This window comes from Stegodyphus dumicola, chromosome 8 (genome assembly GCF_044657685.1).
Source record: "Stegodyphus dumicola isolate Sdum_Otavi_A_Nest chromosome 8, ASM4465768v1".
Classification (NCBI taxonomy): domain Eukaryota; kingdom Metazoa; phylum Arthropoda; class Arachnida; order Araneae; family Eresidae; genus Stegodyphus; species Stegodyphus dumicola.
The window spans coordinates 108027324-108171502 of record NC_140775.1 but is presented as its reverse complement, the minus strand read 5'-3'; the positions used below and the strand labels follow the sequence as shown (position 1 = coordinate 108171502).

The window sequence follows — 144179 nt, the reverse complement described above, 5'->3', positions numbered from 1 at the left end:
TTTTTCAGTGAATCAAAATGTGGTGTCGAAAAATAAGTCGTGTTTTCCGTGGACAAGATCCTTCTTTTAAACTTAGACATCGCGTCTACAATCCATACATATTGAAAAAGGTATGTGATGTTTTTTCTTGTTTTTAAATCAGATTCATAACAGAGCCTGCACTGGCGCCATCTACTGATGAACCAAGAAAACTAAAAAATCATTTCTTAAAGGCTGAAGATAAAAATGGATTGGAATTAGGGTCATTAACTAGAAGAGATGCTGCAGGACACGATATGGTGGTGATACTTGCTTTCCACACAAACGTATACACAAAATGACATGGAGATCTCCAGATTATGACTCCTTTAATCAGATTGATCACATCTTAATCGATCTTAGACATGTATCAGACGCACTGGAAGTCAGATCATATTGTGTTGCAAATTTTGTTTCGAACCATTTCTTAGTAATGGTGAAAATGCCCGTAAAAACCAAGGGGTGGCACTATAAAAATATAACTGTTAGTTGTTGAAAGATATTGATATTAAGCAAAGATACCAGAATGAATTGGAAACGAAACTGAAAAACATTAAATTGGATGAAGTGGAAAGTACTGATGAGAAATGGAATTCACAAAAATTGGCTATGATGGAAACTCGCAACTCTGTCATAGGAAAAGTTAAAAATCCTAGGTGATTGAGTGGTGTTTACACCAGAGTACCCGGGTTCAATGACCCTACACTTTGTGGAACATTTAAGTACTTTCGAATAGTGAAGGAAGATGAGAAATGACATTAATTTACACTGCAAGTTAAAAATTAATAAATATATACACTAAAGAATATACATAGTATATAGTATAAGAAAAACTGATAATATTTTTTTTAACAAAGAGATCAAACGTCACTAAGCAATAATTGCATGAATAAATTGGGAACCTAGGTAATCGACTTGATCAAAAAATGCTTCTAATATCTGGTGGGGGGGGGTTCGAGCTGGCGTTAATTTTTGCAATAAAATGGTTAATACGAGCCATTACAGTGCCAGCAGAATGTTATATTGAATAAATTAACAACAATTATATCTACAAAGAAGTTACGAGTCAAACAAAAATACACAGGTAACATATTCCAAATATTGAGAATAGCAAGAGGTCGATTTAAATTATCAAGATTATTATACTCATATGTGCATATCTTGGTCACAGGATTTTCAATACTACGTTGCATTTCATAAAAACGTTTTGCAAGTTTATAACATAATGTTCTTAACTGAGCAATTTTCAACTCCTCGTAAATTCTATTGTTGCGATCATACCATGGGGAATTGGTTATTTGTCGAAGTACTGCGTTTTGCGCAGTTTGAAGTTTTTTACGATTGCTTCTGGAAGCAAAAGCCCATACCGGGCAAGCATAACATAACATGGGACGCAGAATGGATTTGTAAATAAGTAACTTGTTAGCTTGTAAGGATCTTAAGTTTTACTAACGTTTATTTTATTTTAAATCTTTACTATCACTTCTTATTTTCTACTTCCGGCCAGAATTAAAAGCGTTAAAGTATTTATGCAAAGTTTGTCTGGCGAGCGCCAAGTATTTAAGTTGTGGCTTTTTGCCAAGCGAGAGAGAGAGGAAGCAGTGAGTCGAAGCAGGCCGCTTACCTTAGAAGTTTTACGCAGTTGCTGGTTGCCTTTCAGGCCAGAAGTTTAATCCTCTTGATAACTTTAAACGTATTGTAGTGTTCACAGTTCTCTGTATTACATACGGCTTCCTGTTAATATAAGGCCAATCTTCCACGTTTATTATTTTAAAGTTAAGTTAGAGTTTAGTTTTATTTTCTTACGTTCAGACCACGAGTAGTGAGTCTTTGTATTCCGAAGTACGGAAGTTATTGTAAATAGAGAAAATAAAGGGTTTTGTATACCCTTCTTGTGTATCCTGTCTACTTCCCACAGTTTTGAACATAGCTTTAGTAAGCTCTCTGTTCCGAGTCAGGTCCTTGCATGTTCCCGAAGAAGGTAAGACGGAACATTGAACCTGATAGTGGCGCCCAACGAAGAAGAATAACCATGGCCGAGTTTCAAGAAGAACCTGTGCTGCCTGCAGAAGCGGTTCAGAATCCAGAAATGCCAGCTGCCGCCCTGGAAGGATTTGGTTACATCGTCCAGACCATGCGCGCTTCGATGAAACCAGAAGCAACATTTAATGGAAACTCACCGGTAACCAGTTTTTTGGAAAAATTGGATGACCACTTCATGCTCTACCCCGTGCACGAATTTCAAAAAGTTACCTTAGCTACCAGCGCTTTGAGGGGCCAAGCGCTAAACTGGTTCAGATGTATAGGCAGGAGTCTCTTGGGTCAAGCAGGAAGTCCCACCTATACTTACGAGAATTTCAAGACTGCCCTAGTAAACGCCTTCCCTGTTGTAAGGGATCGTGCGAAATTAGAAACGGAACTTTTTAGTATATATCAACAAAGAATCGAAAACCTCTCAAGTTTTATTTTAAGAAAAATTCACGTCTTCAAACTCTTGTATGGAAACCGTCCGGATCCTGAGATAATTCAAGTGATTTTGCCGAGGTTACTGCCCCAAGTGCAAGACTTTATTGAATTAAGAAATCCGACTACACTGGAAAAGTTATTTGAGCTAGCAATCCAGTTTGAAAGTAGAAGAACGGCGGACGTTGAAAGAAGACGCCAATATCAACAGCGAAACCAATTTGGTGCGCCAAGACTACAGCAAACTCAAGCACACGGCTACGGAAGCAAAGCGAATCAGTGGGCAAGGAAACCCGAGCATTCAAAAACAGCCGGCGAACGTCGACAGTTCAATAGCAATCCAGAAAAAAAGTCTCAAGGCCAGGGGAAAAAGAAGGAAAGCACGGAAATGAAAAATAAGTTAAACTAAAACGGATTTCTGCTGACGAGAGGGTGCGGAAATTCGAAGGCCACGAAAACCCCTCTTCCTTCAAGTTAAATACAGTAATGGTGAAAAATTTGACTCTTCCGAAGATTGAAGTGTTGGTGAATAATATCCCAGCCACCGCACTCCTGGATACAGGCGCGCAGTGTTCCTGTGTGGCAGAAGATTTTTTTAGGAAGTATTTTCGGAAATACCGCATATATAATTCGGATAATACGACAGTGTTAGCTGCGCAAGGAGAAAGATGCAAGTGCATAGGTAAATTACCGCTATACGCCCGTATCAAGGACGAACAAGTAAAGGTGATGTTTTTTATAGTAAAGAATCTGCAAGCACATATAATCTTAGGAATAGATTTTCTTTCAGAGGCACAAGCAACACTGGATTTTAATGAAGCGTCCCTTAAGCTGACAATGAAACCAGTTCGTGCAGAAAAGGCTGAACCGCCGATGTTAAATCTTGACCACCTGCCTAATGACGAGCAAGGAAGAATCCGACAAGTGGTAAGTGAATTTGCTTCGTTATTTAGTGATATTCCAGGATTTACTCAGGTTACTAACCATAGTATTGACACCGGAGATTCAATGCCAGTTCGCCACAAAGCATATCGGTATGATAAGAATAAGGAAAAAATTATAGAATGGCATATCACCGATATGCTACGTAAAAAGATCATAACGCCCATCTCAAGTAGTTATGCTAGCCCGGTGGTTTTATGTAAGAAAAATAATGACTATCCTTTGACACATCCAAAAAGGTGGAGATTCGCAATTGATTACCGTAAATTAAACTCCATAACTAAATATCCGGTATATCCGTTACCTATAATTGAAGAAATTCTAAGGAACATAACATCCACCAAATATATGACGACTTTAGACTTAACGACTGGTTATTTTCAAATAGGGGTTAGGCCTGAGGACGTGCCTAAGACTGCTTTTATAACCAAGTCTGGCACTTATGCATTTTTGCGTATGTCGTTTGGCCTTTCAGGGGCCCCGGCAACATTTCAGCGATGTATGGACATTGTGTTAAGGCCTGTTCTTGGAAAGTCCACATTTATCTATTTAGACGATATCATTATTACTAGTGATAATCTCGACCAACATGTACAGGATTTAAGACAGGTGTTTTCTTTATTAAATGAGGCCGGTCTAAAAGTTAATGACGAAAAGTGCAAATTTGCAGCCCCTGAATTAAACTATTTAGGTTACAAAATATCTCAGAAAGGAATCGAGACGAATCAAAAATAATCGCTGTGCAAAAGTATCCGCCGCCAAACACGGCGAAGAAGCTCTCTTCTTTTCTAGGACTTCGTTCATATTATAGGTCCTTTATAAAAGATTCTGCAGCTATTGCTGAACCATTGTTAAAATTAAAAAGGAAAAAGGCAAGATTCTCGCGGACGGCGGAAGCCAATAGTGCTTTCGAAAAATTAAAGCAACCATTAACACAAGGCCCTGTGTTGAAATTTCCTGAAAAGGATGAGAATTTAGAAATTTCAGCGGATGCTTCGGATTATGCGGTAGGAGCGTACTTTCGCAAAATCAGCAGCCCGTGGCATTTTTTAGTCGAATCAAACACAAAGAAATTATTCCGCGACTGAGAGAGAGGCACTTGCAGTTCTGTTAGCAGTGCAAAAGTTCCGAGTCTATTTTGGAAGAGCGCCAACAACAGTGTATTCTAATCATGCGGCGGTAACTAGATTGTACTCAGGGAAAAACTTATCCCCAAGGTTAATAAGATGGGCATTCAAACTACAAGAATATAATCTGGTAATCAAGCATACCCCCGGAAAGGAAAATATCGTAGCAGATGTCCTATCCAGAATAAAAATAGACGAAGAAGGTAATACTGTAAAGGTGGCAATGCTCACAGCATGTACAATAAATTCCCGAGAAACTGTAATAACCGAACTGGGTAAAGATCCTGAGTTTGGAAACATTTATGAGTATTTAAAGGATCCTGTAAATTTTAGCCACCAAGATATTGTGGCGATAAGAAATAGGGCGGCTCATTACGAACTAATAGATGGTCTATTATTTTATACAAAAACTACAAATTCCAACAACGAATTTCGACCTGTTATCCCAGCTAGTCTTAGATTAAATATCCTGCAGGAGTTACATGACAGCCCTTTAGCTTCTCATGCTGGTATTCGAAAAACTATCCAACGCGTACGCGAGGCAGTCTATTTTCCTGAATTGCAAAAGTTAACAAGGGCGTATGTCCAGTCCTGCCCAACATGTCAAGCAGTTAGTTATATTAATTTCCGCCCGGCCGGGTTTCTAAATAGTATTAAATCCGAATTTCCAAATGAAATAATTGGCATCGATTTATTGGGCCCTTTCCCAAAAAGTCAGTTAAATAAAAGTCGCTATCTGTTGTGTAATTTGAAGAAAAAGGCTAGAGGGCGCTGTTGCTCGCTTAGTTGTAAGAGAATAAAGTTTGTTCATGTTGAAAGCGGCGGCCTAAGAATACGCTCTGTATATAGTAATTAAAATATTGTTGAAAATGTAAAAGTGTTAAAATTAGTAAACCCACTGAACCACCATCATCTGATTTGGAGATGCACATAATTATTAGATGGTGCATCGGCGTAAGGAATTAAGGCTTTGTGAAGATTTTAGGTGTTCGATCCAAGTGTTTCGATTTCAATGGATATTTCATATTCAAGTGACAATGGAATTCCAAATAAAGGTAGGGAAATCTTAAATTAATTATTTAGTGATTATTTGTAGTACATTAGTAAGTATTTATTATTGCTGTCGTGGGTGTATTTAAATTAAATAAAATGGAAGAGAAGTTAGATAGATTGAAACGTAAACGTTCCACATTGAGATCGTCTGTTACTAGATTAATTAAAGTGATTGAAGATAAATTAAAAATTGAAGGGGAGGAAAATTCGATTAAAGAATTACGAGAATTCTTTGAATTATTAACCGAAAAGAAAAATAATTTGAGAACGCTTGATGATGAAATACTAGAGTTAATTGATGTTAACTTAATTGAAGAAGATTGTAGTATAAGCGAAGAATACAATGACAAATGTATAATTGCTTGTAGTCAAATTAAGCAGTTTCTAGGTGCGGTTACCGCAGTACCGCCAGCGAGGATTCCCCAAAGTTCTGATTTAAACCAGTCTAGTGGTAATGGAATTTTGCATGTAAGTTCCAGTTCTAGTGGGAGTAGTACGCTGAAATTACCAAAATTAATGATTGATAAATTTTGGGGAGACCCCAAACAATGGAATGAATTTTGGAATAGTTTCGAAAATTCGATACATAAAAACGAAACGCTTTCAAAAATACAAAAATTTGTATACTTAAAAACATTCTTAACGGGGCAAGCTTCGAATGTTGTGTCAGGCTTTGAGTTAACAGAAAGTAATTATGATAGTTGTGTAGCATTACTAAAGGACAGATATGGTCGAAAAGACCTGATCATTAATTCATTCATGAATAAAATTCTCAATTTAGAAGCCGTTAAAAATTCTGCTAACGTAAAGGCTTTACGTAAATTATATGACGAATTAGAAGTTTCGATTCGTAATTTGGAAACTTTAGAAGTAACTTCTGGCTCATATGGACATTTATTAATTCCAATATTATTAAAATTAATTCCGGACGATTTAGTTTTGGAATTTAATCGGCAAAGACGATCGAAAGATAAAGTTGAAGTTTCGGAATTAACACAATTTATTAAAACGGAAATAGAATGCAGGGAAGTTTCAAATCTAATATTAAGCGAAAGGAAAAATCCTGTGCCTCCGCGAGTCGATCAATCAAAATATGAAACTAGAAAATATGTAAAAAATACACCCACGGCTGCATTTCATACTGCAGTTAACCGAAAATGCATCTTTTGTGATAATTTGCACGAGTCATTTAAATGCAAAGTGAATGTTTCTGATAAATTAAAGAAACTAAGATCCGAAAACCGCTGCTTTTCTTGTTTTAAAAAATTCCATACTTCAAAAAGGTGCAGAAATAAAACTAAATGTAATAAATGTGGCGGTATGTATCACAATGAATCGATTTGTACTAATAAATCCCTTGTAAACAAAAAGTTGGAACAAGGTTATTCCAAAAACGAAACTGAATCTCTGACTTTGAATTCTGAGGAAAGAAATAAAGTTCAAAACTTAAAATTGATTGCTTCTGTTCCTCAAGGTGATAATAATAATGACTGTAATGCCAGGGAAATATTATTACAAACTTGTACAGTTTATGCTTGTTCTAAGTATAAATCAAAATTAACTAGATTAATTCTTGATCAAGGCAGTCACAGATCCTTTATAACGAAAAAATTGGCCGACCATTTAAAACTTACTCCAATCCGTTATGAAAGACTTTCTGTTTATTCATTTGGTGCGACGAAGGCAATGAATCATTCCTATCCGGTTGTTGAAATCGTAATTCAGAATTGGAAACAAAATAATAAAATAAAAATTGAATGTTTGATCTCGGATGTTATTTCCTCGGCGTCCATCAGTGTGCCTAGTAAACAAATTGCAGACTTCATGGAGCATATGGGGTTGCAGATCGCCGATTGCGCAAGAAAAAATAACATAAATGTTGAGATATTAATTGGGGGGGATGAATTCTGGAATGTACTTTATTCTGAAAGAATTAAAATATCTGAAGGGTTGTACGCAGTCAGTTCTGTGTTTGGTTGGGTTGCCGCAGGAATCGAGAAAAATAAAACAAACAAAAATTGTTCTGAAAATTTAGCGGTAATGACAAACACTGTTGTGTTGAAAGATTTAAAAGGTTTTTGGGAATTAGAACATATGGGAATTAATAATTCTGATGATTATTCCGATATTGACTGCGAAATAGTAGACCAGTTTGAAAGAAATTTGCAGTTTAAAAACGGAAGATATGAAGCAAATTTAATCTGGAAATACAGTCCGAATAATCTAGGAAATAATTTTGAGGTAGCTAAGAAACGATTCGCAAACCTTCACAATAAACTAAGTAAAACTCCGAAGATTTTTCGGGAATATAAAAATATAATTGAGAACCAGATATTAGAAGGAATTGTGGAGGAATGTCCGAATAATGATACAAATTTGGGATATTTTATGCCTCACCGAGCAGTGATACGACCTAGTGAAACTACTAAGGTAAGAATTGTGTACGATGCTAGCTCAAGGACAGAGGACACGAATTCGTTAAATGACTACCTTGAATCGGAACCTAATCTAAATCCAAATATACTAGACATTATGTTAAATTTTCGTAAGTTTAAGATAGCGTTTTGTGGAGACGTTGAAAAAGCCTTTTTGATGATAGGAATTGCTGAAGGTGATAGAAAATTTCTAAAATTTCTTTGGTTTAATGAAAATAATGACTCCTTTAAGATTATGCAAATGTGTCGCGTAGCTTTCGGTTTGACTATATCTCCTTTCATTTTGGCCGCCACTATAAAATATCACATTCGAAAATATAAAGATAAAATGCCGGACAGTTTCCAAATGTTAAATTCTTCTGTCTATGTCGATGACCTATATTTTGGAGCAGGAACGGTTGAAGATGCATATCGGTTATCTGTAGATGCGGTTAATATATTTAAGGATGCTGGGATGAATTTCCGAAAATTAAGAACTAATTCTAAAGCATTAAACGATTTATGGGTCTCAGATGGGATTAAGGAATCAGACAACAAATTAACTAGTGAATAGAATTTCTTAGGCATGATTTGGAATTCCATTGAAGACGATATAAAGTTAAATTTAAAAAATTTAATTGACTTTTCTACTGGAAACGATTTTGCTACAAAAAGGAAACTTTTGCAAAGCATCGCCCAAATATACGATCCATTTGGATTTATTGCACCCTTTGTTATTCGGGCGAAAATTATTATGCAAGAAATCTGGTGTTCCGGTTCTGACTGGGATGAGGTTCTTCCTGCAAAGATTAAGGACAAATTCAACATTTGGCGGGAGGAACTTAATGATTTAACTGAAATATCGATACAGCGAAATTTCTTTGATGACGATCCAATGAATATAAGCCTTCACCTATTTTCGGACGCTAGTCCTAAAGCATATGGGGCCATCTCATATTTCAGATATTGTACGAGTGATTCTAAAATTAAAACTTCCTTTATCATGTCGAAATGCAGAGTTGCACCTTTAAGAGCAATCACTCTTCCTCGTTTAGAGTTAATGGGAGCACTCGTGGCTGCTCGAATGTATAAATATTTGAAAAAATTGTTTGGTGATTTAATTGAGGATGTTTATTTTTGGAGTGATTCCGAAATCGCCATTACTTGGATTAAAGGTTCGCCAAATAATTGGAAACCATTTATCGCCAATCGTGTTACAGAAATACAGAGTATATGCAACAAAAAATTGTGGAACCATTGCGAAGGGAAACAAAATCCTTCCGATTTACTAACTCGAGGAATTAGTGCTCAGTCACTAATTAAGAATGATTTGTGGTGGCATGGGCCACACTGGTTACGTTTTCCTATTGAAAACTTTCTAAAACAAAAGAAATTAAAACCAAATTCAGAATCGTTGGAGTTAAGAAAAAGTATTATTTTGACTGCACCTGTAATTAACAATGAATCCCCAATTTTGCATATAGAAAAATTCAGTTCTTTAGGAAAATTACTTCGAATTACTGCCTATGTATTTAGATTTATTGGGAGGCTTCGGAAAAGGTCTACAGAGAATGGACCTTTAAATGCTTTTGAGATTAAAGCAGCTGAACATCATTGGGTAAAAATTACGCAACGAGAATCCTATCAAGCGGAAATAATTAAGTTATCAAATAAAAAATCAATTCTCGATTCTTCCATCTACTCCCTTAATCCAAGGCTTGATGAGGAGGGAATTCGGTTGAAAGGTCGCATTCAATTTGCAGACTGTCACGAGAATTTAAAACATCCCATTCTATTACCATCAAAATGCAAGTTTACCGAGTTGATCATCATGGACTCGCATGAAAGGGTATTCCATGCTGGAGTTAATTCGACACTAACTCAGATCAGAGACAAATATTGGATCATTAAGGGAAGACAGCGTGTTAAGACTATCATCAGAAAATGTGTGATATGCAAACGATATAGTGCACGTCCTGGGGTACAGGATATCGCTCCACTTCCTCCAGACAGAATTCAAGAGTCGCCTCCATTTGCTGTGACCGGGTTGGACTTCGCCGGTCCATTTTTTACGAAAGACAGGCAAGGTAAAGTTTACATGCTGTTGTTAACGTGTGCGGTCACTCGTGCCTTACATATAGAGATAGTAACTGATCTCAGCACTGAAAGGTTTTTGCTAGCCTTCCGAAGATTTTTAGCTCGCCGAGGACTGTGTACCACCGTGTACTCCGATAATGCCAAGACTTTTAAAAGAGCTGATAAAGAACTAAAACAAATTTTTAAAACTTTGAGTGATTCATCTGTGAAAGAATTATTTTCTGCTAGAGGCATAAATTGGAAATTTATTATTGAGAGGGGTCCATGGTGGGGAGGGTTTTGGGAGCGTATGGTACGAACCATAAAATCCAGCTTGCGAAAAATTATTGGTCGAGCATCCCTTACTGTGAAAGAGCTTGAAATCCAGGCAATGATTAATTGTAGACCAATTACCTACGTGTTTACCGATCCCAATGAACCTTCTCCACTAACGCCCTCTCAATTTCTGGTTGGTAGACGATTACTATCACTGCCCTGCTAATCAATTAACATCCCAGAAATCTCTGGACAATAGGGCAAATTTTGGAATTAATGCCAGGCAGAGATGGTAAAATAAGATCTTGCATAATTAAAACACCTACTGGTACCTTAAAAGGGCCTATACAATTGTTATATAATATGGAACTTAACTAATGTTTGTATTTTGTATTTTTAGGTTTGATTCTCCTGACCTTGCTGATAGGTATTATTTAATGTTTTGTAAAATTTTATGTGCTTATAATTATGTATGCATGTTTGTTATATTTAACCATTTCTCCAGGATTTATTGTCGAAATATTAATTGTATATTCTAGAATATATTATTGAAAGATGAACTCTCCATCGAGTTCAGGTGGGGAGTGTTGTGTAATTTGAAGAAAAAGGCTAGAGGGCGCTGTTGCTCGCTTAGTTGTAAGAGAATAAAGTTTGTTCATGTTGAAGGCGGCGGCCTAAGAACACGCTCTGTATATAGTAATTAAAATATTGTTTAAAATGTAAAAGTGTTAAAATTAGTAAACCCACTGAACCACCATCATCTGATTTGGAGATGCACAAAATTATTAGACTATCTCCTTGTTATGGTTGATCATTTTAGTAAGTGGACCGAAATTGTTCCCTTAAAACGAGCCTCCGCGAAATTAGTTACTGATTATATTTTTAATAAATATATTTTAAAATACGGGGCGCCCCTAAAAGTTATATCGGATAATGGTCCTCAATTTGTAAGTAATGTATTTGAAGACATGTGCAAAAAACTGGGCATACGTCATCTAAAAATGGTCCCGTATCGGCCGCAATCAAATATAGCGGAACGGGTCAATAGAAATATAGTGAAAATTATCCGTAGTTATGTTAAAACTTTTCATAAAAGCTGGGATAACTATGTCAATGAATTTGCTTTCGCCCTTAGGACCGCAAAACATGATACAACGGGCAAAACTCCTGCTGAGTTATTTTTAGGCAGAAAGATTATAACGCCGTTAGATAAATTATTTTATGTGCAACAAAGAGCCCCAGAATTTAAAATGGGTGATATAGAAAAACTAATTAAGGAAGCAAAGAAGAATACTGAAGTAGCACAGAGAAAACAAAAATTATGACTTGAAACGACGGGGAGTAACTTATAAAGTAGGGGATGAAGTTTTAAAAATTAAGCATTCACTTTCTTCAGCACCAGAAGATAAAACTGCCAAATTTTTTCCACGATTTGAAGGACCATATGTTATAGAAAAAATAACTCACGCTGTAGTAGTGTTAAAAGCCAGAAATGGTGAAACCTGCTCCGCAAACATTGATCAAATCAAACCCTACTATGATCGTAATAAAATGCAAATATTTTCAGATCTTTTGCAGGATCCGGCACGGCAGACACAGCAGGCACAAGCTCCAGAGGTGGAACAACTACAAGTACAAGGGCAAGCCATTAAGAGGCAGGAGCAAGTGAAAAGAAAGTTTCCCCGAGGAAAAATTGAAGGTAGCAAGAAAAAGAAGCCGGTCCACCGTCCAGAAAAGAGAGTTCACGAACACCCCCAGAATGAAGAAGGGAGAAGGACGATGTATGCAAAGAGAACCAGGAGAAATGACGGCAACTATAACCCGGCTCTAAAACGGAAGATCTACTCATCCGACAGGACTCTCCGCAGCAAATGTCGCCGAACTGCGGAAGGGCCACCAGCGGCGGAGGAAAAGTTACAAGGAAAATTTGAACGGCCAGTAACGAGGTCCAAGTAGGAACACGAAAGAAGTTTCCCGGTTCCGCCAAGACCAGCTGCCATCAAACGACCAAGACCACAGGCAGAAGCGAAAAAGAAGGTATTCAAGGGAGACCGAACTGGAGAAAAAAGAAAGCATCTAGAGGAAGGCACTGAAGGGCGAGCCCGTACAAGAAGGAGGATAAATCAAACAACTATCTGCACTACCTTTAAGGACTGGGCCCAGAAAAGAATGTCCGAATATCACAAAGATAAGTAAAATTTTATGTTACTTTGCAAACTTAAGTTAATCTTTCATTCTTACTGCAAGTGGCAGATTTCAAGAAGTTTTACCTCATGCGAGGTCTACCTTTATCGCCAAAAGGGCGAGAAATGAGTTGTTACCGATTTTGGTATTATGTTTTTCAATTACTCGCGCGTAAAACTAAAGTTGATGTATAATAGCGTTGTGTAAAGACTTAAATATTGTAAAAAGTTATTGTATAAATATTGTTTAAAACATTCTGGCAAGAAAGAAGTTTTAGTCTGAAAGACTTTTTGAAATGTATTATTTCAATGTAGAAAGAATTGGCACTTGCTTTGAAAAGAATAGAAGTTAACAATGTACTACTAATGTATGTTTTCAAATGTATAAAATTAACGGCATGTTAATATGTTCTTATATACAATGTGAACTGTTATTTTAAATGTTAAGAAATACCGTGATATGGTAAAAGTGAAAGTAATGTTAAATTTTTTTTTTATTCGTGTGACTGTAAAAAGACTAAATTATGGTGAATATGTGTTAAAGTTGAATGATGTAGTTAGGCTCTCTGACGCTACACTTCAGAGTTAGCCACTTTCAGAATAGTACCTCAGGATTTAGAGTTGAAATTAGGGTGTGTTACGAGGTCTTGGTATGTTGAATTTTAACACGTTAGTGTTTTGATTGTAGGAGGAAGTGTTGAACACGTAGACAGAAACACATTCGTGTTTGGTGTTCTTTTACAACACATGTCAGAGAGCACGGGGAGAGATAATTAAAATAGTCATGAATGAAATAAGAATGTTAAGAGAAATATAATTATACATGTTACTTGCCATTTCATTGTGTAACATTTCATTAAACTAGTTTTCCTTCCAGATCTCTGGAAGGAACCAGATTTGAATAAAAGCTCCTGTTTAGATGCAGTACAGATGAAAAAATTGTGTCCTGGGAGCTGCTATTGTAAAAACAAATTTCTTTCTTTTAAATTTCTAGTTTCTAACGAAAAATGTTTGTAAAAGATTGGCCTCGCGTTAGATTCTAGAGCTAAATGTTTTCAACAAGGTCGTTTTAGACCTCAGTTTCAAACTAATTAACTCTGGCGCGAAGTATGTAAGGATCTTAAGTTTTACTAACGTTTATTTTATTTTAAATCTTTACTATCACTTCTTATTTTCTACTTCCGGCCAGAATTATAAGCGTTAAAATATTTATGCAAAGTTTGTCTGGCGAGCGCCAAGTATTTAAGTTGTGGCTTTTTGCCAAGCGAGAGAGAGGAAGCAGTAAGTCGAAGCAGGCCGCTTACCTTAGAAGTTTTACGCAGTTGCTGGTTGCCTTTCAGGCCAGAGGTTTAATCCTCTTGATAACTTTAAACGTATTGTAGTGTTCACAGTTCTCTGTACTACATACGGCTTCCTGTTAATATAAGGCCAATCTTCCACGTTTATTATTTTAAAGTTAAGTTAGAGTTTAGTTTTATTTTCTTACGTTTCAGACCACGAGTAGTGAGTCTTTGTATTCCGAAGTACGGAAGTTATTGTAAATAGAGAAAATAAAGGGTTTTGTATACCCTTCTTGTGTATCCTGTCTACTTCCCACAGTTTTGAACATAGCTTTAGTAAGCTCTCTGTTCCGAGTCAGGTCCTTGCATGTTCCCGAAGAAGGTAAGACGGAACATTGAACCTGATAAGCTAAGGATAAAGCACTGTTTCGAGCAATTAAGGGGTAGAGTTTCCTTTTACGCACTCGAAACTTTTGAATAATATGTGTAATGTGGGGGCCCGTGTGAGAGTATTATTGAGGATCACCCCAAGGTAAGGGATCTGCTTAAGCCAAGGGATGATAGTGCCGTAAAATTTCAGATGACAGTTAATCTTGTGCTTCTTGGTGAACAAATACAACTTTAGTTTTCTGTACATTGATTTCAATTTTCCACTATTTAAGCCAAGTCTCTAATGCGTGTATGTGTTCTTGTAAGTGTTGGACTACTGGACGAACAAATGCGCATTGTGCTAGGATTGCTGTGTCATCAGCGTACATAGCTAGTGTTGTGTTTGGTGTTGTAGGATGTCGTTCACATAAATATTGATTAAGGTAGGACCAAGAAGGCTACCTTGTGCTACATTGGCCCTTATGGCATGGCGGGTCGATAGAGTACCAGAAATGGGATAAGGTTCGAAGAACAGCCTTAACGGCAAAACAGGGAGAAACAGCATATTATGGTAGACCACGCTATGGTTGTCATCCGATGACGTACTTCTTCTAAGAGGACAGCGTGATACTTTTTCCCTGCTTAGGCATTAATCCGTAGCAGCAGATCGGGATACGTATTCGGAAAATATTATTATGTTTGCTTGTTTGCTTATCAAGCAAAGAGTATTAAATTAGAAATAGCACATAATTGAATAAAACATTGATAATATATGTAAATATAAGTGTCTTGCACCTGTAAATATTTATTTAATGCTTTAATTTCTGTTTTCATTTATTTAATGCTTTATTTTCTGTTTTCATTTGCTTTGTTATACTTCCCTGTACCCATCGATGTTCAAACATGGTTTATTCTTTAGCTCTTTAGTATTTATTTTATGTGCATTGATCGCAAGTAATCTATAAACATTTTCTTGCAATGTGTGCTTTCATATCGTAGTGCAATAAAATAAGTCAATGTGTGCTTTCATATCATATTCATAGTATGTACAGTAATTTGAATTCAGAGGAACTTTAAATTTGCCTATAGAGTGGCAGTTTTACTTCACATTTGCTAGGAATATCTGGCTCAAAAGACCTAAGTTCTCAGACTAAACATATTTGCAGTATATTTGTTCTGGGACATTTGTAGCCTCAGTCTGATATTTAGTTTATAGCACATTTAATATTTTTAGTATTTATTGTACGAATTAGAAATAATAATAACTTTTTAGAAATATGTATGCGATAAATTTGTGTGCTGTTAGACATGGTAATGCTCTCAAGTCTTAATTGTTCAAAATTCGACAAAATGCAATTTCATTTTTTAACTGCAGTATAAATATAAAAATTTCATTAAACCTGCTAAAAGGATACATATTTTGTAGTATTTAAACACATATTTAGTTATATGCATTATGTAATGGAAAGAGTAATTTGCATTAAACATTTCTTCATCTTAATAGTATTTTGTATATATATATAATGCATTATGAACTGAGAAGTCTCAATAAATTTTAATAAATTAATATTTCCTGGTGTCATAAAATAATACTGTATGCAGTTAATAAAAGTGGATTTAAATGCTATAAGAATAAACTAAAAATAGTTTGTTTCATTTTTGATTTTAATTATCATAAATATAAATCATTTCCAACTTACAGAATGTGATAGTGAAAATTTTGCAGTATTTCCTTCATGATTTATTTAATTTAATTAAGTAAACTGAAGTCTTTAGTAATTGTTTATGATTACAGCAAGATATTTGAGAATTATTATAAATGAATTGTACAAATAGATAATGCAAACTTCATGCATTACAATGACAGTGGATCCTGTTTACGAAACATAGATTCGTTCTACTGCAGACCTTGTCAGCCAATTAGCATCACTGCAGCAGAGACTTTCTGAATAGCTTTCAAAGTATATGCCAATCACTTCTTTGTCATTGTGATGCATGTATTGCAGTTAGTAACAGTTCATCTGAACAATTCTGATAAATATCACGCATTATTTCTTGTAAATATCTATGATTAAAATGGCATTTTATTCTCTATGTTCTTTGCACTTAATATGTTTCTGTATTCATGTTTCACATTCCACAATACATTGTATTGCAAAAATTATTACTTAAGCCGTGCTATATTATACCTTAGAGGGTTGACTATAGAGGCAAATAAAAATTAAATTTTATGTATATTAGAAATAGTATTTATATGATAGTTGAATATAGAGTTCATATAAGTCATATACATAACTACCTATCAAAATGTTTTGCAATGAAATTTATTATCTCCCTGTTTACCAAATAAAAACAAAATGAGGCATTTAACACCTGTAAGCTATGTAAATAATGAGGCATAGAAAATCTGCAAGGCATGTAAATAATGAAACATGTAAAATCTGTTACTCATGTAAGAGCAATACAGTTATTCAACTAATATGTTTAACAATAATATCAATTCTAGATTAGCTAATTGCCCCTTTCTTGAAAAAAACATATAATGCATAGGACATTTTACAGAATTACAGCTAAACTCAAATTAGCTACTTTTTAATTTACTTATTTAGTAATAGTTTGACTTATTTTATTGTGATTTTCATTTTTATTTTAATTTGATTTGGCTTGGTCTGCATGATTTGTTTATGGCAAAGTATGTGAGAGCTATTTGCATAAGCAGAAGCATGCTTTCATAGAGGACTTTCTAAAAGACATTCACTCGCATCCTCATTACACATGCAGCCAATCTGTTTACCTAGAATTGCAGTCAGGTCAAACTACCAGCTTTGAGCAACTTTACTGCTCAAGCACTGGTGGGCACATTTTTGTTATGATGGAATAAATTTTTGCATTGTATTTTTACATTTTTCTTTGAACAGTTATGGACTTATTTTCTGTTTTTAAGCTGTGATATTGAGAGTATTGTGGTGTCATTTTGCAAATGACTTGTATTCATACATGTGCCCCCAATAATACTTGTGTAATTAAAAACTTGCTCAATGCTTATTATGCAAGGTATTCAGTTTAAAAGTGTACCCTTCATAAAAATCATAATTGTACACATTCATAAGACATACCTTGTATATATCATACATTCAGGTTTCAGCCTTAGAAGGCCAGCGAGTGATGTTGTTCCATTTGGAAAGATTGATTGGAATGAGCCTGTGCATGAATACTTCATAACAAGATAGATACTTCATTTACTGAAAGTGGTAGTACAAGAATTGGATCAGAGTATGGAATCATTAATCATGGGATACTATGTATGGCTCGACAAATCTACTCCATAGATTGATCTTTGCATAAATTCACCTTTGAAAACTGCCAAAAATGTTTAACGAAAAAAAGGGGAGAGCTCTTAATGTTACGCAATGAAAGGAATGGGTTTTTATTTCTATAGCAGGCTACACTTTCTGACAATAGATAAATTAAGTACACAAAGTAATGAAATCTTGCATCTTAAAAGGAAACCAGATACATTTTCTGGTGGTAATGAAGAAAATCTAAAGGTTTTCTAAAATTGCCAGAAGAAAACTTCCAAAAAATGCTACTAAATATGTAACTAGTAAAAAAAGGTTGTCATCTTGATTCATCTAAACCCCAAGACAGCAGTCAGCCTTCTACAAGTAACCCAGATAATCCTAATAGTCAAACAGAATTTTTCACCTCAAGCTAGTTCAGTTTCATGTATCAAATCTCAGAGAAGGCGGGAATGTCATATTCTTTCTGGCATGTAAGCATTTGAATTCTGCTGAAGCAAAAGTTTCCTAGAGCAGCCGATGATAGAAACAGATAAATACAAGAGCATTGGCTAATGAGTTGCACTTTATTTTGCATACACAATCTTATGCTTTCAATGCTTTCAAATGTATTTTCATTTCAGAGCCTGTTTGCCAAAATGGGACCGTCATTTATTACTTAATTATCATTTATTATTTTAAAAAAATTGTATTTATTACAGAATTTTAAAATTTTAGTGATCAGTTTATTAATTAAACTTACTTAATTTTTACAAAAGTAATTATTGAGATATCTCAGGCTATTATATATCTCAGTATATCATAAATTTTAAGGTATGTATATATCTGAAACTGTTAATAAGAAATTAGGCACATTCACATTATGTAAGTAAATTCATTTCAAACTTGGTATATTTTTAATATACTATTAGAGGTATTTTGAACTGTGAGTAATAATTGGTTTGGTTTAGTAGATTATTGCAAAGCAAACTAGGGTTCTCTTTCTAAGGGGAGGATGCTTTCATGGAGGACTTTCTCGGGGAAACTAGCTCATATACATGGTACAGGTAGAGAAAACTATGAAAACACCCATTCAGCCAGCCCAATTCTTCTGAAATTGAATAGGAACTGCCCGTATCCAGTGATTTTTGACCACTCAGCCACTAGTTACCTGTGCGTTATAAGACATGCTGTCATTTACACTGAGTAAAATAAATTCTGCTTTATCATAATTGATGACACTTTTGAATGTCTTGCATTAAACTCTCATTTAAAATTCTTTTACCGTAAATGCAAAATTCAAGGAGAGGAAAAAACCATCTCTTTCAAAATATTGAGATTAATAGTTTTAGAAATTTTTATAATACCAAGAGTAATTCCTTTTAAATAGTTATTCAGAATACCAAGAGAAGTAAATTACAAATTACAATGTTATATAGAGAAGGGAATGAAATTCTAAAATAAAATGCATTATAGATATAACCATTGTACAGTATAGATTATCTTGTATAAATAAAGCAACAAGAAGAAGAAAGTTCAAAAGGCTTTCAACTTTACATGTCAGTATTGAAAAACATTCTACAAAAGGATGAGAAGTTTTACACTGAATTTTGACCATGTGGTTTAATGTTTTATTAATCATAATCATATGTATTTCAAGTGCTATCTGCCTAGAACAAGATGCTTCTTAGCACCAAAACCATGGCAGCTGTTCAATTGAAAGCATCCTTAAATCTTCCATAGATTTAAAGATGAAATTATATAACTTTTTCTAAAATTACTTACATGCACAGAATGTAAAATTTAAAACAATTTAATGCCTTACTTTCAGATTTATTGGCATCTTTATCAAGAACTGCAAAAGAGGTTAATTTGATTGTCCTATCAATGCAAAACTGAAGTGTTATAGCAAATAAGAAAAATATTGTAAATAATCTTTATTACAAAAAGATAGAATTTATATAGCTAAAGTATTTTTCATAAACAGCTGAAGGACACTGAAAAAACGATCTGTCTTAATATGGGAGAAATTGAACTTGTGTCCCTGGTATTTAATGAATAATGAGAGGAAAGTTAAGCATTTAGGTAGTGAAGGAATTATTTAATGTAGAAAAAACCAATTCATTAAGCATAATTCTAACATTATTTTGATAACATTTATGAAATCAGCCTGTGAAAATGCTCTAGTCTAGCTATAAGATATATAGCAGTCTATGTAAGATTTTATTAGAAAGACACACAAATAAAAGCCATTATTGGTTTTCGTGGTTTCCCCATGCGTAACGTAAATATGAGCCAGTTTATCTTAATAAGTCCTCCATGAAAGCATCGTTCTTCTTAAGCAGATACCCCTTGTAAACATCGCCATATTCAATTAATTTAACCTACAATTTCAGTTGCATTTCTGTAACATATAAAACGACACACCAAAAAGCAGTTATCTGAATCAGACGAAAATCTGTAGATGGATTGAAAACGAAACTAGTATGATAGGAATTTAATTTTTTATTTAGGAAATACAGCTATAAAAGCAAAATAAATAATGCAATGGCCCACCTTTAGCCCTAATGCAAGCTCTAATCCGGTTAGGCATTGACTTGTAGAGTTGGCAGATGTGCTCCTGGAGGATTCCTTGGCATATACTTTCAAACCGGCAAGTTAGATAGGCGCCATCCAGGGAGGGTCGGACATGGCTTCTCAGAGCCCAAATGTGCTCAGTTGGGGAGAGATCTGGCGATTGCGCCGGCCAGGGAAGTGTTGGAGACGCACGAAAACAATTAGTAGAAAGGCATGCCGTGTGCGTCCGAGTATTACCCTGCTGAAATGTAATCCCAGAGATCCGCGAAAGGAAGGGCAAAAATAAAGGGCTAGAATCTCGTCGAAGTGCTACCGTGCTATAAGGGTGCCACACCAAATGAGGCCGGCTGTCAAATGAAATGGCACCCCATACCATAGACCCTGGTTGTCTCATTGACAGTATCCAGATGAGTATGCATTGCTGTTCTGAACGTCTCCAGACATGTCTTCGCTAGTCGTCGGAACTCACTCTGAAGCAGGACTCGTCCCTGAAAGCAGTTATATTCCAGTCTGTTAGATCACAGGTCGAATACCTCCGGCATCGCTGCAAACATGCTTAAAGGTGTGCAATGACTATGGGTAGCCGGCGCAAAACCTTCTGTGACTTCAGCCCCCGTTCCCAGAGTCTCATTATCACTTGTCATTGCACTGATGTTCCGTCGGATACACGTCGGATTAAAGCATCAGATGCTGAGGTTGTGAGCGTGTTCGGACGATCACTTTGTCCTTGCGTTCTGCCGTCGCTTTTGCTCGACCCTTACATTCTTGACGCTCTCTACAACCATGGTTCACCCATTCCTGTAAACATCATAGAATGGTCGCATAGCTCGAATCCAAATATCTAGCTATCCTGCGGTCACCCTCATTCCTTTATTCTTAAATAGTGACATCTGCTCATACTTTTGACGAACCCGTCTACGAGACGTTGGTACAGTCCACCAAATCGACGGACCCATACTCGCAAGGAAGTTATGCATTATCAGTGGAATATCTTCCGTTTTATGTACCATCCGTCCATAGCTTAGTTGGCAGAGCAGTGAAGTGTAGAGGTGTTGACACAGCTATCCATTTCATCTGGATGCTCCGCTGGAGCTCCATAGCTTGTCAATCATTCAACACTAAATGTTAATCATTTCCATATTTCGTCGTAAGGTATAGCCATACGCAATTTCTACCTATTTGGATAACTTCTCAATGAGTCTATTTCTATGTTATAGGCTGTATATATACCTGATATATACCTGTATGTACATACGATAGATTTCAATTTATTTGCAACAGTACTTATTTGTCAGCTGCTAACATTACGCTACTGCCTTTTAAAATTGCAACATCATGAAGGGGACATGCAATAAATCTCAAATTTGCATGAACCCCAAGTACTGGATCCTGGATATAAGAACAATTAGCATTCCAGCGCATGCGCGCAAAGCATGTATGAGTAATACCATCTGCATTGCATATAAATGGGGAAAAAAATTGAAAAACGGGTTTTTCATTCAGAAATCGTATTTAAGCGTTAGTTGCTCGGATTAAGATTATATTACGCCTTCTATAAAAAGAAGAAACTCTTACTAGTATGCGTTGGAATTCGACCACGGCAAGATCGTGAACTCTTTGGTATGCGATTCATTCTTCTGCGACATTGCTGTCCATGTTGGTCGGGATCCCATGACTGTAAGGCGAATATGAGATCAATGGGTCCATATTGAACGCCATGCAAAATCTCCGCGGCCTTGGGGCATAAAACCCGAGAGAAGGTTGCGGGCAGTGAGTTGACGTCTGCAGCACCACGGACAGTCAGCACGGTGACCACTGTTGCTGCTTCCTATGACGCTACAACCGAAACAGGTGCACCTACAGTGGGCACAGGAGTGTACCATGTCGTGATTCAGACGAAACCCATTCTGCTTACAGCATGATACGAACGCATTCGTGTGCGGAGGCACAGAGAAGAATGACGTTGCCAACTTGCATTCGTGAAAATCACATGAGCCCAGCACCTGTCGTGCTGGTATGAGGTGCCATTCCGCCTTCACCCTGGTTACGTCTTGTTCCCATAACCGGTAATGTGGACAAACGTCTTTACATTTGATGTGTTAATGACCGTGGCTGTGCCCTGTTTTCAAGGCCTGCGTGACGCCATCTTTTAACAAGATGATACACGATCTTATGTTGCCTGTGCTGTCCTGAAGTTCCTTAAGACAGACTGTGTTAAAGTGTTGTCCTGATCAGCACATTCTCTACATCTCTCACTCATCTTATCATGGGTTGCCGGGAGATTGCCATGCCATCACTGGCCAGAAAATAGAATTGAAGCTGCATGGAATGAAGTACCTGTGTTTGCCATTCGAGCTTAGTTCGATTAGATGCTCAGCCGGATTACAAATGTTGCTGCTGCCAGAGGTGTTAGCTTTATGTACTGAATTGCGCATGTTATTAACCCCATACCACTTGTTAATTTAATCATATCTTCCTCTCATTGCATTAATAAATACGACGTCTGCAGCACCACGGACAGTGACCACTGTTGCTGCTTCCCATGACGCTACAACAGAGACAAGTGCACCTACAATGGACGTCATCGACGACACTGGGAACAGGAGTGCACCATATCGTGATTCAAACGAAACCTATTCTGCGTACGGCAGAACGCATCCGTGAACTAAAGCTGCATGGAATGAAGTACCTGTATCAGCTTAGTTCAATTAGATGTTCAACCGGATTACAAATGTTACTGGTTGCCAGATGTGTCAGCTTTGTGTACTGAATTCCGCATTTTATGAATGCCAAACCACTTGTTAATTTAATCATATCTTCCTCTCATTATATTAATAAATACAATACATACGATAAATATGATTCGGTTATTTGCTTTGCTTCCTGGTATAGAAATTTTAATGACCAGCGCCGTATTTGTTATCTTCTTATGAATCTGTACTACAATCCAATTTTTTGAACCGTCGATATTTGCATCTTTATATCAGAATCTATCTGATATTCAAGTCCAGTTCTGCTAAGTGCGCAGTGCGTGCATGCAAAAAGGCCACCAGATACCTACTTCGACCTACAGTGTATTTTAAGGAATAAAATCCAAACACTTGGTTATGTATGAATTTGGTGTTTCTATGCTGTTGGTATGTATAGGGCTGCCCAGGCAGTATGATGGTTAATGACGCTGAATGCCGTAGTAAAGGGTCTGGGTTCGAATCCCGAAGAAGGCGTAGCTATTGGTAAACTTATAATATCTTCACATTATAAGCCACCATGTGCATGGATGTTTGTCAGCTTATAATGTGAAGCTATTATAAATTTACAATCATCCATGCTTTCTTCATGCGTAAAGCAAGCGAACACTCAAAATACAAGGCCAGCCGAAATTCTCTCGAGAAGCTGATAGTAGAGGAATAAAAGTTCGAAGACCCTCGGAACACCCCCAGGGCCATCTTCCATTAAAAACTGAGATGCAGCTTACTAGTTAACAAGACTCAGCAATACACAATGTACTTTCGGGAATGGACGGGTGCTTAGCAATTAACTTAACCTACAACTGCCTTTTCCAATTGGGATGTTATGAATGAAACTTATATATGATAGAATATGCGAAAAGATTTATTTCCATAAAATTAAAGAGTGTTTTTAAACTTAATAGTCCTCAAATAATATTACAAATGATTATTAACGGAAATATAGTGAGACATACCTAAATTTATTTACAACCTCTCCTGTATTCCCCAAAATTCTTAGAAATGCTATTAGTACAGGAAGTTTTCAAAGCTAAAAATTAAGAGCTACATAAATAAATGTACAGTGGGGGGGGGAGGAAATCCAAAATGATTTATATAGTTTTTTTGTAGTCAATACAAAATCTTAATTCAAAGTGAATTAATTTCGACATTGTTTGACTGATTGATAAATAGCGCTCTAAAATAATATTGGCTGGCTAAGTTTCGAATTACAAAACATCACCAGCATTATGTAGACAGACATTACTAGAAATGTGTATGTAGGAAGTCACTTGACAAGGATTAATAGAGGAATGACGCAGTCCAGAGAGGTTTATTATAAGCAGTTACTATTTTTAGTACAGAAACTGAAAATACCTAAATTAAAATGATGAGTTAAGGGCAAAACAAATTTAAATTAGAATCTTGATTTACATAGTTTTATCTATCAATCTCTAGATATACACTTAACAATATACAAAAAACATTAAAAAATTAATATTCTATTTTCTGAGGTATTTTTTAAATATATATGCGGAAAAAGACTTTAATATCTATAGTTCAGATTTCAGACACAAACTGTCTGCCTAAAGAGATTTGGATTTATTAAGTTATGGAAAAGTATGCTAGTGTATATTCCTTGATGGAATAATGCTGTTAAGGAGGGCTTTCTGACAGAAACTGTCTTGTACTCGTGTTATGCAAGGGAGAATCTTTGAAAACATGTATGCAGCCAATCTGTTCCCTGGGAATCGAACTTGGACTGAACTATCAGTGCTCAGCTGTCTTACCTGCTGGGCTGTGAAGGAAAAAAGATGCCTTCATGGATAACTTTCTACGAAGAACGGCCTCTGTTCATGTTTTACATAGGGAAAACCACGGAAGCATCCATGGAGCGAATTTGTTCACCATAATTTGGAGTTTGTCTAACTATCAATGTTCACCAGTTTTACCCACCAGATTCCATGGTAGGCTGTATATATTACAGATACAGTTGTTAATCACATTTATGGATTTTATGCCATCTCAGTTCCATTCCTATGTTCCATTCCTTTCCAGTGTGTATGATTTCAAACATGAAAGCAAGATTTCAATATGCAATAAAAATTGTTTAATACGTAGCACTAATGCTGTTATAAAAGAAAATAAAGCAAAGATTATACAAAATTCCGAAAAAAAAAAAAAAATCATATGGCAGTAAACTACGTAACACCACATTTCACAAGTGACAATGTATTGTTTTCAGAGATTGTTTAAAGAATCTACCTGGTAATAAAAAATTTTTCAATTTGTGTGAAAACTGTCACTAAATTTAGTTTAGTAATGACACAAGATTTTCAATGTATTTTGATCATATTAAAGAATTTTGTTGTTCTGCATGTGATAGGATACAAAATTAAAATGTTCATGTTATGTCTGAAGGCATGATACACAAACACACATACAGGCAATAGTTAAAAGAGGCAGAATAGTTTTAATTCTAAAAAAAAAAAAAATATATAGGTAATAATTCCTTATTAATAGCATAGACTTGAGCCACAGTTATATGGCAAAACTGTTGTTAATAGATATTTTTTTACTAAATTACGTTAGATTATTTATATTGCACAGCACATGAGGGTTATCTGCAGAAGGGGGGGTACTTTTGTGGAGAACTTTCTTAAGGTGAGCTGGCTTGTATTACGTTAAACATGTCCAAAACCACAAAAACTCTTATGCAGCCAGCCCATTTACAAGGATTTGAAGCAACCATATTTAGGGATTTCGCCACTGGTGGATGTTTGTTTATAGTATGGAAGACACAAACATCTACAGAATTCAGGTATGCTTGAGATTTCAGTCTCTATGAGAATATCTGCTCAAGGAGACATATATCTTCGTGGAGGACTTTCTAGAGGAAACTGGTTTGTATTTATGTTTCATATGGAAAGCCATCCAAACACTCATGTAGTCAGCCTGCTCATTAGGATTTGAACATGAGTCAAACTAACAATATTCAGCTTTCTTATTCACTTAGTCGCTGGTGGGCTACTTAGAAAAACTACAAGAAGTAGGTATGAAATGTCAAAATTTGTATTTCAGTTTTTTATCAGAATTTGTATTTTTATCTCGTACTCTTGAAGGGCAGTGATATTTTTGAATAAAGACTAATCAAAACTATATCAATGTCCCTTTTTCAACTGACCATTTCTGTTAAAATATTTTACTTACTTAAGCATTTTAAAAAATTTTAATTGATGACTATTTAATTATAGAGATATAAAATATAAAAAGAACTGCCATCTTATTCATTTAAACTTTTATATAATAAATAAATTATGAAAAGCAAAATAACATTATTTCTTAAACAATTAAAAAGTAATTTTAAAGATGGTTTTAATATATAAATACCAAAGGAAGATTCACTAGACAAAATTATTTCTTTCACAGTTGAAAAAAAAAAAGTTTTTTAATTTTATATTATATTCATAGACTTCATTGTTGAATTGATAAACAATTTAATTGCATTAAACTGTCACATATCTGTAACTTGATAAAAGTTTAGCACAAATTCAGTATGTATTTTAAAGTACTTCGCATTTTCTGTTTCTTTCAGATTAAAAAAAAAAAAGTGTTAAAAATGTGTAAGTTTATATTTAATACAGTACATAATAAACTGAAACCATAAAAACAAAACATTCAAAAAGGTGACACATTTTTTCCTTTAAATAACAACAAATTAAAATTGTTAAATAATATAAGGCTATTTCACAAAATACTTTATATGCGAATGTACTGTACATTATTTACATGAATAATATCGTTAAATATCGTTAACATGCATTAGAGATATCTGCCACATTCAAAGCATCAGATGGCCTCCAATATTTTAAATCGAGTCCTTTATAACGGTACCAACATCATTATACTTAGAAAATAGAGCTGGTTAATTTTAACACCATTAAATGCTACAATGTATTACATGTTAAAAATATAGATTACTGATTTCAAGAGAAGTTAAAATTTACTGTATTACCATGATTGTTATTAGTGATACTTTGATCCAGTATTTATGGTGTCACGTACACTGAATGTGTACTCATAATTAAAAAAGTTAATAATCATTACTGAATATCTAGTAATATAATTTTATGACTGTATATAACAGGTAACAACTGCTAATGCTTAATTGAAACTTTCTAAATATTTTATGAAATTGATCTCCATTAGCTAAAATATTTTTCAAAATATTCTTTACTTGATAAAACATTCACTTCCCAGTGGCGAAAAAATTAACATACATACATACATATTAATAATCCTTTGAAAAAACCCTTTAGCCATGTATATATTTCATAGCAGCCATCCTTTGAATGCTTTGAGGTAAACATTCAACTTGATTTGAAAAATATGTTACTTTTTAAAAAAAAAATTTCTTTCCTCTGCTATCTTGATACATCTTCTACAACAGGGATTTTCAACCAAGGGCGCTTTAAGGGGAAGAACATGGTCAGCCTTTTATTTATATGTAAGTATTTAGTTTTAGTTCATGAATATCAAAATCTACTTTTGTTCAAGTTTTGACACTTATCAACATTTTTCTACACTTTTGTTGTTTAATTTATAAAACAAGTTGAAACATAGTCTGAATCTAAATAAATGTATATGCATTTTTCAAGAGTTGGAGAGAGGGGAAGGATTTTCTAGGAATGGCGAAAGAGATGCATGGGGCAGAATAGGTTGTTTTACTATTTTTAATACATCTATGTTATAGTATTTATTATAATTAAAGCCATGCCTTTCAGATACTTTTATAGTTGATGAATCAAAGTAATATCCTTTTAATCTTCATTCAAAAACACATTACCATCATAAATATTCATCTAAAATGTGTACGTAGGAAGTATTTTTGTGTTTTTTGCGAAAGGGAAGGCCATAAAGTACCGTACTTCCGTTGCATTCTCAGATTAGTCATGCTACTGTAACATTTATGTTCTCAAAACCTGTGCACTGTATTATCATTTTTCAGGTTACAACTTTAGTTTGACTAAAAATAAAAATAAATTCATAAATGTTTTATTGTGCAGAACTTATAAGTTCACAAAATGTTGAGTAGATACTAAAAATTAAGAAGAGTTGAAAACAGTAAAAATCATACTATGCAACCAACTCCAGAAACCACCTGTTGGTGTTTATTAATCTTTCGCACATGTTGGTTCATAAAGACTGGACAAGTTTCACAAAGATTTACGAATATTTGCATAGGCAGTTATATTCCTGTATAAGCTAATTCTGTTTCAAAGTCATCAGACATCATGTCAGTAAGAACTGCATGTTACAATTCAGAAATATTTAAGAAACACAATTAGGTGTTTATCATGTTTCAAAATTAGCAAAGCTTTTCAATAAAAAAGAAATATTTTAAGTAAATTGCCAAGGGTTTCTTATTTCAACAATAATGCTTACTTACACGAATAAAGAAATAGCGGTACTGTTCTGTTATCGGGATCGAGTTCAGAAATGTATGTATGCGTTTATGTATGCATGTATGTGTTCATTGTATGCATAAGTACAAATATATGTGTGCATACAAATACACATATAAGCACATACATACCAACACTTGTTCATACATTTCTAAATCCAGTCCCTTGATAATAGAACAGTACCAAAATAACTGTTACTGCTTTTGCTCAGTATCCGAGGAAGCATATTCCTTTTTGGATGTACGAATTGTAAACTTTTCTATACTTTTTATAGCTAATAAATAAAGCTTTTCCTTCAGATTTTCAATTTTTCTTTTTCGGTTATAATTAAAAACAGATTTTAATAGCAGTAAACTGAAAAGAAAAGAAGCGACGTACTGCTGTTTACAATAATGTAAAAATAAAGCAGTAATTTGAAAATACACAACTATGGATTTTTACTTGACTCTTAATCTATACAATCTCCTCATGGTAATGGTAAAAAGCATGGAAAAAAACGAGGGGAATGAGACTGTAAGCTGTCAAACTATTGGAGTTATAGAAAAGTATAGTTAGTTTTTTGCTATTGCGTGAGCTTCAGCCCACTTCAGGATCAAACCTCACTACTGCATCACATAACAACTAATTCGTTGGAAATTTGGATCATTAGATATGTTTTGTATTTCCTAATGCAAATCACAGTACAGATATTTATAGGGCATTCAGTACGATTTCAGGTACATTATGAATGCAGGTGCTACCAGGATAAAAAACATTTATCTTTTCTGCTACGCTGATGACAACTACATATTTCAAGAGTAATATCAACATGGTAGTTACAGATATGGCACTGTTTGACTTTTGTTTTTACTTATCAGAGATTAGCAAATAAGGCATAGTGTGAAATTATTATACACACAATGTGATTTCAAAAAATTTAATTAGTAATTATTAAAAAGACACACAAATTCTGTTTCAAATGACAATTATGTTTCAAAAGCAAAACAACGTGAGTTGCTTATTACGTGAGTAAATTATGAATTACGAGTCTCAGTTTGGCCATGCTTGATCTATACATAAAGTATATGGCATATAATTATATATATATATATATATATATATAAAAAAAAAAAAAAAAAAAAAAAAAAAAAAAAAAAAAAAAACTTCTAAGAAACAGTATATTCTTAATTTGTTTTAAGAATATGTTCTGAAAATTATTCAGATTTTTGAAGTTTTCAAAAAACAATTTTTTTTTCACTTTCATACAATACACTGGTGTGCAAAAATTAAGGACGAAGTCGAAAAATTAGCATATCAGCTGAACGAAGAGGCAGAGCGGACAGAAAGACCAATCAGGAGATTAAGTAAGATATGTACGGTAGCACATGCGCAGATATGCAGGTAGACGTAATGGGGGAGTGTCTGAGTAGTATAAAGCATGTTGTCGGTGTAAGATCAGTATTTCTGGCAAAGAGATTGCACGCCGTATAGCAGTTAAAATCACACCGAGTTGCTGCCTCAGCGAGAAATGGCGAATAATCAATCTGCTAGACGACATCTGGATGCTTTTACCCGACGTCGAATCATTGGGAAGTTGGAGGAAGGCCGTAGTGTGACAAGTGTGGCTGCAGAGTTCGGAATTGCTCACAGCATCGTTTCACGACTTTGGAGACAATTTCAAACTACAGAAACAGCTATCCGGGGGTTTACTAGTGGTCGTCCACGAGGAACCACACCCGCAGATGACTGGTATATTGCCTTACAGGCCAGAAGAAACAGGCGACAGACAGCGGGAGAAATCTCTAGACACACGACACAGGCGACTAGACGACCGATATCGCGTTTTACCGTGGCCAGAGACTGCACGGTGGTAGTTTGTTTGCACGACGCCCTGTACTGTGTGTACCTCTAACGCCTGCCCATCGGAGAAGGCGTTCTCTGTGGTGACAGGAACACCGGAATTGGAGAGACAATGAATGGGGACGAGCACTCTTTAAAGATGAAAGCAAATTCAGTCTGAGTAGCGATTCTCATCGCATACTCATCTGGAGAGAGCGGGGAAGCCGCAATCATCTCTCGAACATCATTGAAAGGGACAGGTATGGAGGTGGCGGTGTTCTCGTTTGGGGAGGCATCATGCTTGGTAGTCGTACAGACCTTCACATCTTCGACGCAGGTTCAGTCAACGGGACCCGTTATTGTAACGAAATTCTTCTTCCATATGTGCGTCTTTTTAGAGGCGCTATGGGTCCGCAGTTCCTTTTCATGGACGACAATGCACCATGTCATCGCACAGTAGCTGCCGAACAGCTCTTAGAGAGTGAAGATATTGAACGTATGGATTGGCCAGCACGATCTCCGGATCTCAATCCCATGGAGCATGTATGGGATTTTCTAGGCAGACGCTTGGCAGCTCGTACCTTACCACCAGTAACGATTCCGGAGCTTCGATTGGCGCTGCATGACGAATGGGCAGCAATGCATCAACAACTCATTGACACCCTCATTCTCAACATGGGCAGACGCTGTGAAACCTGCCTAGCAGTCAGGGGAGATCATATCCCCTATTAAAGACCGGATTTGCTGGACACCCATCACAGGGATGTTTCGGCCTTCAGTCGCATTGCGCTACACGCTACCTTTTCAATAAAGCTTCTTTTTATCCCTCTGATTTCTCTTTTAGTAAGTGTTGCTTACATTACTCATGTCCTTACGTATTGGGGATCAATGGCGTAGCGAGAGGGGGGCAAGGGGTTGCATGATGCCCCGGGCGCCGCTCGTACAGGGGCGCCAAATGGTCTCCAAACAAGATTTTCCGGAAAATTTCAGTTTTTATTTTGATCGATTTCTGGAAAAAATATTTAAAATCAATACCTATTGTAATATAATTAATTATTTATTTTCTTGATTTGTGTAATAAAATGCTTGCAGTACATCAAACAAAACGTTCTTTCTGACCACTTTATTTCTCCAAAGTAGAGATATATATTTAAACGAAATGCACGTATATCTCTCGCTTTTTATTTTAAAACGATAACACGACATTGTCCCGAATTTCTCAAATATATCCAGTTTCCAAATTCCGATTCCATAATCTGGAAATGACATTTTTTGAGATTCGTAACGCTTCCGCTACAATGGATTGCGTTTGACTCTCCTGTAAACGTCTGATGGCCTTCCTGGCTACTGATTCAACTAAGTCATCTTGCTGAGACGTCGTATATTCACTGCTACGAAGCATTCAACGCATGTGAATTGTTTTTAATCTTCTATTACAAAAAGGAATACTGCAGGTCGTTCCTTACTCCTTATCTAAAACGCATAGTTTTCGACGTCACAGACTAAATTTGCATATTCCCAACTTTGTAAACGTTATAATTTTCCTTTATAATCTCTTCTATTTTCTTTTGTTCAAAAATGTTATCGATTATATGGTTATTTCATACCGAACCCACAATACACCCTAATTGTTTTGAGCAGTGACTGTGACTGCATGACGTTATTCCGTAGTAGAAAAGAAACAGAACCTAAAACTCCACTGCAGATCTATAGAGAATATGTTTTACCAAACCTAAGAGTCGCACTTTAAATACTACTTACTATGAACGTTCGTTCAGCAAATTAAAATAAATTTTCACATATTTACAATCAACGGTGGGACAAGATCCCCTAAGTCATCTAGCATTTTTAAGTGTGGAAAGAGAAAAATTTGAAAGGATCGACTTTGATGAAGTAAATGATAAATTTGCTTCTAAATTTTCAAAGTAATAAAAATGTATACATAATAATTAATTTTATTCATGTATTATATTATTATTAATAAATATAAGAGCCCGACCAAGTCGAGGTGCACGTGATTGAAGCGAGATGAGGACAAATTAAAATTTTTAAGTTGGCTGGTGGTGTGTCTGACAATTTTAGATCTTTGACATTCCAAGCATGATGGTGTCCAGTTGGCTATGTCCTTTTGCATGCTATTCCATACGAAACTTTGCTATATCAGTTTCCTTGAAGCCTTGATGCCAGGATGTGACAGACGATGTAACTGACTAAAAATGGCATAGCGAAACACGGAGGGAACATAAGGTCGAAATCTTGAATCCTGAACATCACAATAAAGTGATTTTTCAGGTGACAGCTGCATAGGCTGCAAGTTGAGATTGGTGGAAGATTTGCTTTTCAAGAGGGTTTGTAGTTCTGAATCCCGCTGTTGTTCATCCGCAAGGGCAGCAAAGTTTATCGGCGAAGGAACGGCTAGTTCTTCAATACGAGACAAGATGTCTGCTACAATATTCTGCGAACCCGCAATATAACAGATATCTGTTGAAAATTGCCCTATGAAGTCTAGGTGTCTCATTTGACGAGGAGAAGCTTTATCCGAACGCTGCTGAAAAGTATAGATTAAGGGTTTGTGATCTGTGAAGATCATGAAAACGCGTCCCTATAGCATATGCCGATAATATTTGACAGCTTCATAAATTCCTAATAATTCGCGATCGTAAGTGCTGTATCTGGTTTGTGCTAGTGACAGTTTTTTAGAAAAATATGAAAGTGGTTTCCATAATTCTTGACCTTTTCGTTTTAAAACTGCTCCTATACCTGTCGTTGATGCGTCAACGTGTAGAGATATTAGGTTATTTTTCGGAAGCAGAAGAGATGAAAAATATGCAACGCCTTCGCCGGGAATCGAAACGCAGACCTCTGGAGTACTGGCCCAGGGTGCAGAACCACTATACCATGAAGGCACGCTAGGAAAGCGGGAGAAATACCTTATAAACTCCCCTTTTTAAAGGGCGACTGGGGTTTTTAGGAACGACTGGGGTTCCACACCCAGGATTTGGCGCAATCGCCAAATCCTGGGTGTGGAGAATCCTCATTCAACACCCCTTTTATTCTGGGCGCCACTGTAGAGACATTAGGATATTTGGAAGCAAGAGAGATTGAAAAAATAGCAATTGCCTTCACCGGGAATCGAACCGCGGACCTCTGGAGTACCGGCCCAGCGTGTAGAACCACTACACCACGAAAGCATGCTAGGAAAGCGGGAGTCCTTCACCTTATAAACATAGAGTGATAATGGTTTAGATGCGGAAGGATACTGCAAATTTGTTGCCGAAATTAAATCATTTTTGCATTTTTTTAACGCTTCGCGAGATTCTGCGGTCCAGGTTATAACACGTTTATCGTTTTTCTTGATTCCAACCAAAAAGGAATTTAGAGGTGCTTGTATGGTTGCTGCATGAGGTAAAAAACGTCGATAAAAATTGAGCATAGCAAGAAATCTTCTTAAGTCGTGAGTCCTTCACTATAGATGGTTCGGGCATATCGCGGATAGCGGTGACTCTATCTGGAAGGGGTCGAATCCCATCAGAGGAAATTTCATGACCAAGAAAGGATACTCTTGACTGGCCAAAAACGCATTTGGAAGGATTAAGACTGACACCGTACCTTTGAAAATGTTCAAAAACTGTTCTCAAACGTGAAAGGTGTTCTTGCTCTGAAGAGGAGGCGGTTAAGACGTCATCAAAATAAGATACACAAAAGTCGAGGCCGTTTAGCACCTGCTTCATGAAGCGTTGGAATGTTTGAGCAGCATTGCATAAGCCGAAGTCATGACCGGAAACTCAAATAGTCCAAAAGGCGTAATAACCGCAGTTTTTGGAATATCAGCTGGCTTAACGGGTACTTTGTGATACACCTGCTCAAGATTAATGGCTGTAAAAATAGCTTTTCACTCGAAAACTTGCATACAGCCTTGAATGTGAGGGAATGGGTAACGATCAGGAATTGTAGCTGCATTTAACCGGCGATAATTGCCACACGGGCGCCAGTTACCATTTCGTTTCTGAACTAGATGGAGCGGACTGACCCTAGAACTTTTGAAGGACGGCAAATTCCCTGTTCCATCATGTATTGAAGTTCCTCTTTGGCGGCTTTAAGCTTGTCCAGAGTTAAGCGTCTTCGTTTAGCGGCAATCGGAGGTCCGGTAGTTTCAATATAATGTAATACATCCTGCTTGGGTTCGGAAATACCCATAACTGGGCGCGTGTTTGTAGGGAATTCTCTCAGAAGTTGATGCCATGGGGGAGTTACCCGAAATCAATTTAATGCTCAAATCTTGACTATTGCGAATTACTCCCGGATAAGTTAAGTTGGTTGTGGAATCTATCAAACGGTGATTTTTAAGATCGGCAAGCAAAGAAAATTTTTGAAAAAAATCTTCGCAAATAATAGAACTTGAAACAGTAGCAATAGTGAATGGCCATTGGAAGTTGTGGTGCAATCCTAAATCAACAGATATCAGGCGTTCACCAAAAGTTTGAATAGGAGTTCCATTTGCTACATAAAGTTGTGACTTGGTAAGGCGCTTTTGTTCGTGAAAATGTGGTGGAACGACAGAAACATCAAAAAACAAGAACGACAAGAAACTTAAGCCCGAATTCTTTTCGATGAGAAAAAGGCGTGCAAAATTCCAGCCGCTGTCGTTCACAACTTCAAGCAACGGCCCTTCTCGTTTCCCTGGTCGTTATAACGACACGGTGGGCGGCATTTGTTTGCCTTGTTTCGAAATTTGTGGTGGTAAAAACAAATACCCGGTCATGAAAAATTATAATAAATTCATTGTTACCGGTGATATTAACTCTAAACATCCAAGCTGGGGCGCAGGAGATATTGATGCAAGAAGGCGATTGGTATTTGACTTTATCGTCTCTAATAATATAATTTTACTAAATGATTTGAGTTTTCCTGCAACTTTCAAATCTACCATCGGTGAGGTATAGACTGATCTTGTTATGACCTCACCAGGTTTGTCTATCAATTCTGGAGCTCTGCAAGTTCTGATGGATGAGAGTCTTAGTGATCATCGTTATTTGCAGTTGAATTATGATGAAAATATTCATTGTGCTCCTAAGATTGTTTTAACAAGAGATGTCCACCGAATTACAAGGTATTGTAATAAAATTGCTGCGATAATGCAGAAATTTAAATTAGTTTATTGAAGTGTGAGGACTCTGATACAATTGAAAATTGTATTGAAAAATTTTTGAGGATCTGTCTATCGATGTTAAAAAGAAGTTACGAACAAAACAAAAGGGAAGTAGGCAGATTTCGTGGTGGACTCCACAACTTACTTGTATGCGACGCCGGATACGTGCTTTGAGGAAAAGTTCGCAAATTTTGAATTTAACGGACAATATACGTAATGAAAGGAAAATTGCATATAAAAAAGAATTGGCAACTTATAAACGTCTAATTTGGAAGACAAAATTTGAAACTAAGAAGAAATTTTTTCTTAATAATCTTTATTATTATAATGGTTTTTATCGAATTGCCTCTGAAAAAGTGAGACGTGCTGTTGTCTGTATAATCCTCAGCACGCTGACAATTTGATTGAACTCAATAGACAGAAGCTTTTGCAATCACTAAAATTGGGAGCACCTGAGGATATTTCATTAGAGGAGGATAGACTTTCTGATTGCCATTGGATGACGCTGTAATTACAGAGGCAGAGATCAGAAGTGCAGTTGAACAAATAAGGCGTCGAAGCGCTCCGGGCCCGGACTGTTTTAATCCTATATTCGTTCAGATTCTAATTTTTACATATCTGGATATTTTTATATTGCTTTTTAATTACTGTTTAAATTTTATGTGTTTCCAAGAAATTGGAAAATCGGTCGAGTTGTTTTCGACCAAAGCATTCCAAAGCAGAATGACAGATATAGACCAATTGTACTTTTGAGTGTTTTTGGAAAAGTGTATGAAAGAATCTTGGTTGAGAGATTGAAGTTTTACTTGAATAGTAGAATGATACTCAGTCGGCGACAGTATGGTTTCACAACTGGCTGTTCTACATATGATGCATTATATGATACTATTGACTTTATTAGAAGCAATAAGAGTTCGCATCACGTAGTGCTGCTATCCTTGGATGTTTCGCCTGCATTCGATTCAGTGTGCTGGAACTCTATTTTACAAACCATGATTAACCTTAAATTGCCAAGGAATTTGATTCAATGTTATAGGAGTTATTTTAACAATCGCAAAATCTTGTTTAATGCTTTTAAGGATGAGACTGCAGAGATAGAACTAGAGATTTTCATTGGTTGTCCGCAGGGCTCCTGCAGTGCTCCCCTGCTCTGGAATATCATATTAAATAAATTTCTTATTTTGGGATTCCCCCTCAGGGGGCTCACTTTTGTGAGTACGGGTGTGGCAATCCCGAGGTACCCTAGCCCTTCAGGGGATCATCTTCTTGGTGAGACGGGTGTCACAATCCTGGAGCCCGAGTGATCTATCCTCTTTTCCATCTCCTCCCCTTTTGGCTGGTACTTTTTCCCTTCCCTTCTCCCTCGTGGTTTCTCTCTACGGAGTTTGGGGCTCGTCACAAGAAACTGGAACAGCCCTTGTCTCTAGTTCTCGAGTGGCGAGAAAACTGCCCACGTGTTTGCCGTGCGTGGAGACCCGTGTCGCTGGAAAGGAGGGTCCTGCTAGTTGAGGGGCGAGGTACTGTCTCCAACACACTGCTTTGGCCTCTGCTTCAGCTAAACGGGAGGTACCTTTGGCATTTGCACCGATGCAAATGCCAAAGTAACTTCTTAATGTCCTCGCTTTGTTGTTGTTTCCAGTGCCTCTGAAGAATTTAAAAAGATCTCTCCTTTTCTGATAAACAAATATATCCATTCTTGCGTAGGCGAACCAAAGAACATAAAGCGTCTCCGTTCTGGAGACCTGCTTATAGATACTGTCTCGCTAACCCAATCTGCTTCCCTTTTGTCACAAACCAATCTTGGAAATATAGCTATAACTGTCTCAGCGCATAAATCTCTGAATTTTTGTAGAGGTGTGATCTCGGAAATCGACCTTCTGTGTGTTTCAGAAGAGTTCGTTTCCGAGTTAGCCGACCAAAAAGTCTGTGGTGCTAGGGGGATCAAGATGCGTAAGGAAGGTCAGTTGATTGACACAAAACACGTGATCCTGACCTTCAAATCGCCTGATCCGCCGAAAAATATTAAGGCTGGATATCTAAATTGCCCCGTAAGGCCGTATATTCCAAACCCCATGCCATGCTTCCAGTGCCAGCGTTTTGGCCATTCCAAGATGTCCTGTCGTGCCACCCTGACGTGCGCTCGATGCTCGTCGGTTGGCCACGATAGCGATAATTGCACCGCTGCAGCACTGTGTATTAATTGCAAGGGCAACCATCCAGCATTTTCCCGTTCCTGTCCAAAATAGAAATTAGAAAAGGAAGTTCAGACCATAAAAGTTTCTAGAAACATTTCCTATGCCGAAGCCAGAAGACAAGTTCAAAGCACACAGCCTCAGTCAAACGAATCATATGCCGGCGCCGTTAAATCAACACGCACTATAGCCACTCAAACTTCCATAAGTACACAGACTCCACCAAATAAAACCCAGCTGCCTGCAAACAAGAAAAAGGAAAATCCAACCCATGTCATACAAAATAAAGAAGTAACAATCTTGAGCAAACGAAAAACTGTGCCTCCAAAATAGTATCCAAAAATAGAAGCCGATCTGTAGATGACATGAATTCTGAATCTCTAGATTCAGACGGTATGGAAGTGGAGGAGGGAATGGAAGTTCCCGAGCATCTACTTTCGCGCAAAACTAAAAAGGAACACAGAAAGAACAAACACCAGTCATAATGGCCACCCTCGTCTCATGGAACTGTCGCGGTTTCCACCGAAATTTGCTTGACATCAAAGCTATGATCAATGCGTATCATCCTGTGTGCTTGGCAATACAAGAGACAAATCTGAAACTTCGGAGGTTTTCTCTCGTCAGGAAGGATAACCTTGCAGGTGAGCGTGCCAGTGGAGGTGTATGTCTCCTCACCTCACTGGATTATCCCTAAAGTTCCTTTCCTTTGACGACTTCTCTCCAAGTTGTCGCTGTACAAGTAAATTTTAATATTGTAGTTTCAGTCGTTTCTCTTTATTTGCCTCCTAATAAGCACATTGATCAGCAAGATTTAAATGATCTTTTAGAGCAGCTGCCTGAGCCTTTCATCATAATAGGAGATTTTAACGGCCATAACTCGCTCTGCGGTAGTAAAGATACAAATTGCCGAGGAAGACAAATTGAGCGGATGATCGAAGATCACAGCCTTTGTCTCCTAAATAATGGGCAGGATACTTACTTCCATGAGCCTTCAAGGACATTCCACGCTCTCGATCTTGCCATCTGTTCACCATCTCTGTTGCCATTTTGTACTTTTAGTGTCGGAAATGACCTGTACAACAGCGATCATTATCCCATTTTTGTATCTCTTGCGCGAAGAGGAGCAAACCCCATGTCGAGAGTCCCTCGGTTTATTCTGGACAGGGCAGACTGGGAACTCTTCTCTTCCATTGCAGAGCTCACAGATGAAATAGTAGAAGATGCGCATATCGATGATGCTGTTGACGCTGTTACAAATACTATTATTCAGGCAGCTATGCTTTCGATTCCTAGAACATCAGGAAAAATACTTAAATATTCGAAATCATGGTGGAATCGCGACTGTCATGAAGCACTGAAAAAACAGAAAAAAGCATGGGGTATTTTTCGTAGATATCCTACTCTGCGAAACCTCATAGCGTTTAAAAGAGCCAAAGCAAATGCATGAAAAGTAAGAAGGCAGAGCCAGAGGGATTCCTGGATTTCATATGTGTCCTCAATATCATCCTCTACGCCTAGTAAGCGGGTTTGGCAAAGACTTCGAAAAGCATGCGGATTATATAAAGACCACTCACTTTCCTTTCTGGAAAAAGATGGCCGAGTGATTAGCTCCATAGAAGAAATTGCGAATACTATTGGTGAGACATTTGCTGCCGTTTCTTCCAGCAAAAACTATTCACCTGCATTTCTCTCTATCAAGCAGCACTCTGAAATAAATCCCATCACATTCAACTCTTCCAAATCTGAGCCTTATAATACAGACTTTACTATGCTTGAATTAAGGAAAGTTTGTTGCAGACACATAGATCTTCTCCGGGTCTGGATGGCGTGTATTATGAAATGCTAAAGCATCTGTCCTGTAAGTCACTGACTGCCCTTCTCATTCTTTACAATAGAGTGTGGAAGGAGCGCACTTTTCCCAGTGCATGGAGGAGAGCTGTTGTAATTCCCATTGCTAAGCTAGGGAAAGGTCCAAGGAATCCCTCCAACTATCGGCCAATTGCCCTTACGAGTTGCCTATGCAAACTGTTTGAAAAGATGGTAAACAGCCGCCTAGTCTACTTCTTGGAAAAGAATAATATTTTGTCGCCTTATCAAGGCGGATTTCGAAAGGGGAGAACTACCGTACATAATATGCTCCTCTTGGAGACATCCTTTCGTAAAGCTTTTGTAAGAAGGAGTTACCTTGTCTCGGTATTTTTTGACATTGAGAAAGTTTATGATAAGGCATGGAGATACGGTATACTTCGGGATCTTCACGAGAGTGGCTTGCGCGGCAACCTACCAATTTTCATTCAGAATTTCCTGAACGCTAGAACTTTTCAAGTAAGGATTGGCTCTGTTTTGTCAGATGTTTTTGAACAGGAAGAGGGTGTGCCTCAAGGCTGTGTGCTTAGTGTAACCCTGTTTAGTTTAAAAATAAACTCTGTATTAAAAGAACTTCCTCCCACCATCTTGGGATCACTATATGTAGATGATTTACAGATTAGCTGTCGAGGAGCAGACATGAGATACATAGAGAGGCAATTGCAGATGGCTCTGAATAAGATCCAAGAATGGTCAGACAAACAGGGATTTACTATTTCGAAACAGAAAACTGTGTGTGTTCACTTTTGTAGGAAGCGAGGTCTCCATCCTGAGCTGAGTTATATCTGAATGGTTCAATTATTCCAGTTACGCCCGAAGTAAAATTTTTAGGAGTGACGTTCAACCGAAAATTGACCTTCCTTTCTCATGTTTTAAACCTAAGAAAGAAGTGTCTAAAAACACTAAATATTTTAAAAGTGCTGGCGAACACCGCCTGGGGTGCAGAGCGTTGCTCCATGCTTCACATTTACAGAGCGCTTGTCCGCTCTAAACTAGACTATGGCTCAGTTGTTTATGGATCCGCTCGGCCATCAGTATTGTTAAAACTGGATCCTGTTCACCATCAAGCTCTGCGGATTTGTTCAGGAGCTTTCAGGACCTCTCCCGTCCAGAGCCTGTACGTTGATTGTAACGAACCATCACTTTATCTGAGGCGTGAGCAATTGTCCCTCTTGCAATATTTTAATATTCTATCCCAACCTGAACATCCCAATAAGCTGTACTTACTCGATAATGTGTGTAACAGTTTATTTGAAACGCGTCCATACTGCGTTCCTACCTTTCCTTTAAGAGTTCGCCCTGTCATTGAGGAACATTCCCTCCCTGATATTCGTCCCCAAGCAGTACAGAACTTTGAAATTCCACCTTGGGAAAATTCACGGATTCAGCTTCTTGATATTTTCAAACATCACGTGAAGGCAAGCACTAACGAGATCGTTTACAGACAACTTTTCGCTGAGCACAGGCACAAATATAGCAGTTATTATCCGATATACTCAGATGGATTAAAGTCAAATGATCATGTCGGGATGGCTTTTGTATTTGAAAATTACATAGAGGGCAGATGCCTGCACCATGCTTTCTCAGTCCTAACATCTGAACTAACTGCAATATATTATGGTCTTTTGTACATCTCAAAGCTCTGCCACAAAAAGTTCATAGTTTACACAGACTCGTATAGTGCTCTTAAATCCTTGGAAGCTTTTCCCAACATTCAGAATCCTGTAGTAGTGGATGTTCTCAAAATTCATATAAATTTAACGATTCGAGGTTATGAAGTCCTGTACTGCTGGGTTCCTGGACACGCTGGAATAAAAGGAAATGAGCTTGCAGATATCGCAGCCAAATCTGCTGTTGAACTGTCCAGTCGCCTTATCCCTTTTAGAGATATCTGCTGTGTCATCAAGGGAAAGGTCCGAAAAAAATGGCAGCAAATTTGGGATGTTCAGCTTCAAAACAAGTTAAGACAAGTAAAACCTAGAATTGAGCATTGGGAATCTACCAAAAATCGTAAGGAGGAAGTTCTTTTGTCTCGCCTTAGAATTGGTCACACTAGAGTGACACATAGCTACCTTTTAAAAGCTGAGAATGAGCCTGTTTGTTCAAATTGTAATGTTTGTCTATCTGTCCGTCATATTTTAATTGAGTGTCCCTGTTTTAACAGTCTTCGTCAGAAATATTTTAATAGCTGCGACTTACCTCTCGACCGTTTAATCGGAAGAGAGGTCAATTGTAATTTATTTTATTATTTAAAAGAGACTGGCTTTTATTACCTAATGTAAGTTGTTTGAAAGACTGTGTCTTGAATTTTAATGTGTGCTTTTAACTTATGTTTATATGACTTCATCCTCTGGATTTGGTGCATTTAACCACTTGTTTTTATTTATTGAATTTTAATGTCATCAATTGTAATCCCCCCATCTTGTGTTTGGCGCGTCATAATCATCTCTGGTTTTGCGCCATAATCACTCACTCACTCACTATTTTGGAATTACCCAGTGATGTTAACTTTATTGCATATGCAGATGATCTTGCTGTTCTGATGTATGGTGCATCATTGGAAAAACTCGAGAAATCATTTGAGAATGTTATGTTAAAACTGGAAAACTGGAGAATCGGCGAGGGTCTTGAATTCAACTTAGAAAAACTTTTGCAATCATTTTCTCGCGGGCTGGGATCAAAGTGAGAGCTCCACAATTTAGATATCAAGGAAAAAGAATAAAGTTTGTTGATGTTATTAAATATTTGGGAGTCAAGATTGATTGCAAGACCTTCGCAGATCATTTTAAAACAATTCATCGGCTCTCAGATGATATGTTAATGTTTTACAGGAGATCCTTTTTCTAGTGAGACACTTTGTAACAAATCATGCATTCTTAAAGATATTTTGAATAATGTAATTATCCCTAGAGTTTTCTATGGAATTGGTGCCTGGGGATCCAGTTCCGGGGATTTGGTCAGGTTGAGGAACAAACTCGATGCGATACAGAGGAGCTGGTGCTTAATGATTACAAGATGTTTCCGTACTGTCTCAAGTGAGGTGCCGCCTCTTTCAATTTTATATAAAAGGCACGCCGCCTCTTTCAATTTTATATAAATTATATTTTGAAAAATTTTTGTTCAGAACTGGTAGACTTGATTTTAAATTGTATAAAGATATTTTGATTACAAGGCATATGTTTGAAAGAATTAATAATATTTTGGTACATCCTTCTGATTTATGTGTTTTTGAATTTGATTGTAAACTCCCAATAGTCGGAGAATTGAATATTTATGCTGACGGGTCCAGGCAAGATGATAAAGTGGGTGCAGCATTTGTGATTTATCATTATGGAACTGAAATTGAAAATAAAAAATATAAGCTTAATAATTATAATTCTGTATTTCAATCGGAATGCTGTGCTTTACTTAAAGCCCTTCAATGGGTTAAGAAAATTTTGACTTGTGTTAATTCTATTCAATATACTGATTGTATGTCTTTGCTTCAATCCTTGACCTCGGCCCGTCCTACTAATTTATTAATATTTGATATTAAATGTCTATTGAAATTTTTGATGCAGAATATGTGCATTCATTTACACTGGATAAAAGCACATGTTGGCTTTGTTGGAAATGAAAGGGCCGACGTGCTGGCTAAAGAGGCGACCACTAATAATGATTGTGAATATAAACAGAAATTTCTGGTTTGAGAAGTTATGCAATTAGAAACATGAACAATTTTTATAATGATATTTGGAATACTACTAGATGGAATGAATCAGAGAGGTGCGTGGGTCTTTTGAAGTCTATTAAAATTCAAAATGGTATGCGACCAATTACTAATATTGATTTAAACCAGTTTTTAACTGGGCATGGAAGATTTCCCGCGTACCTCTCGAGATTTAATTTACAAAATTCAGACTTGTGTGGTCATTGCCATCAAGTTGGTAACGCAGATAACTTCTTGAATCATTGTTCCTTATTGGAAAATTTGAGAAAGAAATGTTTGGGAGATAAGTCATGGAACTTGAAAATCGTAAAAACATATTCTAAATGTGCAATGGATTTTATCAATTCTAATATTGAATTTGGAATATTTGTTTAGTATTGTGTATATTTATCTTTTGATTATATGTATTATATTTTCAGTTATGAGTATTTATAGGTTTACTACGAAAATTTTGAAATTTTTCTGTGTAGTGTTTTATTTGATGCATTGTGGATGTTTTGTACATGCGGTATTTCGAAGAGATGCAGTTGATTGTTACATAGATATGGCCTTGCAAATGTTGAGAATCCTGATAGATTACCAGATTTAAATTATCAAAATTAGTGGTTTTGAGTTTTAGGATTTTTATTTTTAAATTTTAAATTTTATGGAATTTTTATATTTTTAATTGTAGTTTTTGATTTTAAAATGTTCTGAAATTTTAAGGTTTTAAAATTTTTCTTATATTCTGTTCTTAATGGAGTAATTACTAGGGTTTTAATATGATACATGGCAATCTTAAATTTTTCCAGTTTCGGTTATTGGCAGTCCTGGAGCTTCTTTTCTATGATTATTAAGGATAATTAATACATTTGAATTCAGATAGTAGTAGGACTATTAAAGTAAATTTTTAAAATAAATTAATAGTTTAAATAGAATTATGATTATACAAATAATATACTAATATAAGTAATACTGTAGTTAATTCGGTTTGACCTTCTGCAGGTTATTTAAATTGGGAATTCCTCGATGGCTTTGGACCGCCTGTGCCTGTTCCGAAAATTCATGTGAATGAATATTTTTTGAGAGTTTCAGCCACTCTGTTTGCTCGTGGGATTTTTCATTGTTTTTGGATTTTGAATGTTGGTGTTGCGCTTCGTCGTTTGTATGTCTCTTCCTTATTTTTAGTTCGTTAATTAACCTCCAATTATTTTTAGATAATTAGCTTCTTTTTCTCTCTTCTTTCCTTTTTTGGTCTTGAGGGGGTCGACCTTTCATAATCATATGGTCATGGGGCTAGGAGGATTGGGTCTTCCCTGTATTATGACTGTTATGACTCGGAGGAGGGCTTTGATAACGTTTCCTCAGTTGGCTACAGCGTGTATTTCGACCACGTGATGCGGAGCGGTTGCGCTGAAAAGGTTCAGCTTGGATGACTACTAATTGAGCAACCTGTTTGGACAGATCATCAATATAAGCTTGTAACGCCACAATACCTGGACCAGGAGCCTGCACTGCGTGTATTTGCGCTGGAATGGCCATCTCGTGAATTTTATCAGCGATTTCGGGAAGATTTTTAAGTGGCTCCCTACTGGCCGCTAAAATAGTTTGCATGTTAGATGGGAGTCTATTCATCCATAATGTTTTAAGAATGTTATCCGTTAGGTTACCGGCGACTAAATCTGACATATTAGACAGCAAGTGAGAAGGCCTCATATCACCCAACCGTAAATCATGCAACAGCTGCTCGATTTTAACTGTCTCGGATTCTTCATAAATAGAAATTAATTTTTTTTAAAAAATTTGTGTTTGTCCGTCGTCGATGGATTCAAAATTATTTCATGAGCTGATTGCAGTACCTCTGATTCTAACGCAGCGATCACTGTATAAAATTGAGTTTCGTCGGCAGTAATGTGACTCAACTGCGCATCCAATTGAATGAACCATAACGATGGGTCTCGGCGAGAAAAAGGCGGTGGCTTAACTGCCACTCTCGCCAATTGCGAAGCAGCATCGTTATCAACCACTTTAGCTCAATCAAATATGCACAATAATAATATGTATAGAAAAATAATGAATATGTATATAGTGACACAGTTTCTTGGTACTCGAAATCAGAGAAATTGGAGGTTCAAATGCAGCAGACGATACATATATCCGCTGAAATTATGACAGAAATATGTTGACTCACCGGAATGCGGCAAAAAGCTTGAAATGACAGGTGAATGTCTTACTTGCATCTCATCACACTGGATAACTTACTGCTGCTCAGAATTTAGACATATAAACTCCATACTTGTGCAACATTGAAGGTTGCCATTCGTAATAAATACGTGTCACCAATTATGGTCGGGCCCACCAGCGGCCGAGCGGTAAAGTCGCTGAACACTGGTAGTTCGGTCCGAGGTTCGAATCCCGCGAACGGGCTGGCTGCATGGGTGTTTTCGTGGTCTTCCCCATGTGTAACGTGTATACGAGCCAGTTTTCCTTAGAAAGTCCTCCACGAAAGGCATCCCTCCCCTTAGGCAGATAGCCCTCGAGGCTTTGCCGTAATTGAATAACCTAACCAATTATGGTAGTACAATTTTTTGAGACAGATCGTTAAACAATTGAATGGAGCAAATATTATTTTTGTTTTTGGTTGCTATGGGTTATCAGACTGGCAGAGTTCAGTTGTAGTAGGTAAGTTGCCACATATCTGTTTATCTATAATATATATTAAACTTTTAATTGTTTAAAAACTGTACTTTTTAAAAACACTTATATAAATATGTAAAATAAATAACACCTTTTTAACTAATTCTAGATCATCGTAGGTCAGATTTTTCCGCCGACACAGATGCATTTCCGAATCCAAGGCTAGTGCAGTTAGGTAGTGACTAATCTTTATATATTTTTGAGTATTTTATGGCAGATTGAGCATTTTATTATTATTTGCATTATTTTCTTATTACGAATATATTCTATACATTATATTACTGAAAGTTTTTTTGTGGGGGGGGGCGCCAAAAAGTTATTTTGCCCCGGGCGCCAGTTACGCTTGCTACGCCACTGTTGGGGATCTTACGGTATTAAATGTGTTGATTTGGAAAGCTTTTGTACAAAGTTATATTGAAAAAACCGTCTCGTCCTTAATTTTTGCACACCAGTGTATATAAATTGCTATTTCAGTGTCGATGAGACTTTCAGTACTCAGCTACATAAATTTCTATCCATAAAAATTGTTTTCTTACTTTTTCATCAGCAACTAATAACAGATTTTATTTTAGATATAAAAAATGCACTCAGATATATATGTTCTGCTTTACCACTCAGAAATAATACTTAAGCGAATTTTGTGTCATGGGCTATACTTTCACATCATTTTGATTTTATTAACTTGCTTTAGAATAAAGTCACTTTCATCTGGTTGCATGTGTAGTCTCCTTTTTATTTTTTGTTTATTATCTCTGTCTTTAAAATATACTGAAGTAGCATTCACTACATTGATTATATATTCTTTATGAAAATGAATATTTAGACAAAATAATGCATAAGACAATTAACATTATATAACATTACAGAACTCATTCTAGAATGGCTACTATATGGAAGGCTATCAAATACTGCTTTTTTAAAGTAAATAATAGAAGAATATTTCTATCGCAGTTATATGAGAACTGAATAATATGAGATTATAATATGTTAGTTATATGAGAACTGAATAATATGAGATTATAATATGTTAGTTATATGAGAATATCCGAAATAATATTTTCACAAGCCTACACAAAATGTTTCAATACTTGGGTTTTCAAAGCAGAAAAAGTTGTAAAATAATACATATCCAGAAATAAGTGTCAAAAGTAGCTAGTTATCTGATACATATGTAGATCATATGAGCAGGAGTGTGATATATTAATACATATATAAAATTGGATAGAAAAGTAATTGCCCTGCGTTTTCGCAATAGACGCAGATTACTCGACTTTTAATGCTTATTTAGCAACATAATATAACAAAATTAGCAATCAGACATCAAACAAATATAAACACATCTTAATTCCGTTTTCCCCCGTGTATTTTCCTTTTCTCCCTAGCACCTATTCCCCACATGATATTTACTTCCGTTGGCATAATAAAATGTCGCCCATATCCTTAAAGAAGCCAAGTTGGCGCAACCAAGGCCTTATCCCAGAAATGTGAACAACAAAGTGTCTACCAGTAAGTTAAGATTTAATGATGTTTGTGATGTCGCCTTCGAAACCCAGGCTGTGAATTTTGAAATGATGGCGTCCAGCCATACTCTGTCAAAAGCCTTCGCTACATCAATGAAGACTCCTCCTACGATCTTGCGGTGGTGCTTGCCTTCAGAAATAGTTTCAGCTACTCTGTAAAGTTGGTTTGTTGTTGACAAATTGTTTCGTAAAACAAACTGATAAGGTATGATGACATTCTTATCGTAGAGATGCCTTGTAATCCTTTTCAATAGCACGGCTTCCAGTAGCTTACTAAGTTGATTTAGACTTAAATTAAGAACTAAATTGCTTCTTTACAAAAGTCTTATAAGATCTGTCTTGACTTATGCATCAGAGACATCAGAGACTTTTCGGCGTTTTGTTTTTGTTTCTCTACTATCATTTAATTGTGATTCGTAGCTTTCGATTTCTTTACAAATAAATTCTATTAATTCATTAACATTCCACGTTTCGTCACTGTTTCTACTGCGATTGTATTCTAATGTAATATCTGATGGAATTAATTTTAACAATATTGGGCAATGTAAATTATGGTAAGTTTCTGATACCACGTTCGTTGACTTTAAGTATCTAATTTGAGTTTCATACTAATCATATAGGTTCCTGAGATTTTCTGTATCCCTTACATTTCTAACAGAAGAAAGATTTAACAGTTTATTCATGTGAGCATTTGTTACTGAATCTTTTCTCCCAAACTTGTTAATTAACAATTCTATAGCTGAATCGTAATTTTCATTTATAAGGGAAAGTCCGGAAACGGCATGATAGCTAAGCACGGCTACTCCACCTAATAACGACTTTAAGTAATTGAATTTGTTTACTTTAGATAAAGAGTCATTGTTACGGATAGCTGCTTCATATTGATTCTAAAATTCCTGTCAATTGCTTGAATCACCAAAAATTTAGAGATAGTTAATTTTGGAAGACGACTAAATTTATTACTTTCGTTTTTGGAATCTATAGCGGTTTCATTAGGGATCTTCATACTTTCCTGGCCCTAATTTATTTATTCCTTCAATTTTTTCTCAAATAGAACGTGATTCAATTAACTGGTGTAAAATTTCTTCTAGACATATAGTCTAATGTCATCTTTACTCAATTCTATTCGTTTTCTTTAGTATCTTGGACACTACGGTCCTTAATACTTTTCGTTTCGAATTCAGTTTAGCGATAGGATCTTCCATGATTGTTGTACTTTAAAAACAGAAAACCTAAGCTTGGCTGTCTTCGTACACTTGCTGTGTCTTAATCCAAAATTCGGAGCCCCTAATTTTCCAATATTTCCGGCCGATGCACCAAATGTTCGCTAGAACAAGTAGACAAATGGTGCTGCGAGTCTCCGAAATTCTACAATAATTCTGTTTGAGACAAGGATATAAAATTCTACAAGTAGTGGTTCAGTGACAATTCTATATTCAATTCTATTTAAGAAACGAATTTAATTGAATATAACAAATTCTATAATCTAATCTAACATCTCATCGGCGGCATTCAAACTACATTAAAAAAAATCGAAAAATCAAGTTTTCAAGTTCAGATTGTTGCCATTTCAAGACAGAGAAAAGCTTCTATTCAAAGTGGAACAACACTCTTTCAGTTAACGGTCAACATTCAAGTCCTATAGAGTTCTGGGAAGGATTAGATGATTTGCAATTCTCCTCCCAAGATGGTCTTAAGCGTGATTCCTTAGGGTTTAGATTTGCAAATCTGACTGGCCAAGCCATCGTGGAAGGACCTTTACTTCTCCGCTCCGAATTTTCAGTAGTCTAATTTTTAATTGATTTCCCCTTCCATAGGAGGATTTAGACAAAAATTTAATATTTAGGTGAACCAATGCTTCCGAGGTTGCATCTGCGTAGTATGGATATATAACGCATATAAATTATAAAGATAATAATGGCAATGTAAAATAATTAATTTTCTCAATATTCCATTTATTAGATACCTTTTGTTGCTATGAACTTCGAGTGAATACATCATTAATATACACTTGTGTAATTAATTTAATTAAGCCATAGTAATCATTCTCTTCTAAAATCACAGTAACTTATAACAGCAGTTTATTTAACACTGAAAGCAAAAAACGAGCAAACAGTATAGAAATGGCAATCCCAAATGCCGCGAAAGTGTTCGCTAGTAAAGGAAAATTGATTTCATCGAAAAGAGTAACGAATCACGAGGATGGATTTTTCTGTGCAGTATAATTTCCTTAAATGACGCTTGATTTTTGTTTCCAGCGTTTGCAAGGCTGAATCAATTTTTATTTAAAACATCCGTTATTTTTAAATCAGAAGTACACGAAGGCATCCCTTCCCACAGACAACCATACAGTACTTTGCTATAATCAAACAGTGTAATATAAATAAAGCGTACAGCTGCGTAATATATATGTAGAAATTTGTAAAACTTTCCCAAAAGAAAAACATGAAAACAACTATATTCTCACTGTAAATGGAATCATGAATTTTCCGATAGTGTAATGTTTTCCGCAAGAAAGCGCACGGGAAGAATGTTGTTATTCTTTTATTTTCAGTGTAATATAAATAAAGCGTACAGCTGCATAATATATATGTAGAAATTTGTAAAACTTTCCCAAAAGAAAAACATGAAAACAACTATATTCTCACTGTAAATGGAATCATGAATTTTCCGATAGTGTAATGTGTTTCGCAAGAAAGCGCACGGGAAGAATGTTGTTATTCTTTATATCTCTTCCACCGACTTAAAGAGCGATTGAGAAACCTAGTAGATGGCAACTGGTGACGAATTATGGTTGATGATTTACGAACTACTGCAGAGACTAAACTTTTCGGTGTGAGAAATATGAAATATTAACCACAGTCTTGTAAGAAATCGAACCGTGGATCCAAAGAACTTCTATGTAAAGAAGAAAGGCTGCATAGACGTAATGTAAACTAGTTTGTCTTCTACGCCGCTAGAAAGAAGAGGGAAAATTCGCCAAGAGGTTTGGCGACGGAACCTGTTGGCAAGAATTTCTCCCTCTGTGATGTACCCGACCTGGCCGAGATTTTCTTTCTCCGTGACGTGTACAGGAAATTGAGGAACACGGGTTAAGATGAATAAGAAAATTATGTGAAGTTTCCCTTTCACTGGCTGTTGAACTTGCATTACCCATCTCGCAGTTTAATGTCTGATTTTATATCCGTTAATACGGAGGGAAAAAAATGGAGTCACACAGCTTTAAAATCTTGATAAACGTGACCGAGGAACCTGTTCGAACTTCGACATCAGCTTCGAGCTTTGGCGCTTGTTTGGCGATGGATATTTCAGCGCGCAGCGAAAAGGCTGCGAAGTTTTCTTTCTTTCTTCTACATATTCTTTGGCGGATCTTCCATGTGCACTGTAAGAATCGATTTGACGCACTGTTAGATGATGGACGTATATTTCCTTTTGTATTTAAGAAAACTTTTAATGGAAATGTTGATTCTTTAAAACAAATAAATTAACACAAACAATGATTTTTCGGAAAATATTTAATTTAATTATAAAAAATGAGGATATCTTGAAGTTAGGTATAAAAATTTCAAAGCAATAAAATCTGATATATAAAAACATACATACAAATTTTACAATTTCAGATTAAGGAACACTTTTGTTATCAAATACAATATAAAAATTAAATATGTTTCAAACACTTCATATATAGCAATTTAATATAATTACAATTCAGCTTCAAGTGTCTTAAAGATTCAATACTATATAAATATAAATTATTATTACATTTTATTTAAATAAAAGGTTAAAAATATGCTTTATGTAAAAATTTATCTGTAGTGTAGAAATGTTTATTAAGTCGAATTATATTAGATGATTATTTAAAAATTATGATATACGATGCTTAAAAATTGCGATATATGATAGAATATATGATTACTTAAAAATAGAGGTACATTAATTCAAAATAAAATAACACGACACAATAAAGTTAATGCACATAATGGCACATTATTTAAAGCATTTTTATATCACAGAAAGGTAAAGATGTCATTTTGATGCAAATGACAGTTAAAATATCAGCTTCTCTATCACAAATATATTAATTATAATATTAAAAAATATCTAGCACAGCACACAAATAAAAGAATTCTTTTTTACTGTGGACTACAATGAATAATTTAATTTCGCTGTTTTTAAGATTTTAAAATAAGTCATTCACCACGCTCACGAAGTAACTTGCAGTATTTCAGATTAAAAAAATTAAATACAATTTCTTATTCAGTATTAAAAAATACACACACGTATATATAAATGTATGTGTTAATTAGCCGCCAATATTGACTTAATTATTACCTATCGATTATAAATGTTATTGGTAAATTGTTTTACATTTTATATAAAGAAGAGAACCAACTAAAAGTGAGATTTCGTATCAGTAAAATGACATCGTGAAATCTGTACTGAATATCATTTGTATTAAAAAACTTTTCTTAGGTGAAACCTGTGAGATCAGAAAAGGCATGAGTCATTAATCTTCTAAATTACTGCTCTTCGCGTAATTTAGCTCTACTAAAGATAAACATCGTACGTATGAAGAAACAGCATGAGTTAATTCATGATTGCTAGAAATCATGCTCAGTAAAAAATGGAAAAAAGAAACCTTTAGTCAAAAAGATGTTTTCATTCTCTTCTTACGCCCACCAGCGGCCGAGCGGTAAAGACGCTGAACACTGGTAGTTCGGTCTGAGGTTCGAATCCCGCGAACGGGCTGGCTGCATGGGCGTTTTCGTGGTTTTCCCCATGTGTAACGTGTATACGAGCCAGTTTCCCTTAGAAAGTCCTCCACGAAAGGCATCCCTCCCTTTAGGCAGATAGCCCTCGTGTGCTTTGCCATAATTAAATACACACTAATACACACACATTCTCTTCTTACAATTTCTAAACGACGATTTATACTGTTGCTGGTTTCAGCAATTTCATTACATAAGGCGCTTGCAAGCCTTTTATTTATTTAAATACTGATTTTAATTATGCAGTTTCAGATATATAGCTTTTACAAAATAAGGTGACAGATTTTATGAAAACACTTTCAACAGTAGAGAAGGAAGCTTTCGTAAATGCGAAATCTAACATTTGAGACCTCTGCATAAGGGCAAAATAGCAATTCTGTAATAAATTTAACCCCAAAATCAAAAGTGAGATTACACTCAAACACCTTAGCAAAATTTTCAGTTTGAATGTCTTAGGAAATTAAACAAAAACATTCTTAAATTTAATTACCTTAGTAATGTCGTTCATCCATCCTGTGACCCTTATCAGATAATAATCTCTAACGACAAAAAGGTTTTACCAAAGTGGCCGAATTATGAGCATTTTTTAACAAAGATTTTTCCATTTGAGTTAAATAAATAAATACCTTTTCATGCGAAATTCGCAGAGGCAGAAAAATAGGTTTCTTGAGCCTTGCTACAAATTTAACAACAGTTGCTGCTTTACCTAACATGAAATTACTAATCGGCAAGACCAGAACTTTTATTTTATAGAATATTATATATATATATTATAAGTGTATTACACAAAAGGGCATTAAAAGTTCCAAATGTTATTTTCAATTTCAATAAAATCGTCTGAGATATAAATACCACATGTCTGCGAACATGTGAATAAGATCTTTCTATATTATAGAAATGCATTTGTGAATATATGAAATTAATTTTTTGAACTTGAAACTGATGTTAAGTTAATCATTTAAAAAGCAATTTTATTTAGACGTCTTAACATTTTGCCCAAATTATTACTTTATATTATAAATGCTATACATAAAATAGGTTTCTAACATGTGTAACAGGCCAACTGCGAAATTTATAGCTTCACTTCTAAATGTTTATGATCATCACACATATTGAAATAAAATGTAATTATTAATCAAATTGTTATTAAAGAGCTTTATATTATATATAGAGAGAGACTCTGAAATCTCTTTATACATTTCTTGCTCTAAATCTTCTTTAAAAGGAGATACGTTTTTAAAAAAATATTTCGATATTTTTCTTTTCATACGATTTCAAGTTCAAAAAAGAAACGAATTGAAATTCTTTTTGCTGTAGCTAAATAATAATAAAAAAAATATATTGGGTGTTGCATTGTAAAGTTTTCGAGTAAGGCAAAAAAAAAAAAAAAAAAAAAAAAAAATTAAGTCACAAGTTTTAAACTTCGTTGAAAAAGTGTGGAGTTTCAACTCTAAAAGGAAGCGAAAGGATCTAGGATAAAAAATTTGTTCTCGAATATCTCTTTCAGTGTTGCATACATGGGTATGGATCTTTGTGGGTTTAACTTTATGAAATATAATTAATATATTGCTAATAGAGATTTTTACTTTACAGGAACAACTTGAAAAATTAGACTTCATATTTATAGAATGAATACCCTAATACTATTTCTATAAAACTCTGTATCTTATTTTAAAAAAATCTGAAATTTGAAATACATGATCAATATACATGTAGCAAACTTTCTAGAATATCTTGTTCAGAAAAGTAATAGTTTCAAGTATTAGTAGCATCCACATGACTTGACAACCATATTTTTATATTTCTTCAGAACAACATTGGAATTATCATCAAAATATATCACTGAAACAGGAGAAAGTTGTGATGGTGCGCAGCAAGGTTTTGGAGCTTTAGCGGGATTGGTCAGATGGACTAGAGCTTGCAGTATGGCATGATTTGTTGCATTCATTTGGCTGTTCATGGGAAAGCGACAGCGACCTTCACAATAGAAAGCACCGTATCCATCAGGGGCTATAATCCAGTCCTGGAAATATAAATAAATAAATTGCGAAATCTCTAAGAAGATTAACACAATCTCTGCATATTCTTTTTTTAGTACCAAAAAATATATATATGTATACCTTTCTTTAGTACTGTGTATACGTTTTTTAGTACTTACTCCTGCGAAGGTTGGCGTAACCCCTATCAATCGATAGTCCAGTGCTGGCTATGAATTCGCATACTTTGAGGCCTCGTGCGTGAGCCCCATAGGGAACGTTTGGCATTATTGTAGTCGTGTTATTATTATCCTGCATAAACCTTTCTAGGATTGTCAGGATTGGTGCAATGTCCTGCGATGGAGGACAGTATACCGTGATTAGTATAAATCTTGAATAACTGCCTATTGCAAGCGCTATAATCTCCGGAGAGTTGAAAAGTTCCAGAACTGGGAGATTTGAGTCCGCTATAATCACTGCAGTTTTTGCATCTATTCGAGAGTAGAACTTCCTATATTTTGTGGGGAACACGTACAGTTTGTTCTGTACTGTGTACGGTTCCTAAATACATGCTACTTTGAGTTCGTCGTTCTGTTCAAAATTTATCTTTAAGTTGTCTGTTGCACTCTTGGAGTGCTTAAGATTAATCTGGATTATTTGGATACTATCCATTATATGTTCGTTGATTTAGTCGTCCAAGCTCTTTTAGACTCTCATGGACATTTCTTATCTCGGCTATCGTGTTAGGCATCGAGGCCTGTATTATATGGTTTATTCACCTTTGTGCAATTTTTTCGTCACAATTGGTTTTCTCATGGTCTGTGGAGCCGCATCCGGCACAGACTTTATCTTCTTTGCAATATTTCGCTGGATGGTTATACCCAAGGCATTTCACCACATTGCGAAACCTTTATAAACTCCCTTACGTTGTTTCTTGTCTATTGTATGCTCAAATTTTTCGTTTTCATAAGGATCTTGAAAGCTACTGGTCTATAGATAGAACACAGTGCTGTCCAAAGCGGGCCTTCATGGCGAACAGGGCCTCTAATTTACTTTCTGCTAGGTCGGTGTTCTGTGTTTTAATGAAGTTTGACATTATACACTGTTATTCTGGGATTTCTTTTTTGGGGATGTTTCGTCTCCACTACGTCTTTCAGCTTCTGATTTTCATTTATGGCCTCTTCAAGTATTGCTAGTTCTTCCTTTTTCATAACTTCTTCTACGAGCCCTCCTTTGTTGACCCTCTTTATATTTTTGACGCCTACTTTGAGTTTCTCTGGATTGATGTACTTCACCAGCTTCTCCTTTACCTCGCTGGATGTGCTACCCTCAGTCTTAGGATAGACTAAGACTGAGACAGACATGCTCTGTCTCTTCTCGTGTTCTCGATTGTGGTCGTATAGACCTAGAACTACTTCTGGATGGCCGTCGAGAACTTGCAACTTCTGCATAAGACAGCTTTTGAGTAGTGACTATTCTTGGATGTATGTCTCTATATTCTTAGTTTGTTCAATTTGTGCTTCCAAATTGGATATTTTGTAACTCTGCTTCGAGACTGTTCTTAACATATGGTCAAAGAAACCTCGTATCTTTTTGTTTGCTTTTGTGGGAATGTCGTCTCTATTTAAATATCCAATTAGATTAGTATAGCACTCTGAAGCCTCCTGATACTCTATACTGGCATTTCTCAAAGTTATATCAACGTTTAGCTGTCGTGTACTGCTCTGTTTCTGTGCCTTATCTATTATTGGAGCACTGGCCGACTGCGTTTCATTTTCGGTACGTTGCTCCTTAAGCTCTTTATTTTTTGGACGAACCATCTCACTTTGTGATTTAAATACCTCCAAAATAAATTTTAAGCAAAAATTACAATTTCACCGCAGGAATTGAACAAACTGACCAACGTGCAGAAAGATTTAAATTTGGGGCACCAAAAACACTTCAGTTAGTGGTGCACCAAATGCCTAGCGTCACCAAACATCTGCCACTCTAAGCCTAGCGCTTACTGAAAATTACAAATGCATATAACCTTTTTTATACAAATACCAAGGTCAAGATTTTCAATATATAGGTAGATAAACACATATAAAATCCTATTTTATACTCAAAAGTTATTTGCACAGTATATAAAAACCTTGAGAGACAATGCTTACTCAGAATATGCAAATGAAGGCGGCAAACAGCAACAATTTTAAAAGTCTTCCTATTCTCAGAGATTCATCTTCTTCGCAGAAAAAAATACCACAAATATCGCAACCGGAACTAGTAATCCATGGAAGAATCACATTTTCACAAACACAAGTAGTATAATTACCAAGATTTTAGCACTTTTAACGGAGCACACAAAAACCACAACCAATATGGCCGCTGATATGCGCACTTCCTTAAGCAGGAGATGTGAAACATGTGCAATGTCCTTGCTCGGACTCGAACCTGGACCTCTCGAATACGCGCCGAGTGTGCTACCTTTACAGCCCGATGGCATGCAGAAAGGAGGGAGAAAATACCTTATAACATCGTTTCATACATTTCTTTTGTAAGTACGCTACATCTTCTAACAACCAAATTCAGCAATTATATTTTTCATGCACGACATGACTTTTCTGGAGTTATTGGAACAAAGAAATATGAAAATTATAATAAATATTTTGATTTAAATATCACGTATAACTTTAAGAGAGCTTAACTATGTAAAGGTTTTTAATTTGTATTAAAATACTGATACTTTGATTACACTTATATGAAAATAAAAAGCATGATATTATGTTTTATTCTATAACTATACTGCATACATGTTTTGAAAGTTGTAATTTAACAAGCAACTACACCAAACAAAGAAAAATTTTGTATGTTAAAATGAAATCTTCGAAGCTCTGATCGAAAATGGAGAGTTTGCTCAGTCCACTTCAGAATGTAATATAAAACATATGAGAAGGAGACACAAGGGTTCGATATAGTAAATAAAGATTCTCAAATTTGAAATGAGGGGGGGGGACGTAATGTTTAACTGTTTTAATCTTAAAGGATCTCGCCCAACAATATGCGTTTTCAAATGAAATAATTAAAAGCAAATTAATACTTAGTACATTTTTTAACATGAAATTATGAAGCTTATTACTAACCTTCCAGCCTAAATCCTTGAAACTCACATACAGGGCCCATCTTTGACAGTCTCTGTTATTCTTATTTGAATCACGTTTTTCCTGGTGAACCCCTAAAAACAAGAAAGGTAGTTGACCATAAAAGTACAAATGACACTTATACAGGTATTACCGTACCCCGTTTTGAAGCAGAAAAAATTGTCAAAAGTGTACAATATTGTGCAGTAGATTTCCCCGCATAATAGTCGCACCTAGAATTTCACAATAAAAATTGGCAAAAAAGTGCGACTATTACGCGAGTAAATACGGTATTAAAATTCAGTATACATTAGTGGAAATTTGAGAATAATTTCATCCAACATGTTAGTGCAATTCGTTTTGAATAGTTTTCTTATTGTACATTAGAATTAATATTTTCTTCAACCTTTCAGAACTAATACAATGGTGCGATCGGACCATTCATCCCTTGTACCGATAGAATGCAGCGTGATTTGAGCAAGTTTACGAATCGTGAATTATATTACTTGCACTATGAAGGTTTGAAAGGGGAAAAACGCAGAACCGTTAACAAGATAATGTATTTCATTCATAAGGAACATTAAGATCGACTTTAATAGCAGTAAATTTCACCATACTTATACTAACACTGATATTACAAATAGTATAATAACATTTTCTCATATTTGGTTCGTATTTTGACGTGATATATTGTCCGATAATATATAATATAATATATGTAATATCCGTCAATAAATTTCATTACTTTAAGTAGCTTATTTGAGGACAATTTGTTATAGAAAAACTATAGAGTAAAAAATGGGAGGAAGAATTCTTCTTCTTATTGATATCAATACTAAACTTTAAAGTCTGAGTATATCTGATTAACAGCTGCACGTAATGAAGAGAATCAATTAATAATTTTATTAAGGGAATCGACGTAATTGTCACTGTACTGAAGAAGAGTGGATGAAAAGGGATCATTCCTTTTTCGGATAAGAAGGGACTACCCTTTTACTAGTGAAAAGTCGCTTCGTCGGAGGTTGATGCCATTTTGGCCCCACAGCGGGATCGGATGTCACTCCTTAGCTGTCAAATACGACACTTTCGAATTTAGAGAGTAAGTCAATTGTTAGTTATTTATTCTGAAGATGGGACAGAAATGAATTTCAAGCACTAATTAACTCGTAAGTGAAATAAATTACACTTCTTGATTGATAACTTATTCCTTACAACGACTCAAAATAATTGCAAGCTTGCACTTACGAGTGCTCAGTGATTGCATGACACTAAGAAAAAATACCCAACTTTTCTATCCCTCTCGTAATAGACGAAGGGCATCCTAATAGAAAAAAATGTTTGAAAAACTAAGAACTGCATTATTTTGCACGAACATGGTTGTCACTAATAGCCAATATTCCTTATAAATGGAACATTTGGTTAAGATGAGAAATTTCTATTTTCGACTTTCAGATGTTGTTAAAATTCTACGTAATAATAATAATAAATAAAGAAAAATATGTTTGAAAAAAAGGACGTAAATATGGTATGAGCCGAAGTAAAAATGAATTGCATTAATATGCATATTATACATTTATTTGTATAATATGCATATTAATGCAATTGTTTAAAACAGCAATCCCGTACTCATATTGAATGTCAGCCAAATGCACGATCAGGAAGTACTTAGGGTTATTATTTAAACTAATGAGTTATTATCATTTTGGTCTTTACTGTAACTTCTCATTCTGTTTTCCTCATCAACATGTAAATGAGATAGCTAGTATTTAAACTGAGACTTCTGGATTTTAAGATGAAACGTATTCTACATGTTAGTTTCTGCTAGCTTTGATACTTGTAATTATTCGGCATTGCTTTTTAATTGCTGCCGAAACTTTGATTTTGATGTTCTGGTAGAATTAATGAGCCAGCTTCGAGCAATATTTAACTGTGTAATCTTTGGCTACTGTTTCACGTTTAATTTAAATCTGACTGTTCTGTTTAATTGCATAATAACCACGAGCCTGGGCTGATATTTTTAGCATGAGAGAATGTGCTTATGTTCTAAATTATGTTTAAATAAAATGGCTATTTAAAAACCTTCTCACGACTTTTAGTTACTTCGGACACAGTGATAATTCACTTCATGTTTGATAGAGTTTTTGGACTAATTAACATTTCCAGACCAAGTAAAACTTCACAAGTAGCTATTAACAAAATGGGAGTGAATACATACATATATATATATATATATATATATGCATACTCTGCACCATACTTACCCCTAATGTATGGATACACCTGTTTATAACATGGGTTTACGGGTGATGCATGTGTGTGATGTGTTACGTATAAGTTAATATGTTTGGGAATTTTACTTTTAAAATTTATTTCAATAATGTTCAGTTGTATTTTCTACTATATTTTTCTGTATACATAAGAGCGCCAAAAACTCCACCTAATGTGTACTGAGAGGAGGATGAGTTAGCGGAAATGTCGACTTTTATGGAAAAAAAGCTGTTTTATTCACAACTCATGGTATTTTATGCAACACCTAAATCATTTGTAATTCCATCAATACATATCTTTCGTTCCGTCTTTTAAGGTATCCAATTTCATTTCCATTGTTGTGTTAATGTGCGTCCTTTTCTTTCGTTATTTTCACCTGCACAGATAACAACATCTGCAACGCAACATTTGTAAGCCTGGATATAAACTGAGACTTTCTACCCAGAATTAATTGAAAGTTTAGCTTACAGTAGGGTATAACCATAAACAGACTAATATCTAACAACAGAAGAGTACACTTAAGTGAGCAGTAATTGACAGAGTTTACTTGTCTTTTTTCAGCCATTTTATTATTAACAGGAGGAATGGCGCAGAGTAGGAATTTTTACCAGAACAACAAAACCTGCCACCAAATTCATTAAAGTGGGTCTATGCAATAGTGCCACAAAGCATAAGATACACAAAAATTGCAAAGTTAGAGTTTCGTAACAAATCTTTGAACAAAACAGGAAAAAGCAAGATACGCTTAAATAAATACAATAATTAAAAGTGCACTTGTATTGTTTGCGATGCAGAGGCAAGATAAAAATTATTACGGTCTAGCTATTGATAAACCACATTTTTTCAAAGATAATGCTCTGCTTCACCAGTAGATTTGGAATATGCAGGAATCGTGTGTCAAGTTTGCGAGACTCTATTATACTTACTTTTTATTTATGAAATTTAAATTTTATTCCCTTCTCCCACTGGCTAAAATTATGAGACTCTTTTTTCGGTTAAAATTTTCTTTAAATACCGACTCATTTACTAAATATTTGTCAAAACCTATATAAAAAATAATAATTAGGCTGAAGAAGAAATTCAAATTTATATTATTTGTCTATATCTCTAGGATTCTAAGCACCGTTTAACATCAAATGTGTGAATCAAAATGAATTCGCGAGTCGTAAATCTGCTTCGGGGTCCAGGCTTTTAAAAATAAATTTAAATCAGAACGTAGGAAACGGGATGTAAAATGGGGCAGGGAAAATTTGGTGTTATAACTTTTTAGAGACACAGAGAGTTAAAGAGAGAAAAAGCTAAGTTGTAGTGTCTCATTGAGCGAAGTATAAGCTTCAGAGCAATTTTTCATGCTAAAATTAATCCAGGAGTTCTTAAGCTCAGGAATTCCGGTGATAACAAAATGCATTCATGATGAATTTGCCCCTTGGAGCTCCTGGAAGGTGCTAAGTTAGAACTGCAATAAGGGAAGTAGGCGTCCTACACATGTTCTATCGGATATAAGTCCACAGAATATAAGGACCATTTATTCTCTCTCTATCCACTTGCGCTAGATTCCTTTGCTCTCAAGATGATCGATCACTAGTGCAGCGCGATGTGTGTGTGTGTGGGGGGGGCTGCTGAGCATTATTGTCCATTAGGAAAAAGTTATTACCGGTCACAGCCCTGAACAACTTGACAAAAGTATCAAAAACTTCATCACAGTACATTTCAGCATTCAATAGTTACACTAGTCAAAATGTGTAGATCAGTGCATTTACGAATGCTGTCCACCAAATACCACGATTTTAAAATCTTTTAAACCATTACCTGTAACAGATGTTTTCCGGCTTATTGCATTTATTTTGCCCCCCCCCTTCGAGATTGCAACACGGCTGGAAACACTCTTCAAACGAAAACAAGCCTCATCAGTAAAAAAAAATCAGCTGTAGTCCGTGGTCCGTCAATCATGATGATCTTTGCACTGCTGAAACCGGGCGCATTTCCCAACTCATAGTAGTAAGACTCAAATCATGGGCTTCCTTGCATACAGATATCTTTTATGCAACCCGTGACTATTTTAATAATCGCTGTCAAATTAGGTTAAGCTATTTGGTCATGGCAAACCATATGAGCGTTATCTATCTGAAGTTAGAGATACCTTCGTGGAAGATTTTCAGAGAGAAACTGAATTCATAAAGTCAAACTTTTCTATAGTGTATGTTAAATAAATCAATAGGAAATTCATGTCATAAATGAAAATCATGTGTAACACCAGATTAAAAGAATATTCTGAATTTATAAGTTAACGCATATTTAGCGTAAAACGCTGTCATTCTTAAACCTAAATCAGGGAAACGGGAAAAAAAGGTTATAATTCCTTGTAAAAGAATAAAATTCCTAAATTGCGTAAAAAATGGCAAGTATATTTTCTAATGACACTGAAATACTAGTGAAAGAAGCACTTAAAATCTGAAATGACCAAAGATGTTACATACGAGCAGCATATATTATAAAAGCCTCTTTTTTATCACAAATCTGTTGTGGATTAAGGTGTGTTTTAAGCAGGAGGTAATGTTTGTGAAAATATACTAGCTTTTCTGAAATGACTTATAATTAGATTTTCACTTTCTTTTAAGAAAAATGATAGTAGTGTAAAATGGAATGTGAAAGGCATTGCAGTCCGACAGCGAATTAAGTTCGGACTATATTAAGTTCGAATAAATTAATCAAGATTATACGGTAGAATTAAAAGCAACAGGAGTTCAAAAGAAATTTTAGAATTAAAAGTAATGTGTCAAAGTTAAGAAGATGCCATTGGATAAAAGCACTGAACACTCGTAATTTTGGTCCAGTACTGAAAAAGTGGGTTTGGGGAATTTCTTTATATAGGTAATGTAAATAATTGCTGATTTCCCTTAAAAGTTTTCCATGAAAGTAGATATAGAGGCAAATAACTCCGGAAAATGTAAAATTAGCAATGTATCTAAAATATGAAAAATAATAGTATGAGTGGTGTAAATTAACCTGAAATATTGAATTGCGACTATCTTTAATATCAGAAGTTGCAAAAATTATTTTAATGTGAGTGTATGAAACAGTGACTATGGCTAAAATTCTAAATGAAAATTATGGATGCTATTAAAGGTTACCGATATTCAAAACTAAACATGATGTTAGAAATCTCAAAAGACTTTTAAAAGTATATGAGAAATAAATATTGACATCAGCCATAAACGATATCAAACTGTATAGCTAAAGCTATAGAAAGAAATTTCGGCGTAAAATTAAATCATGTAAATGACCGGTTATGATCGGAGAATGTAAGAAAAATTATGAAGAAATGTCTGGATATGATGGAAATTATAAAATTCAAAATGTTAAAAAATTGTATTAGTGTCTAAAATGGAATAAAATATTAAAATTGTGTATGGTGAGACCATGACAGATGAAGTAAATTAAGCACAACTATGAAATATAAACTAAGAAAAAATGATTCAATGGAATCACATAAGAAAATTAAGTTATACCCTTAAATTGCTTAATTTAAAAACATTGGACAGTGTAAGGAAGGTATTGTTGCTAAACATGCGAAAGAAGTTAGAAACACTGCATAAAATTTAGTAAAACAGTTAAGGTAATGAAAAATAAACATATCTTTATAAACAGAATATATAACAATAAATTAAAATTAAAGTGTTTCGAAAACTCGAAAGGATAATTAAAAAAAAAAAGCTTAAAAATTATGTTTAAAATTAAATGTTGCAATAAATAATGTACTATATATTAAATAAAATATGTATAATAAATAAAAAAAGTACGAAAGAAGTTAAAAAATTGCATCTAAAATTAAATAATAATACTTGTGTAACTAATAAACAGCATGTATATGAATAATTACGATAATTACGTACGTAAAATACAAGTACATTAAAATTCAGAGTATCTTGAAAAGGATTATAAGAGGTATGAAAAAAATTCTGTGTAAAATCAAATAGAATATAACAAATTAGGAACGTTATATATTAAAAATTACAACACATAAGTATGTTATTATGAACAGAAAGTATAAGAAATAAGTTCAAATCACAAATTAATGGAGAACTATAATAAATAAACACCTAAAAGTAAAATTAATTTTTTTTTTTTTTTTTTTTTTTGCCAGATAGTTTTATTTTTATGAGATGAGCAACTGTCTTTAGAGGGAAGTCCTTTTTAGGATTTTTTCCTGTTCGTAACATGCAATGCTTTTACAAACGAGTATTTGATGATTTAAATGAAAGACTTAAAAAAGTTAAGTCCAAAATATATAACTTTCAGAACGTTTTCCCCAAACTAAGATGCACAAGCAGCAAAAATCCTACTGATCCGTTGCCAATTTTGCAAACTAAATTCAAATATGAAACCCAAACTAACAGTAGCAAGAACCATGCAACTCATCTTAACCAACAGTCTAAAAAAACTCCCCTCCACTCCTGACGTCATTGATGATCACGCTTGGACCTTATAAGAAAGAGACTAACCCAAACGGGTTTTCTCCCTTGTCTGAGGAGTTGCCGGCTGTCACCTTGATCACATCCGGAGGAGTAGGGACGACTTGCAGAAATTTAACATTGGTTGCCTATTGCAGCGTGTATAATTGTCAAGAAAAAGCTGGTTGTAGGGCCTCATTTCACAAATTAGAATTTCTCCATATTTTTATTTTTGAAATTGAGATCGATTTTTAAAAATTTAGCATATTTATCAAGCATAATTAACTTTCCAAACAATTATAAAGCTATTGCATGCTTTCATGACGGGATTTTTTTTTAGCTTTTCCTATGCTGTAAGGAAATTTGTAACTGCTTCTTTTAGAAAATAATATTTTCAAACTAAACTAATAGAAAATTTCAAACAAGCAATTTTCTCTTGCAATTTTTATGCTTTTTATTGGTGTAAATAAGTAAAAAATAATAAAATATTTAAAAACGAATTTTTGAAAGTTTTGTTTAAAATTCTAAATTGTGCTGCTTTTTTAAAATTATAGATGAGTATTATAGCAATATTTCTATAAAGGAATTTTATTTCAATTATATTTCATAATACATCATAGTGATAAAGATATTTGACTCCTTAAAAATTTTTATACATTTAATTCTAATATTAAAATTGTATTTAACCGTAATAATTAATTTTGTTGTAATTTATAGTGATTATTTTTTTAAATTTATTTTTAGTTCTCTATAAGATTTTTTTTATTTACTGCTAATTTAATTCATTAGCCCAAAGGGGCGGTAGCCTAGAAAGGCTGTTAGTTTCGAAACGGCATTTTGCGCCATTTTACTATAAATGTCCGTGTCTTCTTGCAAATTGTTGTTACCAAATATTATCGCCCTCTATTATATGTAAAGAAATTAAATAATGAAGAATCTGCATGAATACATGTATGTTTCTCGCACTGTGACAAAAACGACAGTATCTAGAGCCATTAAATTTTGAATAATGTAATCCTTCACCCGAACATAAGCATCTGGACGGCCGAATTTCGAATTTGTTTTAATCTATTTCATATTTTGTAACTGAGTTTGTTAATAAAAAATTTTAACGAATTTTTTATTAACAAGTTCAGAGCGAGCACTGTACGGAAAATAACAGTTCCAAAGATCCAGTGCAGAAATTCTAAAGATATGCTGTTTTCAAATGTATGTGGTTTACTGGCGAAGAACATGATATTCAATAAATATAGGCAACACACAAAATTTAAAAAAAAAGAGTGCTTCTAGATTTTATCTTTTTTTTTTTTTTTTTTTCCCTTCATTACTCTCAGAAAATTTTATGCTCCGAATTTTATGAATTATTAAAATAAGTAATCCACTTTAATGTTAATAATTTAATGATCATATAATCAAATAAATATGATCGTTTTGTAATGTTATTATGGTTTAGAAAACCACTGCCTGAAAATGTTCATTAAATTAAAAAAAAAAAAAAATTATCTGATCTTGTTTAATTTTACCTTATTTCTTTCAAAGCATCGCGTACTATCAACCTTATTTAGTTTTACTTTATTTTTACGCAAAATTAAGTTCATAAATTTTGTGCTTAAAGTTTCTACCGTTTTACTAAAGTAAAGATGTTTGTACAAGAATTATGCGTGAAAAAAAAATACGCGAAATGCAGTAAAATGTGCTTTAATGAGATATATTAAATCCTATTTGGAAAAAACTGTGGCTTTCATAATCTCATCACTATACAATATATCACATTTAATAATTAGAAAGAGTTATGTGATACAAACGCCATAGGTTTCAGTGTTAAAGAAAACCAGATCGTCCCTACTCTTTCTTGCCGACATGTCGGTGACGCGCGCCCCGCCCACTGGGTTAGTCTATTTCTTATAAGGTCCATGTGATCCATGGAGGTAGGAAGATGGATGGAGTCGCCCTAAACAGGTTTCTCCCGTACCCTGCTCTGAAGCACCGGCGATCCCTACGTGGTGACCAAAACATTGGGTCATTTACCATTGAGTTCTATGGGATTTGACACGTTCGGATGTAAATATTTTGTAATTACGTCGTAAATATACATATAAATGTATATATTTTATTTTTCTACAACACTTCAGAGTCCTAAGTATGTGAAAACAACATATTTTTAAACAACATTTCATTCTGAACGAAATTAAATCCTATACTTTTCACAGGACAGTTTTCTCAGAATGGTTTTATTTGAATGAAATATTTTCACAAGTTTTCGTTAATTACATTAGAAAAAAAAAATTAAGGTAATTCGATTTTATTCGATTAAGGTACAAAAATTAAGATCAAACTTTATTGTATTATTAATATTAAAATTATGCATTATTTCTTTTCTATTGATAGAGCTTCTTCCTAAAATACTTTCTTAAATATGACATGATTTTTTGGCTTCTGAGGCATCTTTTAAATCGAAAAATGTAAGTCAATTTATAATTAATGCTCTATTCGGTTCATTTTAAATTAGAGAATTATTAGGAATTAGCGAAATACTTTAAATAAGTATTTAGCTAATTCCTAATAATTAAATAGGTATTAAATAGTACTTGACTTTCTCTGAACATTTCTGAAAGGGAATAAAATAAGTTTTTTTTTTTTTTTTTTTTTTTTTTTTTTTAAAGTATTATTTAAAACTTGTAACTGAGTTATAAAATGTAAGGGGAATAATTCTTTTAATTATACTTATCAGATTTTTTTTTTATCCTTCATTTCAACAATACATATTCCAAAACTCTATTACTTTCTTAAGTGTGCATCTCATAGCATTTGCTTTACAATACCTTTTAACAGATTGCTTTCCAATACGAACAATTCTTGCTTAAATAGTTTTATAACGCATTTGTCAACAGGATTTTAATTTATGTTTACAATTCAATATTAAGGTTATTATATATTTAGATAACATTTATAATCATTATAAATTAGATACATTTAATAATTAGATTTCTTCACAGTACTTTCACAGTTGTTTATAAGTGAATCAATTCTTCATTTCAAATATATTTATAAATAATTTAATGAATATTTAAGTATTTTGTCAAAGGTAGATACATGCTTTTTGCAAACACATGCATAAATACCCGTACATATTTCTTATTTTTCATTTCCGGCATGTGCAAATCTTTAATTTCTGTGCATTCACTATATTTTTCGTGTAAAATAATTTACACTAATTTAGCATACACCCGAAAGTTTTACATAAAAAATATATATGAATATAATTTGAAGGAAAATTATAAGTATTACTTTTAAAACCCACTCAAAGGTCAGTTTTTCTTCAAAATTCCTCCACGATGGCATCTCTCTCTTTAGGCAGATAGCCCTTGCATGCGTTACTCTATTTAATAAAAACTTAATCTGACCTATGTGCCTAATTACAAATATTTTAACATACATAATTTTATATTTATAAAACGTGTAAGCCCAAAGTGATTATTTTTCAGATATATAAAAGTAAAACGATGGGTTTAAAATGAGCAGCAGTAAAGCCTCTCCTCTAAAAAAATTTTAAAAGGTACATGTTATAATAATATATGAATGTGAAAAAAAATTGTTTTATTTAAAACATTTTGACGTTTGGAAAATAAAAGTAGCGAATACTCTATCAAGGGTATCGAAATACGTATACAATTTTAAATGTACCGTAAGGTATTTTTCATTCTTTAAGCATAACATTTTTCTTAAAATCTATATTTTTGTAGTGCAACAGCTTATAATTTTATGAAACAAATTCATAATCAAAATCGCTGTTGTTAGTTATCGTAAAATAACCAAGATGTGATTTTTGCGTAAATGTCACTAAACTATACAAATTGCTATTATCCATCACACTATGAATGTTTCTTTCATGCGAAAGTGTCCCTTTTTCGATTTCTATGGAACTGTCGTGTGTCGAAATACTATCAGAATCTTGTCAAGCGAGCTTCTGAACAAAGAACACCCAGGGTTGACACTCAAACAGGAGAATGAAATTCCCTGACTTTTCCAGGTTTTCCAGGTGTGTTTCAAGAAAATTCCAGTCTATTCGCGTAATGTACTTTGGCTACGCTAAGAGGTAAATTAATTATGGTATTACTTGTATTGTGTAGCAAATTCACTTAATTATTCAATAAATCCCAAAGGACATTTATTCTTAATTATTCTTGGTATACTTTGTTTGATAATTTTGTTTACTTTTCCACTTAAGAAACTTAATAAAATTTAAGATATATAAATTGGATAACAAATGTATGTTTTATTTAATTATTACTCATGATCATCACCAGTTCAACACGAGGCTAATCCGGTCCTTATAAATCACAATGCAATGCTAAATAGTTAGGTTAGATTTTAGGTAAATTTAATTTGTGTGAGGTATGTTCTTAAAAAGCACCTTAACACTTGAAAACACAAATATAATTATAATAGTTGTTTTCTCCATTGAAGATTGAGATTAGAATCTTCCCAATCTGGAATAAAATAAGGCTTTTTTTGCAGACATTCTGCAGCTAAACGAAAGAAAGAAATCTATTTTAATAAATTGAGGTATTTTATATTTATTTCGCAGCATACATAAGGAAAAAATATGTGCATTAAATTTCGTGATGGTATGTCATCATACTGCTAGAATTAATTTCAAGATTATGCCAGAGAAAATTTCCTGAAATTTGGAAATATTATTTACTAATAATAAATAAATTTAGAGGGAAGAAGCATCATTAAATTATACGAATAACATAAAAATAAAGATAATTACCTAAAAATTGAATTAGAATAATCAGCGATATTTTAGCGAATATAGTTATATTACATGGTTAGCCTAGATGACAGATTACTATTTTTTTATTTTACTGCAAAATGGCAACGTATTTATTAAAAAGAAAAAAAAAAGTTTAAAAAGATTTTGCGGTAAAATTCTAGTATACGGTAAGGCTTTGGCACGATTTTGAAAATTGTCGCCAAGACCAAAATGACCCGTTTACTGCGCATCATCATGTCGCCAAATCCCATTGTACCATACATGGAGATTATTCTAACCAAAGAACGTCTATGCAAAGAATCTCTGATTCTTTGGTCTATGTAAAGAAGAAAAGGTTCCATACAAGTAAAATGCTATTATGCCGCTAGAATGCGGAGGGAAAATATGCCAAGGGATTTGGCGACGGAACCTGGCGGCCAGAATTTCCCTCTCCGCGATGTGTACCGGAAATTGAGAAACACGTTAAGAAGAAACGTTCTTTGACAAAAAGAAAGCTACGAAAATCCGTTTTTAAATTATTGCGAAAAGGAAATTTATAAAAGGAAAAGGAAAGAAAGGTTTTATCAAAGGACGTTTCTTCTTAGATTTGTCGCAATAATTTTAAAAACAGATGTTCGTAGTCCCCCCCCTGAAAATTACTAACCCATGAATTAATTTACTTGCGCCAAAAAATATTTTCTTTTCCTTTAGAGTTTAACCACTTGCGCTAAGACTAAACTTCACGGTTGCGGTGCCGTGCGCTACAATATAGCAAGCGGTAAAGTGTCTCATTTACGCCGCTCCGCATCTGCGAGTGCAATCCAGAGCTGTAACTCGAAAAATAAACAATCTCGTTGTTAGGCGACGTGTGCACCATGTTATTTTCATTTTTGCGATAAATGCTTATCGACGTGGTGTTCACGTCGCTCGCAGTTTGAGACAGAAACATCTCGACGTGCCTGGCACGTCTTTTTAGCGCAAGTGGTTAAAGAAATTTTAAAGGATATTCATTTAATGAACTCTTGATAACGTGACCTTCGAACTTCGACACCGGTTTCCAGCTTTGGCGGCAGATATATCACGCATGCACAGCTGTTTCCCTCTATGATGGAACGGAGCCACGTCTGTTGCAGAGAGGTTTTCCTTCTTTACAATACATATTCTTTGATTCTAACCTCCATGGTACCGTATACTAAGATTAAACCCATTTTGTTCTCGTATAATTTTGTTTTATACGAGAACAGGTACTTTCTTTAGTTCATGCACTGCACATGCTATTCTCGAGATTACTGGAAACCAAAAGTTGCGGGAAACTTGCTTTGCCTTTCTAAAAGACAATCAAATTGGAGCTGCGAAAATTGGCTCTATGCCAGCTGCCCGAATGACACTCACGTGATACGCAATTCGCCAAAAAAGTTATCTCTTCCGACGTCGGCGCAAAAATCGCTTTTTTTGGCGGGATCATTGTATGAACTTCCCTGACTTTTTCAGATTTTGACAAAAATACTTAAATTCCCTGACTTTTCCCTGAATTTTTTGGTCAATTTTCGAATTCCCTGATTTTTCCCGGTTCTCCCGGTTTTCCAGGTAGCGTGGCAACCCTGAACACCCCATCTGGTGACCCAAGCTTCAAAGCAGTGTTTCACTTTTAGCGCGGGTTGGCCCCTCCTCCCTTTCCTACCTCCATGATGTGATCACGCTCTCTTCTGTGACGTCACTGATGACGCTGCCACTGTGACATCACTGACCACGCCCCTGACCAGGTGTTGATGAACCCCCCATTCATATATTACTGATGTTGAAACGACTGATGTCTTCGCGAAACATCTCGGAAAGCAGTTCACAATGAACGATTTTCCTTCAGATCAGAAATCCTAGTTGGGAAATTCGTTAATAACTGAACCAAGGCTCTTTCCTCACGCTATTATTAAACTGTGTAATAGCAACAGTAATATTGTCATCATCGTGCTTGTCGCACAGACTGTATAGTGGTTAGGGAAGCCTACTACGGTACCGAAGGGCCCTGGTTCGAATCCCGGAGAAGACATGGGTGTTCATAAATGTATAGTGTCGGTGCGGCATGGCGGCACTCTAAATATGCGGCGAGCCGAAAGTCCTCTCGTGTGGATTGGTTGGAGTGGAGAGGGCTGGGAGACCCCTGGGGTACTCTTCCTCAAAATTGGGGAAGCAAAATAAAAGTCCAATCTCTCTTCGGAGTACGCTTTGGCAAGCATTGTTCCATGTAATGGACACGACAACAACAACAATAAAACAATTTGAAATTCAAAATACGGGTTTCCAGGTGCCACGTGCTGGTGCAAGACTACGTTGTTCGAAATTTGATGGCTCTAGGCAAAGAATATGTATTGTTAAGAAGGAAAGCTTCGCAGCAACAGGAGAGGCACCCTTCGAACGAAAAGGGAAACAGCTGCGCATGCGTAAAATATCTGTCGCCAAAAAGCGCCAAAACTCGAGGCTGATGTCGACGTTCGCGTTTATTAAGATTTTAAAGCTGTGTGACTCCATTTACCCCCCTCCATATTTACGGATATATAAAATCAGACATCAAAACTACGATATGGATAATGCAAGTTCAACAGCCAGTGAAACTGAAATTTCACCTAATTTTCTTATTCATCTTAATCCGTGTTCCTCAATTTCCTATACACGTGACGGAGGAGGAAAATGTCGGCCAGGTCCACTACATCATAGAGGGGGAAATTCTCGCAAACAGGTTCCGTCGCCAAATCCCTTGGCGAATTTTCCCTCTTCTTTTTAGCGGCGTAGAAGACAAACTGGTTTACATTACATCTATGGGAACCACCAGCGGCCGAGCGGTAAAGACGCTGAACACTGGTAGTTCGGTCTGAGGTTCGAATCCCGCGAACGGGCTGGCTGCATGGGCGTTTTCGTGGTTTTCCCCATGTGTAACGTGTATACGAGCCAGTTTCCCTTAGAAAGTCCTCCACGGAAGGCATCCCTCCCTTTAGGCAGATAGCCCTCGTGTGCTTTGCCATAACTGAATAATCCAAATCCAAATCCATTACATCTATGGAGCCTTTCCTTCTTTATATAGACGTTCTTTGGCTCTAGGTACCTTGTTTTTCCACAATGCGAGAAACATGCATACATTCATGCAGATTCTTCATTGTTTAATTTCTTTAAATATAATTACAGGGCAATAGTATTTGGTGGCAACAGTTTGAAAAGTTATAAGCCGTTTATAGTGATTCAGTGCAAAATACCGTTTCGTAATTAATATCCCATTTGGGACTAAAATCTTTTTTGGGTTAAAAATGAATAATAATGCATATTATTAAACTTTGTGCATGCATTTTGTAACAATATTTTTTTAATTGCAAAATACTAAAATTTATTTTAATCAATCAAAGCAAATCAACGAAGATCTTAATTTTACGTCACCTATAAAGAATTAATCGATGGTTATATATATATTGTCTTTTGAATTCTGATACACTTTGTTAACAACACCTTCCTCCACATAAATTTCTGAAAAAATATTTGAAAAGTAAACTGGAATGAAATACGATTAAATAGATAACTATGAGTAACTTAGAAACTATCAGATGTTTCTTGTTAAGGAAGTTAAATATTTAGAACATGTACACACTTAGTTAATAATTTAAAGAGAAATTAAATTTTTCACAATAGACCATCCGAACTTATAGTTTACCTTATTCATTTTCTGCAAAATAAGATTGTACAAATAAAAACAATATTTACCTGTATAAGGATTGAGGTTCTTTGTCTTTCGTTGCTTCTTGCTTAGTGCTCTCTTAGTTCTCACGTGTACTCGCTCAGGTTGAGTTTTAAAATAAGCCAACATAAAAGGCTGAAATTCTTCAGCCTCTGTTGAGCAGAGAATACCCAAATCATGTGGTTCTAAGTTATGAACTGTAAAGGAAGATTTGTAATTAAAGTGCAATAAATTACTTTAATTTTATCTTTGAAAGAACATATATGAAGGATTTCGAAACATTTGTAGTATGACATAAACAACAAAATCCGTGCTTAAATTCAACCAAAGCACGACAGTAGCTAAATTTGAGCACTATTTTTTTAATTAATTAAGCGTCGATATTTCTCAATTTTTTATGGGAAAAAAAAAGATTCCATTTGGAGAAGAAGATAGGATGACATTGTTACGAAGTAAATCACAGTATGAGTCTGAAGTTTTATTATTCATGCAACATTCAGGTAAAGCGAAAGCGTACTGAATATGTGCCTCACTTTCTTTGGATAACGGAAAGTATGGGGGAAACGTAGACTAACTCGATATCAAACTCCCTTAGTGATATTTTTTTAAAATTTTACTTAATGAATATATTTAATCGCGTAATCTTTTTTGGAGCAAAATAAGTTATGCGACAAAATAAAATTTCGTTACCTACCTTACAATGAATTTTTAGTGGACTACAGATAAAATTGAATGAATAAAAATTTTAACTTCCCGGATTTTTCAGGTACCCGTACAGTGTTCCAGCTCAGTTATTTCTCTTGTAAAGCAAGTCTCAGGTTTATTAGAAATGTCAGACTTAATAAAAGACTTAATGCTCGAAATATCACCTTTGCTAAATTGCATATAATTTGTACAAAATATGGCTGAGCTTATCCCAAAACAAAATTATTTTGTTAATGAGGTAACAACAGAAAAAGATTCAAAAGAAACTATGCTATTAAATATGCAAAATTACTAAACTATATTCTTTTCAAAACGACTCTGAAAGGCTTCCTTTTTCTGTAAATTAGCTCGTACTAACTGAGAATTTGCCTCTGTTAATTACTATGCTGCTCGGATATTTTAGTTGAAATGTAGTGCTTTCGAATTCTGTACCATTTGAAATACATTATGAAACTAAGGACTATTCCCACCAAGCTCTACGGCTTCAATTTGAGAACCAAATTTCTCTACTGTTTGAATTGGAAGAAAGTCCTAAACTGTTTGTTGAAATTTCTCTTGTTTCCAGAGATGGACATCATGAACTTCATGCAGTACCTGATGATTGTTTAGGCCACAAGACTCGCGCCTAGGGTGATGAATAATAAAAATCAACTTCTAAATTCATAATCCTTTGTCTTATTTTATCTCATAATCCTTTTTCCCCGCTGCCGAAATCAAGAAAAACTAGCACTAGGAGCCCTGAAGAAAAAAATTGTTTCTAGTGCTCCAGACTATCTTAATGTATCGTTGTCTCGCGGCTTGTTAGGTAGCGTTCACAAGATGGTTTAGCTGTCACTATTATCATAATTCTAAGGCGTAAAAGTTATCATTTTCGTTGACACGTATGAAATAAGGTCTATATTGACAGGTAGGCATACACCCCGATGACAGAGAAAGGACGCATTTACTACTGGACAAGGACTTTGGCAGTTCAAGGTGATGCCGTATGGATTATACAATGCGCCGGTAACAGTCGAACGCCTCATGTAGACAGTGTTGAGATGTATTTCCTACGAAGCTTGTCTGATGTACCTGGATGACATCATCATCGACGGGAAGTTTTGAAGGAACATTTAGAAAATATTAGGCAGGTGTGTCAGAAACTGAAAGAAGGCCAATCTAAAGTTTAGTGCTACTTAAATCTAAAGTTTAGTGCCAGTAAATCATTGAAACAGGAAGTGATTTACCTCGGATAAGTCATCTCTGACGAAGGACTGTGTACGGATCCAGAAAATGTCTCCGTTGGTAAAGACTGCATATACCCCAAAAATATTCATTAACTGAGAAGACCTACGACCTTGGGGCTTTGCACCTACTATATGACATTTGTCAAGGACTTTCTTCCATCGCAAGATCCATTCACAAATTAATAGAGAACAAGTAAACGTACTTGGGGACCAAAGGATGTGAAGATGCGTTTAACAAAGTGAAGGGCGCTTTAACATCTGCTGCAATCCTAACGTATCCTCGCCTCGACAAACCATTTATTATCAGCACGGATGTGAGTAATGAGAGGGTCGATGTTGTTTTGTTCCAATAAATAAAAGGTCAAGAACGTGTCGTAGCATTCTAGAGCAAGTGTCTATCTAAACCGAAGAGGAATTACTATGTCACCAGAAGAGATTTGTTCGCCATAGTTAAAGCCTTAGAACATTTCCACCATTACCTCTACGGCAGAAAATTTACTGTTCAGTGCAGATCATGCATCAATTGATCTGGCTATTAAATTTCAAGAATCTCGAAAGCCAAATAGACAGAGAGATAGATACAAAGACTCCAGCAATATGGCATCCGTCATAGGAAACTATCCGTCATAGAAAATGTTCGTCGCATGGGAATGCCGATGCGCTGTCTAGACGACTCAGCTCAGAAAGCGACCGATATTGTTCAAGGGTCAAAGCGAAATACGAACTGCTTAATCCGATTGCACAAGTTACAATTTCAACATCGGCTGATCGAGATCCACGGAGTGACGAAGGAGTCAGGAAAGCGCAGTTGGAAGATGGCGACATTGACCCATAATCGGTTTAATGGACTCTTCAAACAGAAAACTTACATGGCAGGACATTTCGATCTATAATCCTACGACAAAACAATATGGGCTCTCTCAGATTCACTCCAAATTCGAAATGGCGTCTTATACCGGAAGTTCGAATCGGATCATGGAAAGGCATTCTGATTTTGGCAGCAAATACTTTTAATATCTCGGACGTCTTTAAAGAGCTAATACAGTAGCTCGACAGGAGGCCTCTTCGGAATAATGAAGCCTGTGCATAGAATTCGAGAACGCTTTTACTGCAATAATGGAAGGGCTGATTTGCTGAAGTAGTGCCAATCATGCGACGCTGCGGGTCCGAAAAAGCCCAAGAAACGCAGACGAGGGAAGCTGCAGCGTCACAATGTAGAAGAACCTTTTGATCCTACGACCTTTAATATCCTACGACCTGTGCCACGCATTGCTAATGGCAACAAATACATCCTTGTTGTCATTGATTATCTCACTAGGGGACCTAAAGCGTGTCCTATTCCTGATCAAGAGGCTGTCAAAGGCAGTGGTACAGATTGGATTTTCCAGGCTTCGCAGTGCCTCTTCAGTTACATTCCAATCAAGGAAGAAATTTTTACATAGGCTATGATGAAAGAACTCTGCAAGCTACTCGGCATCGACAAAATCCAAACGAGATTTTTACATCCGCAATCAGACAGTATGTAGGAGCTGTGTAATCAGGCCATTCAACCTCTCGCTGATGGTTTCTAGAAACCAATAGGACTGGGTCTAGAAGTTACCTCTGTTCTTATTGGCTTATCGCAGTGTTATCTACTATACTACGATATCAGATGCTGTTCGGTAGTGAGCTTCGTCTGTGATCTACTATTTGGTCGCCTTCAGGATGCGCCTTCATCGCCTGAGTAGTACATTTAAAATCTGCAAGCATGGTTGGAAGTGATGCACAATTTTGCACAAGGGTGAAGACTCGATGCGACACGAGATCTATAGGACATCGATTGAACGAAGATGACAAAGTGCAGTTATGGAATCTGATTCGACTGAAATTATTTTCTCCTAAACTGCGGTCACTTTGGAACAATCCTTACATAGTTCTAAACAGGTTGAACGACGTCGTGGTTCGGATCCATAAGTCATCAAATTTTAAGCCTAAAGTCGTAGCACTTGTGCGCTTTGCCATAATCGAATAAATTAACCCTAATTTTAAGGTAAATATTTTGTTTATAATGCATAGTAGACGCAATAATCTGAGAATGATCATCAGACTCAAAATTTAAAGCAAACAATAGAAGCCCGATTAGCTGAACTACAGATATCCGAATTGCTGGATGACCTTTTCAGGAAAAATAAAATTAAGCTTTTGCTAATTCAGTTATCAGTTTTAAACTTTTCGTTGATTTAAATGTTATAAAAAAGGTTATAAATATTGCATATTTTTAAGAAGCTATTGCGTTAATCTAGGGCAGGGTTTATTAAACTGTGGGTCGCCAAACATTTTAACGGTTTTGATATTTCTTTAACTTATTATAATAATTTTACAATTACCAAATATTTTTACACAATGTATCTGAAAATAGATAAAGATAAGACAATACAGATAAAAAAAAAAACGTTTCGACGCATTCTTTTTATAATATAAACGTTCATTTTACTTGCTTTGCACGTGCCGCAGTCATGTCGTCTGTTACTTATTTGAAATTTTCACACTGTTCTATGTCTTAAAATTAGAAATTAAAGTTAATGACCTAAAACTGCAATAGTATACTACAGTACTTCTAAATAGGTGACTAAGTAAAAAAATTGACAGTTTCATTCACGCGTGTATCGGATTTGCGCAATACCCACAAATGTTTTGTAAATATTACGTTGTCCTAGGGGTCGCAAAAATATCTCAGTGATAAAATGAGGTCGCGACTGAAAAAAAGTTTAAAAAACCCTGATCTAAGGAAACCAACAACATACACATTAGCCTGCAACATTTAGAAAATCTGAAATCTAACTTTTGTTTATCATTAAAGGATTTCTTTTCTTGAGAACTAAAAACGTTTCTTGCAGCGAAACTTTATTGTTGTCTATAATCAATAAAAATTACGAATTTTTACAAATCGTAAAAGCAAAAACGCATATCGTTAATTTTATTACTTTATGTCAATAAAAAAATAATATCACTCAATTTAATTTTATTTGGACTAGGTGTTATGTTTCTTGGTAGTGGGAAAAAAATTCTTTAATTTTAATAAGTTAAAAATAAAAATCAGATTAAATGTTTATTTTTAGGAGTAACAAAGTTAAAAATTATTTTCATCGCTCTGTATTACTTTAACCTTTAAATGCTGTGAGCAGTTAAAGGTTTCAGCGTATTACTGATTAACAGAGTTCATATTTTTATATATGATTGTTTCCTTTGTTTATTTTTATATGAATATATTTTTATATGAATTTAACTGTGTAAAATCAAATGATTAATGTTTAAAATATATTGATTTAAATGAATTAGAATTCTATAAATATGCATTAATTATCTATAGCATTCCTTAAAAAAGGCATAAAAGTATGTATTTTTACGCGTTTCTTTAAAGCGGCCTGTGAGACCGCTCACAGTAATTACGCCGAAAAAACTGTCATAGCAATTAAAGGTTAAATAGAAATCTGTCATGTTTAGGCAAATAAAAACAAGTATAAGTTTTTGAAAAATACTGTGTTTTTTAAAATTTTGTTTCCTTTTTTATATATATATTTCATTTTTGTTGAAATAGAGCATGCCAATAAAATTCTCTCACTTGCACTGCAGTAATTACTTACAAGGTTCAGCATAACGCTACGACAATAAACTCTGATTCAAAATAACAAGATCTGTACGAACCCTAAAAGCCGGCTTATTTATAATGATGTGTGTGTAAGGCGCTTAAAGTGAAACATAAAAAAATGCGTTAAATTTATGCTGATTGATAGGTGGTGTAAAATTTCGATTAGTTATTGCCAGAGTTAGAAATTTTTGCGGAGCATAAAAAAAGTATTCTGGAAATGAGGAGTATCGAATATTTCCTATGAATTTCCCTAGTAAAGATTTGGTTAAAGTAATAAAAATTACACATTAATTTATAACAAACGACACAGAATTAATATAATTATTAATTGAAGGGAAGATGAGACGCTATTGATTTGACGTTTTCTTATGGACATTGCTTCATGAAAGAAGAAAACAAAGGATGATACACAATTAATAAATTAATTATCAAATCCTTATTTCAAAAGAATCTAGAGTTAAGACTACCAAAATGTTAAGTAATTTATATTATATATGTACCATGTGATTTTCCAACTTAGAAGAAAATGAACTAAAATCAGTAAGCATAGTTTATGTTGAAAATGGCAAAAATCGAGGTAAACATTGTTTATTTCTGATTAACAGAGTTTTGATGTACCCTCAAAACTCTGTTTCATGTGGATTAAGATTCTTAGATTACATGGAAGTATGAAAAAAAATTATGATTAAAAAAGTATGAAACTTATATATACTGGAAGAACTTATCTCCAACTCCAGGCCTAAGTTCCTCTTTGGAAATTCTATCCACTCCAAAACGGGTCCAGTAACATTAAAAATCAGCCATCCAGCATCTTCTGATGAAATCACTATTTCATCGACGAAATCTAACTTCTCTTCACTAAAATGACACGTATTTTAAATTTAAGATTAAGCATTGTTACAAAAGTTAATCTATGAAATCATGCAGTGAAATACATATCTAAATTTTATATTGTATTAATGCTTGAAAAGTTAGGAGTTTTCTACAGCAGTACTATTAGAAATAAGCTTTGTAAAGTCTAGTAACAAAAGTTAATGTATATTAAGATAATCTCAGAGAGTAGTCATGGCACTTTTTGTAGGTCTCTAAAAGCAAGTTTCTAGGGAATTACGTGAGGATTACTTGCAGTTTTGACTTGAGAGCCCCAAGAAAGGGAATCCAAGAATTTTTTACTTCATTTTTTCTAATTTTCGGATCAATTCATTTTGAGTACCCGCATTATGCAAACTCGCTACAATTCATGCTTGAGATTGGAATATGGTTAGTATGAAAAACAGCGTATGAGGAGAGCATCTGCTAATCGCCTTACCAACCAATGTTATATATCGTCTAGGGTGTAATAACAATATCATATAGTTTTTAAGAGAGTAAAACGGAATTATAAGACATTACAGGATGATTCTGAACCCTTCTGAAGGGGAAGGTTTAGATGCGGATTTACCGACTAGATGGTAACCAGTATTTGATAAAAGTCCAATTTCACTAATCTACAATGATTATGCATTTATAATTTTGGAGAATTAATTTCTCAGTTACATTAAAAGCAGTCACTATTACAGAAAGACTTGAAGCTCAAGACATTTAAATATCCGTTTAAGTTCCCCAGTTTCTACTATATTCGAAAATTTGGTCACCAGATCTTTTCTAATATGGTATAAATATACTACATTTACATTCTTAAAAAGGTTTCATTCTAGTATTCACCTGAAGTTGAACTTCAAAATTCTTACTAACTATTATATACATATACTGCTTGGCTAAAATCATTCCGAAATTCACACCGATTTAAGGTAAACATATGCAAGTCCATTAAGATCATCCTATAACCAGAGGTACAGGTTGAACAAAGCCGGTACCTGTACATCCATGGATAACGCCAGGCCTTGCTATGTTACATTACATATCACAGCTTAATGAAATACTCTCAAACTAGGCCAGTACAATCTTCCTTCCGCAGTTGCGAACATGAACTTCTATATCGTCCTTCAGCCGATGTAACCAAATACAAATATATTTTTCATTTGTTGTCTTCTGAAGATTACGCTAAAATACCAGAAGCCATAACGTATGTCAGAGAAAAAACGAAAAAGTAACAAGCTGTGTATTATTTTAATTAGTACTTTGATATGTTATGTACATTTTACATGCTACACACTTTTATTTAACACTGGTAATATCTTACTTAGTATAATTTACCAGCAAATTATATTCTTATAGGCCGCTCGAATATACCGTTATAATACAGAGTTCCACTGTAAGTCTTGAAATAGGTAACTCGTGGATAGTGTTGCAAAAACACTTTAGTCAAACCTGAATTTAAATATAAATGCTACACTGAATGTGAATGCATCACCCTGTTATAATTATTCAAAAAACTTTATTGGTCATATTAGGACTAAAATCATTATACAGTTTCATCCTAAAATCAGGCAATATTCAAAAATGAATTGCTTATATGAAATATAAAAATCGAATGACTTTTCATGCTTAGGACTCTCTTTCCACGTTGAAAATTGTAAAGGATTATGCCCAACCAGACCTCGATTTAGATTTGATTCTAAGACGAATTAAAATGGAGAGTTTACACGGATAATCCGAGAAATATGGAAGACTTCTTTATACCAACGTAACATACTCAATCACAGAACTCCGCGTGCAGTGTTGTATCTGCTGTTGACTAATATGTGATTTTGAGAAAACGGATATTGCATTCTGCAATATTATTCAACAACTCGGAGCCAGCTGGAACCTTGATGAGAATTTTGTTCATATATTGTCTGATGACAACACGAGGGATGCCAAGGGAAAAACGGCCATTACTCTCATTGACAACGTAGGTTACGATCACGGTCTATCTTCCTTTCGATTCATTGAAGCGCTTGCAACGTAAATGCGTAAACAAGATTTTGAATTCTTCGGTTAAAGGATTCGGTTCTTCAAAGTAATTCTACGGAAGATTCTACCAAAGATTACTACTGGATCAGAATTGCCGAAACAGATTGCTAATCAGGAGAGGCCCAGTAGGCAGTTAAACAAGGTAAATTTTTGTTTTCAAATAAATTTGTTTCCTGTTTTTAAGAATGTTGGCAACCGACGTCGATTCCCCTAGCGCATGCGCATGATAAGCAAGTTCTCTGCTGCGTAATACTTATACTTAGTAGGCAGTTAGCCAAAGTCAATGGTGAGTAATGCATGTAAGCGAGAAGGACTAAGCGCTGTGTAATATCATGTTTCTACTCTGCTGTTCAACGTCTTCGTAGTTTAAATAAATGTTTGTTATGTACATAGAAGACGTCATTTTATTCTTCAAAGGTTATGGGCCCAGATAGCGCTTAACTGTGCAGAGCAACTACCATTGTTAAATTCTTTCGGCAAGCCAAGCTGCGTCGACTGAAATGAAAATGGCGACGACTAATACAGTGTCAATTGAAAAGCTAAACAAGGACAACTTTGATACGTGGAAGTTGCAAATGGAAGCAATACTGATTAAAAATGATCATTGGGACTATGTAACTGGGAAAATTCCGAAACCAGAACCTGGTGATGAAGAATTTGCTAAATGAAAACTACTGACCAAAAGGCACGAGCGGATATAATCCTATCCATCTTACCCAGTGAACTTCCACAAGTAAAGAATTGTGTAAAGGCCCGTCCACACGAGGACGCTCCCGACGTAGTTGACGTAACTTTTTTGACGCCGGCGTAAATTCGCAGGACGCAGAAGACGTAAAACTGAGTACGCTCCTGTTCAGTTTTTCGACCGCGACGCGCGCGTATAGCCAATAGCCGACCGAATTCTTATCACGTGTAATAATCAGAAAACCTTCTTGCTTACCCGTTTCAGTATGGCGTCAGAGCCACACAGAGATGAGTTTTTGCTTAGAAATATAACTGTATACAGCAATAAAATAATCAGCATTGTTCACGTCATCTTCAGATTTCTCAAACCGTACATATTAGTATACATTTAAAATTCACATTAAAGGGGAAAATTGTATACTTATAAAGCAATGATCCGACCACTATATCCATATACTTCACCTATTTATAACCCCGTAAGTAATAGGAACCTAAATAAATTACAGTTTCTACGAAATCAAAGTTTTTGCCTTACAAAATTCTCCTTAATTATTATAAATATTGGCTATATCATGTGTAATAAAAAAAACTCTATAAATATCCCAATATTAAATACACCAAAAACTAACTTCAGCAATATAATAACTTATAAAATAAAGCAGTTGACTGTGAAAGAGTATTCAATAAAATACAATTACAAATTTTGGAGGAAAGTTACAACTTGTGTCATACAGCAATCATTTATTGAAGTTTAATTAAATTACCTTTGCAGCGACTTCTACTTGTTACATTATTTTCCACAAACGCGGCTATCACAGATAGCTGAGTGGTCAGCGCGCTGCTTTGGTGGCGGAGGAATGGAAAGGTGGCAAGTTCGAACCTCACTCGTAGACGGTATTATTCAGTTGGCTTTTCTCATTTTTGAAACGTGTTTCTTATATTTAATCATGAATCATTATATTCTTATTTTACCTATTATTATTGTTTTCATTTCTTATTTTATTCATTATTATTATTGTTTTTAATTTAGTTTAAAAATGTGCAGTGCAAATAGAAATCCTTATGTAAAAATATATCTGCATCTCTTTATCATATATCATCTATAAATTCTCTCTTTATTTTTACTTTATTGCATATTTTATCATGCACATAATTTCTCATAAACTGTCCACAAAGTTTGAACCTCATTTTAAATTCAAAAATAAATAAAAAGGAAAACAAAAGACCAAGGGAGAGAGAGAGTTAAAAAAATATGAAGTTGGTTTTATTATATGATGGATGGTGTATATAAAGAGAATTAAGTAATTTAATTCTCTTTATATACTGTATTCCAAACCAATTTTATAAATCCTAATTTTCATACGATATAGAATCTGCAAGTCTGTCAAAGTGGTCGATACTCATCCTCAAGGAATCAAAAAACAAGTAATACACCCCCCCCAAAAAAATTAAGTCAATTCCTACTTAGGTCCACAAAGAAAAGTTTAAAAATACAAAAATAAATAAATAAATAAAAATACAAATATAATTTTTTAAAATTAATAATTTAAAAAATTTTAATATGTGAAAAAGCTGTATTAACATCAAGTGTCATTCACTGCAAGTTTAAAAAATTGTATTTGAACTTGAGTGGATGAATAAATAGCATTTTATGTACTGAAAATTTGAACAAGATGTAGGAGAGTGTGAGCTAATAGTAGTAATTTAATAATTCCAGATATTCCTTTCGCAAACAAGGCAGTAAAAAAAAAAAAAAAAAAAAAAAAAATCTCTTTGAACAGATCGCTCTAAATAAATCTTTCGCACCCATTCTTGCCATTTTTTGCGGTTTTGCCTCTGCTTAATAATTGCACATAATATTAAAGGTTCAGCTATAAAAAAAAATCATCTGATTCGGACAACTTGTCGCAAACATACAGAAGAACAGCGAAGTAATAAGATACAGCTCTGTTGACGTTATATTACAGCGTCACGTGATTTTTGCGCAAAATAATTCTATTGGTTAAACGCACTCTTCGCAAGCGTACTCGTTTGGACGCTTTTACGCTGGTAACGTAAAAGCGCGTTCGTCAGCTACGTTTTGAGCGTACTCGTGTGGACGAGCCTTAACATCTCACGAACTGTGGCGTAAATTGCATTCTATTTACGAATCGAAGGGACCAGCTAGAAAGGCCACAATTCTAAAAAAATTTCTTTTTACAAAAATGAGTGATTCTAAACAAATGACTGTTCATCTAAATGATTTTTTCATTCTTGTGGACAAACTGAAAGAAATGGAAATAAACATTGCGGATGATTTGCTTACAATATTGCTTTTATATAGCATACCGGACTCTTATGAAAGCTTTCGAATAGCAATCGAATCTCGTGATGAACTGCCTTCTCTAGAAATGCTGAAAATTAAACTGTTGGAAGAAGCTAACGCTCGTAAAAATAAAGATTCAACGTTTTCTGAACCACAACATGCGTGCTATTCAAAAGATCGGAAGTATACTCAACGACCGATTCCTAAACCGAAACCAGATAAATCTGCAAACCGAAGACAGTATCCAGTTAACTACAGATGCAACTTCTGCCATATCTATGGGCATAGAGCATCGGAATGTATGAAGAAAAATAAAGAAACTAAAAGCAAACGCCTCAGTGAAACTGCTATGTCTGCAGAATATCAGAATTCCCTGGAGCAAGAAAAAGCCGTAGCATGCACTAATACTAATTCTAAAGCCATTTTTTTTGTCTGGATAGTGGTGCAACATCGCATATGTGTAACAGCAAGGAACTGTTTCAAGAAATTCACGAGGTAGGTGATACTTATGTTAAATTAGCTGCTGATAAAACTGTTAAAGCTATTGGAAAAGGAACTGTTAAATTTAAAGTTCGCATAGGTTCTAAAACTGAAAATATCAAACTCAAAAATGTATTGTGTGTACCTGATTTGAAAAATAATTTAATCTCAGTGTCTAAAGTAATTGAAAATAATCTTTCAGTAATTTTCAAAGAAAAATGTGCTCAAATAATTAATTCTAATAACGAAATAGTAATTTTGGCTAAACGCGAAAATTACCTTTATTTTGTCATACCAATATTTGAATCTGTATCAATTGCTAAAGAAATAGATCAGTGGCATATAAGATTTGGCCATTTAAATGAAAATGATCTTAAAAAAACTTCAAATAAATAACATGGTTAGAGGTCTTTCTTTTTCTCAAAATGACTCTCTTTCTACTTGTAAGGTATGCATTCAGGGTAAACAAACCGCAACCCCTCTTCCCAAAGAATCTGAATATAGAAGTACTGAATTGTTGAATCTAATTCATTCTGATTTGTGTGGTCCCATGAGAACTGAATCAATCGGTGGATCATTTTATTTCGCAACAAAACACAATTAAGATAATTGTGTTTATATTAAAAAGACGCCTAACAGTGAAACTATTATAATCGTTTATGTAGACGATCTTATCGTTTTCACCGATTCTCAGCAAACGTATGAAACAATTCGCGATAGTTTAGCTCCTGCTTTCAAAATGAAAGACTTGGGAAAATTACATTATTGCTTAGGAATAGAATTTTACCAAAATGAGAATTCAATTAAAATTTCTCAAAAGAAATACGTTGATGATATTTTAAATCGGTATAACATGCAAAATGCTAAATCTGTGTCTTCACCTATAGATAACAGCAAAAAATTATCAAAAGAGATGAGTCCTAAAAACGAAAACGAAATCGCTGACATGAAAAATGTTCCATTTAGAAATCTGATCGGATCATTAATGTACCTTTCAGTAGCTACTAGGCCAGATATCACATACGCCGTGAATTTCTTAAGTCAATTTAACAACAATCCTGGAAAAGAACATTGGCATGCTGCGAAAAGAATACTTCGATATCTAAAGGGAACCCAAGATCAAGGACTAATTTATACGAAAACAGGAAAACCACTCATCGCCTTTGTGGATGCAGACTGGGCATCAAATGTCGATGATAGAAAATCTTACACCGGTTTTGTATATATATTAAGTGGTTCAGCTATAACCTGGGAATCACGAAAACAACGCAGTGTAGCTCTATCTTCAACGGAGGCGGAATATATGGCTCTGTCTGAGGCCGCCAAAGAAACTGTCTACCTACGTCGTTTCCTGAAGGAGCTGGGTTACAACATAGAGCACCCAACAACAATATACTGCGACAATCAAGGAGCTCAGAAAATTACAAAGAACTCTGTGTTTCACTCCCGTACAAAGCACATAGACATTCGCCATCATTTTGTACGTGAAGTGTATGAACGCGGTGAATTAGATACCTACCAGTGAAATGGGAGCTGATGTGTTAACCAAACCCCTGACTCCTGTTAAACATCAAAACTGTTGTACAATTGTAGGATTGAATACTGTTTAATATGTATTTTGTTTTATTTTTCAGGAATAGGAGAATCAACGTCGAAAGGGGGTATGTTGGCAACCGACGTCGATTCCCCTAGCGCATGCGCATGATAAGCAAGTTCTCTGCTGCGTAATACTTATACTTAGTAGGCAGTTAGCCAAAGTCAATGGTGAGTAATGCATGTAAGCGAGAAGGGCTAAGCGCTGTGTAATATCATGTTTCTACTCTGCTGTTCAACGTCTTCGTAGTTTAAATAAATGTTTGTTATGTACATAGAAGACGTCATTTTATTCTTCAAAGAATATTCTGTAGTTTTGGATAACACGAAATGTTTTCCAGTAATTACATTCAGAGGGTAATAAGAGTTTTCATAGCAATCTTTTAGTTATGTATATAAACAAAAAAATTATTTATAGACCAGGAAAACAAATTATTCGGTTGGATGATGGAAAATTTCAGGCTCGAGTTATTAAAAATGACTTAATCAACCGAATAATTTAATTGTTCACTTTTTGCACACTGCTTCAATTTTAGCTTTCTAACCAATTATAAAAATTACTATTCTGTAATAAAATAAGAAATTTATGTACAGTAGAATCTCTAACAACCGAGGTCTTTGTTAACTGAGCCAGCAATCAGTAAAGAAATCATTGGGAAATACTAAGAATTCTCTTATCAGTGATCGATCTTGATCTGCCATTTAGTAGTCTTCCTACTGGGTAAATGTAAGTTGTTGTTCGAGTATTCGAATATATGTCTATTGTATGCACTCCTTCAAACTGGTTTGGGAAGGTAAGCAGACTATGGGAAAAGTGCAATGCAGGAAATTCTTCGGATTCTTCCCTAACGTTTCTCTTCCATACCCAATAATTAATCATTTCAACTCTGAATTTTTTTAAAGGCGCGCAGGAAAAAAAAAAAAAAGTCTATGGAATATTGTTTCTAGGTGTTAGTAGAAGAACTCCCTTGCAATATATTAAAAATTCCTACTTTAGTTTTTCATACTGTTAAATCCTTCCACAAACAGCGTTCAGAAGCAAATACGGGTGGGAAAACAGTTACAGATAAGCCGCTAGATGAAGTCTCGGCAGTGAATAGTACAACAATCTATACTACCAATAAAATAGACATCTAAATAAATTAAAAAAAAAAAAAAAACATGTAGTTATAATGGACTATCACAGTAAAAGGAGGGGAAGAAAAAAAGAGTAGAGGAAATTTAGTCTCATTAAAATGCATGTAAAAAAATGACAAAATTTCATTGTTTTGTAAAACGTGATTGAATTTGCTTATTCCAGCATTTTATTAATATTATTGCTACGGAATAAAATTTTTCATGGATTATTTGTTTAATAGAATGTAACAAACTTTATTTAATAATAATAGAGTATTAATAATAATATCATTATCATTATAAGGGCACAGCCCCGATTCTCCTAGCCGGCCATATGATCAAAAAATAGGACTGGCCAGAAATTAATAATAATATATTTGTTTACTTATTTTTAGAATTTCAAATAAACAATTTCAAAAACCTCGTGAGGAAAAAATTGGAAAAATCTCTAATTTCGTGCCTACTAATCTAGTTTTCGATTACCCCAGGTCGTTATGATCCCAGTTAATTCGAATAATCGAGGTTCTACTGTACTACAAGATGTTCAAATGATTAAACGTGAAGTAAAAAAAAAAAAAAAATCTTACTTAGCATTAATTTCAGATACTGCATACAAACTTAATGTATATTCAATATTTCTGACGTGCAAGTGATTTTCAGTCAAGTTTTTGTAAATCCGCAACTCTGCCCAAACCATTTTCTCATCTTGGAGTGTAGTTTCAGTCATACTAAACCAAAACCGTCTGTGTCTTTCATGTCGCAGGTGCGGATACTGATGATGAACTATAATTTCAAAGAAAATGAGTATTAAATAAAAATAAATAAATAAATATATAAAATAAAATAATAAATAATAATGAACTTCTTTTTGGTCGTTTTTTTGGAGCATGAAACTGTAAAAACACTTAATCCCTTCATTAATACTGAACTAAAGAAAAGACGAATAATGCACTAAAGAGTGAAGCTTCGAGTATCTGAATATGTATTTATTGTATACCCTGCTGGTAATATCAGCTTATTGAAACTTGTTTGGGCAAGTAAGCAAACTATAGGAAAAGTGCAATCGGAATTTCTTTCGAATCTTTCTAACGTTTCCCTTCTGTAGCTCTGAATTCTTTTTAGAGACGCTCAAGGATAAAAAAAAAAAAAAAAAAAAAAAAAAAAAAAAAAAAAAAAAAAAAGGTCTGTAAAATGTTGTCCATTGATGTTAGAACTCACCTGAAGTTCTTCGTACTATCAGATCCAGGGGTGTTTGTGGGACCCCAAAAAATCTCCTGAAACTTTTACGGACTTACTACCGACATTTTGGAGTTTCGAGAAGGGGGAGGGGAGAGAAATGAAAAATTACAATTATGAAGTATTGAATGACCTAATTATAAAAGTTCAATGAATTACTTTTTTTGCAAAATTAATAACCATAAATTTTCAAACATATAAACTACTACATTTTATGTAAATGTTTTAAATTACCTGAATTAATTCTTTAAAAAAAATTATCTAATTTCTGCTGCTTTTTTTTTATTTTCTGATGTTTGTGGGCTTGTCTTTCTTTTGTGGTGAACTTCATAATTGCAGGAAGGTTAACTTTTATTTTCCTCATTTACAGTTGAAGAAATTTCCTCGAGAACTGCACATGCAGAGGTAGAAGCAGTTTGCTTTTCTGCTAATGTAGAAGGTTTTTCAGAGACTTTTATAGGTGACTCATCTGAAATACATGTTTTTAAGTTCTCTTGATATGTTTTCCAACTTCTATTCATATTCAGTAAGAGATCTTTGTGAATTGGATCAGTCATTGGATTTTTTGAGCCATATTTTTCACATGAGGTTTCTTTAGAAGCCATTAAATCATATTTAATAGTCTGCACTGCATCTAGGGAATCAATCTTAAGAGAGGTTCTATAGTCAGTGACAAGTGTATCCATTAAGTTGAATGCACTTTCCACTAATGGGCCATGGAAGCAGCTAAGGCAGGCTTTGACCAATTTAGCCAATGTAGGATACTTATAATCATTTGTGAAATCATCTTTTAAATTAAAAACTTTAGACCAATATTTATCAATTGTACACTTGACTTGATTTCCACTTTCATCAGATGTGTAGAGCATTTCTTTGGTGATATCAATATCACTCTGGTATAACCTTATTTCAGCTTCTACTTTTGACTTTTCATTATCACTAAAAATATGGGACATAAAAGATGATAATTTTTCAAAAGCTAATATTGTACTGGTTTTACCTCTTAGCTCTGGATCTAATGCTGTAAAACTAATTAGATATGAATTTTTAAGGGGTAATTTCTGTTTCATATGCTGTGCTGTATTAGTATAAGCTTTCATCAGAGAAATTTGGAATTATTTTGCTATTGGATGATTTTTTGATAATTTCGGAATTATTTTGCTATTGGATGATTTTTTGATAATTTCTTCAGGAGAGTGGAAGCTTCTGCACCAGTAAATATTACTTTGCTAGGTAGATGGAATTCTGGATTTGTGACATCAACCTTTAATAAATCATTATAAGATGTGCACTCTATATTTTCTGGCTTCATAAAAAAATAGAAAAATTTTGCCATCAATTTATAAATACTGGAATGTATTAAATGAAGCATTGTTTTATTTATTTATTTATTTATTTATTTATTTTTTGTTTCAAATAATTTAATATATGTGTTGAACTCTGGTAATACTGCTGAATATAATGCCATATGCAATAAAGTTTTGTTTTGCATAACAAATAACCCATTTAGTATTCTTTTTTCCCGAGCTAAAGCATCCTTTGTGAGTTGTTGGGAATGCAAGCAAGAATACACCCCTTCAACAATTTTTTTCTGAGCTGCAGAAATATTTCTTTTATTGTATACAGTTTCAACATAAGAAAAATAATCCCCTTTATCAGTTTTATCGAAGTAGTGAAAATAAAATGCAATAAGAGCATCCCACAGATCTTTGATTCTTTCTATAACATATAAAATGTACACCCACCTATGGTCTGGTCTCTTCAAGGGCTTAAGTTTTTTAATGGCAAGGGATTCACAGATTTTGAAAAAACTTTCTCTTTTACTGCAGCTTTTCATATCAAAATAGATGTCATCAAACAAATCTTCTAAGTATCTATCAAACCATGAAGCAAATTTTTTTGCACAGTTATTAGCTGTGTGACAACCCCGGAGAAGTTCAAAATTCCCGGAATTCCGGGTTTCCCCGGAGCACAAACACCCCTACAGATCGTTCCACAAACAAAGTTCAAAAGTAAATACGCGTAGGAAAACACACGTGGACAAGCCGCCAGATGAGATTTCTGGCGGTGAATATTAAAGCAGTTTACACTACAGAAAAAATAGACTTCTACATACGAAGATGGCAAACGCCACCATCAGGGCCAAGAGGGTTTAGATTTCTGCCAATTGGTATTCCTGGGCCGAGAGGGTTAGTTTTCTAAAAACTAAGATTTCTGGCAATCGGTATTCTTGTATTCAAATGTCGGTTCACTTTTCAAACTGTTGCCACAAAATGTTAGAGTCCTGCATTATATTTGAAGAAATTAAATAATGAAAAATTGTGATAAAACAACGGTACATAGAGTCATCGAATTTTGAATAACGTAATCCTCCAACGAATATGAGCATGTGGAAGACCAAATTTGAAATTTGAAATTTGTTTTATGATCGATTTCCTAATTTTTAAAACTTGACGAATTTTTGATTAACAAACTCAAGGATTTCCAAGCGAGCAATGGCAACGTTGTGCAGAAAAAACATTTTTATCTCCAGCGCGTGAGTCTCTGTATCGGAAATTCTAAAGATATGCTCGTTTTAAAACTATTTTGCGATATTGCTGTTGCACTGGATCTTATGGTTAAAGTGCGAGGAACATGATATTTAATAAAGAAAGGTAACACACAAAATGTTAAAAAACGCCCCTTTGGACGTAATTTAAAATCTAAAACATTTCAGTTTTTTTTTTTTTTTTTTTTTTTTTTTTTTAGATATTGCCAAACTGCGCCAAGGTGGTTACGCTTAGACGCAAGTGCAGAATGGCGAATAGAGAAAATATTGGTTGTCTGTCTCAGAATTAAATATTAGCTTCAACCCAAATTTCATTGCACACCCAGGAAAAAAAAAAATTGCTGATGATTAAATATGCCAAATTCAGCAAGAAAAGAAAAAATGCATAAATACACCGAAGAAATCAGACATTCGCGAGTGGCCAGTGCGTATGCATAACTTGAGAAATGGAGGCAGAAGCTGTGATTCAATCGTTCTAGCTTTATAGCATATGTTATCAGGTTAGCTTTTACAACGGTGCATAATCAAGAAGGGGAAAAATTGATATGGTTATTGTTTTTTAAAATATGTATGTAGGATGAATACTCATTTAGGATCTATTTTTGAATTGCCTTTTGATCGCTTGTCGACAACAAATATGAATATCATTACAACTTTTAAATCAGAAATTAGGTTAGGTTAACTGATTAAAAAAACGCAACTCGTGCTTATGAGAAGAGGCTTTTCAAGGAAACTGGCCAGTGTCAACGATACACATAGGGAAACAATAAAAACTTCGATATATCCAGTTCGTTCGGGAAGATTAGAAAAACTGACATTTATAGCATCAGTTATAAGAAAAGAATGGTTCAATAAAAAGAACCTTTAATGGTATTTTGGGTAGTTCTTCAGTTTTATCAGAAATATGGAAATTTAATTTCAGTTATCAATCCATCCTTTCATGATAAATAATATCGCTCACTATAATTTACACTTCACTTTTTATTTGATGTGGGTACTGTATTTTATTAGGCTTATAGAATTTATTACAATTACCATGTTTATTCAACTACAAACCAAGCTCTTTTTACCTCCTAATATTTTCTTAGATTAAAAAAAAGGCACTTGGATTAGATTTAGTATGGTTGCCATGATTTTCTTTTTACTTATTTATTTCTGGTTTTAATTTCCTGGGGTCGATTTACAATCAGATTTAAATTATAATGGAATATAAAGGGTAGGCCATCTAACTTTTAGAATTTGAATCAGCTATTAAAAAAATGAATATTTTTTTCAAAATTAGGAGTTTATTAGAAAGACTGGACGTTTTCATCATTTTCATTTATGAATGAAACACAATATCATTCAAAATGACTGCCACGGCTGGCTTGACAGTACCCCATCTGATCAACCAATTTTTCAGTACATTTTCGATTTTTTGAGCTCCAGTCGCATGAATGGCAACTTCGATTTCCTGTTTCAAGGCATCAATCGTCTCTCCCAAAAAAAAAAAATTCCGACGGCGTCAAATCACAGTTCGGAGGCGGCCAGTTGACATCAGCATTTCCAAAAACGATAGTTACGTTGGCTGTGTGGCAAGTGGCCTCGTTCTGTTGAAACCAAATGTCACCCATGTGATCCTTTTTAATTTTTTGAAACAAAAATTCGTTTAGCATAGCGTGGTAACGTTTGCTATTGACAGTAACGGCTGCTTCTTGCTCATTTTTGAAGAAAAATGGCCCAATGATGCTGCCGGATCAAAAGCCACTTTGACCCCTTTTAATCAAACTATCATATTTTTCGGTTAGACCGTCTACCTTTGAAAAACTGGCTTTTGATTAATTGCTAAGACACGAAGGGTTGTCGTTATGGAACGCTTTTCATCTACAAATGGACTAGTCTTAAGACACAATAACACGCCGAATAAATACTAATTCAGAAGTCAACCAACAAAAATCAGCGTTATATTTACAAAATTTTCACAGGACTAGTTTCGATGGTTTTACCGCAAATGTTACCGTAAACCGCAAATGAATTTGCGCAAATTCATTTGCAGTTTTGCAGCTGAAGATGGTGGTTCGGTAAAACCATCGAAACTAGTCCTGTGAAAATTTTGTAAATATAACGCTGATTTTTGTTGGTTGACTTCCGAATTAGTAAATGGACTAGTGTTCAACGTATGGAAAATTCCCAATACGAATAGCGAGTCTTCCATTAAGAACTGACTTTGCGTGACTTTTTCTAAAGCAAGGATTTTAGGGTGTGGTGTACTATTAATGCTTCAACGGTGTGGTGTCGAACTCCAATGAAAACTCTAATGATGGAACACCGCATGAAAATTTTATTGAACGTCCCCCCAAAAAAAGATGGCTACATCAAATCAGCAAAAGAAAAAAAAAACTATCCTCTCTAAAATCAAATTCTATACATTTTACGTGCGAGAGCAAGACGTGGCTCTCTAGCCTGCGTTTTTAACATTGCCAACAATTTAATTATTTTAATAACAACTATTTTAACAACTATTGAAAACGTATTCGGAAGTTAAATAATAATTTTCATCTTATGCTGCTCACGAGACATCCTTGACCATATTAATATTCAGTTTCTTCTTCCTTTATGTGACCTTATCACAACTCCTTCCCTCATAAAGGAATTTTTCTTGACTATGGAAGGAAAACTTCTAAATACTTTTCACTGCTTTCAAAACACAAGTGGTAACCATTTAAGTGATAACAGAGAAGCTAGTTACATACCCTGCACTTATTTCTAGATAACGTAAACGCAAAAATACAACAAAAAGATTTAAACTACTGCTATCGTCTGCCTCATACAAAGTACATTCCTCAAATTTTACAAAATCCTAATACTTAACGCAAAATATTTGATTCTAACCATTTTGAATATGAAATACACGATGCAAACAAATTTGAATCTACAAAAATATAATTCCCAAACGCTACAAAAATCATTTTTCAAACAACAGTTTACAGAACAAAAAAGATTGGTTTATCCATAAATTTCATGTGCTAAAGTTCCTGCTGTTCATAGATTTGATCTCGAATAATCAATCACTGAGATAGGACACGCTTCAGCATTTACAACTTCTGGTGCCATTAATGCTATATTTCCACCTTTCTCAGAATCATATGAATTGTGAACCAAATAGAGGCCTTCATGACAGCACCCAAAGTCAGTTATTGCAAGTCTAGGAGAGGAGAGTCCATACTGGAAATCTAATAAAATATTGTGTCTGTAAATCTCGATGAGTAATATCATTTTGAAGCAAGTGTACTAAAGCTTCCAAAAGCTGAGTAAACAGTAGCAATGATGTAGGACCAGAAACATCTATTCTTTTCAAATATTCTTTTAAATTGCAATTGTGTCTCTTCGTAACAAGAAATAGAGTCATATTTCTACCACATCCATCACTCAGAAGACGAACAGGAAGGGCTTGTGGATAGTTAGTAAAGGCACCAGGAAGCAGAGCTGTTTGATCAGCAAAAGCAAAATACATTTCAACTATATTTGGATGAGGTCCTAATTTCTTTTTCAAGTTTTGTCAGTTCACCCAAAGAAAACTCGCCAATGGCTGGTAATGTCTTCTTATACATTGCACTCTATATAGCATATGCATTTGATTCAGCATTATAATTGAACATCACTTCTACAGCAAGACTATTTGGAAGCAATTTCTCAGAAGAAAACGTCTTGATAGAAGTGGATTTTTCGAATATCGAATTCTGCAGATCTTGTGTTCCTTCAGTATGCGATATAATAAATTTTATTTGGTGTTGAGCATTATCATGAGTTTCGGTTGCTTGTGCTTCCCAGAATTCTGCTGGCAAAACATCCGCAAGGATAAACCTTTCTTCTAAACTGATGTCTGGAATTTTAATGCCCTTCTCCGCATTACTGGTTAACCTCCTTTCTTCCGAATGCTCATTATTCTCGACCCCTTCACTTTCTATCTCTTTCCCTCCTTCCGATCTGGAATCTAAGTCTTCTGCACTCGTTCTCTAAACTCCTGCGCGCATGCCCCTGGCTACGAGTCTCCACAGCATTCAAGAGAACCAGTCGTTCCCTAATTTCCTCCTTCATCAACTGTGCAGTTTTATTTCCTAGCAAATAGTACTTTGTATCTTACTCTACCGGAGTAACTGCTGCCTTTGTGGTGACAACACCAAAATCATCTTCAGTGGTGACTTTCGCCAAAGGTAAACATTTACATTCTGTGTCCAAAGGCTGTTTCACCCATACAGTTTCCCCGTAGTAAGTCCCTAGTATTAATCCAAGTACTATTACGCAGATCTATTCCAGCTCCAGTATCTCTCAGATATTACCTCTCTATCCTATTAATTACTGCTTTCTTGAAATACGGCTCAAAACATTGGCTCTAGTGTAGAATTGGGTGCCCCTTCGATTAGCGATAATTTTTTTTTTTTAATTTTGGCGATGAAACCTCATTTATGGTTACCATGATAGTTTTGACTTTGTTTTAGCTTCCTGATTTTTTAAAAAATGAAAATAGATTGATGTGTACATGGACAGATTTAAGGCAGTGCGCAATGCCTAGTTCGTGCAATTCTGGGATGTTTTTTTAAGTGAAAACAGATCAATGTGTACATGGACACAGAGTTTATGCAATTCTTTGACTTTTTATTTGGGTTTTATGTAGCGGCCATCTTGAAATTGTGCGTTCATGGCGCCGATCTTGACGTCAAAAAAGAATCGCCAAAAAACAAGGAGCACCCAATTGTAAACTTTTACCAAAACATTCTCTTAAACTCTCCGTTCCTAGATTATTCACCAGATTAGCCTAATTCTTTTTCAGCGATGGACAGTTAGGTCGGATATGTCCGTCCTTTCCACGTTGGTAACACCTTATTTTTCGCTGTTTCTCGAAACCTGCTTCATTGAAAGCTTGCTTTTTTTTTTAGGAGCCTCCACTTTTCTATGCTCCTCTGATTAAATTCTTTGATGACCACTACTTTTCTGATTATAACTACCATTGGAACTTACATACCGTTCTCTATCTTTCTCAAATGGTATCTTTAACCCCGCTTTTTGTTCTAACTCCCTCGTATCTCTTCGCAAAGCCTCATACTTGTCGTATTTCTCTGCTAAAAGAGAAGCTGTTTTAAATTCTTCCCAATTGTCTAAGTAGTGCTCTTTTATTTCTAGAGGTACTCGCCGCTTAATTTGCTCGGTGAGCATAAGCTCCTTAAGACTTTCAAAATCTTGAACTTCCACTGAATCCAACCAAATCTCTAAATACACTCTTCAATTCATACACTAAATCCACCCATAATATTCCGTTTTTTCTAGAATGTTCTTCAAATTTTGTTTTTAGCGCCCAAGAACTAAGCTTGAATCTATCCATGAGTAATTTCTTAACATGCTGATAATCATCCCCTTCATCCGCTGGTTCTTCCACTATTAACTGGGCTACATCGTGAGGTAATAAAGGAATTAATTGCGAGACCCAATTAATCTCCTTAACGTTCTCTTTTTGAGCTCTTTTCTCAAATAGCATGTTGCGTGCGTACGGGTTCGTTATGAAATGAATGCACAAGTCCGATGAAAAATGAACAAAAATTTATTATTATCACAACAAAAATGCTTAAATTTTCTCAAATTATCATGCAGTATTACAATATCTCACAGTACTTATCTTTTAACTACTCAAATGTCCAATAGAACGTAATTCAAAACAGCTAAAGAACGCTAATCCGCGAATTCGCTACAATCAACAACAGTAGTTTTCTAAACAACAACAAACTAAGCAACTACTACAAACTGAGATGTTTTCCTCCTTTTATAAGATTTTAAAATCACGCGCTAGAATTTTCCAGTACTTTCTCGAAATCAAAAAGAGATATTTATTTATTTAATGCACGCGCTCTTGTATGTTCAATTTTCCGGCTTAGCTTTCTTTTAATATTCGTCACGCGCTGCACTGCTCGAGAAATAAAACCATTTAATTTATAATTGAACTAACATTAGCTTTTTAAATACCAAATTCGTAACACTGCCCCCTTCCCAAGGACTGCACGTCCCGGGCAGTACAATCCCTGGACAGGAAGCTAAACTTACAACTGTGGCATAATTGCAACTGAGGCATAAACATTACATTACAATATCAAACAACATAAACAATAAATGCAATAACTAACTTAAACAAATCAAATGCTATCAAATACTAAATACAAAACAAATACTAAATACAAATAAAATACTAAATGCAAATCAAATACTAAATACAAATCAAATCAAATACACATTTAAAAACAAAAAGGACCATGGTCTGATACTATTTACAATTATTTACATTACGTACTATGGCCATAGTAATGAGCTAACCTGTCGTAAGAGTTCGAAGACTCACGGATCCGAACCACGGCGTCATTCGTGTTCAGTACTGTATATGGACCATCCGAAGGTGACTGTAATTTAGGACTCAGTCCTTTTCGTTGAATCGGGTTCCACAACCATACCTTGTCTCCTTTGTTGGATCTATGTCTAGTAGCTCTTGAGTCGCATCTGGTCTTCATTTTCTCCGTCGCCAAGTTGACTCGCTTTCGTGCAGAACGGTGCATCCCCTCAAACCGGGCCTGGGCATCTTGGATGTGTTCCTCAGGCGATGAAGGCGCATCCGTAGGGCGACTAAACAGGCGGTCACAAGGCAGACGAAGGTCTCGACCGAAGAGCTTCTGGGATGGAGAATAGCTGGTAGTCTTGAGTTTCTTTTCGACCCTGGTATGATTTCGGCAGCTTCCCAAGCTCGATCTTTCGGACAAGGCGTCGACATTTCCAGGCGAGGATCCCTTTTGAGAATGGATAGTCATGCCATCAGATGCTGAAAGCAGCTTATTGTTTTTGAAATCTAAGGAAAAATTGTATTTCCTTAAAAAGTCCAATCCGAGTATGCATGGATCTGTAATATCCGCCACATATGCCGTGTGATGGTAGGCGGCACTTCCAAACGTGATGTTTACGTTTAACTTCCCAGTTATGTCGATCTTGTCACCAGACGCAGTCTGAAGGGTAACACAGGATGGCGTCCAAATAAGTTTATCTTTAAACTGTTCAGCTAAATCTTTCCTAATGATGGTAACATTAGCTCCTGTGTCAATGATCATATTGCAATGAACTCCATCGATATTCCCATTGATGGACAGTCCGTTATTGTTGCCACTCACTATAGAGATCTTAAGCGCTTTAAAACAGGGTTTTTCATTATCTGGCAACCTCCGTTCCTTGATATGGTCATTCATTTCTTTCCTGCGTCGTTGCTCAGAAATTGTCTCAATTTTCGTACCCTGGGGTGTTCTGCAATTCTTTCGTACGTGGCCTTCAGCTCCACAGTTCCAGCACTTTGGTTTCTTGTCAGTCCTTTTCCTTCCCGTGGCATTTAATTGTCTGTTTAAATCGTATGCCTTATTTTCCGTGCTCTGGGGAGTTCTGCAGTTCCTTCGTAGGTGGCCTTCAACACCGCAATTCCAGCACTTTAGGGTCGGTTTTGTTTCACCACTATTCCGTCTTAAAACATTCACTGGTCTTGTCAACTCATCCGTTTCATTATCCGTGCCCTGGGGTGTTCTGCAATGCCGTCGTAGGTGACCTTCAGAATCACATCTCCAACATCTTACAGCCACTTTGTTCTCACTGCTACTCCGTATCAAATCTTCGACTTGTCTGGCTAAATCATCTAAACGAGCCATCAGTTGATCCACTGGCTCATGGACTCGCACAGCTCTAACTGGGTAGCGGTCTCGACGAGTGGCTTGCTGGGCTGCCTCAAATTTCATGGCGTACACTAGAGCACTTTTTAAATCTTTTACATCCGCCATTCGTAGAGCTTTCTGTATTTCAGTATCTCGGATGCCGTCGATAAAGTATTGCAAGGACAGGATTTCCCTTGTTTCTGTCGGGCATTCCAAAAAGGCGAGATGGGACAGCCTTTCAACATCCGCGGCGAGCTCCTGAAGTGTTTCGGTAGGCTTCTGTTGACGAGATTTTAATTGGAGCCTGCTGTAGTCTTTTAAACACTTCTCCCCAAAGCGCAACTCCAAGGCGCCGGACAGAGCTTCGAAATCTAACCTTTTGTTTTCGGGAAGAGTCTGAAGGATATCCGCTGCGTCGGCTCTTAAGAGAAGCGGCGAGATGACAGGCCTTAGCTTGGGAATCCCATCCATTCGCATCCGCCACGATAGAAAATTGTGTCTTATACACCTGCCAGGAGGTCTTCCCATCATATGTGGATAGCTTCAGAGGTGGACGAGCAGGCATTGGTAAGAATTTAAAATCATCACTCCTGCTCCCTGCCGACGCTACGAATTTCTTTAAAGTATCCATTTCTTTGGCAACTGCAGAAACTCTCTCATCAATTTGTTCTTTTACAGAAGAAACTCTTTCTTCTATTTCTTCTTTCACCGAAGAAACTCTTTCTTCAATATGTCCAACTTTATTTTCAACTGCGTCAATTCTGCCTTCCATAGCTTCAAATTTATTTTCTATTATGCAAGTAATTTCTCTTTTCATTTCTTCCTTAACGGATTCCTGGCCCAATTTCATTTCTTCCTTAAATGATGCTTGGCCAGCTTCCATCTTTTCTTGGAATGCAGCAAAAGCACTAATGAGCTGTCTCAATTGTTCTTCCATCGCTCTTGTTATTGGCATTCAAACCCCACTCCTGACACCAAAAATTGTTGCGTGCGTACGGGTTCGTTATGAAATGAATGCACAAGTCCGATGAAAAATGAACAAGAATTTATTATTATCACAACAAAAATGCTTAAATTTTCTCAAATTATCATGCAGTATTACAATATCTCACAGTACTTATCTTTTAACTACTCAAATGTCCAATAGAACGTAAATCAAAACAGCTAAAGAACGCTAATCCGCGAATTCGCTACAATCAACAACAGTAGTTTTCTAAACAACAACAAACTAAGCAACTACTACAAACTGAGATGTTTTCCTCCTTTTATAAGATTTTAAAATCACGCGCTAGAATTTTCCAGTACTTTCTCGAAATCAAAAAGAGATATTTATTTATTTAATGCACGCGCTCTTGTATGTTCAATTTTCCGGCTTAGCTTTCTTTTAATATTCGTCACGCGCTGCACTGCTCGAGAAATAAAACCATTTAATTTATAATTGAACTAACATTAGCTTTTTAAATACCAAATTCGTAACAAGCATAAAGAATAATGAAATATCTATATTACTCGGTTCAAAACGCGGTACTAGATCTTTCAAATTAACCTTTTTTTCCCTATATTGTTCAACTATCGAAACCACTGGAGCTGGGTTTATTAGTCTCAACCACATTCATCAGTTATAACTTTTCCAATTCAAAAACAAGCCCACCAGCGGCCGAGCGGTAAAGTCGCTGAACACTGGTAGTTCGGTCCGACGTTCGAATCCCGCGAACGGGCTGGCTGCATGGGTGTTTTCGTGGTTTTCCCCATGTGTAACGCGTATACGAGCCAGTTTCCCTTAGAAAGTCCTCCACGAAGGCATCCCTACCCTTAGGCAGATAGCCCTAGTGTGCTTTGCCATAATTAAATACCCCACACCACCAATTCAAAAACTCGCTCCCGTTCGGCTCTCTCTTGTTCGGCTATTTTCTTCTGCTTTTTTCTGCGCAACCGCTGCCTAAATTCTTGCCGCGTATTCTTTCGCCGCTTTTTCTTCATAGTCCTCACCATTTAGAATAGCCTGCCTAATTTGTTTTACTCTATTTGCCTGAGACACATTTGTATCAAACTCCTCCGCGAACTCCAATAGCAGAGCTTTAGTAAATTTCCTCATAAACTCACCCATTATGGAAAATTAAAGAAACATAACCTACCCCAAAATAACACAAAAACAACAACAGGTCTATCTCTCCAAAACTGAATAATACCCTAATAATTCTGAACACAAATTGCCTTACAACACTAAATGATAATACCTATGCCTAGATACAAAACATATATCAAAAATGCTAATTAAGAGGCAACTTTTTCCTGCTCTATCTCAACTATATAAATATTGTCTTCTAACTCTGGACTGATTTAAAAACTAAATTTTTCTAAAGCATACCATTGCAATAATTCATACAATTTAAACATTGTGTTTTTATCATTGCCAACAATTTAATTATTTTAATAACAATTATTTTAACAACAATTGAAAACGTATTCGGAAGTTGAATATTAATATTTTTCATCTTATGCTCACGAGACATCCTTGACCGCATATTAATCTTCAGTTTCTTCTTCCTTTATGTGACCTTATCACAAGGTATTGTTGCTTTAAACGCAATCACATGAAAAGAAATTTTTAGCCTGCTAATTCTTATTAAGAGTTTTAAATAAAATCGCAGTATTCGTCTAGGAAAAAGGATTTGTTTTTCATTGAGTGGCTAAATAGCGGTATTAAAAAAATATTACATTTTAGTTAATCAAATAGTACATTTTTTCTTCTTAACAAGTATTTAAAATATCCATTTCCGAAACATTACTTTTTACTATTCCCTTTTGACATTAAAAACAGATTTGTATGTTACGAAATTCCTTTGTTGTAATTCTGGCTATGCATTTTTCAAATTTTACCCGATTTTGTATAACGTGTTATAGATGTAAAATGCTTTTTTTAAGAATAAATATTTTAATAGTTTGAATATAACTGTTTCCTTTTAACGTAGATATTTATTTATTGACACAGAATACAATACGAGGGAAAATCAATGTCTTACTGTTGCATGAAAATAAGCATTATTTTACATAAGTTTAATTTGTCAAAGATGCTATTACACTTATTTAACTATTACCATAAAGAGTTAACCCGCCTTTTTTTTTATTACTTCTAATCTAAACTCGTGTATTCTGTGTCAATAAATAAATATCTACGTTAAAAGGAAATTTTTATATTCAAACTATTAAAATATTTATGCTTAAAAAAAGCATTTTGCATTTATAACACGTTATACAAAATCAGGTAAAATTTGAAAAATGCATAGCCAGAATTACAACAAATGAATTTCGTAACATACAACATCTATATAATTTTCTAGCAAAATTCCCTTACTAAATAATTTTTTCTTTAATTTTTCATTTAATTCTCTTATATTTCAACTGGGATATCCGTAGTTTATTGGGGAAACGTAGCATCATCATGACTGATTCATTTTCTGATTGGTCTAGATTTAGAAGTTGAGACGATGAAAATACTTTCAAATGGTGACTGGTAGCTCCTTTATATAAATTAGAATCCCACACTTCAATGTTATTATTAGTTCTGGCTCCATCATTTGAAAAGTGATTCAGATGTCACTACAAAAGAAAAGTTAAAACCTAGAAATAAAAGTACGGTTTATTAATTTTTGTCTCGAATATTTGTGTCATTTTGTAGTTAATATATAATGTTGTCTTGGTTTGCATATTCGAGTCTATAACCCTAGTAGACAAGTAGCCAGTTATCATTATGTCTGAAATAGTACGAGAAAGACTTACAAAGGTTTGTTTAAACGAACATTTTATTAAACTGAACTTTTAAACTAAACATGCACATCTCGGATTGTAGATGAACCACTACTTATGGCAATGTAAATAACAGACATTTAAACATTTATAAAGTATACAATCAGATACTAAGTTACAACTGGCTTAAATAATTTACCGGCGCGTAAATTCGTAATATTGGCTAAGAGAGAATGCAAAGCCGAGGTAGTCATACATTTAGATAGAGCTGGCAGAATCTTAACAACGTTAATGCGAGTGATGGTAACTTTCTCTCTCAGTAAGATCCGAAATCCTCAACTTAAATGTACTTAAAACTAATTTGCATTCTAATGATGAACACGGAAAGACGTAAAATTAAATTGGTTACTTTAACATTACAAGTGTAAATAAGTTTAACTAATAAAAGATGTTTCTGACGATATGTACTATTTTGCTTCGTGGTACAGAATAACCGCTTGCACGATACCTAACAATAAATTCTTAATAGTACAATATTTCTCAAACACATTGTAGAGAGAAATATATACATATATATCTATACATAAAATTTCTGAAGTTCACTGTTTTAGTTTTAATAACTGAATGAAAATTGGGTGATACAAATATTTCCCTCATTATGTAAGGTGGGGATGAAATTAAAAGGACAGAAGGGCAGTGGGGGGATTGAGGAAAAGGTCTGTCATCTGCAGGTTATAGAAAGAGAAGAAAAATTGGAACGTCATTCGGGCGTCAAACGTAATAACCATCTCAGCACTACACGTCAGATAGAGGGAAATACATACATCCTCTAACTTTCGTTCAGTTGTCATTATAAATAACTTAGTGAACATAAATTCTCATATATATATATATATATAATGTCTTTCAGAAAGATTTTAGTGTTGAGAATTTATTGTTACGTATCGCACAAACGATTATTCGGTACCATGGTAAGTAACATATGAAGTTAGAAGCATCTTTTATTTACTTAAACTGTTTATAATAATTAAAAAATCTGATGTATACACCACATGACTTCCTCGTACGAAATATTGAGATATATGCATTTTTTCTTGCATTTCATTTAAGCTTATTGAATTGAATTAAATGTACTTCGTCGATAACGCATTAACCAGGGTAGAATAAATGCACTCTTTAAAGTTCATTATATTTATTTACCACAGCGACACTCTGGCGCTAGGTTTACTTGACAGCGTTACACTTCATTTACTTTATAATTCAGAATGCACAGAAATTGTATCATCTGAAGAATTATCTAATCATTGCCACATATTCTATTCAAATACTGTAATAAATTTAAAATAATGTATGAAAGGAATTAAACAAATATAAATGAAACAGTTTTTCACAAAAGATTCCGCTCCGTTTACCTAATGCGCATGCGCTACTCGTAAACATCCTCCTCTGTCCGAGACAGACTGGCGACAATGTTTGCTGCTAATACGAAACACGTAGTTCCTCGAAAATAATTAGAGATATATCCCTCATTCAACTAATTCAGTTCTCACTTCGTGCAATGCAAAAATAATAAAAACTCAAAATATCTTCATTAAAAATTGAAAGATATACAAATATATAAAACACCAAATACAATTTAAAAAAATTTTTACAATTAAAATTAGAATTCCTGTGCAAAAACAAGCAACTCGGCCAGCAGGCAAGAAGGCAGATTTTTTCTGTGCACAAAACTAAATGGTTCCTTTTGGTCCCAGTCGGCAAAAAGACACTGAAGGTACAGAAAGACTTTCAGTATTCTGCTGTTACAAATGTAAACAAATATGGCTGCTATGATAAGAAAAAGTAGGCTTAGACGTACTTAAACAACTTTTAAATTATTGACAATTCTACAATTATTGCATGCAGATTAACAAAAGGCATAAAAACCTTAACCGGAAGATAAGAACAACACAATAATAAAAAAATTGCGCAATTTACCAACATATAAGAATAAAAAAAAAAACTGAGCTCATGGAGCCAAGTGACAGAGTGGATAAGTGTATATGCGTTTGGGGCGGCCGATTGCAACCAAAGGGAGATGCACAACTACATGTTATAGCAGTCCTATATACAAAATTTCAACGTTCTGAGGCTACTCGTTTCTGAGTTATGCAAGATGCATACATACAGACGCCACAAAAAAAAAAAAAAAAAAAAAAAAAAAAAAAAAAAAAAAAAACTCTTCTGAATCCATTTTAAATCGGTTTTATAATTCATTTTGGAAAAAAGAGACCTTTATTATATTCTTACATACAGATGTCACGCAAAAAATCTTTAAATTTATTCGATAGCGGTCAAAATGGATATTTTCGTTGAAATATCGTACCCAGAGTTTTTCGTTATTACAATACTTCCTTTACTTCGTACAAGGAAGTAAAAATGGCACTGTATTCTATGTAAAGAAGTACAACAAATGAACCTCAATTTTAATCCTAAGTTTCAACTATTTTCTTTTCCAAGTATATCAGGAATCACTCCTCGGATGACACACTGGAAAGTGGCATTCGAAGTTAAATTAAAAAAAGGCTACCAAGTAAACCGTGGGGATCCCACTTGAAATGTAGAGAATTAAATAAAAAAATTTTAAAAAAGTATTAAGGAAAAAAAAAAAAATTTAGAAAATCTGATCGAATTACTGCATTCATTTAGAAACTTGCGTGTTCGAATCTTAAATGAATTTCCTTCTATTTTTTTAGCCCAGAAGGGCTATTAATTTCAAAACAGCATTTTTGTGTCGATTCACTTTTCAAACTGTCATCAGCAAATATGCAAATTTTATCGCCATGTATTATATTTAAAGAAAATAAATAATAAAGAATCTGCATGAATGTTTCTCGCATTGTGGAAAAACAACGGTACCTAGAGCCATCAAATTTTGAATAACGTAATCCTTCAACCGACAAGAGCACTTGGAAGCCCAAATTTTGAATTTCGAATTTGTTTTACTATCTATTTCAAATTTTATAAAATTTTAACGAAGTTTTGAGTAACAAACTCAACGATCAAAGCGAGCAATGGCAACACTGTACGGAAAAAAAAAAAAAATTATCTACAGCGCACGAGACCATTTATCGGAAATTCTAAAGATCTGCTATTTTGGTGTTTTTAAATATTTTATGATATTGCTTTTGATTTGAATTTCATGTGTTTTAAGTGCGAAGAACGTGATATTTAATAAATAAACGTAAGACACAAAACTTCAAAAAACGCCCTTTCAGGTGTAATATAAAATCCAAAAGAACTCTCTCTTTTTTTTTTTTTTTTTTTTTTTAGTCCAAAGGGGCTTTGTCCCTAAAGGACTATTGTTTTCGTTTTGCGATTTTGCGTCGGACTCATAAACGTCGGTTCACTTTTCAAACTGTTGCCACAAAATGTTAGAGTCCTGCATTATATTTGAAGAAATTAAATAATGAAAAATCTGCATAAATGATTGTCTATTTCTCGCATTGTGATAAAACAATGGTACATAGAGCCATCGAATTTTGAATGACGAAATCCTACTGCGAATATGGGCATCTGAAATCCCAATTTTGGAATTTGTTTTATTATAGATTTTATATTTTGTAAAACTTTAACGAATTTTTGATTTACAAACTCAATGCTTTAAAATCGAGAAATGGCAACGTTATATAGAAAAAAAAAAAAAAAAATACTTTTATCTCCAGCTCGCGAGACTGTGTATATCGGAAATTCTAAAGATATGCTTAATTTAACATTATTTTGCGATATTGCTCTTGAACTGAATTTTATGGTTTAAGTGCAAAGAACATGATATTTAATAAATAAAGGTAACACTCAAAACGTTAAAAAAACGCCCCTTTGGACGTAATTTAAAATCTGAAACATTTCAGATTTTTTTTTTTTTTCCTTACTTTTTTAGTTTATGTCACATGTTAACTCTTCATGCTAATAGTTGAATAAGTGTAATAACGTTAATTTTGACGAATTAAACTTCCATAAAATAATGCATGTTTTCATGAAATAATAAGACATTGTTGGTTACCCGCATTGTCTCTTTTCACTGGCAAACGGGATTCGCACAGAGTAACATTTCAGAAATGGATATTTTAAGCACTTAACGGGGGAGGAGAAAGAAGTATTTTATTAGCAAAATTTAAAAAATTTTCTCAGCCACTCATTGAAAAACAAATCTTTTCTACTAGACGAATACAACGATTTTGTTTAAAACTCTTAATAATGAATTAGTTGGCTGAAAATTTCTTCTCAGCTGCCTGCTTTGAAGCAACAATATCTTAAAAATCATTGCTTTAAAATGATTTACTTACCTTCATGCAAAGTAACTATGAAATGAAAACACTCGCTACTGGAAATTTTCCATCTACAGAACGCGAGGATGAATTAATGAGTCGGTAAAATGCGTTCCATAACGACAACCCTTCATGTCTTAGGAATTAATCAAAAGCCAATATTCTTCAAAGGTCGGCGGTGTAACTCAAAACTATGATAGATTGTAGTAGTTTTAAATTATATGTCGGATCTAACCGGCGTTTGTCTTCTCAGTTATTATGATATTAATAAGTTATCCCCGATACATGTGTAGTAAATAAGTAATTTCTCGAACAAGGGACGCGAAAATTTCGTTCATGAACTGCCAGCGAACATTGGTGGATGTTTAATAGCTGTCGTAAAAATATTTTTTATTTACGCTAATATTGAAAAGGAATATTATAAATACGCAGCTATGTAATTAATTGAAATCATAATTCGCCAGTCACACTTAATAAATAACGCTGTAGTAATAAATTGCCATAAAATTTAAACTATTTAGAATAGAACAGAATTATCCAGAACTGAAATGGAAAACTATTCTTTCAGGTGCATCATTAGAAATTCGTGAGGATCGATAGAGGCTTATCTCTAAAATACAGCTTCAATTGCAGAAATTTGAATTTTTGCCTGAATAGAAAGTTACGCATGTGACGTTCCCAAAGCGTCCAAAAATGAGGCAAGCAAGCAGCATATGATCCTAAATTATTTCGTAGAGTAGTCAAAATGCTTTAAATAGGTGGGTGGTAATATATTAAAATTTTAGAAAATCGCCCATGCTTTTTTAGTTACAATCGTATAAACATATAATACTCGTAATACGCTATAAAATGGTGTTCATTATGCTGTATTTTTATGTAGAATATTTTATGCAAATAAGTTGTAGAAAACATTTAAGCGGACATCTTAGCGAGCAGAAAAACGCAGTACAACTTCGGTTGCTAGGCGAGCGATGGAGAGAGGAATGTTTTCGGAAGCAATTAAGTACTGTAGCGATCCTTAATTACTCAGTTATTAATAAACCTTCTATTAGGGTAAAGTTATTAATAAACCTTCTATAAGGGTAGAAGTGATTTGGCTGAAAGGTTATGCATAGAAGTAAGCAATAAGAACCATTAAAGGGAGGTCGAATTGTAACTCGTCGACGGGGTAAAGGTTTGAATATTACACTTAGCATTGTTAGCTTGTCAAAAGATTCCAGACATCTAAACGCAAGCATGTGCCATGGCACACTGATATATCGCGAAGTCCATGAGGTTCATTGCAAAACTTAAGGACGTTCAATTAAGTACGCTGTAAACAGAGGAATTTTGGAAACAGGAAGCATTGCATTAAGCTGTCAGCTTTCAAAATATTCAAATATCCGTGCTTATTCAGTCTTGCGTTGATGAAAGCTAATTGCCATTTCACAGACATTGTGAAACGTCTCATGTGATCGTAAAATATCCTTAATGTTTAAGATTACAGATGTCCGTGATTGTCCTTGACAGTCACGGATTTATTATTATGTCCGAGATTGTCTGCAACTGAAACAAGCTCGCGATTTTTCAATGACTGGCTGCAAAAGTGAATTTTTTAATTTGCGAAATGAATAAAAGTCCTTGAAACCTCAAGAATGTTTTTATTGGGATGCAAGTACTTTTGGATAAAATAAAGTAATATTTCCGACCATGTTGGATAATTTCATAACATACCCTTATGTTATCCGCTTCCTCACAATAGACCCCAGTGGTGAGAATTAGACAACTTGGCAGAACAGCTCTCCAAATTTTTCTCATTTCGATGAACCGAATGTTGCTTATTTACTAGTTAATTATTCATAGCTTATAGGCAGCGAGATGGTTTTTAAATTATTTAAATTCTGCTCCTCAATAGTTTTGCTGCAGATTGTATTCGATATACTTTTCAACATTTTATATTTTCTGTTGATCGAATTCCTTGCTTCAATCTTTTATTGTATTCTGTTTTTCATGCCAACTTTATTTTGTCATACAGAATCTTGCAAATTATAAATTCTGTATTTCAATATTTAAGATGTCGTAATCTTTCTTTGAAATTCCTTTTTTATGAATCGTCCAGGATTTTTTTTTACTAAAATATAGTAACCCTATGTATGGTTCATAATTATCGTAATATCATGGAATTTCAGTTTCTAAGTTTCAAATATTTGGAATTCAAATAGTGCTTATTCTTACTACTCCAAATTAAATTTTCTTATTACTTATTTAAATACCTTGTTAATTCCTTGTTCTAAATACGGGGCAGTACAGTATAAATATTATACAAATACTGTAAGGAGTATTAATTTATATGAATGTGTGTGACATGTAGATTGGGTCACAATGTTCATTAAGTGGATGTCTGTAATGAAAAAACTAAAATTTTTGTTAACTTCCCGGATTTTAGCTTAGCCATGAGAAACACTTAACAGAACAGATTAACGAAATTTGGCGACTAAATTTTGTTTTTTCTTTAATTTTTCTACAGCAAAAATAAAAATGGAATTACATGATTAATTATATGTCATATACTACGGGCAGAGATAATTTCATTGTTTTATTTTAACAAATATAAATGAATATTCGGGCAAATAAAAAAAAAAAAAAAAAAAAAAGGCTTAACTTTCTTTGGCTGTAAACGGCTTATAGTGCGACAGTTACGCCTTTGTAAAGAATTTTATTACATGGAAAACTGGATCCTGTTTACGCTGTACTTACGAAAGCTATGAAAACAACCAGGCAGTCAAACGGTTCGCAGAGAGGTCTTTGGTCCACGCTTAATTTTGTCAAGGGGAAGAGAGCGAATTTCATTTCGTTGAAATAAATTACCGTGTAATGAATGGTGTGTGTGCGTGTGTGTGTGGAGTTATGGCAAAGCACACGAGGGCTATCTGCCTAAGGGGAGGGATGCCTTCGTGGAGGACTTTCTAAGGGAAACCGGCTCGTATACACGTTACACATGGGAAAACCACGAAAACGCCCATGCAGCCAGCCTGTTCGCGGGATTCGAACCTCGGACCGAACTACCAGTGTTCAGCGACTTTACCACTCGGCCGCTGGTGGGCCCGTGTAGTGAATGTAAATGGAGTAAATGTTTCATGGGAATAAAATGCTATGCAAATTGAGAAAATATTTATATCCAAGTGTATTTTGGAATATTTTATAGTTGTTTTTATTTATTTAATTACTGTATTTCGTTGAGTAATCTTATGTTTTTACTGCGTATTTTACTTAATTGTGAACTTTTGATCAGCTAGTGTATGTTTGTTGTATGTGTATTTTGCATATTATATTGCCGATCTTTTAATTCTAATTGATTGGCGTTGAAACTATTAGTATAGTTCAAGCAGAACCAAAAGAATGGGCAGAAATCATCCCAATGGGTCTTAGGGATAATTTGTATCGCCAAACTGGCGACATTAGTCGATTTCTGGCCAACTGTGCGACGTCCTGAAAGTTTCCGGGAAGCGGATTTTCGAAACTCTAAGAGCGATTTTGTCCAAGGTTCTAGACGTTCTTATCCGTATTTCAGCAATACTTTATAACAGGAGGCTGTAAACAGCCGACAGTTAAGTAGATCTAGGACTCTGAGCCTGTTTACACAATTAAGCTACTATTCAATAAATGCCATTTTGAATTTTGCTTTGAGGGGTTATTTTGGTGATCTGTGACATTCTTAGGGGAGTTAGGGAGAATTGCGTCTTATTTCTGATTTTCTCCTTGTTTGCCTTGCTGTATAAGTCGTTATCTCAGTAACGATTCAGGTCTTCCTGTTCATCTGGCCTAAGTATTTATGATCTTTACAAAAACATAGCCTGTAACTATATTTTATATTTTTGATCCATTTTCATCCGCACATGTTGCTTTTCGGCTTCATCATACGCATAGCGAGCATCTGTGAGCTTTGATGTTCACTTTTCAACAACCGGAGAATAATACGCTTGCGGCGATGTTTTCTTTTCGCTAAATAAATATTCCGCAGAGCTTTGAGAGTATTATTAACGATTTTATCTCTTTCAATGTTGCCTAGGTAAGTATTAAATCGGTCGTTAAGTATAAAATTTTAATTATTACGCTAATTTCTAAGTAAAATCAAAGGAAAAAATTTAAAAATTCTCATTATTTGATGTTGCAGGCTGACTGTTTGTCAAATGTCTTCAATTAATGAAGTTAGTGCCCACTGGCAACCGAATGGTAAGACCGCTTATCTCTGGTAGTTCGAATCCTGGCAAACGGGTTAGTTGCATGGCCCGATTTTCTCCATGTGTGACGTGAATGTGAGCCAGTTTCCCTGAAAAGTTCTCTACGAAGGCATCCTTTTCTTAGGCAGATAGTCTTCTAGTGATTTAATTTATTTAATGCAGGTATTGAAATTAGTAACTTACTTAGAACTGTGTTACAAATGGGTTAGCTATATAATCTGTGCTAAAATACTATACGCTTAAACGAGCAAATAAGATTCTTTTACTTGTAAATAAGTGTGTATAACAAAGAAGGGGGGAAAAGAGAAAACCATGGGCTGTAACACACAGCTCGGATATATTTGGACTTCTGTATTCTGAAGGTGAGACAAGGAAATTCATTCTTTTTAAACCTTTTTGCAGTACTTTAGTTTCTAAGATTTTACTGTTCTATCAGATAAGTAGTGATGTTTAAACCCGGAAAATTTAGGAAGTCCACTATTTATGAATACGAGCCTATTATCTTCACTGAAATCTCTTCATGAATGCATTCCTCTCCTTAGGCAAACGGCGAACAAGCTGGCTGCATAGCCGCCTTCGAGGTTTTCCCTCTGAGTAACCAAAATACCAGCCAATTTCCTTCAAAACGTCCTCCATGAATGCATCCGTCCGCATAGACAGATAGCTCTGGACTTGCTATGCCTTGATCTACAGGTTATCCAAGAATTATCTTTACAAATTTAAACTTTAATAACTTCTAAAATAAAAAAGTTATTTACATTCTGTTTTCTGAAGTTATTAGTGCAACTCATCAGGTTTCTCATTTCTGTTCATGGATGCACCTCAACATGTGCGCCTTTTGTGGCCCTAAGCACATCCAGTCTCTACTGAATTTTCTGCCAAGTACGCTTCTACATCTCGTCTGCGACAGTGGTAAAAGCATCTGTAGTGCGGCGTTTTAAGTCAGCAGTTGCAGTAACAGGTAGGTGTCTGGTAAACATCATCCATCAAATAACTCGTTTTCGTTTCGTACTATGAACTGCGAAAAATATTGTTTTCTAATAGATATTTTATAATCAAATTACAAAGTGGTGTTTTTTTTAATCGAAATAATTAATTTACAGTGCCTAATGCCGATTTAAGGTTTTGAAAAGACTTTTCTTTCTCAGATATCTTCATACTTCTCTGATTTTCACTACATGAAGATATTTCAAAAGAATTATTCATGAAAGATTAATTTCTTTCCAGTGATATGTATGAAGCCCATAAATGACTTTAAGCATGAATCAACTAAGCCCATACATGAATTAAATACAGTGCACTTTTATGCTGAAACAGTCCGAGTCAAGTGATACTTTTAAATAATATACATGAAGCTTATGTTTTTTAAATGGTCCGTCCTATTATAAAGGAAAGATTCTTCATATAGGATTAAAACTATCAGAGAAAAACAAAATTCAAATTTTGAGCGATAGCAGTTAAAATTGCGAATATCAGCTTCGCATGTTAAATTTTTTAATGCAAATATTTTTCAGATATCTTTTATAGCAAAAGGATACAATCACTTAAATGGTATATTTCAGTTTTTAATTGTAGAAATCATGATATTCGAGATCATTTACCCAATCAAACTGGATTTTTATACCGTTCCTAAAATGCCTATTTCCCTGGTTCAGATAAAAATGGTTACGTAAGATATTTTTTAAAGCCAATTTTATATATTACAGAAACTTTCTTTTAAGGAATTTAAGGGGTAAGGCAAAACGTACCTACTTAAAACTTTCCATGCAGAAGGTCAGGCTAAAGATTTAAATTTCTTAGGCTTTTACGAAACATGTAAAGCAATCACAATTATTTTATTGGTTAAGACTGCTGAATAATGATAGTTTGACCCGGATTCGAACCTTAACGAACGGCCTTGTTTTCCTCAATGTCCAACAGAAATACGAGCCAGTTTCCCTTCGACAGTCGTCCAGGAAAGCATACCGTCTTATATGCGGACAAAACCTCGTGTGCTTTATTCAAATAACACAACTTATTTTTTTAACAGGAACCCTGTGCTTACGATCGCTTGTTAAATGGCACAGTGTTTTTAAATAACCTGCGTGAAAACAGTAATAAATATATTACTACAAAAGAAGGTAATATTTAAGACCAGCAATCTTACTCAGGAAGTGAGGGGAGAGAATTTACTTCCTTACAAAATATAAAAGTGTTGGAGAGTTCATAAAAGTACCGAGGAAAAACATTGTACTGAAATAAATAAATAAATACACGTAAGAAACCTTACATTCATAAATGTATAAAATAGTAAAAAAATACATTTCTTTTTTTGTTTACCTCGGTTTTTAATTACGCAGTGCCCTTCATACATGATTAAAAATAAAATTTTGAATCCTCTAGCAACAATGAATTTTAAATTAAAATTGTCTGTTTGAAATTTAAGGAAATTAAAAGCAATCATTTTATATTTGTCATTTCTATTCTATCAGCTCTTTTATACATTTAAATTCTTTTATTTAAGTTGATAAGTAACTGACATAAAAAATAATTTTAAAGATAGAACTGATATTTTAATCAGTTATCCTAGAAGAGTTGAAAGTAAAAAATTTTAATTTAATGCTTCTGGTTGAAATACGGAATAATGTTGGCCTTTTTACCTGGAGAAATGTGCGGCCCTCGCCAACATATTTACTGAATTTGTTCACATGCTATATGTTTGCAATACAATATGCAGAAACAAATTATAATGAAATATGTGGTGAGTTATACGAATTCGAATTTAATTTATTGCCCTGAAAAACAAAATATAGCAAGCGTTTTTTAAGAACAAAAGCAAACAATAAGACCTAAATTAAGCAAACGGAATATAAAAATTTCGCTATTTATATCACAAGGCAAACACTAGAGCATATTTATATATACAACGCATACATAACAAGGACTTACCTTTGTTTACAAAGCTTATAATAAAATCCGAGTATCTTAGGGCACCATGATTTCGTTTTCTCGTAGCAACAGCTAAATTCTCATGCAAGACAGCATCGTCCCTCTCAAGAGTTTTATAAATATTCAAGAGGTATCTGGGTGCAGAACTGAAAGTATCATGATTTCGAGGTTTAGGTCTGTGATCAAGGCCCAGCAAATGAAGAATTTCTTCCTCGAGTTCTTCTTTAGTTTCTTGCTGCAGAGGTTCATACAAAATACTTTGTTGACGTCCGTTATCTGCATAGAAGCCTCCGGATAATCCTGACACTTCTACAGAAAAGAAGAAAGTGATCGATAGAATAATAAACCAGCGATTTTCTGCCATTTTGCTACAGCCGAAAACAACGGCACAAGGTAAATAGACTTCCGGTCAGTAGATCGTCAGGTATGCAGCTGTGAGGCTTTTACTATCTTTGAACTCTTCCCCTGAGGCCAAACCCAATTCAGCTTGTGAAATGCACCAAGCACCGTAGGAAGTTTGCAATTTGCCGCCATCTTGTGGCCTTCACGAAAGGACAAAAATATATGACTTGAAGCTATCCATCAATTAGTATTATAATATGCTGTTTTTATTTAGACCATTTTATATTTTTTATGTACAAATATTTTGTATTATTAAGAGCATTTGTAAAGTAGATCACAGTTGCACTTAATTATTAATCGACTTATTTGTTATCGGGAGACAGAATCCGCGAAAAATGATTTCCGGACTGTAATTAGAATAAAGTTACGGGAGCTATAAGTTTTCATGTGCAAGTCAAATGTACATTTACTGTAGTAATACCAAAGAAAAAGTATATTTTTTCACTTGTCTTCATATATTAGTCCAATAAAAGCTATACAGTAAAATATTAAAATACTTTCACTTCCATAAAAAATCTAATCTGGACACCACATGACTTCCTTTTACGGCCTGTTAAATTATACACATTTTTTGCTGCGCTTCATTTAAACGTTTTCCTCGTTTTATTCTCTCTTTAATAACCGATTTTCCCAAACTTCTTAATTTTACTTTTTCATAATGAGCATAAATTTTCTCCAAATATAAGTATAAAAACCGGGAGACCACACTGAATGTTATATTTTGTTATTTGTCGAAAATTATTATTATGTTATTTAATTTGACATTGACAAAACATGAATATTTTCGTCATATAAAACACTTCTGTAAGCGGAAGTATATGACTAAGACCAAAGATATATATATATATATAAATCGGTACCAATCGTACCAGACGTTTATAGATATATTTGGTATTGCAGATTAAAATAAAAAAATCTGATGTGTACACCACATGACTTCCTTGTACGGAATATTAAATTATACGCATTTTTTCTTGCATTTCATTTAAACTTATTGGATTTAATCAAATCTACTTCGCCGACAGCGCATAAACCAAAATAGAATAAATGCATTCTTTAAAATTCACTCTAGTATTTGTTTACCATAGCGACACTCTGGCGCTAGATTCACTTAACAGTATTAATATATATATGACAGTTAACTTATATAATAATTATATAACGGAAACTAAGTTAACTGTTATATAATCCAATAATTATATAACAGTTAACTTATATATTTCGTTCACATTATAACTCATAATGCACCAAATTTATATCATTTAAAGAATAGAATTATCTAATCGTTGCCACATGTTCTGTTCAAATACTATCATAAAGCTAGAATGATGTATAAAAGAAATTAAGCAAACAAAACAAAAAAGAAACAGTTTTTCACAGACGATTGAGTATTTCTCATTTAATTAATCCAGTTCTCACTTTGCGAGAAGGCAAAAATGTATAAAAACTCAAAATATCTATATTAAAAATTACGAAGTAAATCTTAAACACTTATTTCCTCGAAAAAATTCCAGAAAGGATTAAGCATGATTTAATTGGCAATAATAAATGAATGCGTTATCTTTGTTGTTGCGAAGCTAAGTGTTTCTCTAGATTGGCAACAAATCCACTAGTCACTGTTTCAAATGTAAACATCAATGGCCGCCATATAAAAAAGGCTTAGCGGCACTTAGACAACTTTAAAATTGTTGCTAATTCTAAAAATATTGCATACAGATTTACTAAAGGCATAAAAACATTAACCGGAAGATAAAAACAACATAATAGAATAATTTTTAAAGCAAAAAATGTACAATTTACAAACATATAAGAGTAAAGAAACTGATATCACTGAGCCGGGTAACAGAGTGGATATATATATATATATAATTCTACTTTAATTAAACTTAGGAGATAATATAATCAATTAATCAATACTGTTTAGGAAATAAATTATTATTAACTAACTTTGCAGCAATTGCGCAAGTAATAATAACTTGGATTCGCACTAAATGGATTTAAGTTCATACAACAATTATATATATAAATAAATAAATAAATATATATATATATTTAAATTTAAAAAAATATAAATTCTTAACAAATACGTATAAAAGTAAAAAAGTAAAAAAGCAAATTTAAATTCTAAAAATAGGAAAAAAGCCAAAATTATTTAAAATAATTTAAAAATATGCAAACATGTAAAAGATTTAATTCTCGAACTAATCTACAATATCATTTAAATTCAGAAGCATAAGCAAATCATTGAATGATTGGAGAGTTAGGTTTGGAGGCAACTTCCCCTTGATAATCCCTACTCTATAATCATTCACATATGCATTTAAAAAAAAAAATGTTTAATTTAATTTTAATTTATTAAATTAGTAGATTTATTTACATGGATAGATTTTGCACTTGATTTGCTTATGCTTCTGAATTTAAATGATATTGTAGATTAGTTCGAGAATTAAATCTTTTACATGTTTGCATATTTTTAAATTATTTTAAATAATTTTGGCTTTTTTCCTTTTTTTAGAATTTAAATTTGCTTTTTTACTTTTTTACTTTTATACGTATTTGTTAAGAATTTAAATTTGTTTAAATTTAAATTTCATTCCTTGCAGCAATGGCGCAAAGAATATTTAATTAAATATGTTTTAAATTTAATTTTTTTAATTAAACTCAATTTATTCTTATAAATATATTTATATATGTTTGGTGCGGCCGATTGCAACCAAAATACGAGGTGCACATCTACATGTTATAGCAGTCCTATATACAAAATTTCAACGTTCTGAGGCTACTCGTTTTTGAGTTATGCGAGGTACGTACGTACGCACGTACGTACATACGTTCGTACAGACGCCACGAAAATTCTCTTCAGAATTAATTTTAAAGCAGTTTTATAATTTTTTTGAAGGAAAAGTGTATTTTATTCTGTTCTTATCTACAGATATTACGCAAAAACATCGTTAAATTGCATTCGATAGCGGTCAAAATGGATATTTTCATTGAAATATGCTGCCTCAAACTTTTCGCGATTACAATACTTTCTTTTTACGTCGTACAAGGAAGTAAAAAGGCGATGCACAGCTAGATGTCATAATAGCCCTATATGCAAAATTTCACCGTTCTAAGGCTAATAGTTTTTAGTTGTGCGTGTTACATTTCTGCATTCATACGTACATACATATGTACAGACGTCTCGAAAATGCCCCTTTTAAATTCATTTTACAAGCCTTTTGGGGGAAAAGCGTCCTTTCTTCTGTGCGTACGTAAAGATGTTACGCAAAAAAACGTCCGAATGCACTCGATAACAGTCAAAATGGATACTTCCTTTGAAATGTGTCACGATTACAATACTTCCTTTACTTCGCAGAAGGAAATAAAATCCCTTTCATTTTTTAGTCCCCAAAAATATTAGACATGCTAAAATTAATTCTTTTTTTGTCCGCCCAGTTTGCATAGACAACATTTTATTTCATAATCTGTTAAATAAGTTACAGAGTTTTCTTGAATTACTACAAAATTCACTTACAAAAATTGTCTATGAGTTTGCTAAAAATTGGTAGTTAAACCTCTCCGCCAAACGGTAAATCTGTATGCGGGTTTTCGGGGATTACCTGATATGTAAACGCGAACACAAGGCAAGCTCCCTTAAAAAAAAAAAAAAAAAAAAAAAAAACCCTCTTTACGAAGGCATTTCCTTTTTTAAAAACTATTACTTATTTATTTAATTAAACTAAGTTATCAGGAAGACATATATTTCTTTACGACGAGAAGCGAAAATTTTTTACGATTTTTTTTAAACACATCATGCATTTTTCACCTGTTAAATGAAGTGCTCTGAAGTTATCATATTGCAAGTTTTTTTTTTATTATTATTTTTTTTATTTTTTATTTGATCGTTGTTCTGTAAGAATGTACAGACAACGTAAAAAGTATCTTCGTTACTTAATTTTTTATCAAAAACAGTGTGTTTTCTAATTTTTATGAAAGTGAAAATATTAAAATTTTTTTCTTACTATATAATATTTGTTGAAATAAAATACAGAAAATGAAAAAAATTTAAAATCTCTCGTTTACTTTAAATGATAAAACATCTAACAGTCAGAACAAAGGACAACTAAATTATATGGGAATTCCAATGATCGAACGAGACGTGTACTCTTAAAAAATTGGAGTATTTAAATATTCATCAGCATGCGTATATTGGTAACTGACAAAATTCTGTATCACTTCAGAAACTCTTTTATTTAAAATTATTTGATAGAAGAAAGGCCGTATAAAAAGTACTTCAATTTTTATTCTTTTAATCTAAAATAAAATTAAACACATAATAGAAATTGTTCCCTTAAATCGACAAATATTTTCGCGTGTAACTGTGGTCGCGTGTAAATAATATTTATTTTCTACTTAATCGCACTCAATAATAAAGAATATCAGCTGGCGATTTCCTCTAATCTCAATTTCATGGCAACCGCTATTTCACGATAAAATCTTCGATAATAATTGGCATAATATACGATCTCATATAAATTATACCTATTTTTCAGATACCATTAAAAGGACATTTCTATCATATTGTTGTGATTTTAAACCTATCATTAAAGCTTTTCATACACTTAGCGTTTATTACAAACTACATTTAAAGAGCAATTTTATTTCAGCTTTTTCAGAATAAAAGGTTGCAAACTGAGCAAACAATTTGCAATTTTCCCTCGTTATTTGAATATTTCCAAATGAAAAAACTTTGCTTAACACGCTTAAAACTTCGAGGTCGGGATAGTTTCAGAAACGATGAGATTTAACAGATGTGCATAAATTAATATTGGCCACTTGCAATTCAGTTTTTTTTTTTTTTTTTTTTTATAGAAAAGATATTTAGCCTTCTGATATGTTCTCGTGTTTGGATGGTTCTGATTACCACTTGGAACATTTCATGAATGAATTTTTTGGATTCTATTGGTTTGTTTTAGTTGACAGCGGTAAAGCACACGAGGGCTATGTGCCTTGGTTTCTATTTGAATCTTAAAAACAGCGTGCAATAAACTTCAAAGTAAATTCAATTTCTTTGATAAATATGAAACATGCAAGAAACCAAATTTTCCGAAAATCCTAATCCTCCTTCAGATCAACTGCTTACACTGACGAGGAGACCATATATGGTAAGTAAATTAAAAGATATAATACTTTCTGTGGCAGTTGATGTAGAAATTAAGTTGAATTGGGTGTTTGCTGAAATATGTGAACTTCAAATATTGTACATTGACTGTTAAATTCGAGTTAAAATGTTGTGAAATATTTTTTGATTAGTTAGAGAAATGTTTTAGATGAATGTATTTACTGAAGAGTGGAGTGAGATGGAACTGAGTAAGTTAAAGAGTTTACCATCATAGGTTTTGCCATCAGTAAAACTTGTGTGCATATTTTTGTTTAGAAGTATCCTTTTAAGTTGGTTATGTAATAAACGTACTGCAAAATGAGCAAACAAAATGAGCAGTAGTATAACTTCATGTTACATGCATATATATTTTATTTTATATTTTCTTTAACACAAGCATATTAGTCAGGTTGAGGAGGTCAAATTACTTTTCCCGGTAAGGTTAAATTTTAGCAGAATATCTGATGAGCTGTGAATGCTATAAACAGAAATAAAATATCACTTTTTTTAATAAACTAACTTATCGAAGATCTAAAAATAATTTCCTCTTATACACGGTTTTACTGGAACATGATAAAAGAATTGGATAAAGATTCCCATAAAGGCTGGTTTACACTTCTCCGAGTGTACCCGGGAAGGGATGGGTCCGAGGGTCTCCCACCCCTCTTTCCTTCAACCAAACCATACGAGAGTACTTTTGTCTCGCCGCATATTTAGAGTGCCGCCATGCCGCATCATTGTCCGGGATTCAAACCGGGATCTTCGGCAAGGCAGTCAGCGACGCTGACTACTATACCGGTTGGGCAGACGAGTGACTTGTAGCGAGAACCCGTAGTGACAAGAGGTCTCCACAATGGTTTAAAAGGGTTAAAACTATTAAACGTACTTTTATATATATTTACATACTTTATTTTGTGCATAGCTTGAAAACTTGAGGCGTGTATGAATGATTTTCTTGAAAAAACAGTTAACAATTCTAATCTGGGTTACTGAATTATTTTCGCTAACGCCACGGGAAAATTAAACAAAAAAAGGGGGTGAGGGGTTTCAAAGACAGCTTACTTCTCTCAAATAAAAACTAAATTTTGTACGTTCTTAAAAAGTTGAAAAGTATCGTACGATGGGAAACCCTAAATTTAAAAGAGGTAAAAATGTGAGCCATAAAGAAAAATGAATATTAAAATTTAAAGCAAAAATATTAGGTTATAGTAACTAAAACCAAATATTTAATATAATTTAGGAATTCTTTTGCAGGACCAACCATGAGATTTTGACGTTTCTGAGAACAAAATGAATACCATATGAAATATAATTGAAATACTTAACGGTTGAAGCACAGACAGCATCTGTGATTCCGTAAGCATATTAGGTATCACCTTGCCTTACTAACTGTTAAGCTTCCTCCCCAATTTTGAGGAAGAACACCCCGTGAAGCAGTGCAGAGATCTACCACTCTCTGCTCCTACCACCCTTCTCAAGAAAGCACTTTCGGCTTGCTGTGTGTTTTGAGTGTCCCTTGCCGCAGAGACATTATATGCTAACAAACATCCATGCCATCTCCGGGATTCTAACTCGAACCCATCGATACGACAGTCAATATTGGCTGCGCGGAGAATCTCTACCACCTAAGAACGACATCTGCGGGCTGTCGATAGAGGCATATTTTAGATAGGGTTTCTAAATTGTAACGGCGCATAATCAAGTATTTTTTTTAAAATGAATGAACAGGAATTGCGATCATAGCGCGTATATCTAGTGCTCAATTCGCAAAGTATAAAACCAGCACTAGAGGCGGAAAATTGATCCCCCCCCCTTTTTTTTTTTTTTTTTTTCAGCCATTGTAATTTTGTAAAGAAGCTCGAATCGATATGGAAGACCTTACAGACAACTAAGCGACTTCGAACGTGGTCGCATTGTAGGGTTGCGTGAAGTTGGTCGCAGCGGATCATCATGGCTGCCATCAGCCTGGCATCGTATAGTGTTCAGCGATGAATCCCGCTTCACTCTTCAAGCAGATGACCACCTTGTTCGTGTCTAGAGAGGACGGTGCAAGCGGTCCCAATCAGCCTTTGTTTCACAAAGGCATACAGCTATAACCCCTCGTGTGATGGTGTGGGGCGCTATTTCTTATGACAGCAGGTCATCCTTAGTCATCCTCCGTACATCTTTAACAGCTCAACGGTATTATTACCCTTCATTTGCATTACCCTTTACGGCACGTCATCCTGGGGCCATTTTCCAAAAAGATAATGCCTGGCCACATACCACTCGCATAGTTTTGGACTGTCTCCGTGCGGTGGATACTCTTCCTTGATCAGCAAGGTCACCAGACCTTTCACCAATCGAGCATGTCTGGAACATGGTAGGTCGCCAGATTCGGGCACCACAAAATATCGCAGATCTGGAGCGACAACTGATGGATGCCTGGTAGAATGTGTCGCAGGATGACATTAGGAACCTCTACCACTTCTTGCTTCGACGAATTCAAGCACGCAGTGTCGCAGGGGCGGTTTGACCAACTACTAATTTGAACACTGATTGGGGAATTGTGAACCGTGAACAGGTACTAAGACCTTGATTTTTTAATCATTTTACTATCTGTGTATGAGCTATACAGATATTCAACTTCATCAAAAACAACCACTTCCTTCATGGTGCTTCGATTTTTTTTTCCAAAAGAGTGTATTTCGTTTTTCAAAGATATCGGCTAGATAGCTCACAAATGTTAACAGATCCATCATTCGTTAACAGATTTTTCATTTCAGGTTTGTCTCTTAAAAAATTACTAAGAGTATCAATTAATTCCATAAATTTTTTCAAGCAGTTCCTTTTCGACAGCTATCTTACTTCAGCCTAGCTATCTTGCTCGTGTATTCTTCATTTTGTTTTTCACAAAATAATTTGAAGAAACGCGCTAGCTCTTCACTAGCACTAGCTCATTTGGCACTAGCTCTTTAATAGCATTGATACACTTTATAACTGAGTTTAGTACTTCATTTAGAACAGGCGAAATGTTTTTAGCTACCAGGGTTTCACTATGAATAACACAATGCATAAGAAGCATTTCTGGATTCTCATCTTTCATCAGTTTTAAACAATCCTTTTTCTTCCCAGTCGTGTATCCTTTAGTGAGTAATTATTTCACAAGACACACTTTTTTACTTTACATGCTATTTCATTATATGTACAAAATATATCATCACTCGCACACACACTTATATCTACAGCTACTTTTACACAGCTACTCGGAATCTAGTTCTGGTTTTTTATTACTGCGCGCGTTTCGATTCTTGGCGCTGTACCAGCTTTAAGTCCGATTATGATATACCACACCGATAGTTCTCGATATACAACATCCCTTTCCCTTTATCATAACTGCAGTCTATCAGGGGGACGTCGAATTCTACTGGACCGACGCAAATATTGTGGCACTGCTGGTTTCTTTGGTAACCTGGTTGTATCAGCAGCAGGTCCGGTGGATGGTACATCTGGTACTATCTTGGACTCGGAGGACGACACAGACTCATCTGTCTGGTGGCTATTATCTTTGGATGGCTCTGGAACTCTACTCTTATTACGCTGTTTAGAAATCACGAGAGCTGGAGGTGGACGTATGAACCCCTCATCTGTTACGGTTCCTCCATCACGCATCTGATCGATATGTCGTCGCCATGACCATCTACATTTATGGTGTAATGAAGCAGCCCCTCCTTGGATTGGACGGTTCCAAATCTCCATCGTCTATCACATTGGAGATAGTTTCTTACTGCCACTCTATCTCCTACTCTAAATCCTCGGTCTGCAAACTCGTAGGTTCCTTTTCGAACTCTGTCTTCCACCCTCCTTTTGAGATCTGGTTTCAATAAATCTATTCTTGTTCGAATTTCTCTCTTCAGCATTAGCATTGCAGGGCTCTGTAGAGTAGTTAAGTTCGGAGCTTTCCTATATAACATCAAGAATGTACTGAGTTTTTGTCTCAATGTTCCTGGATAATTTTGCATAGTTCTTAAAGATTGTTTTACTGTAAACACATACCGTTCAGCCTGGTATTTAACATATTCTGATTGTAAGCGCACTGTATGGCAAGGACCTAAGTCTGCCATATACACACTAATTGTTTCCCCCTCGTGCTGCTTTAGATTTAAAAATACATGTCTGCTGGGAATTATAAGTGGCTTAGGATTTAAATTATTTCTCAATTTTTTAACACTTCATAATCTTTCTAGGAAGGATTATCAGGAGCCAGCAAGTTTTTTGAAACTATACATTTTTTCGGACAATTAGTACTTTCCCACGCTTGTCCTATGAAACATTTTGTATATCTAAATAACTTTCGATTCTCTCTAGAAACGAATCAAACTGTTCTTCGTGTTCATTATATTTTTCAAATTGAACCGAAAGTTTCGAATTGTCCATTTGTGGAATAATAACTGAAGTAAGTTTCTCCATTAGAGCTCTATTCTGCGCTATTAACTCAGTTACAAACTGCTCCATGATCTTCCGAAGGAAAAATGATTATAAAAGCTTTACCTTGAGCGAGCAGTCTTCGGGGAATCCCCTAATCCTTATTTCGATTGCATTACTCACTTTATTTATTATCATAAATCGGACATCCATCGTCGCCAGCTGTGGTGTATCCTTTAGTGGGTAATTTTTTCGCAAGACACACTCTTTTACTCTACATGCTACTTTATTATATGTACAAAATATATCATCACTCGCATGCACACTTATATGTACAGCTACTCATAACTTCAGCTACTCGCATTCTGGTTCTAGTTTTTTATTACTGCGCGCTCTTTCATGCTTGGCGCCATGCTAGCTTTAATTCCGATTATGATATACCACATCAATAGTTCTCGATATACCACATTCCCCATCATATCAGGAGCACCATCTGCAACACAATATGTTATCTAATGATTTACGGAGCAACATTTCTTCGGCAAAATCACCTTTATCCATATATCTTAAGGAAGTACGGACTTACTGTCTCTCAATGTTGATTCATCCATTTGAACCGAAACTTTTCTTCTTTTGAGCTTTTCAGCAAGTTGTATTTCAATATCCTCATATCATCTCATTCATCTATTCTTCTGCTAACAGTATTTTTACTTTGTGTCATAGCTTTAAAGTCTTTACCATCTTTTTCTAGAACCGTTTTAAGAAATGCTGATATTGATGGTTTGATTAAATTCTCGCCTATAGTATGAATTTTCCTAGATTTAGCTATGAGTAATGAAATTTGATAACTAGCCTCAAGAGTACGATTACAGCTACATTTTGAGCAGTAAATACAGTCTTAAATGTTACTCTTTTTTCAAAATTTGTCTTTAAAATTTGAAAATAATTCAAATCTGAATTAATATGAGCATTATGTTTCGCCTTCAAATGTGCCTCAAGAAGAACCTCGTTTCATTCTATCTTTGGTTAAAAGTTCATTCTTTGGTTTTGCCATAAAAGACAAAAAGGTTACATTTAGTCATGTACAGCTGGTATGAAACCAAATTTTAAGTTTTCCTCTGAACACTGACGAACGTTTTTCTTGCTTGCACCACTCATTTCACTAAGAGCTGAAAGAAAGAAATATAACATCAATTATATCACACCGCTAAATATAAACAAAGCTGAAAGAAGCTGCTGTTGCCATTCAAGGCAAGAAGAATATACCTGTTGCCATTCCTACAGTAAAAAATAAAATGAATTCATCTACTGACATGTGCGAAAAACGTCTGGAAAGCGCAATGTGTCAACTATTCAAATGCCCTTTAAAAGCATTTAAATGTCCTTGTCTGCAGCGGAAATTCTTTCTAAAATATTTAAAATGCATCACAATTTAAAAACTTTCTTAACATCCCTTACTATTTCTTATTTTTAGGAATAAAAAATGAAATTTCGACTTCTTGAAAAAAATCTGGAAATTTGAACGTCCCTTGTCTCCTTAACCTCTGTACGAGTCCATTTTCGAATTCCTCCCTAAACAATCGAATTTCCCCCCCCCTGTGGGGCTAAAGCCTCACTTTGGAAAACACTGCTCTACAGTAGCTAGTTCATTATTCCCTGGGGCTTTGCTCTTCTTCTTGGAACTTATTGTTGTTCTAAGTTTTTCTATGGTAAATTTTAAGTTGTTCTCTGGGGAATTAAGTTGACTTTTTGTCTGTCTTTGTCACTGTTATCCTGTGGAAAATGGAAGCTCATTGTGCTCTCGATTGTTTCTTCTATCGAGTTTCTCCATACTTCATTAGAACATTTTATCCTACATATTTTAGTGGGTTGTAGGCTTTGGCTTTAACGATACCATAGGCTTTGACTTTAACCATTCCAATAATATGTCCCATAAGAAGTTGTTATTTTAAGGCTATTCTTTGAAGATGTGTTTTTTTATAACATGCTGCTTTCCTTTTATGTCCTAGTCTATTTGTTCTCCTTTCTTCCCCTCCGCTGTTTTGGTACAGAGAACTTTGTTTCTTAATTCTTTGCGTAGCCCCAAAGTGTACTTTTGGCGATAAAATCTCCACATATGACACTAGAAGTCTGGTCTTTGTTGTGAATGATCTCTTCAATTTTGGATAAAATAAGGTCTAGTACATCGTGGGGAGGGTAATAGATTACCCTTTCTACATTAATAGGAAGGGGTATCTATATCTATTTTTATGGCAACTAACGTCTTTGTGACAAATTTCCAGGATTGGTAAACACTGGTGCTCCCTTTTTGATTTTTCTTAGAGTGTTTATGCGATGCTTTTAGATGACTAATGTAAGGATCTTTAAATTTTAATGAAATCTTATCTATATTTAAGTCTATATCTTCATTTATCTTAACCTCTGTGTATTCTTTGAATAGATTAAAGATTATCTTCTTTAGTTGAAGCCAACCTGTATTTATGATCTTCATTCTTAACGTTTTCCTACCTTCAGGAAGATTGATATGGACTCTGAAATTTATCCCTGATTGTCAGATCTATCCATGTATTCCTTTGTGGCCCTGCAAAGGTAAGGAAGCTGTCTGGGTCGTTGAGAAGTGTGGCGCATGTTGAGGCGAGGAAGTCGCGTATTCGATGCCCACTTGCATCTGTTGACCCTGGACCCCAAAGTGCACTTCTGGCGTTGAAATCTACACATATAAGAATAGACGTCTGATCTTAGTTGTGAATTATCTCTTCAGTTTTGGATAAAATTGGGTCTAGTTCATCGTGGGGAGGGCAATTAATTGACATTAGTAAGAAGGGGGTATTTCCATGTATTTTTATGGCAACTAACGTCTCTATGACACAAAGTTCCAGGATTGGTAGACTCTGGTCTGTTATTATTATTGCACGTTTTCTTGTATTTGATTATAAAATATTCTGTATTGTAGTGGGAACCCACATATCTTATTTTTAATAAGGAATAGTTCCCGCACACATGCTATTTTGATTTCTGTTTTGTCTTCTAAGTCTTTGCGGAGTTGTAAACTTGCACACCTAGCGTGCTGTAAGTTAAACTGTGTAATTTCGAAACTATCCATAATTTATTTTTCTTTTAGCTACATCTAGCTCTCTTTGTTTACTTGGGCAATTAGTGTAGACACATTTGTGTCTTATATTTAATTGGAGGTTAAATTCTTCGTTCGCGTTTTTGCAATTCATGCATTTCTTTTTTTCAGTACAGTCTTTTCTTAACTGGCCTGTTTTCCGCAACTGGTGCAACACTGCTGTACTTTGCAGGGTTTTTTTTTTTTTTTTTTTTTTTTTTTTCGTGGCCGAAACCTATGCAGTTTTGACATTCAGTTATTTGTATAAAATCTCTTATATTTTTCTTGTCCATAAAATGTTCACTTTTCTGATTTTCGTTAACTTACTAAAGGATTTTGTGTCTAGGGACACTACCCAGTGTTTACCAAACCGTCCTTTTAGATTGAATTTTACGTCTATTTCCGCGTCTGTTACGTCATAATTCGGGGTTTTCAGAGTTTCTTTAAGGGAAATTGCGTCTAAATCATCTTTGACATTATAAATTATAATTCTTGGGTTTATCTTCTTTGGCCTTTGTGGCTCAATTAAGTCCTTAAGTTTCTTATCTTGTCTGATTGCTTCCTCAAGAATTTTTAAATCATCCTCTTTAACTGTCTCTATTTTAAAACCTCGGCGTCTCACTTTTCTAACACATTTAACTCAAATTTAAGGCTATTTGGGTTAATGTTCTTTGCTAGTTTTTCTTTAGCGTTTTGTAACGTAGCGCCCTAATCCTTAGGCAGTTTGCCTTTTCTTGTCTCTTGTTTGAACGGGATCGGGATCTTGTTTGAGGTTCCTGTTGTTTAAATATATCAGCATAAATCTCTTTTGGGGTAGCTGTTTCTACAACTCCCTGAGTATAGTCCTCAATAATCTGGATCCGTTCAAGACAACCCTCAAGGCGAGCTATTTTAAGCTTTTGCTTAGTCATTATCTTGAGAAAATTATGAATTGATTTTTAATGTTCTTTCCTAAGTTTTTGGAAATTTTGTCCTGGTTTAACGGTCTATCCAGGTTATCCAAGCACTCATGTGCCTCTTTTAGAAATATATCAGCATCAGCTGAATAGAAAGTATCCTTATTCTGTTCTGCGGCACTCTTCTTTTTATGAGCCATTTCTGAGAGCCTGTCTCTCTCTAGCTCGTCTTTCGATGCATACATTGTACTTTGTATTTGTACTGCGTGCTTTTGTAGGCGAAGGAGAATCTATAGGAAAACCACCTCTGGCTCCGTTGCAGGAAGCAACAAGTGCAATGGGTCACCTTTCGTAAGCCGGTATTCTGGGGACTTAACGGACTTCTACTTAGCTGTTAACTTCTCACCGGACTTACTACTTAGCTGCGGAGCAAATTTGGACCTTTAAAAGAGCGAGCCCCGAGACCACGACAAGCTAAAGTTAAACTGGAAGCCCTTATGTGCAAATAGATCCAGTCGTTACTCCTCACATGCGGCATCATGCAGATCCTTTAGAGGGGAACGATTGTACTGGAGCTCGAATTGCTTTAATCAAGTTTCCAAGGTTTCAGCAAAAAACTATAGATTTTTATCCCCTGGGGAAAAGTTGTGGGAAAAAAGAAATTTAATAACGCTTGTGTCTTGGCGAATAATGAGCGTGTGAGCACTTTAATGTAAGTTGGCCGCGCTGATTGGAAGAACCCTATCCGCCTTTGCTGTAAACTGTTGCAGAAACTGTACAGTAAAATATATCAAAAACGACTTGAGGGATGGGTAATTCAATCTGAGTTCTAACGATTAACTGCTCATGGGAAGGTTTTGATAGATCTGATGATCAAGAATAAACTGGAACTTTCATTTCGCCTGTTATGAAATCTATACATGAATCCATTAGACTTCAAATTCTACTCTAAATTGAAAATTTTCCTCAAGGAGAGTATTTTTGCTGTCCGAAAGGTTTCCCCTCCCAGTTTTTGAATCTGTTCCATCAATCTGTTTGAGAGTTAGATAAAAGTAACACCTCACAACAACAACACATCTGAGGCACCAGATTGCAGATATTGGAAAGCAAGGGAACTACATAGAAGCATACGAAGTAAAACTACTTGTAATGAAATAAATTTGAGAGAAAATAAAGAATAACGATTTTTTTTATAAATGACATCTTTATTTATTTATTATTTTTGTTTGTTTCTATGGCCATAATAATTCTTTAAAACTAATATGGCTATGGGAGAAATTCATAGAAATAAAATCATCTACCATTTTATTTGTTGCTGTGATAATTAGCTTACGGCTACAGTCTAAAATTGTTTAAAGCATTGTGTACATTCTGTGATTTAAGAAATTAAATTACTAATCAATAAAGAAGCGTATCTTTACATAATTTCAGTTTCAAAATATATTTCCTATTATTTGCAATATATATATATATATATGTAATATTAAAAGCACAAGGAAAAGACGGAGCAGAACACTGTAAATGCATGATTAGATCCCTATTGAAGAAGAATTTTGATTGCGTAGTATTTAAAGAACTTGACAGTCGAGGCAGTTTTAATTCCATTTTTATTTCCAATTGATATTTGTGGCCACAATCACTTGGCACTCTAGTCGTGCCTTTCCACAGAAGATTTACATTTTTGATATTGTTGAGAAGGAAAGCAAGCCAGCGAAATTACATCTTAGCAGAGTAGAGAGCAAAAGCAGAAGTGCGTAGTTATGAAAGATGGAAGCACGTGAAGAGAAAAGTTTCGGGCCTCGCAATACTTCTATACAAACCATATCCATCAATAGGGCTGTCCTCTTGAGCTAACCAGTGTGTTCTATTCACTGGTGACCCAGGGTGCCTAGGTAGTTACTTGAAAAGGCCTCCGTTCCTTGCATTAAGGTAACTGGTCTTTCCTTGCATTAAGGTAACTGGCCTTAAGTTAAGGTAACTTAAGGAGAACTGCACTAATACATTCCATAATAAAAAAATATAATAATAATAATATAAAAAATTTACATGCATTCATAAAATGAGAACCTCCAACATTAGCTTGCACGAAGAGGGTAAAAGGAACAACTGTACAGAGGTAATTACAGGCCTCTGTTGAAGGAACCAGTACACACTCATCATACTATACTTAACACACAATAACCCATAAATTTTAACATGCATTTACCATAACTTCATATTACGAGTACATATCTGTAATAATTTCACTTATTTTTTACATCTTTATTTTTAGAATAATTATAAAATTCGTATTCAAAATTCTCAACAAAATTTCAAAAACATAATAACTTATCTTAATATCCTTCCCTATGAATAATTTAAATAGCTTAAAATTCGTTACTTAATTTGCTCACACATAATTATTAAAAATTAGAAAAATCAATGAACAAGAATTTCAGATTTTTTCAAAACAAATTACAGAAATTTTAACCAAAGTTGAAATGAAAACTATAGAATCCGCAGCACATTAAATAATTTAGTTCCTGAGCTAGATTCACACGAATGTAATAATTTTTGAGCTGTTGAAAAAAAAGCGGAAGTGCAAATAATTTTCTGTCGCACATACTTGCAAACACTAACTCAGATCGACCTTGAACCCGCTGTAATGCTGAATTCCTAAACGGTAATTCACTAATGATTTCCTTTTCACTAGGCATTCCAACTTCTCAATTTATCGAGAGATTACTTTCAATCTGTAAACACTTGAAGCACTTGCAGAACACCACAGCAGAAGAATAATCTGTTATTTTTTAAAACACTGAAAACACAAATTTGATGATTCACTTCTTTCACATTATCTTGGATTTATCACAAAACGATGATTTGAAGAGCTGAACTAAATTTTCCATTGAGGTTTGCGGCTGCAGGAAACTATCCTACCGGCTTAATTGTAATATTAAAAGCGCAAGGAAAACCCGGAGCATTGTCGATGCGTGATGAGATAAAAGCACAAGGAAAGACGGAACACTATAGATGCGTGATGAGACCCATATTGAAGAAGATTTTGATTGCGTAGTATGCTAGTAATGCTAACTTGGTAATATCTAAAGAACTTGGCAGTCGAAGCAGTTTTAATTCCATTTTTATTTCCAATTGATATTTGTGGCCACAATCACTTGGCACTCTAGTCGTGCCTTTCCACGGAAGATTTACATTTTTGATATTGTTGGGATAGAAAGCAAGCCAGCGAAATTACATCTTAACAAAGTAGAGAGCAAAAGCTGAAGTGCGTAGTTATGCAAGATGGAGGCACGCGAAGAGAAAAGTTTTGGTTTACAAGGACAGTTTCAGTTCCCAATGATTACGTCATCAGAGCTGCGCCGATCATAGAGTGATCTAGATATGACGCAATGCAAAGAAGTTATTACGATTTTAGAATAGAGAGGAAGAATTAATGTTTATAGTTTAATCTATAATTTTGATTCATATATTTTTATCTTACATATATATGTATAAAAAAACTATTTTTTCTAAGCGAGTCGCATTTATGGGTTCAAAAAGTTACTGTTTGGCCATGCCTGACTTATACTGCATAAGGAATCATTTATAAATTTATTTCTTTTCCCTCAGAAGTTCCCTGCTCTTCGAAAATGCATGGAGCAAAAAGTCGTCTAATGATACTAAAGAAGTCACACGCAAACAAAAGCAATATTTTTTTTTCAAAGCTTTATTTCCCAGTTTTTATATAAGTAATTTATTCAGTTTACTTAAATAACTATGTATGATTTTTATAAACTTGTTTACACAAAAGGAAAAAACTGTGCTATTAAGTAATTTATGAATTTGTATTTGCTGAAGGAACAATCATTATAATCGCATTTTTAATTTTAGGTCGGAGAAGAATCTCATTCTCAGACAAGTGAAAAGAAGTTCGACGGCCGAAAAAAGTTGAATACCTATCTTTCTCGTCCTACGCTAGGTCTAATTTCGAAAATTCGCTGATAACAAGTTTCTCAAAAATAGCCACCAGTAAAAATTGCACACATAATGCTATTAAAATTACGGTATTTATCAGTTGCGCCATTGGGTTCGTCTACCAAACAAACGATTTCTTAAATCTGTACTACTCGTATCCGACTATAACAAATATGCTACCAAGGAATCCATCTGAAATTGTTCAACCAGCATTCACTTTCTGCAATAAAAACAGGTAATTAACCTATTCATTCTACGCACTACTCTTTTTTGTATCCCACCATATTGATTATAGCCATCATTTACATATCAAGGTAAATGTGATTAAAAAATAAGCAAAATTAACCTGAGTTTGACTGTAGGAATTAGATATGTTGTGCATATAACACAGCTGTTTACGTACACTATCCTCTATTTAGTACAATTTTATTGCAGAATCATAAGTTAGAATAACTATGAAATCTTTATTTAACAATTTAGAGAGTTTGCTTAACTCAAGTAGAACACAAATCAAAATTTGCAATCTTCACAAACATTTATACTGAAGTGTTGAAAAAAGAATTTACAAGAGACTCATTTATAAGTTTTAAATATCTTCAGGTTTACCTATTGGACAATAATATCAGGAGTAAATTCCAAAAAATAAATTAACTTGGCTAAAAGGAAAATCTGAGGCTCAAATGGAAAATCTTTTCAAGACCTGTGCATGAAAACGTAGATAGAATCCTCTCTCGTCAACATATTGTTTGGCGCTCGTTTGTTTTTGATGCTGCTGAGTTTCGTTGTACTCTTGTACAACTAATACTAATTTATTCTTACATTGCTCCTGTTTTGCTAATGAAACTCATACCAATTGTAATTGATTCCTGAAAAACTGAAATTTAGCTTTAAGTTTAGTCATAATATTAGCAACAGTTTGTTCTGTTGAAAGATAAGACAGCTTTTAATATTCTTTTGTTATGCAAGTTGCTCATATGATGAAATTTTGTGTCAATGTGCTTTGTACGCAAACTGTACTTTTCAGATTTTACAAGTTTTATTGTTGATTGATTATATTCAAAAACATTTACAGGTAAAGTTTGGGGTAAATCTAAATCTTCTGTTAACTTTAACAGCCACAATAATTCTTGTGAGAGTGCAACATATTCAGCTTCTGCTTAAGATAAAAACACGCGTGTTTGTTTCTTTGAAACCTTGAAATACACTTTCTGCCTAATAAAATTATACTTCTTGATTTGGATTTTCTGTCTTCAATATCTTGCCCCTAATCAGTATCAGTTCCGGATGTAGGGGTAGGCAAACCGGGGTCTGTGCTGTGGCCCGGGCGGTAACTTCTGAGGGCGGCAAATTCAAGCGTGGCGCTACATCGTATTTTGAATGTTGTGAAATTTCGATACAACATTAGTAGTTTTAAAGCCAGGTTTAAAACCTCTTTTAAGAATAGTTATAATTAATTACTCAGAAACCTTTTAATGGAACAAACAGTTAAAAGTAAGCTAAGTGTAGCCGAATACGACTCTTAAAGATAAGATCAGAGAGAGTACATTAATAAACCTTTAAGTGATTAATGAAAAAATTACCTTTAGGTAAATAAACTTTAAGCTTGTAAATGAGACTTCGATGTTAAAGGGGTTAAATGCCTTCTCAGAGTCGAGAAAACATGCCATAGCTGACCCTTTTTAGCAAAACGATGCTGCGAGAAATTCACTAAGATTAAAAATTTGATGTTATATTTTATGGCATTTACGAAAGCCGAATTGCTTCTTCTGAATGACTTTATATATTTCTAGATGTTCTATGATTCTTTTTTGAATAACTCTTTCAAATACTTTATTAGTACAAGGTCGATAGTACATTTAGATCCTTACCGTGCTTAAGAAAGAGGATAATTATAGCTTGTTTCCATTTCTGTGGAAAACAGAGCAGACAGAAACGAAATATTTGCAAACAATGTTATACGCTTTCCTGGTAGTTTCTTTAGCGCTTTGTTGGAGATTAAATCGTATCCTTCGTAGGGAATTTGTAAATTTTTGGTTTAGTTAATCACTTCCTTTGGAAGAGTTGGGAGAAAGTGCCAATTGCCGTTCGTGGGAAGAAGTATTTAATTAGTGGAGGATAAAATCTCTCGCTATTCCTTTCCACTGACTCTCGGATTAGAACTTTAACGTATATCTGTAAAAAATGTTAGGGATCTCAGATTTTGAGTGGGAAAGAAAATTATTGTGTAATATCGGTTTAATGAAATTCATTTTATTACGACAAATAGATTTAGTTATTTCCCAAGCTGTATCTGATTGAATTTCGATACTGTTGATTAATTATTCAATTAATCAGGATGCTTTCTGTAATTAGAAAAGAAACTTTAAGACGTTTAGCATTAAACTGAGGTTTAGCAATTGAGTCTGTTACAACTTTCCAGCGCTTGAATGATCAATTATTTTCCTAAATGATTTCCAAAATAATAATTAATCAGTGTAGTACAAAAAGTTCAGAGAATATAGTTGAAAAAGGAGTAATAGCATTTTGAATTTTATGAATAAGTGAAGTAATAGCATATTTAATATCTGCGATATAATGAAGTATTTACATTAAATATGCAGTAAAAGAACTTTGAACTTCATTCAGTTAATATTTTTAGTTGATTTGCGCTGGGTGGATACATGCCGTAGGAAATAAATAGAACAGGAAGGTAATCAGAAGATAAGGCATCCTTAGCTTCTAGATGAGGATTTCGCGAAACATTTTTAAGAAGAATGTCAAGAATTGCATTTTCGCCTTTAATATGATATCTTGCTGCGAAGAAGTTACCGGTGTGACGTTGGAGAATGGAGGAGCAGAATGAAAACTGTGGGCTTTTAGGAGATGACGAAATAGTTACACTAATAGAAGAGATCGAAGATAAAAATTAAGATAAATAAAAAGACATAGAAGCGGAAGACAAAGGTAAAGTTAAAAAGAGGACTCACAGTAAATGACTAAGGGCCGCTGAAAGAACACTTCGTTACTTGGAGGAGCAAGATGCATCTGCTATAGGCATTTTGTTCTTCCGTCATCTACGTGATGAAGATGTACAAAGACAAAGCGGATGGGAGAGACAGTCAAGCATCATGAGATTTTTTAAAAGAATTACTGCTCATTTTTTTAGTTTTGTACACGTAATTTTTTTTAAAACTTCTTAACAGTTATTTTAGGCTATGGGTTCCTTTTTGTGTCCTATATTGTGCTAGAACTTTCCTTAGTGTAATAAGTAATAACGCATTATGAATTATGAACAACTCTCCTCCCTTATTCCTTAAAACTTGACATTACTGGTAGCTCATTTACCCTCTCAGTACCTCTGTCCACATTAAGTCGAGTTTGTCGGACTCTATTGTATATTCAAATGTCAACGATTATTCAGAACATCAGTTACCTGAATGCAGAAAACTTCGCTACGTCCTCATTTTTACTACCTCCGTTATTTAAACAGCGCCAAGCTTATAACTAAGTTTTAATTAAGAAAAAAAAAAAAAAAAAAAAAAGAACTAGCGTAGCAAAGATATTTAGCTCTCGCATACAATTTATGGCTGCCGTGATTCCGCAATTTCTTTTATTGTAGCATGAAACGCATTTTCTCGTTCTAAGGATTTGAACTCTTGAAGATTGCTCCATTAGTTTTGGAATACCCTGCATATAGTAGCTTAAGGGGACATGTGACATGTCGACTGGCAAAATGCAACTATTTCGAGACGAAAGTTATTAAGATATAACTTTTCTCAAAATAAACTTATACACATGATTCTTTTTTTCATTTAAAATGCATAGATTACAGATTACAGAAAACACATAAAATATATATTAAATGCCTAATATTTTTAAAAACCAGTTGTTTAATTTCACTTACCTTTGACGAATCTCATCGGACAATGTGCTAGTTCGGTACACTTTTCTTAAAAAGTACTGCACCAATCGTCCTCAAATCGTGCATGGTAGTTAAAAATATATCATTTAAGAATAATAAGCAGTATTTTACATTTTACTTAAAAAGAAAAAAATATTAAAAATAAATTAGTAAAATGCTTTGAAAAATCAAAAAAAAAAAAAAAATAGTATTAAATTATTAATACATCCAATAATAATGCTCGTAAATTTTATATCCTGCATAGTTTCAAAGAAATAGTAATGATAAACAACTATGGAAAATTGGCACCTTCCAGGTCGAATAGTTTTCAAGAAAAATGTACCGAAAGTTAAAAAAACACATTTTGAGAAAAACGAAAAAAAAACATTTAAAAACTAATAATTTATAAAAAAATATCATTTCAATATTTTCCTGCACCATAATCATCTTGAATTGACATTTCTACATCAAACTGTTTTTGTTTTATAAATTTATTTTTCTTTCTGGTCATTTTAGAAAGCTTTTGGTAAGCGAGCTGGCCCTCACGAATTCTAAGACAATCTATTTTTCTCAGACTCTTTACCATATAAAACCCTGGTTGCATTCCTAATAATTCCATTACTTTACTCCGGCTTTGTACACCATCATTAAAACATATTATGGCATCGAACAAACCCAATTTTAAGGTGATAAAACAGTTTTGGGTATGCGTATCCAGATGCAATTATTAAAACTTTCATTGGGGTTTTGAGTTCGTCCGTGTAAGCACTTTGACAGCAGTTTTTTGTCAGACAGACTTCTAAACACAGCACTTCCACTTTTATGTCAGCATTTCCACTGTTATCTGCAACTGTTTCTTTTACAGCTTTCAACATGGATTCTTCAGCAATTTCTGATAATACAGGTAACAAAATTTTGTTATACTTCTGAAAGTCACTTGGCGGAGGGGGTAAGTTCATAACAGCGCAGAATGTCTCTGCAGCTTTCTTCCCTTTACCAATGCAACGCATTGCATAAGTAAGGCGTAAATTAACATCGCAGCATCTTTTAGATTTTTTAGATGTCATACTACTCGTAGAATATCCACATGCAGTACACAAATACAGTAAACTTACTGCAAGTCCTCTGCGGGAATTACTTTGGTCTATCACATCAAAAGAATCACATTTCCCACAGTTCTTACATTTTGCAAATGCCTTCAATAAATGCAATAATGTTTCTGTTTCAATTATAAAGTTTCTACTCTTCTGAGACTCTAAGAACTCATCTTCGCCATTAACTATGCCGATTTTGTACTCAGATGCACTCATATTTAGGGGAGACTTACTTACATTATGGGTAACATCTTTCACATATGTATGTTGATTTCCGATATATTTTCTCTTCTCGAATGATTTTTTTCTCGGCATTTCCTTATTTAAAACTTTTATTCACTAACATAACACAATAAAACAATCAAAAATAAACACAGAAAGCACGACTTTAAATGAAAAAGAACGAAAAGAATAGCGAAACACAAATTAAACAAAGCCAAGTTGTAAATACGAAATTCGACAATTATCCACTACACAGCTTAGTGAATAAGCCAATTTAAAAACGTGTTGCCAAATGTCTTTCAAAGAATCATATTCTGACCAAGGAAGTAATAAAAACTGCTAAAACATCTGTATGTGCAAGTGATAATAAACAACGATAAAACATCTGTCCCTTTAAACTTGTGGGCGTGCCAGTGCTTGTTTACATTTTAAACGAGAGATTTCGCCCTTTTAAAATTTCGAAACATGCATAAATTATATATTTTTGGAATCGTCTGAGTCTACTTTATTTTTCTAGCGCAAAATTGAAAATTCGAAAATTTTTATGTCGTTTGTCCCCTCAAACCGTTCCTTCTTCTTGTGACTTTCAATGTAGCCTTTTCTTTCCTCTATCTAGCGTATTGTAAAACTATAGAGTCAGACAAGTGAGCATATGCAACAAGAACAAAAACAAAAGTATAGTACTTAATACATATAACGTGTTACGAAATGTATGCCTATCCACACTTCATTCCATCAATAAGGTCTTACGGACAATAAAATGATATTAACAGCTATATTTTGGGAGAGATAGATTTGGAGATTTTCTACAATGCAGCAGTTCAGCACTTCTAGTCACCACTTTGTTCAAAGACCAACTATGTTTTCAAATTTTCATAAATTATATTACATGTGGTTTTATATTTCAGAGTGTCGAGTTATTTAGCTACCTCGGAGGTTACATGGGCTTGTGGCTGGGACTGTCTCTTATTTCTTTTTTTTTTATCTGTTCGACTCTGTGCCATTTGTTATATTATCCAGTGAGTCGCCTGATGGAGAATTACAAAGGAAGAAAAGTACTGAGTTTCTAAAGGAATATCCACAAAGATTCTCCAAAGTAAAAATCGCATAATGTTTTCAATATACAAAAAAAGAACAGAACACATGCAAATGTTAACTAGTATGGGTGATTTTGATAAGATGTTAAGATTGTAATTTAGATAGTCACGTAAACCTTGCTTATTGTTTAGAAACCTTTTATAATAAATATTAGTAATAAATAAGCATCTTTTGCTTTCAAGTAATTGAACGTTTTGAATTATTTGACACAACACTTCACTCTTATCAATACATTTTTAATTGCACTAAAAAGAATGGTTTTATTGTATAGTGGAATCCAACTCTTCCTGGCATTCTTCTATGCTTTTCTAGAATATCCGAAATTATTGGGTATTTTTGATAGTGTATCGTTCCTCCAGAAAACCCATGGTAACTATATTTACGGCAGTTAAAGCTAGAAATATGTATCTAATTCATTTCAAAGCATCAGTATGCACTAGATTATATTTACATGTCTCTTCTGAAATACACTCTATAATAAAAAAATCGACGCACCAAGAAGAAATCATCCGATTGCTTTGAAATTTCGTGTGCATAAAAGTTTTGACAAAATAAGCAAATCATTAACATTTGGTGTCCAATGAATGAATAGTGCTATCTCCAGCGCATCGGAACTGCGCATCCATCAGATGTATATAAGGAGCTGTTCTTGAACTGTCGCGACCAATTAAAGTTATACTCTATTAAGTTTTGCATGATTTTTTAGGACACACAGTTTTTTCCTTCCTTTATACCATTTTAATTATTAAGATTTTGCAACGGGAAATTGTTTAATTGATTTATTAGAATAATTAGTGTTTGTATTAAGGGATGTTGCTTATTTCATTGTAAATTTTTTAATATATGATACAGTTTTATGGAATTTTTTCCCCTTGATAAAGTTGTTCTGCGGAGTAAAATTCTGTGCAGGTTTTAAATTTAATGTTTCCTTTCCTTTTAATATAGTTTTATAGATTTTTTTTGTTAAAGTTGTTCTGCAGAGTAAAATTCTGTGCAGTTTTTAAATTTAATGTTTCTCTTGGATACTGGACGTTGTTGAGAGAAAAGTGATAAAATTGCATTAATTATTATTTACGTTTTCAGAATTTGTTTTCTAGAAGATTCTTGAAAGTATGCATCAGCCACCCAAAAAAAAATTGTTTGCGTGCAAGATGAGCAAGTGATAGAGAGCGTGGAGAATCATCCAGGGCAAATGAAACATCCGAAGAAAGAGAATCGAGACGAGAGAGGAATAGGACTTTTAGAACAGCAGCAAGATCAAAGGAAAGGCCCGAAGAAAGAAACATAAGACAAGAAAATAATAAGAGGGCTACAGCAGCAGCGAGGGCAAGATAAATGCCCGAAGAAAGAGAAACAAGACAAGAAAAAATAGGAATACTACAGCAGCAGCAAGGGCAAGGGAAATGACCGAAGAAAGAGAAGCAAGGAAAGAAAGGAATAGAACTTATAGAACAGCAGCAAGGGGGCAAGATAAACAAAGAAGAAAAAGATCAGAAGAAACAGAAAGAAGACTACAGCAGGATCGATTTGCTACTGCTTCTGCGTGGTTGCAGATATGGAGAGAAAAAGAAAATACAGCATTTTTCTATACTCCAGCAGTGGATTATGCTTCTGATCCAGCATATGGCATTTTGCCAATGTTAAAAAGATGCCAGTACTGTGCGACCATGAAGTGGAAAAGTGAAACTCAAAGTATGTGTTGCAGTGCTGGAAAAGTTCACCTGCCTTTGTTGATGGATCCTTCAGATATATTACGTAGGTTGTTGACTGAAGACTCCAGAGAAGCCAAACCTTTTCAAGCCAACATCCGACATTAAAATTCCTGCTTTCAAATGACATTTTTTGGGACTACAAAAGAAATCAAAGAATGTAGTTTCATGCCAACATTTAAGATACTGGGACAAGTCTATCATCGTATTGGAAGTGTACATCCTTTACCAAGCGAGCATCCTAAGTTCTTGCAGATATATTTTATAAGCGATGAAGGGAAGCAAGCAGGAGAACGTTGTAGAAATGTTCCACAAACAAGAAGGGAACAGGTACTCAAACTACACGAAATGCTGCATCGCGAAAATACTTATATCACGAGTTTCAAAACAGCCCTGGAAAAGATTACACCTGAATTAAAGTTGGTAATTTTGGCAGACAGAACTCCACCTGGTGAACATCAGAGAAGATACAATCTTCCAGCAACGTCAGAAGTTGCAATTATCATGTCAGGGGAACAACACGGAGTGAGAGATACAGTTTTGGAAATGCGAAGCAGTAGTGTTGGGAAAATTGCAGATACACACAGATCTTATGATGCTCTACAGTACCCTTTAATATTTTGACAAGGAATGGATGGCTACTATTTCGAACTCTATCAAATTAACCCAACTACTGGATTAGAATCTCGAAAAGGAATGTCTGCGATGGAATTTTATGCGTTCAGGATTATGATGCGGTCTTCAGATTTCAATATAATACTGCGATACAAAACACTTTTCCAGCAATTTATAGTTGATATGTGTTGAGATATTCGTAATCGCATTCTTACTGGTTAAAAGGAAGTATAGCTTTCTGTCACGTCCGATACATTCATTAGCTTTCCGCCAGGTCCGAGTTATTCTGAAACTTAAATCTCATTCTGTATGTTACTTTTGATTGGTTATTTATTTGTGTCTTGTTTATGATTTGTTAAACCATGATCTGTTCTAAAGTTATATATATGACTTCTGTAGCCGCTTATCGCTGCTTCTACTTTTCTGTGCTTGTACTTACTTATCTCTGCTTGTACTTATCGTTGCTTGTATTTCTTGCATGTAACTCTGCGTATCTCAATAATAAATATTTGCTTTGCGAACCACGGCATTTTCTATGTTTAACAATATGTATGCAAAAATAGAGTCGGAAAGGTTAAGATACATACTACTTAATCCAAAAGGCATTGAGAGTGGACCAGTATGTTTGTAAAGAATTTAAGTTTTACTAACGTTTATTTTATTTTAAAACTTTGCTACCTTCTCTTATTTTCTATTTCCGGCCAGAGTAAACTCCAGCAGATTTGGTTATGCAAATTGAGCTTGCAAATTGTTAAGTATTTAAGACATGGCTTTTAGCCAAACGACTGAGTTAGAAAGAGAGATTACTCGCTGCCTTATCACGCTCGCACTTTTCAGTCAGTTGCTGTCTGCCTTTAAGTCCAGAACTTAGTTCTCTTTGATACTTGAAGACGTATTGTAGTTTCCCGCATTTTGCTCACTACACAAGTAGAGTTTGAAAAGCCAATTTTCTCGTTACTAGTCTTTGTAAAGTATCTGAGTTTAGTTCTTATTATATTTAGTTCTTCTTATTTTTTAAGCTTCAGGCTATAAGTGCTTGTTTTGTATCCCGAAGTGCGGGATCTGCCGTACACTGTGAGAATTAAAGGGTAATTTATCCCTTCCCATTTTTGTAGTATCTTCTACACTCATACGAACATAGTTTTAAGTAAACTCCTTATTCCTAGTCCTGAGTAGGAACAGTGATGCTTCCAAAGTCTATTAGAAGAAACAGAAGTCCTGACATGTTCATCTTAGAGATGCTGTGATTACTGATGGAAACGTCACTGACATCGGTCATCTTATCCTCTTGCTATCCACCTTCTCTGGAAGTCCAAGATATATGTATGAAAGAACTCAAGATGCAATGACTTATGTGCGTATTTTTGGTCAACCTGATCACTTTATTACCTTCATATATAATCCATCTTGGAATGAAATCAAGAATGAACTCTTTCCAGAACAAACGCCACAAAACCGCCATGGTTTACTTGCAAGGGTTTTTCCCCAAAAATAAAAGACCATGATGAATCTCAGTGTCAAGGCAAAGATTTTTGGCAGCGTTCAGTATCATATGTACACAGTTGAATGGCAGAAACGAGGGCTCCCTCATGTCCACATTCTGGTATGGCTCAAAGAAAAAATACATGTTCAGAGACTCGATGAATTTATTAGTGCAGAAATACTGAATCCAGGTGAAGATCCACATTTGTTTAAATGTATAACTACACAGATGGTTCATGGCCCGTGTGGACTCATCAGTCCTCATTCTCCATGCATGACGGATGGAAAATGTACTGAAAGATACCCACGTAATTTTCTGAGAAAAACACAAACAGGTCAAGATGGATATCAACTTTATCATCGGAGACAGTCAGAAGACGGGTGGATTTACAGCAAACATTAATGTTCGAAGGTGTGAAGTGTTGGTGGACAACAAATAGATTGTTCCTTATTTTCCTCTTCTCTCAAAAATTTTCAAAGCTCATGTAAACGTTGAATACGGTAATTCAGTGAAGTCCATAAAGTATTCTATAAATATGTAAACAAAGGATCATTCGGGTTACCTGAAACAACATGAAATGTTAAATCGCAATGCATAGTGCAATTTGTCATGAAATGAGTTACAATTTGCAAGAACTTACAAAATACTTAGAACATGAAAAGAAACTGGTCCCAGATCAAATGGAAGCATTTGAAACGATTATGACTGCAGTTTCGAATCAAGATGGTGGTATGTTTTTTAATTGGTGCACCAAGGGGTACTGGGAAAACATTCCTCATTAATCTTATACTGACAAAAGTACGAGGTAAGAAATACATTGCACTGGCTGTTGCATCATCCGGAATTGCTGCTATATTGCTAACGGGAGGAAGAACAGCTCATTCAACACTTAAATTGCCATTAAATTAGGAAAATACCGAAAGACCAATATTTAATATTTTTAGAAGTTCTGCCAAAGCAAAAGTTCTACAAGAGTGCAAGTTAATAGTATAGGATGAATGCACAATGTCTCACAAAGCTGCGTTTAAAGCCCTTGATATGACTTTGCAAGACCTGAGACATAGCAGAAGAATGAGAGGCATTAGATTGATGCTTGCCGGAGATTTTCGACTGACACTACCCGTTGTTCCACGGGAGATATAAGCTGACCAAATGCATTCATGCTTAAAATCATCATATGTATGGAATGAAATTCAGAGACTTCATTTTAGAACTATGAGAGTTCATATTAATGGAGATAATACAGCTCAAGAATTTTCCGACAGTTTGCTGAAACTCGGAAATGGATTCTTCACACGAGATAAACAAGATGGATGTATATCATTGGAATGTATTGGAAACATTGTGGAACGCCACCAAGACCTCTTACTTGCAGTATTTCCCAACTTAAGACAGCTCTTCACTGACCACAGCTGGCTATGTGAAAGATCCATTATTGCATTAAAAAATTATACAGTGAGAGCCACTAATAAACAACATTTAGCACAGTTGCCTGGCAGTGTTCAAATTTACAAGTGAGTTGATACTGTGTGTTCTACGGATGTGGCTGTAAGTTATCCAACTTAATTTTTGAATTCTTTGGAACTGCCTGGAGTACCTTCGCATATTCTGGAGTTGAAAGCTGGGGCATCTATAATGCTGTTCAGAAATTTGGATCTCCTTTCATTCGGCAATGGTACAAGATTATCTGTCAAGAAACTCATAAAAAATGTTACTGAAGCAATTATTATGATTGGTCATGCAAAAGGAAAAGATGTGTTCATTCCAAGAATTCCCATTATACCATCTGATGTACCATTTCATTTTAAATGGCTTCAGTTCCCAATATCTTTAAGTTTTGCAATAAGTATTGTTAGAGAGTGAGATCCAACGAAAGAATGATGGACCGTAATCAATTATAAAACTTTATTCATCAATAAAAAGGCACAGGTGCCTTAAGGATCAGAGCTGTACACTCTTGCTACTCTGATGGCTATTACAAAACATGGCGTAGGAGCCCAAAGGTTCAACAGAAGGCGTTCAAACCTGGAACGGTTGCCTTTGTTAGCTGGAAGAGTCCAAGACTTGTAGGTATGGTAATTCAAAGTTGAGATGAGGTAAGGGGAGGGGAAAAGACGAGGCTGTCATTTTCGGCGCGTGCTTTATACGTGTATGCAGCTACCATTTGTTTTCAGGTGAAATGTTTCATTAGGATGTTCCAGTATAGTATGTATTCATATTTTTACCACATAAAACTATGAGTGAACACAACATGTATAAAGTCATGCTCTATATCTTTTGAAAATCGAGAACTGTTTTTTATTCATTCTACATTATAGTAAATAAAGTGTTTCCCATAATATTGAATATTAAATTGAAATGTTCCTATTATATTACAATCAAAACATCCACGTACCTATTCCTTTTGTGAGATTTGAATGAGAAAATTACAATAATATTGTGAACTATTTAATTTAAAATGCTAATTTTAGTTTTATGCCAATTATATATTGGATGCAATATTTTACATTATAAATTTACTTTTAACTCGCATGTTCCAAATTTGATGGAGAAGCATGAAATAATTGCATTGCATAGCACACTTTAACGCAGCTACAGTTGTAATTTTCGGT

General features: G+C 34.6%; 1 protein-coding gene across 1 annotated transcript; it reads right to left on the bottom strand.

Moving 5' to 3' along the window:
- Nucleotides 1–53192: 53192 nt before the first annotated feature.
- Nucleotides 53193–114238, bottom strand: LOC118204394 (bone morphogenetic protein 7-like). Its single transcript, XM_085822248.1, has 8 exons — nucleotides 113559–114238; nucleotides 87457–87652; nucleotides 85839–85848; nucleotides 78509–78647; nucleotides 72255–72434; nucleotides 59699–59703; nucleotides 57045–57104; nucleotides 53193–53969 (listed from the first exon to the last, which is right to left on the bottom strand). Exons 1-8 carry the CDS (start codon nucleotides 113920–113922, stop codon nucleotides 53709–53711), a joined length of 1215 nt encoding a protein of 404 aa, XP_085678374.1. The 5' UTR covers nucleotides 113923–114238; the 3' UTR covers nucleotides 53193–53708.
- Nucleotides 114239–144179: the final 29941 nt, after the last annotated feature.

Bases quoted from the DNA above. Each gene is read 5' to 3' on its own strand.
- LOC118204394 (XM_085822248.1), bottom strand. From the start codon at position 113,922: ATGGCAGAAAATCGCTGGTTTATTATTCTATCGATCACTTTCTTCTTT. The intron at 87,653-113,558 runs GTAAGTCCTTGT...TTGAAATTATAG, and splicing joins TATAAGCTTTGTAAACAAAG to TTCATCATCAGTATCCGCAC. The intron at 53,970-57,044 runs GTTAGTAATAAG...TTATATTTCCAG, and splicing joins TCAAGGATTTAGGCTGGAAG to GACTGGATTATAGCCCCTGA.